General features: G+C 38.6%; 2 protein-coding genes and 1 pseudogene across 6 annotated transcripts; 1 reads left to right on the top strand and 2 right to left on the bottom strand.

Moving 5' to 3' along the window:
• Window positions 1–8,536: 8,536 nt before the first annotated feature.
• Window positions 8,537–44,130, bottom strand: ODF2L (outer dense fiber of sperm tails 2 like). Of its 5 annotated transcripts, none has more exons than XM_027873966.1 (17): window positions 43,406–43,522; window positions 39,753–39,854; window positions 38,219–38,391; window positions 36,210–36,342; window positions 34,130–34,189; window positions 33,940–34,011; window positions 33,178–33,294; window positions 26,688–26,873; window positions 24,909–25,018; window positions 23,341–23,476; window positions 21,794–21,904; window positions 21,147–21,251; window positions 18,976–19,134; window positions 17,148–17,230; window positions 16,894–17,056; window positions 13,885–14,010; window positions 8,537–9,100 (listed from the first exon to the last, which is right to left on the bottom strand). In XM_027873966.1, the coding sequence occupies exons 1-17, from the start codon at window positions 43,520–43,522 to the stop codon at window positions 8,972–8,974; spliced, it is 2,082 nt and encodes a 693-aa protein (XP_027729767.1). In that variant the 3' UTR covers window positions 8,537–8,971. The 5 variants fall into 5 exon arrangements, with proteins under 5 accessions (XP_027729767.1, XP_027729762.1, XP_027729763.1 ...); XM_027873961.1 differs by lacking the exon at window positions 8,537–9,100 and adding an exon at window positions 11,383–13,198; XM_027873962.1 differs by lacking the exons at window positions 8,537–9,100; window positions 43,406–43,522 and adding exons at window positions 11,385–13,198; window positions 43,976–44,130 and having other exon boundaries at window positions 39,753–39,909.
• Window positions 44,131–81,409: 37,279 nt separating this feature from the next.
• CLCA2 (chloride channel accessory 2) lies at window positions 81,410–131,932 on the top strand. The gene is made up of 14 exons (XM_027873951.1): window positions 81,410–81,830; window positions 83,270–83,407; window positions 90,243–90,393; window positions 94,464–94,572; window positions 96,776–96,935; window positions 103,067–103,297; window positions 104,523–104,753; window positions 107,313–107,490; window positions 112,222–112,328; window positions 113,456–113,680; window positions 118,449–118,719; window positions 120,477–120,647; window positions 123,175–123,411; window positions 131,143–131,932. The coding sequence occupies exons 1-14, from the start codon at window positions 81,609–81,611 to the stop codon at window positions 131,583–131,585; spliced, it is 2,874 nt and encodes a 957-aa protein (XP_027729752.1). The 5' UTR covers window positions 81,410–81,608; the 3' UTR covers window positions 131,586–131,932.
• LOC114051533 lies at window positions 128,570–130,957 on the bottom strand (annotated as a pseudogene).
• Window positions 131,933–144,179: the final 12,247 nt, after the last annotated feature.

The raw sequence follows: 144,179 nt of genomic DNA, 5'->3' as shown, positions 1-144,179 counted from the left end.
AGCAAAGCCGCCTAAAATATTTCCTTCTTTAGAACAAAATAACTGATAGGTGCCACGGATTTCCCGGAAATTCAAAAAAGGCGATTCATGGAATAAACTAAACTCTGAAAATAACATGAAATACCAACCTAGCATTTTTTGTGCTTCAAAAAAAAATGTCTTCCATTTTTATGCCAAACATGATTTTAATCAAAGTTAAAAATACACACTGAATTTGGTAGCTTTTAATTCACAGAGGCCTCCTTGTGGGTGGGGCTGCAAAGTGGTAAGTTGATTTCTGCCACAGTGGATGGAGTACACTGCCTTTCCTGAAGTCAGACTTTCTGCTAAGAATAGACTTGTGGGTTGGAGGATAATTAAAAAGTGCTTGGCATAATTGAAGTTTTGGTGAGGAAATGATTAACATTATGGTCTTGGTTGCTGGGTGAATAAAAACTACTCTAAGAATCAGATGGAATGTATGACCTTAAAAGGGCTGCATTAAAATTAAAATGAAACATCTAAAATGTCCCTAATAGTTTATACCTCCACTTTCTTTAGTTAGAACCAGATCCACTAAAACTACATGTAGATTTTTAATGAATGGCAAAACATTTCAGTATTTGAGAGAGAGAGAGAGAGAGAGAGAGAGAGGAAAGAAAACTTCACATAGGGTTCCTTATTCTTTAAAAATTAAGCAATGAATGAAGAAACAAAAATATATAAATATTTTACATGAATCAAAGGGAGTGGGTAATCCTGTTGTGACTAATATTAGCTTCAAACACTTCCTTGGCTACCCAGTATCTATCCATCCATTATAGTTTGGTTCATAAAAGTAAAAATGTTAAGAAACTTTCTCTTCCTAAAAAAACTGAATGATGATTGAATGAATAATTAAATGGATGAATGATGAATGAAAAAATGAATAAGTGAAGACAGTGCAATTCTTTAAGTAGATTAAATACATGAAATTAAGAATGAATAAGTAGTGGGATAAAGGGGTGACGTTCTGACATTTGAAAAGTAGCTGGCCCTGCATAATTTTATTAGTACAGAGAATTCTCAGATGAGGAATAATTCAAGTGAGGACCTTCTCCGCAATTCATTTAGATCCCTGTGATGTGATGTGCCCTCCCAAGGTTCATACAGCCAGGCTGTGTCACAGGCAAGGTTCTGAACCCTGGTCTTCTTGGGTTTGAGTACATCTGCTCTCTGACAATCTCTTCTAACTCCACATACAGAAGGAAAACACAGGATTATAAAATAATTGGTCCTAGTGTAGATCTAAGGTTATCATCCCCAGACCAAGTAAGAAGGACCCCAGAAGACAAAAGTATTCTGTACTGGGCAGTTTTCCCAAACTACTTTTTAATCAGGAGACCCAGCCTTCCTTCCCATGACATGTCAATATCACAAAATGTCTATGGGAAAGACCAACTCCCTGTTTAACTTTACTCAATTCCTTTCAATTAGTCTCTTTGAATTCTTCTTGAAATGTCTCAGACAGAAAGTTCTAAAATGAGGTAACTAAAAACAGCTTCAGCGTTTTACTGCTGTAACTATTGAGACTTCTACCCAGGCCCTAATCAGATGGCTTCATTCATTCTCTCCTTCTTCAACTTAACCCACATCAAGGGGAGTTGGTAAATGTTTAACAGCCTCTGCCATCTTCTGAAGAAATAAAAGGTATACCTAGGACTCACTTTATTCTGAATTATGCTGTTTATTATATATTAGCATCTCCATCACTTTTGGAAGTCTAGACAATCAATAAAACAATAAATCAAGCCCTGATTTGTATTGTTTGCCAATTTTACTTATACTCATCATGAACAGACATTGATATTTCAAGTCAATCAGTCAACAAGCATTTATTAAGCATCTACTATATGCCAGGCACCGTTCTAGGCACTAAAGATGCAGAAATCAATGTGGATTAGCCCCTGCCCCCAAGGAGCTTAGTTTAACTGATACAAAAGAATTGCCACAATAAGACCAACCCCCCCCCAAATGCATCAACCAACACTTTACCTCCTTGACAGATGGAGAAGCAGATACAATGAAAGTACATTAGAACCCAAAAAGTTTGCAAAGCTTACTGAAGATGATGGAGGAAGTCGATTAGCAAAGTTGCCTCATAAATCAGCAAGATGAGGATCAGGAAGCTCCTAGATGATGATTCTAAGATTATTTAAGGAGGACACTGGGAGATAACAACAAACATAAAATGTAAAGGATTTGTCAGAATTTCTAACAAACTGTTTTCACAGTGGAGCAGTGCAGAGGCAGTGGAGCCAGCAGAGTTGGACTTTCCCATTTGAGGAAGTGGAAGCTAACACTTGAGAAAAACATGACAGGAAAAACGGCTGTGCCTGACACACAGAAGAGGCTTCCTCTGGAGGCGATGCAATTTCTGAGGGTATTAAAGCTTCAATTTTCAGGACGGCTGAAAGAGGGGAAGGGATGGACATACAGGAAAAAAATCAAAGACAGTATCACTGCTGAAAAAGTCATTTAAGAGAACATCAATTATTATTGACCTGTACGCCTACTTTCTCATTGTTACAAAATTACCGTGTGAACGCTCTACGCTATCCAGAGGAAAATATGAGAAGGGAACATTCAATCTTTCACAAACAATTTTTAATAAGGGACCGCATCTTTAAAGTCACAGAATTGACTGAAAAACTCAGAGACTATAAAATCTCAGCATTCTTATTATTATTAAAAAATTATTTGAGTCATGAGGATGAAAGCTGCCTTACGGAGTTTCCTGCGACAAAGTATCTTCTATGAATATTTTTATTAGATGCCTTGAAAGTTTTATCAACAGAGGTAACTGATAGATCTCTGGTTATCAATCTCATGCAGGCAGAAAATAAGGAGATCTATGCCAAACAAAGTCACAAAGGACTTCTAGCCCAGAGTGCAAATGAAATTTGAAATTTCCTTTATATGGTGAGGTCTGCCAGATCCTCCTGTTTGTGACTGAGATTATGCTGATGATATCAAGCCCCCTAAATGAGACTCAAAATCATTTTAAAGTTTGGCACAATTATCCACACATAAAAAATAAAGTATGTAAATAATTCCTGATAGCCAGATTATGACATGCTATTTGAGTGGCCCACCCAGAGAACTGGTCTATCACTTTATATAACTTGGGAAAGACGATGTATGAATTAATGATAAAGCATTTATCAGGCACTTAACTTTGTGTCAGACACGACGCTAACCTCTGGACATACAAACACAAGAAAGCTAGACAGTCCCTACCTCCAAGAAGCATGCATTCTATAGACCACATAATGAAAAGCATTAAAAGAGGGGGAGAGAAGGGTACCCTAAGTATGGCAGTTCTCATGTTTTTGGTCTCATGAACCCTTTACACACAAAATTATCATCTCCCCAAGATGAGAAGCCTAAGGCTGGGTCTTTCGATTAAAAAGTAGATTGAAAAAGCTGCCCCCATGGTACAGAATACTTTGGTTGTCTTGTGGGGGCCTTCTTATTTGGTCTGGGGATGATAATCTTAGATCTACACTACGAGCAATTTTATAATCCTATCTTTTCCTTTTGTATGTGAATCTCTTAGAGGCTGTCAGAGATTTTTTTTTTTTTTGATGGAAAGAGAACTGGCCTCAAAGCCAGGAAGACCAGGGTTCAAAACCTTGCCTGACACATCCTGGCTGTGTGACCCCCGTGAAGTCATGTCCCATCACAGGACTCTAAATAAGTTAAAGAAAAGGTCCCCATCTGAAATGGCTTCAAGGACTCCCTGGAGTTCCCAGCCCACACCTTGAGAGGTGCTGGTGTGTGGTTGGGAGATGATCAGGAAGTGATATCCCAGAAAGATAAGGCAAAATCTACTTCTTAGAGCCTAAGGTAGTTTGAAGAGAAGAGTTCACAGCTCTAGTGGGAGGAGGATAAGGAGGTTGAGGGCAATGGCTAGACTAGAACTGAACAGAAGGAAGAGAACAGATTGAATTGCCTTCTGGAAGTCATAGTAAATAAGCTTTATTTTAAAACAAAGAGTCATTTTTTTTAATATCAAAATTCTTCTGGTGATGTTGTATGAAAAGGAAATAAGCATTAATTAAGGGCCTATTATGTACCAGGCACTGTGATAAGCACTTTAAAAATATGATCTCAACTATTATGGCTATGCCATGGAATACAACCACCTCGGAAGAATTAAAATTGCTATTGTGACCAGAAAGGTGAATAGTGGACACAAGCAACCACATAGTATTACCAACAAAGATTACAGGCTGTACATGATGTATGATGTCTGACCAAAAATTGATGTGGGTTGATCATGTAACAAGAGGGTTAATACGCACCCAGCATGCTCCTGACATATGCATGCAATGTCAAGAGGTCTAGCAGAAAACCTCCAGCTCATAAGGCAGAACCACTGTGAAAACGTTTGGGAAGGACATGGAGAAGAGTAGCATAGTATGATACAGACAGTGGGGATGGCGTGATATTTGCCTCACTGGGAGAAAGCACTTGTAAGGATAAAATCAAGGATCGACCATAGTATCAAGATTCTTTTGGAAAGAAGAGAGGAGAAACAGAAAAAGTGATAGAGCTATGTATATGTGTATAACTGTGAATCATGAAATTCCAGATATCATTTTTTCCCCTAAGAAAGTACACTACTGTCTTTGAAAAAGCGAGTTTCTACTCATTTCCCAAAGCAAGGAAATATAACACAGGTTGTGGACAGGTATGAGATTTGTATGGCCTAAGGAAAGGAATATGAAACAGGCGGTAGTAGCAGGCTCCCCTAAGATACAGGCTCCCCTCCCAGGCTTTTTTGGTTTTGTTTCACAGCTGCTCACTTATATGTGCCAGGGATGCTACAAAAGAAGGTGTATTGCAGGGCATGTGGAGGGACTTACTCCTTATTCTCCTCCTCCTCCCCTTGTCCTATTCCAGCTGGGTGCTTGCTGCTGAGCTCATGAATTTACTCTGTTATATTTTTTTACTGACCAAGTTTTACTTGTCAACTTCTTTGATCAACCTAGACATATGCACTTCTTTGTGTCCCTGTGTTCCCGATTTGAGTATGTCAGAACAGCCTTGGTAATCTCAGCCACTTGGGAGGACGTTAACAGGGAGTTTTGCCCCCTGGTACTTGGATGGGAATCCCAATCTCCGGTCCATTACTAAAGGATCTCTCTATCTAGCAGCATATATGTCATTTCCATTTAGCTTATTATAAGTATACATTTAAAATAAAGTTCTGGACCTGTCATTCCCTCCAACTAACAAACTTAACTTCCATTGTGTACCAATTGGTGGGTCCTGGAGTAGGGTTTCAGAAGGACAGAGTAAGAAGAATTGTTCTAATTTCAATTTCCCTTCCACCTTGATCTACTAAACTTTACTGTATAGAGTTTGCTAGTGTTATAAATTACAACATAAAAGCATAAGCATAAAAGAACTACAAACTTGCAGGCACATAAGATAAAATATAAATGATATTGGACTGGAGCAGAAAAAACGTGGTCTGGTCAGGGAGCAAAAGCTACTATAGGATAACCAATGTTATCATGGGCCTCAATATTTTGGGTCCACCTCCCCTAGATTTATGGGAAAGTATAGGTGAGTCACATAGAATGAGAAGACAAGGGTGGTAATCAGCACCATTACAGAGAAATTACACGAATGAGATCACAGAGGCATTGAAGCATTTGGAGTAAATGATTACAGCTAACTTGACACATTCTTATTTTGAAGGCTTTAAGAATCCATCAGTGTGGATATTTCACACAGCAACACAGATTGCCATGCCTTTGTATCTTTTTGAGTTTACTTTTAATACATGTTTTCTTTTCCTTTTGTCTTAGTGTCTAGGGAGCAGGAGACCGTCACTGTCCTTCAAATTATAATTTATAAAGGATCATACTCTGATGAAGTTAGAAAATTCCATTAAAAAAAAAGTAAAGAAAATTTGTGCGTTTTAAGATTTCAATGCTCACAAAATCAAAGAACTAAAAAATTACTTTCAGAGTTCTTAGGAACCTTAGAGGCCATGAATGAATTAAAAAACAAAAACAAAAACAAACAAACAAAAAAAAAACAACCACTGGTTAAGTGTTTACTATGTGCTAAGTGCTGTGGATATTGAAAAGTCAGTCAAGTGTCTAGCCCTCAAGTGTACATTCTAATTAGGAAAAACAACACATATAAAAGAGAGAGAGCCAGGGAGGGGTAGTTGTAGTCTAGGAAGTCAGAGAGACAACAGTGGAAGCATAGGACAATTGAAACTTTCTTAAGAATGACAGTGTTGATTTGACTATTGCCCACAGAATTTCATACCCCCTGGTATAAAAAGTGTGTGGGTAGGGGTGGGGATGGGAGAGAAAAAGGCAGGAGGGAAAGGCTTGCAGATGGCAAGAGAGCAGCAGACGGTACCAGTGAGGAGCCCAAGGCCCCAGAGCGGGAGCTGGAGCGTCAGGTCCAAGATGGAGGTGGGAGCCAGGAGACATGTCATGAAGAGGGTTGCAGAACACCAGGCGGAAGTGTGGGTCATGCTAGATATGGAGAGTTGTCACCAATCAGGAGACCCAGGGCAGAAACAAGTTCAACTTGCACCAGAACAACAGTGTCCACTATAACACACCTGACAAATGCTCATCCAGCTGTTGCTTGGAAAACTCTAAAAGAAGATTGCCAAAGCATCCCATCCTATTTTTCAAAAGCTATATGCTGATGACAGGCACATACAAATAACTTAGAAGAATTGTCTTTTACAGTTTACAAGGAACTTTCTTTATAAGATCCCTATAAGGTAAGTAATACAATTATCTTTGTCATAGATGGGGAAACAAACTTAAAAGTGTAATGACTTGCCCAAGGTTACACAGCTGGTAAATGCCAGAGCCAAGATACAAACCCATATGTCTTTGGAGTCCAAACCCACAGCTTACTCCACCTTGTTGACATTGGCATGGATTTGGACAAAACTCAAAAGTAATAACAAACTTGTTTTCAAATGTTACAAATAAGATCTCTGTTGAAATCTTAAGGAAAAAAATATGCAAAGCTTTTAATAACTTACTTTTTTTCTTTCTGGCACTGTCATTTGAAATCATCACAGCTGATCTGGATAATGAACTAGAAATATTGTTACATTTTGGATAGAAATCTCTATTTTCTCAGCAAGAGCAGCCTAAAAGAAGAATATGTCTTATTCCAAATAGACACATGGACTTTTCGTTAATTTTTTTCTTTTAAGAAATGATTTTCATTAAGGTCTGGTTTGGGTTTTTTTTTTTGGATAACCTAAAACAAGCAGATGTATGGAATTACCTTTTTTTTTAAACCTATGTATAAAAGTTTTTGAGCTTGCTGTTTACCCAGTGAAGTGGTACTAAGATTAGGACTGAAAATGTCTTCTTCACTTTTGCAAAGATGCTCTATAGCAAATTTGCTTCAGGCAACATGTCTTTAGATATTTCAGGAGTTTATGGTCTGTAAGAGAAAATTAAGGCAAACATCTTATAAAAATATAAGGGAGGTCACCTAGAGAAAGAAGTGTGTAGTCATGTCTCACAGTCATTAATAATGACAGATTTAGGAGCAGCTCCATAATTCTGTGGTGAACCATGAACCTGCTTTGGCCAAGTGAAGAAATAGGTCAGAACCCACTGTCCCTATTAGGTCTAAATCATCCCAGTTCCCCCTTGCATACTCAAGCATTCAGGGTTTTTTGGTAACCTGCAGGATAAAATGACTGCTATGGGCTTAATTCTCCAAATGAATAAGTGAACTGTCTGCACTGTACCAAACAGCATCACTGGTCTCAAAAAGCCAGATTTCAAGAGTATAAAATTATTCACAGGGTGAAAGGCATCAAGCAAATTATGGAAAAAATGAGTCAAGTGTATAAACTTACAGAATAAAAGAAACTTGCTCAGTGGAAGACAGCATCTTAGAAATGATTCCATAAAACAGGTGGGACAACAGCACAACAGGGCTGAAAGAACACTGGGTTTTCAAGCTAAAAGACTTGGGTTCAAGTTCTGCTTTAGCCACATACCAGCAAGTCCCTTTTACCTGTCTCTGGGGGACGTTTTCTTCACCTAAGAAACAAAGATGATAATGCCTACACTAATACCTAATCCACGGGTGGGGAACCTGTGGCCTCGAGGCCACATGTGGTCTACTAGGTCCTCAGGTACAGCCTTTTGACTGAGTCCAAGTTTTACAGAACAAATCCTTTTATTAAGGGGATTTGGTCTATGAAGTTTGGATTCAGTAAAGGGCTGCACTTGAGGACCCAGAGGGCCACATGTGGACTCCAGGCCATACGTTCCCCACCCCTGGACTCTAATCTCCATGAAGAAAGAATGGATTCCAATAAATTATGTGATTTGTTATCACTGGTTGCTCTTTAATGACAATTCAAAGTTTTTATATAAAATAGAGATTATAATGATATTTTAAGCATATGTACAAAACAAAGTATTAAACTGAACTAGTTCAGGAATTTTCAATTATCTGTAAATTACACTATACTACAATCGTGAAAAACTAAAATCCAGACAAATATGTTTCCCTTTCTGTTATCAATATATTCAGCATTATAATTTATAGCACTGATGTATTTTCAACGTGTCTGGAGCACACTGGGCCTAGAATCATTACACCTTAAAAAATAGCCTAAAAATGAACTGGGTTATGTACGCCTGAAATAATATAATTCAGGTTTCTTTTTTACTATAACCAAAACATTTGAAGCCAAAAGCACTTCATCAGGTATTCTCCAATCATGAAAAATAGTAACAGCAATCTTATTGTATCCAGTGTTACCTGAATCATCAATTACCCTCCAATACTATGTGCATGGTCTCACCACAAACTCATAACACACTGATGTTATTGGTGCATAATGATAGTTTTTTAACCTAATCACTTTTGGGATCCATAGTAAAAATCAAAAGACATACTGGCATAGAATAAAATAGAAATTATTTCATCCAAACATGGTTACATAAGAGTTTTTAACAAACTGTACATAATTCAGTATATTCTCATTCTGATTCTCTGTCTTTTCAAGGCTATGTTGTATTTCTTTCAAACATATTTCCTGGTGCTGTTCCTTCTAAATAAAAAAGTGAAAGATGCATTAGTGATATAATTTATACTAAAAAAATACAAGGTAAGAAGGTTTACATCAGCAAAATATAACTTTTTTGGCAGGGAGAGGGTGGCAGGGAGAGAACAGACCTTCAAATCTGCCATGTTTACTTCCTATTATTTCCTATTAAACCCATTATGGTTTGTATTTATATATAGTAGAAGCCCACTGTAATAGGATTCATTAAAACAAAGACTCAGTCACACCTGGGTTCTAGTTACATTCCCAAAATGAAATTAGACAGGTTGGCTATCACCTGGATATTCAAGAATAGAGGTTTAATTTCTGTTCTCTGACATGGCATTATAAATAAACAGGATCCACTGCATATTTGACATTGCATTACCAACATTTAACATAAGGTATACATTGTCAAAACTAGTCTATTCACTTTTCTTCAAAGTCTGTATTTTCTTTCTACCACAAGAGCAAATGAGTGTATAATAAAACTACAAATCACCTCCAGTTATCTGTTCTTAACACTAAGACTATTTTCTTATTTAGTATCTTCACTTCATAAAGAGAAATTTCAAAATGAAAGTTGCCCTTCATTCTTGAGCAGGTCAAAGAACTATTTTTTGTACTATTTACTACAGATTTACCATGTGTGATTACTGAATGTACTTCAGAGCCAAGAACGAGTTGCAGGACAGTTAGATGTTAAGTTTCTATGTTCAAATCCTGCCTTCACACTTAATAGCTCACTAGCTGTGTGACCCTGGGCAAGTCACTTTACTCCCAGACTAAGCTTCCTCATCTGTAAAACGAGGGTGATAGGGGCATTTACCAAGTCTTAAAGTACTATATGAATGCTCGCTGTAACAATGGGGATATAAAGCCCACAGCTTCTAGAACATATCAAGCGATCAATTGATGTTTATGGCATCGAGCACCATTTACTTGTGTTTTGTAAAGTGGCTTCTCCACAACCTGAGTAGATTCCATTGTAAGTCACAGAAAGGTTAAAGAATGGTAATAATTCTCATAGTTTCATGAGGTAATCTCACATTCATTAAAAGAACTCCTCATGGGTAAAATACTTCATCTACAAACCCCTCAGTCCCATGAAGGTGAATGTCAGGGTCCAGCCACCTCCGACAACACCACAGGCAGGGCTCAGGTCAGATCATCAGACAAGAGTTGTCACTGCTTCCATCTTTTTGTGGGCTCCTTACCTATATCCTTAGTGCAACTAAGGACACAACAGCATCTAAGTAACAGAGACCAAAAAGCAGGGCATCCACATAACTAGACCCTTGGAGTGACGTTGCTCTGCACAAAAAAAAAAAAACCTCACTTGGTTCCTGGGCTTTCTTCTGTGAAGACAGTTCTGTGGTAACAGCACATAAGGGCCTGTTTAGGAAAATCACGCCAAGACATCCTAGATTACTCTACTTTAATCTACTGACTACAAGAAGGCTCAAAGCAGATTCACAATTATTCATGTCCTTGTTAGTGCTACTGGAAGAAACCACCTTTGTTTTCTTTTTTTGGTTTGTTTGGTTTTTTTTTTTTGGCTAGGCAATGGGGTTAAGTGACTTGCCCAGGGTCACACAGCTAGTAAGTGTCAAGTGTCAAGTGTCTGAGGCCAGATTTGAAGTCAGGTCCTCCTGACTCCAGGGCTGGTGCTCTATCCACTGCACCACCAAGCTGCCCCAGAAACCACCATCTTCTAATTCTCACAGCTCAGCTGTCCTGTGTCCATGATTGGAATAAGCAGTGAGGACACCTGAACATTACTTTAATGCAGTCAGCACTACTGAATGATCAAATCATTAATAAATACATAATGACCTACTACGTGTAAGGCTCTGGGTACAGGTGATCCCTACACGAATAAGTCCAAGAACAAGTCTCTGCCTTCAAGGAGTTTAGAAGTGAGAAATACATATAAAAATGCCAAGTAAGCAATTATCGTTAGTCTGCCATGTGCCCACCAGAGTGAGGAATAAGAGATGTGGATAATCTTTTTAACAATTTTTAAACATATCTAGAAATTTAATTCGTAGCAAATGATGAAATAAATATGTTTTAGCCTCATAAAATGTTTAACTAGAGCCTAGAAAAAATAGAAAATACCATTTCATCCATCTCAGTATATTTTCTACTTTATTTAGTAGCTCCATTTACACACAACTAATCATTATTTTATATAGTAACTAGGAAATCAAATGAGTAGCAATTAAAAAAAGTTTAAAATTCAGGAGAGCTATGTTAAAATAGTAAAAATGATATAACCCTGATCATGATAAAAATATTATTAACATTTTTATTGATGATTCAGTTAATGGAAAATTCTGAAAATCATTTCACTTTTGAACTTTTCAGTTTTTCATCTTCTTATTCTAGAAGGAAAGAGGAAGCGAAGGAGCAATATTATTTTTCCAGTACTGGGTACGATTCAGAATAAAAAAGAGCTAAGGAAAAAGGCAATGACAAAAAGGCCTTGAAGGGACAATTAAGGAAAGGATCAGATTGTCACTTGATGTTAGATAGGAAGAAGGAGCAGCCCAATTGTTATTTGGTGCTTGATGGGCCTAGGGGAATAAATGACCAAACAAAAGTGGAAAACAAAGAGTAGATATTTAAGATAAGCCAAGTGAAGATGGCCCAGATCGACCACATCCTCAGTTGTGACTGTGAAGAAGGCACTGCCAATGATATCTGAACACCACAGGACTGGAGAAGGGCAAATGTCCCAATTTTCAAAAAAAGGTAAGACACTAGAGTCTGCAAACTGGAAGCCAATGAGCTTTGACTTTATTCCTAGCAAAGTTTGAGAACAGATCATTAAATAAATGTTTAGTAGATATCTAGAAAAGGAAATGGTTATTACAAAAACCAGTATGTCTTCATCAAGAACAGGTCATAACAGACTATTATTTCTTTTCTCACAGGGTTGCAAAACAGAAGATCATGGAAATCAATCAATGAACATTTATTAAGTGTCTACTACGTACTGTAGATATTATTTCCCTAGATCTTAGCAAAGATCTTGTCAGTAAGACTGAATGTAGTAGGCAACATGATGACAAAATTAGATGGATTCAGAGCTGGCTGAATGGCCAGACCCCCAAAATATTCCTTCATGATTCCATGTCAACTTAGAAGGAGGTCTCTCTAATTGCAGGGTTCTGTGTCTGACTCTAAGCTATGTAACACTTTCATTTTATCAATGACTTGGACAAAGACATAAAAGACATGCTAACCAAATCTGCAGATAATGTAGACTTAGGAAAGATTCCTAACACATTGGATGACAGAATCAAGATCTTTGGAGTCTACAAAATTGACATGAAGTGAATAAGATGCAATTAAATCTTACACTTGCGTTCAAAAAAAATCAATTAAATAAGTATTCAAAATGAGAAGGAATGGTTTTAGAGAATAGTTTGTCTGAAAAAGATCTGGTAGTTAAAGAGGACTACAAACTCCACATGAGTTAGCAGTATGATTTGACAGCCAATGGAGATAATACAATCTTGGATTGCTTTAAGAGGCATACTCTCTAGAAATGATGAAGTGGATGGTCCTTTTGTACTCTGGTCAGACTATATCTGGAGTACTGCATTCCATCATAGGCATCATGGTGTAGCAAGGACAATAAGAAGTTGGAGAGTGCCTCGGAGAGAGCAACCATGATAGTGAAGGGCCTGGAATCCAAGCCCCACAAGGATCTGTTGAAGGAAATGGGATGTTTAGCCTGGAGAAGTCACAGGAGAAATATGACAGATGTATTCAAGTGTTTGAAGGATTACTATAAATAGACTTATTTTTGTTAGCTCCAGAGGGCAGAACCAATGGGAAGGAGTTGCAAAGAGGTAAATTTTGATTTGATGTCAGAAAAGACTAGCTAACAATTTGAGCCATTCAAAAGAGGCTGGGGCTGCCATTAGAGGCAGTAGGATTCCCCTATTTGAAGTCTTCAAGCAGAGGCTGGATAACCACTTGTCAGGCACGTTGTGTTGAAGATTCCTTTCTGGGTATTGGTTGGACTAGACAGCCATTGGGGTACTTTCCACCTCTAAAATTCTGTCATGGATTTCATGGATTCTCTGGTTCCTAGAAGAAAATGATGCGATAGCATTCTCTACGTCATCTCTAAATCACGTGCTTTTAATTAAATTTATAAAGGACAATGCTAAGTATAACAGGGTCTCATATGAACTGTTTCAATATTATTTCAAAGAAAAAAAGGATTGACTGGACAAAGTTACTGTGATATTGTTATTTCGTGGCAAAGCAAAGGTAACCTATGTGTTATATAATCCAAATATCTGTTTGAAACAAAAACAAGTTAAAATATCCAAAATTCAACATGTATACTAGAGGTATATTAGGCTATTTTGCTCATGTAATAATTAAATAACTTCAACTTAGCATAACTTTAAAAAACTAACAATAAGGAATTAATCATATTAAGTATATAAATACCATAAAACGGTTACCATTAAAAAAGGCAATATCCAGGGGAAAGTCCAGAACAGACACGTGAAAAGTATAATGAGTATTACTGAGAAAGTAGAACAGCACAAAGTGCAGCACAGTCATTTAAGCAAGACTTTGACATTGCATGCTACTTTATTACAGGAGTCAATGTATTGTTTTAAATTATCATATTGTTAGCCCATACTGTATTCATTACTTAGAAATACATCATTCTACTAAATGTTTAAGTAAACTCTGCAAAGGTAATTGAAAAGGTTGTTAATTTTCTACAATAAGAAATTAAAACATGTTACACTCACAGTATTCAATATGCACACAAGCTGGTTTTGCTCTTCATTTTTTTTCCTAAGCTCACTTTCGAGGTCTAATATTTTTGTTTGTAAAGCCTGCTCTCTGGATGTCATTTTCTCTATTTCTTCTGAAACCTGAAATTTTGATAATAAAAGAAAATAACTATAGTTACATACTTACGTTTACTTACTAACAATTTAAAAGCCTTGTTGTTTGAATTGCTATTCATTATATTTCAACATTACATTGAAGTTAAATAATTTAACTTGATGGGGAAAAGTATAAATCAAGATAGCTAACCAGTCAGATAAATGTTTGTTTTCTTTTGAGTTATGACGACCCACGATTTCATGGATTCTCTGGTTCCTAGAAGAAAATAATGCAATAGCATTCTCTACATCATCTCTAAATCACTTGTTTTTAATTAAATTAATCAAGTACAATGCTAGGTATAAAAGGGTCTCATATGAACTGTTTCAATATTATTTCAAAGAAAAAAAGGATTGACTGGACAAAGTTAGTGTGATATTGTTATTTCGTGGCAAAGCAAAGGTAACCTATGTGTTATATAATCCAAATATCTGTTTGAAACAAAAACAAGTTAAAATATCCAAAATTCAACATGTATAACTAGAGGTATATTAGGCTATTTTGCTCATGTAATAATTAAATAACTTCAACTTATCTTAATTTTTAAAAACTAATAATAAGGAATGTATTGCTGTAATAATGATATTTTAAACTACCTGTGGCCTGGGACCATGTCATATTACTTTTGTACCTCAAAATGTTTAACAAAAAACTAGATACATAATAAACATTAAACACTTCATTTTCCTTTAATAAGCATTTATTTTTAAACATTTTAAACATATTTTAATCTCCATTTATGCAAGGAAACTTGTCTAATTACACAATTTGACAAAACTGAACTCGTGGGGAATAGATGAACTTTTATAATCAACTAAGTTAATTAGACCTATGATATGACTTTCTACTAATTATTTTCTGAATATCCTGAACTATATGTTCAAATTTTAATTTTCTGACATTTTATAATTTCTGATTAGTGCAAATAATGAATTCCATGAAGTATTTGCATTATTCAAATTCACACTATTCAAAGTTATAATATATCTGAAATACAGTGATTAGATTCCAACCTATTGGAAGTATTCAGGGTAAATCTGAATGTGACAACTTCAAGGGATTTATTATTTACACTAACTGGGATCTCTCATCTAGGAACTAAATGACAGGATGAAAAAGTGGACTGATCAAATAGCACTGGTACCCTCCTAATGTCAAGAAAAGGCAAGGGGGTCCTCTGGTTCACTATAGGAACAAACTGTGCAGAACTTTTGAGAGAATATGGACAAAAGCACCAGAGAATAGGCAGGCCTCATCCAGGCCATAATCAGCATAACTAGAAGAAATTCCTGAATCAATGAGATCAGAGAGTCACTGGAGGCTAATATGGAAATATGTTTTGCATGATTTCACATGTATAATTGATATCACATTGCCTGCCTTCTCAATGGGTGGGCGAGGGGCAGGAGGGAGGAGAAGCTGGAACTCAAAATTTTTTTTAAAATTAATATTAAAAATAAATAATAAATCTGAAATAAACAGCTCTACCACTAGCAAGCTCATCTCTGATCTGACACTGGTAGTTGCTTTATAGCACATGACAGTATCTGTGACATTTGTTCATGCAGAATCAGAGGTAGTGAGGTAGCATAGGGGATGGAGCATTGGACCTGGAGTCAGGAAGACCTGAGTTCAAATGCTGCTTTAGATACTTCTTAAGTGTTTTACCTTAACTTCTTACACTTAACTTCTGCCTCAATATGTAAAATGGGAATAATAGTAGCATCTACCTTCCAGAATCATTTTGAGGATACAATGAAATAACATTTGTAAAGCACTATGCAAATCTTAAAGCATTCTATAAGTGCTGTTTATTATTATTATCATTAAATTAACTAACCACAGTGTCCCATAGGAGAGTGATATCGGAGGCCTATGAGTGCAATTATAGAAATTGCCACTAGATGGCAATGTTGGCATATTAGGTATCTGCAAATTCTTTTCAGATGACAGTTTCTTTACTATATAACTAAATTACTACATAACTAAAAAAATAAATAAGATCACTATATAACTTCATAATCTTTAATCAGTTATTTACAAAGCTTTCTAAAGAAACAATTTGAATCTGTACATAATTTTCCAAGTTCCTCTGTCACTAAGTTAGCTCAATAACGAGTTGGCTGTGTGACATGGCCACCAGAAGAGCTAACACAATCGGGCTGCACCGACAGGCACAGCTTCCGCAGGGAGAGCTGATGATCATGGTCCTCTTCGAGAGCGAAGGCCAAACAACAACAACCACCACCGGGATGATCCCACCACATGTTTCCCTCCTGAGCTCACATTTGGAGTATTGTGTCCAGTTCTAGGCACCACAGTTAAGAAGCTGGAGAGGGTTCCTCTAGAGAAGGGCAACCAGGAAAGTGAAAGAGCTTGCAGCAAGTTATATGAAGCCCAGCTGAAGGAACTGGAGACGTTTAATGGGAAGAAGAGAAGATACTAGACGGGCTGTCAGTGTGGGTTCCTTTCGGGTTTCTGTTGTACTAGATGGCCACTGAGGTCCCTTGCAACTCCCAGATTCTACCAGTTGTCATACAACATAGCCTACATCACGCAGAAAACTTCCCGGATGGGTACAGAGGGTTCGTAAGTATAGATCCAGTTACAGCCAACTGTAATTCTGGCATAGTGACCAATCAGAGAGCGCAGTGAAAATGCTTCCAGATTCTGCTATTTTTCTCTTTACCTTCTCCTGCTCCCGGCCACTGCAGTACTTTGCTAACTACAACCCTGGCCCAAATGCACTCCCAAAGTAATGTGGTGTGTAGGAGGTGAAACACAGAAATGGGACTGTGTCCATCACCTCGTCATCAGCGTAAGACCAATACAGAATATACAGAAAGAGGAAGAAATTCCATCTGTACCTTTTGTTTTCCTTCTTCTAAGGCAACTTCCAGCTGCCGGGCCAAGGCATTGTACTCTGCAGATTTCTCTTTAAGTTTAAATTTGTTCTTCTTCAGGTACTCTTCTTGGCTCGCCACCTTCCTTTCAAGCTTCTCATTTTCTGCATCCATCTGTTCTAATTTGCTTTTTTTCAGAAAACATGCATTTGTGAAATTATAGTACAAATAAAATTGATTAAAAATTAAAACTGATTACAAATCAATTTCATACTTACTGTTTAAGGTTTTTACATTTCAATTTGGGACTATTTTCCTCCTCCAAAGAGAATGTTTTCAAAAGGTTCTGATTGTCCTCAATCTACAAAAAGGGGAGAAACCCATCGTTTACCCTTGTGTGCTTTTCTCATCAACTTCTTCTAAGTTCAACCTATTTCACAAAAAAGTTTCAATGTGTTTATAAGAAATAATTTAGTCATATCCCAACTTCACAGACATAAAACTAACGCTTCTGAGAAAGAGTCTGCAATTAGTGAAATTGCTCCTCTCCAATTCAGGTCTTCTGTCACTCAGCTCTCTGAGACTACTGGTGGCACAGTGGGGAGAGTGCTGGGTCTAGAGGCAGGAAGACCTGAGTTCAAATCCAGTGTGCAAGTGGCTTCAATTTAGCCACATGATGTAGCCACCAAAAAAGCTAATGCAATTGGGCTGTGCTAACAGGTACAACTTCCACAAAGAGAAAAGTGATGATCCCTCCTCTATTTTATCCTCATTAGACCACATCTGGAGTCATGTGTTCAGTTATAATGATAATTCTAGTCTCCCAGCCAGTTTCTTCAGTCACAAAATGGGGATAATAACAGCACCTACCTTCCAAGGTTATTATGAGGATCAAATGTAAGAATATTTGTAAAGCGTCTAGTGAAGTGCCTCATACACAGTAAGTGCTATCTAAATGCATATTCCCTTTCCCTCACTCCTTTCCCACTATTATGTCTCACAGTGCATGTTAATGATAACTCATATTACAGTGCCTTAAGGCCCATGCGACAGTTTCCTCATAACCTCTAATTGGGTAGGTAGTGGAAATGTAAATACCCCCATATGACAGAGGAATGAGGAAGCTTAGTCTCACAAAGGATACATGATTTGCCCAGTGTCACAAATTTTTGTGTTGACAATCCTTTCCTAACTCCTAGCCCAGTATTCTGTCTCCTACATCACACTGCCTTTCAGGTGCTTCACAAGAACATGAAACTAAAAACATTTCACTGTTTGAAATTTCTATTTCTTACTAATCAGATTTTTTTTTCTTATGGCTAAAAAGATAACTCCCAAACAATTTAATTATCAGTCAGATGCTGCCCGTCCCCTTGTCCTACCATCTGGAAAACATTTACAACAACATTGTATACTCCTCCAGTTATTTATCAGGACAAATTTAAATAGTTTGGGTTGTGCTTACAGTTACTCAGCAGATATAGTCCTACCATCAGTTCAAGATAACTTATTTTTAAGAAAAGTTATTTTTGAAATTTTAATTCAAATAAGCAAACAATTTTTGTGTTTTTTTCAAGAGGTAGTACAGAATTTTAAATCATATTTGGGAAAGTCAATATGACCTTCAAATAAGGTCATTAAAATTTAATAAAGACAGGTTGTTAATACAGCAGCCCTTTGAGAAATATATAATTGCTAACGGATGAAACAAAATTTGTAATTTGATTTACGTACGACCTATTTATTTGTTGAAAACATTTAAGTTTAATTATTTGCTGAAGCAATTTAGACTAATAAAGAGTTAGAATAAAAGTTTAGACCAGGATCAAAGTTCTACTCCTACACCACCATGACCTCCCCAAACCCGTCAATTTATAAGTTAAAACATCTTAACAGCTATAATTACTAAATAATACCAATCTATTGTTTCCTTATTCAAAAGAGAATTCTAAATAGTCTACAGAGAATGTAATATCTACATGACAAGTAGATTCTTTACAGGGGTAAGCTTCAAAGTCCAGACATGAGTACCCTTAACTGATGAACTCACTCCCAAACCTTCTTTCCACATGCTCCTAGAGACATCCCACCAACTTCCCTAAGCACCTGACTGCGGAGCTCATGGATGGTTTGGGACTGGTCTGTGCATTTCCCTTTGCAGTAGAGGAGTCTCTCCTGACAGTCCAGCAGCTTCAGCTCAGCCCCCTCCAGTAAACCATGAACATGTTCTAACTCCTTCGAATGCGACTCCATCTGGCCCCTCACCTGAGCAGCACCATTGAGAAAAGTAAGTGCAAGAACATACACTGAGCATTAATACTTTTACTGACTTCCTCAAAATACAGATAATAAACACTTATAATGTACAGCTTTTGTTATAGCATTTCATTTTAAAAGAAACAACCATATAAATACAAATGTAATAAAATGTATTAATTTGAATTCTATTAAATAAGAATTGGTATAATGCTTTACAGGTTTTCAATATACTTTCAAATATTATCTCATTTGACCCCAACATCATCATTTTAAGGACATCTTATTCCCATTTATTCATATGTTAATATATGGCCTTCAGGTTCACAAAGTGCTTTTCTCACAACAATAACGATAACTGACATTTATATCAGTTTTAAAGCTTATGAAGCTTTCTATACACAACCATGCAAGGGTGATATTACTACTCATATTTTATAAATCTCAAGACTGAGATACAGAGAGGTTAAGTGGCATTCTCACATAGCCAGTACCTGTCGGAACTATCAAGGATTTAAGAAATGTCTTCTGTTTTACATTTAGGGGTAAAAATGATAATTACAAAATATCATTATTCATTACATCAATAGCCTGGTATGTCTGTTTGCTATTAAGAGTGATAAAATTGCATTTCTTAAAAATATTCTATCATTAAAACTTTATTAGATTCAACCAGCATTAGCTCAGCTGGGTTATTGAGGTTTCACTAGATTTGCTGCAAGGTGATTAACAGTAACCTTTACCAGGGCCTATTTTCACCACTGTGGTTACCCCAAACCACCTGCTGCCATCTGTTGTAAATGCTGTTGTGGTTCCTGGTTTCAGCACCTACATGGGCAGCAAGGACAGAGTTTTATGGAGAACTCATAAAAGGCAAGAGCTCACATGGAGCTCAGAAGTGATACAAGGACACCCTCAAGGTCTCGCTGAAGAACTTTGGAATTGATTATGAGACATGGAAGACACTGACAGAGGACCCCTGAGCATGGCGTGCCCACATCATAGAAGGTGCTGTGCTCTAGGAGCAAAGCAGAATTGCAATAGCTCCAAAGAAACACAAGATGTGCAAATTTAGAGGCATCTCCACTTCAAATGTTCATATGGACAATTTGTGCCTGACCTGTGGTAGAGCATTCCGAGCTCATACTGGCCTGATGAGCCACAGCCGGACATACTACACCTTGACTCCAACATAGTGATGTCATTTTGGTCCTCTTCAAGCATGAAGAACGCCAACCAACCAACATGGACAATGGGATTTTCCATGAGAGAGAAAACACTTAGCAGAGTACTCTCTCATCCTTTCATTCCCTCTCCTGTCCTCAAGCCACCTCTCCAATCCCTTCATTCCTCCTCATCAGAAAAGGACCTTCTCCTGGCATAACTTCCTAAACAAAGTGAGGCCGTCAATCAACAGTATGGACGAGCTGATGTGTGCCAAGCACTGGGCTGGGTACCAGGAAAAGAGCTTACCTCTGACCGAGTGGGATACAGGTTCTCAGTTAAGCCAATGCAGGATCCAAAAGAAATACTAAGTCATAGGTGGGAGACTGATAGGGCAATCTGGAAAGCTCTCTTAGCAGGGACAGCACCAAAGTGGAGGACAGAATGAAGAGGGTGGCCACTCTCCATCAATTATAACTCTTTTTAGCTTTGTAGGTAGTCATCATGATTTCCTTTAGGAAAAGGGATCAACCTGTGGCTAATCTGGAGATAAGCCACTCCAAAAGTAGCTAGGCCAGTCATCAAATGACAGATACATTCACGATTCAATATGCCGCTGGGAAGGTTAACACCAAAGAAAAAAAATAATCATTGATGGAATATATAATTTAGGCCTACATAGGATAACATTCATTTGGGGAAAAAGTCTCTTCCTACAAATTTTAGTAACAGACCACTTCTAGATATAGGTTGAAGAAAAGGCTAATCATCAAAAATATGATTTTTATATGCCACACTATTGCACATGCCGCCCACAAATGAAGTATTACTTTTATATTTAAGAGGGGTAAGCTTACCTCCTCCAATGTTGACTTTTTGGATTGCGTTATTAGCTTTTTTTCATAAACTAGTTTTTCATATCTGCTTTTCACATCTTCGATTGCCTTTTGTAACTTTTGTACCTAAAGACACACTATATTAGTTATACCACCAGCATCGTCCCTTCTTTTCTGAATTATCGTTATTCTGATAATTATATGATAATCAGAATCATCATCATAATGAGTCCTAATTTTAGTCAAATGATAAATCATCTTTCAATCACAGTCTTCCTTTGAGCTCTCTAAATGAATCCCATCTCCTATGCTAACTCCAATTAGCATACTCCTCTAACGTGTGGTTCTTCATCCACTACAATTTCCTTCAAGAAAGCCCACCCGTTCACGTTTTCAACTCTTTTGTTTCTGTGCTGATGACTCCTAAATCGATACTTTCACCATCTGCTGCTTACTTGAGCTGTGAGTCATAGTTAGACTAATGTAGATGAGAATCCTAGGTATTAGGAAATAGGAAAATAAACATTCAGATAAAATAATGGGTAATAACACAAGTATTCTCAACCTTTTTTTTTTCATTTCTTAATAATAGACCTAGCTATTTAGTGTGTATACAACATATAAGACAGACAAACTTCCACAAATATTAAAATATATGCAATAATCACCTGAGATTTATATAGTTCAACAAGGGCTTTCTGCTTTTTCTCCACTTCTTGTAATTCCAAGCGTTCATTTTCAATTGAAATAACTTTTTCCTCCAAATTGGCAAGTGTGATCTACCAAGGAATAAATACATATGTGTGTATGTGTATATGTATATACATATATGTATATATATATATATATATATTTCATAAATGACTAAGAAGACTTATACCTGTATAATGTGGGATAATATAAAATAAAAGGATAACTCATTAATGAAGTTTTTTTTTAATGAATCTGGTATTTCCCTGGTCATGGGAACTGCTTCTTCACTTGCTAGGCAGGGGTGTTTGAAATAAAAAGCAAAAGTAGAAGTTGTTAATGTAATAGAAAAATAGAAGTGAAAGGGAGTAGTATATTTTCTGATTGTCTTTGATAGCAGACATGACTATAAAAATGCCCGTCATTGTCTATCCCTGATCAACAAATATAGTAACACATTAATATATGATATAAAATTCTAATGGCCAATTAATTGTAAGTAGTGAATAGTGACTCATCAAGGAGAAATTTTTGGGAAAATGAATGTGAACCATAAAAAATTAAAATGTGGGGGCAGCTAGGTGGCACAGTGGATAGAGCACTGGCCGTGAAGTCAGGAGGACCTGAGTTCAAATCCAGCCTCAGACCAAACACTTGACACTTACTAGCTGTGTGACCCTGGGCAAGTCACTTAACCCCAATTGCCTAAAACTAAAAAAAAAAAATAAAATTAAAATGTGTGAACAGTAATACTAGCTGATATTAATACAGTACTTTAACATATCTTGTTTGAGCCTCATAACAAAGTCAGGTGTTACTATTTTCTCTAAGAACAAAAAAAAAAAAGATTTCCTCAGTCAAAAGAAACCTACTCTAAAAATAAAAAGTTACCTTCAAAACAGATTTAAATATGGGAGGAGGGGATTTTTCTAGCATTTTTTCCAGCATTAAGGAAGATTTCTTTTTTCTCAATGATATTTTGTTATTATAAATCATGGAACAGGCTCTTAGAAGGCTCTAAGAAGGAATCTCAAGTTGCCCAGAGGGCAATGGAAAAACATGTAGATGTAAGCAGGCTGTGGGATGTGACCAGTGACAAACTGATATTGAGGAGTATTTATCTTGGAGGATAAAATGCTCCAAGAGCTAACTTTATATTATGCTTTATGGTTAGCAAAGAACTTTGAATGCATTATTTTATCTGACTGTTAGATACTATAAATCTTATTATCCCCATTTTGCAAATGAGGATATAGGGGTGCCGGCAGGCTGACCTACTCAAGGTCACAGAACCAATGACAGAACCAGCACTCAAATTCGTTCTCTTCTGACTACATACTAGTGTGTGTCTTTCCACTACACCACAACTTTCTTTGTTTTCACACATGTGTATAAAACTACATCCATGTTTCTTGATCAATAAAAAGGTACTTTATCAGCTCTTTTGTTGATATGCACTCATGAAGGAAAAATGGGATGAGGGTATTTATCTATATGGAATCTAACTTTAGTTGTGTTACTGTACCTTTAATTTTTCATTCTCAAGAAGAATGCTTTCATTTTCTGAATCACTAGAGTGAAGTTTTCTAAGAAAATCTTTACTGGAGTTTCTTCCAGGATCTTCATTCTTGTGCTGTTCTTCCAAAAGATTTATGATTTTCCTTTATAAAATGATCAATTTTATATAAATTATTAGAGGTATGTAGATTATAGGGGTATGTAAATTATAATAATAGTTCAAATTAGCTAATTAAAATCAATCAAACTGTGTCATTTTAAAAAATGAAAATATAAAAAGATAACAAAGTTGTAGCAATCTTGAACACAGAATTATTATTTTTTTAATCAGACCTGTACTTTTATTGTTGCAGGGAACTCAGTATGGAAACTCTACAAAAACAGGCTGGCACCAGCCCTGAGGCTTATATAGCCTTAGCAAGTGGGCTGGGGCCACCGAAAAATTAAGTGATCTGCACAACTGAAAGGCAGGGCTTGAAGATCTTCCTGACACTGAGACCAGTTCTCCATCCACCACCCCACTGCCTGTCTCACTGTGTGGGTCTCCATCCCCTATGCCAAGCCAGCGACAGCCAGATAAGAAAAGACTAAACAGGAGACACAGGAAATGACAACAACAGGGGTCAAGGAGAGACATCTAAAAGAAATTCTGACAATATGTGACTATATTCAACCACGTGTACCTCAAACTTAAATTCTATTTTTCCTCCTTTTTCTTATCTTTTTCCAACTTCCTTTCTTTTTCCTTTCCCTATTTTCCTTCTCTCCTGCCTATGCCATAAACCTGTCAAAAATACTGAACCTAACCAATATCACTCAGAGACTAGAAAATACTACCATATGATTTCAAAATGAATAGATGCAATACTTCCTTTTCTCTTTAATAAAAAGTATCTAAATGGCTTCCATATCTTTATGTACTAATCCCTATGCATAAAATAAAGTTTTGGAGTTTCTTTCCCAAACACTATCTGATAAATTTAATTATGTAAAATGATGATATAACAACTGATCACTACAGTCTATAAAAGCAACATAGTCTTAATTTCAGTGATATGACAAAATAAGAACATAGAGGAAAAAATTTTAAACGAAAAAGCTATGTTTAATTTTAAATTCTATTAGTTTATTAATTTCAATTATGCTCCAAAATTATAAAAATATCCATTGTGTATTTTTCTTTTAGAGTTTTATTCAACTGTATAAAGTATTTTGGATGTTATTTGTTTTTATGTGGAGAGAATTCACTGTATTAATTATAAATTATGATATGCTGATATTGTTATATAAAGGGGAAAAGATTATTCCAGCTCTATAGGATAAAGTATTAACACAATTTATTTTCCAATTATAATATTCAAATGTAAATATTGTTTGAAGTGAAAGTATGAAAACAAATGCAATTGTTAACTCACTATTAATCACTTGGTGAATTTTCTCAGGTGGATACATTATATAGGGCAAGGATAAAAAGAAAAACCACCTCTATCCCATGCAATCCCACAAAATCAGTTACAAATCCTTTAAAATGGACAAGAACTGAAAATGTCTTATTAAATAGTACATTTTTCTTACTTTTTCAGAGTCTCAACCTGGACCTCTAAATCTGTCTTTTCTTCTACAGCTTTCTCATAATGACTTTTCCAGGCAAGGGAAGCTGAAAGTGCTTCAGACAATTTGGCTTCCTAAAAAATGCACAAAGTACTCATTATATAACTTAAGAACTATGTATTTTGTTCAGGTCCCTAAACACAAATGAAATATAATTTAAGGAAATAAATTCATTCTATGAAATATCAAATTTTAGAATATAAAAATATCCATTTCAGTATACATCATCTTTGGAAACAAGATTTAAAATCAACCTTAATAGAAAGACCATACAATACAATTATTTACCTTGGGATTTTCCTCTGAGTGTAGACCTATCATTTAAAAAGTCACAATGTTTATTTATATTAACACAGATAGTAAGTCACAGTTTTAAAAAGTGTTAGAATCCTGCCTCAGACATTTAACAGCCAAGTGACCCTGGGCCTCTCCCAGCTTCAGGCTCCTCATCTGTAAAATACGGATAATAACAGAACTTACTTCATCGGGCTGTTGTGAGGATGAACTGAGATAATATATGTAAAGTGCTTTGCAAACCTATATATAAATGTTATCTTTTATAATAAATCACAGATAATTGCCTGAGTTTCTTTTTTTTAATTAGTAGGAACTCCCTACAACACAGGGGAAGATGAGACAGAGCTCCCATCTCTCGATTTTCAGTTTCACTCTGTCCTAGAGTCACCTTGGGTCCCCTTACCCGATAGTTTAAAACTACCAATACTGCCACCACAGGAAGAAAGGTGGTGAGAGGGGTAAATGGGCTCATCTCTGATCTACGTGCCATTGCACCAATGCAGTCCTATGGCTGCACTTCTCAGAGGCCCAGGAGCGACCCAGACCACTGGATTTCCCTTCTGCTCTGTTGTGGCAATAACAGGAAGTATCAACAATAAAAGGCAACCAGTGCTGAACACAGCCAGGGATCTTTTTGTCCACCTCAGGGGATGTGGTTTATCCCTTGGTTTAATCAAAGTCAAAATATAATATAAAGAAAGATGCTAATCAGGATTACTATGCATTATCGCACTATCCTTATATCCTTACCAGAAACAGAGGTACACATAAGACTTTAGAGATCACATACTCAAATCGCTTTATTTTATAGATGAGGAAACTGAGACACAAAAAGGTAAAAGGACTTCCCCAAGACCACACAGTTGGCAAATAACAGAATCAAATTCTAATCTAGGTCTGCTGGCTTTTCCCACTACATCAAATTTTCATGAAATGTGATTATAATGCTAATCACCGGAAACAGGGGTTGAGCATATCATGAAACAATTACAAATATTAAATAACAAATGCTTAAACAAACATGATAACAAATAAAAAACTGCCCAGCCCCAAGTCCATTTTTTTTTTTTTACAGAAACCTTTCCTATTGTGGTGTATTTGATGTCTGCATAATATTATGTTGAGCCAGAGACTAACTAAACTACTTGTGTGTGAATATAGTCTAAAAAGCTTAGTCAATAATTAGCTTGGATTTTTAGGCAAGTTTTAAAAGAAAAAAGACCAAGAGAGAAAATTTGAAAGAAAATACTTAAGTACTGTGGTTTTTCATATTGTTAAGAAATGACAAAATAAAAGATGGTTTGTGTTTCCATAAATGTAAACTGTTTCAGGCTTGAAGACGGCCAAATCCAACCAGCTCATCAAAAATGAAGGGTCATCACCATGAAGCAATTTCAACAGTCTTCAAGAAGCAAAATGAAGTTTTTATAAATCACTGTCACTCACCCGATCTCTAATCTGAGAAGTCAGATCTTCAATATTTGCTGTAAAAGAGTCAGCTCTTTCTTTGCAAACTTTAGATGCTTTTTTCAGGGCTTTTTTCTTTTGCTCATTTGTTTGCTTCAGGGTAACAATTTGTTGCTCATATGTTTTCAATTGTAGTTTCCACTCAGCTATCTTAGCTTTTAAGCTCTGCAAAAAGGTTGATCAGTAACTGATACACAAAATATCAATATTTAACAAATGAGTAATCAAAGTATGGGGGGGTAAGTCTTCATATTTTAATTTAAAAGTTTCACTACAGCAACTTTAGAGAAATATGATTTCACTAATATTTATAAACTGGTTACAGAATATAAGAAACATAAATATATAGTTAATAACTGTCAATTACTTTAAAATGCAATTATTGCTAATTATCAAAGTAACAATAAATTGCAAATTCCTTAGGGAAAAATATTAATACTAGTGCTTAAAATGCAGAACGAGACACACATTTTAGTAAATGGGCAATATGAGAATCTGTTTTGCCGAACTGTGAATATTTATTATTAGGGTTTTGTTTTTAATTTTATTTTTATTGCTCAATTGGGAAGTGGGGGATGGAGGCCAGATAATCAATGCATCTACAATAAATTTTAAAATGCAAAAAATAAACACTAGCAACAGAGGAAATTTTATGAAGCCACAGAGAACCAGCTAAATCATATCATCCTGAGAACTGTTGGTTAAACCTGAAGGGGAAGAACAATGAAACATCACTGATGACAAATCTGCTAGCATTTCTTTAACAATCTATTACCAGAAATAAAGGTGGAATCACTGATTTTAGATTCTATCACTTCTGTCCCTGGTATGTGAAAGGAGATAATGGCAACGGTGCCTATGTTTTCACTGCATACTGCTACTCTTCCCACAAGCCTTCTACTGCCTTACCCCCATAACCCATATTTTTCATTCCTGTGTGCATCTAACACTAACCCACAAAGAGCCTCTTTACTAACAACACTATTCATTCTTGCCACCTCAGACCAAGAATCTCACATGAGAAGGATTTGTTCCCCACCTTGGTTTTTCAGAATCATGGCTTCCCCTTTCCTTCAGGGCACTTCACAAGGGGCTCTTATAACTACTACTGTGAACCTGGGGCAGACCTTGAGATGTAGCAAGAACTGTCAGCTGTGAATCTGCAACAGTAGGAGGAGGCAGAAAACAGAGGGTGTGAACATTCCTCCTCTGACAAGGCTGCCTTTAAAATGCACCAAGTGGTCAAGAACTGGAAATTGAGGGAATGCCCATCAGCTGGGGAACGGCTGAACAAGCTGAGATATAGGAATGTAATGGAATACTATTGTTCTATAAGAAATTATGAGCAAGCAGTCTTCTGAAAAACCTGGAAAGACTTAAATGAACAGATACTGAGTAAAGTGAGCAGAACCAGGAGAACACTGCACACAGTAACAGCCATGTTGTGCAATGACCGACTTTGATAGACTTAGCTCTTCTCAGCAATGCAAGGATCCAAGACAACTCCAAAGGACTCATGATGGAAAATGCTGTCCACATCCAGAAAAAGAACTATGGAGTCTGAATGCAGATTGAAGCACATTACTTGATCTCTCTTTTTTGTGTGTTTGTTTCTTCTTTCTCGTTGTTTCTCCCACTGGTTCTAATTCTTTACAACATGACCAGTGTGAAAATACTTTCAATATGAAAGTATATGTAGAGCCTGTATCAGACTGCATGCAGTCATGGGGTGGGGGGAGGGGAGAGATGGGGAGAAAATTTGGAACTCAAAATCTTATGGAAGTGAATGTTGAAAACTAAAAATAAATGAATTAATTTAATATTTTTTTTAAAAAAATCTAAAAAGAGGATGATATCTGATGATTTAAATCTTGAAGTAAGCTAAGGATTCTGAGGCGGGGGCAGGGGGTGGGGGAGAGCATTCTAGAGTCATTGTCTCGATTTTCTGTTTCACTTGGAATACACAGACAATACACAAAGTTTTTTTTTTTTATTCAAACAAAAAAATAAAATGCACCAAGGCTGAGAAGAGCCACACCACAGTCCCAACTACAACAGTCACCATTTCTAGGTCTTGGATTTACATTGGAGACAATGTTTAATGGTGCTCAGTGTAGCCTTCTCAGCTGAGAAAGGACTGACTCCCAAGGCTGGGAAACTTAATGTTGCTGAGCCTTATTACTTCATCTGCAAAATGAGGCGGGGCAGACTAAGATGACCTCTAAGTTCCTTTCCTATTTTAAATCCTACGATCCTATGAAGATTAAGTGGAAAATACCAGGAACATAGGGTTGGTTATATACTATGTTAGTATCAAAACCAATAAAAATCACATGATATGGGGCAGCTAGGTGGCACTGTAGCTAGAGCACTGGCCCTGGAGTCAGGAGGACCTGAGTTCAAATCTGCCCTCAGACACTTGACACTTACTAGCTGTGTGACCCTGGGCAAGTCACTTAACCCCATTGCCTAGGCCCTTCCCTCCTCCCCCCAAAAAATCACATGATAATATCAATAGATGCAGAAAAGGCTTTTCTCCAAGGCTTTTGTGATATCAAAGCTAAAAAGCACACAGAAAAACTGAACTTTCCTGAACATGATAAATAGTAACTATTTAAAACTAAGAACCAATGTTATATGTAACAAATTAGAGGCACTTCTAAAAATTTAAGGTGAAAAGCAAGGACGTCCATTACCACCACTATCATTTAACATAGTGCTAGAAAAGCTAGCTAAGTAATAAAAACAAGAAAAAGATACCAAGAGATTAAGCAGAGGAAAAGTGGAAACGAAATTAACTCTTTTTGCAGGTGAAACATAGAAAACCCTAGAGTCAGATAAAAATGAACTGAAATCATAACTTTGGCAAAGTTGCAGGATATAAAATAAACCCACACAAATCACTAGCTTATTACCAACAAAACCCACCATGAATATAAAGAGAAATTACATTTAAAATATCTGTAGAATGTATAAAATATTAAGGAGTCCACATACCAAAATAAATATAGGCACTTAATGTATACAACCTCAAAATAATTTGTACAGAAATAAAGACATACCTAGAAAACTGGAGAAACAGTAATTGCTCGTAGTTAGTCTAGGGCAGCCAATATAATTTAAAAATACATAACAATACCACCTAATTTATTTATTGCCAGGATTACTTTAGAGATGACACAGGCTGAAAAGATACCTTCAAAAAAAGTCGAAGCAAATATATAAGACAGACTATTAAGATATTTAGAGGTACAACCCTACCCTTTGCATTCTTCTGCACTACATCTCTCAGTGTTGCAGTCAGACATAGAACATAAAACTGGATGCACATCGTGAATGTGGCCCAATTTTTTGCAACACTTACCAAGGCCAAGATGTAGAGAGCACTATGATAGGTGGTAGAGGAGATTCAGAGATAATTAAGAGCTTCCAACCTTCGTGGAGCAATCTGGTAGGGAGCACATGACACATCCTCTGCACTTACTCTCCCAAACCCTACTCGCTTGATAGCTGGGGTCCCCAGAAAGAGGTTTCTACATCTCCTTTCAGCCTTGCAGGGGCAGCTCTGCTGGATTTGGGGGTAATTTTTCTATTGCTATTGCCCTGACAGATCTGCTTCTCCCCATGACTGTCATTTTGAATATATCAGTTAGGCAGGCTTAATTAGCTTTTAGAATTGGGTACCTGCTATGATGATACAGCTGATACAAAATATACCACACCGCCCTCCCTCCCCAAGGTTACTCTCCCAACAGTGCATATAGAGTCCTGGGGACAGTGGGCTAAAGCTTAGAGAACATGTGGTAAGGAGCACCTCACAGCTCCTGGAAGTCCTTTGGCTTCTCAAGCTGCTCCCTTTAGGGAAGGCAAAGTTTCCCTCCTGAGCTCCTTCTAGAGCCTTGAACCTGCCTTTCTTCCTCTGGTCTAGGCTGTCCTCAGCAGATGCTGCCACAAGCTGCTGCTATCCTAAGGCTAGGATGTGCATGCAATCTTCCAGCAAAGGGCAGACTGTGTAGACCGAGCTGGGACCAAGCTTTCCTCCTCCTCTCCCCTCCCTCCCTCCACATGGAACAACAAATTGGGTTGCAATGCAGCTGTTTAGAGAATCCATGGGAAATATAGCTGTTATTCCTTTAATAAACCACAAGATGTCACTGCTACTCCACGAATAACAGCAGTAGTAAAACTCAAGAGAATTACCTATGGCATATTTAATTTCCTTTTGGTAGAAGCTTACTTCTATATTCTCCTCCAATGGACAGAGATTCATTCAACACTGTCTAACAAGAGAGGGCTTCAGACTTTCAAAGTCACATATCTAGGGTGTGAAAAAGAACTTCAAAATTTGTTTTGCTTGACTATGCTTATTTATTACAAAGGTGTTTTTTCCCTTTTTTTTTTCTTTTGGGGGGAGATTGGAGGGAAAAATTAAATGTTCCATAATAAAAAAATGTTTTTAAATAAAAAGAACCTCAAGATTTCACAAATCTGGTGATCTATTAATCACTTCTAGTGATATCATCTCATGATATCCTCACACTGGTACTACTCCTTAGAGGCAGCTGGTGGTATTGTGGATAGAGTACTAGGCAAGGAGTCAGGAAGACCTGAGTTCAAATCTAGCCCTGGACACTTAGTGTGACCGTGGACAAGTCACCTAATTTGTTTGCCTCGGTTTCCTTATCTATAGAATGGGGATAATAATAGCATATACCTCAGAGTTTTTTTGAGGATCAAATGAGATATTTGTGAAAGTGCTTCACACAAAGCCTGGCACATTGTAAGTGCTATATAAATGCTTATTCCCTTCGCTTCCCTTCCTTCCCCCCTTCCTCAAGGGTGAGAGCATCTCTACTGGGCAAATTGTTCTGGAACTTCTTTCACTCTCGGTGGATGATTTTGATGTACAGCCATAGTTTCCTTATGCCTAGAATTCCCTCCACCTCCTTCAACTCTCCCTATGGACTTCCCTGTTTTCCTTTCTGTCTCAACTAAAATCCCAGCTTTTACAATCCCTCTTAACTCTATCACCTTCCCTCTCTTAATTATGTCTTACTTATCCTGAATAGAGCTCGTTTTGTATATACTGTTTCCATGCTGTCTAAGAGACTAAGCTTCTTGATGGTAGGAATGGTCTTTTGCCTCTTTTGTATCCCTAGAATTTAGCACAGTGCCTGGCACATAATATGAATGTTTAATGACTGATTTTTTGGACCAGCTTAATCCTGACCTAGGGTATTAGTATGCACTTAAATAACAACAGCCCATGAAAACTGAAGTCATCAATAAAATTAAAACCAAAAAAAAAAAAAAAGAATGAATAGATAAGTAGGTGGACTGATAGACAACCGAGCCCAGCTCATACTACAGGACCAACAAGAGATCGATTCTGGAGCCTGCCATCTCCTGAGTTCCTAGCTCCAAGTGCTGCTCTCTTCTCCCCATGATGGCCCAACTAGGCAGGTGGGAGAGAAATACATGCCCTCTTCTTACTGGGCTCTCCAGGAGATGCAGGTGACAGAGTGAAAAATCAACTCCCACCAGCTCAGTTGTTAAGGCCTGATTACTAGCAGAGCTGACCTCACAGCTTTTACAGTCTCAGCCCCTCCTATTTGCCCATGCCTATGAGAAGGTAGAGAAAAGAGCACGAGCAAGGCCACTCCCTATCCCAAACCCAGCTCAGTTTCCATATATGTAAATAGGCCAAACAAGATCTGAAAGGGCCACGCTCTCACAACGAATTGTCTCTCGTTTGCCTCTAACAACCTACACTTTCATCAAGAGGGTTGGGATGGGGAGATTCAATAAATCAAAGCTCCCAAATCAATTCCTTGATGCATATGTAAAGTGCTTTATAAATGTCAAATATGATTATGACCTCATACTACCTTGTTTCACATACTCTAAGTTTCAGCCAAACTGAATCACTGCTCATTTTGTTCCAATCTAGTCTTCTGCTGTTTTTCATCCCTCATTACGATGTCTGAAAGCCAACTTCTCTCTTTTTTTTTGCTGAAGTCCCACCCTTCCTACAAAATCCAATTCCCTGTAAATCAGCTACTCTGCTGCCTTTGTGTGAAATCCCCTTCCTCAAATTTCTTTTAGAATTTTGCATGCTTCTACTTGACACTTAGCTATGACAGAAGAGAGAGTGAGATCGAGATTTCCCTTCCTCTAGAGTTCTTTCACAAGAGGGTGGTGCGAGAGCTACTTTTATGTCAACAATATGTAACACCCCCCCACCCCTCCACCCCAGAGAATACTAGAAACTTAATAAATGCCCACTTAATGGAAAACACTATAGGACAGGACCAACCCCAACTTAGTGTGTTTTTACTAAAAACACTCAACACTTGTTTAATTAAATTTCTCGATTTCAGTTCCTTTAAAAATTGTCAATATGAAGGAATGACTTTCTATTTGCAACAGTCTCTCATTTAAGCAACGGTGAAAAAATAAATATGTTAACCTTCATATATGATTTCATCTGATCATTCTCAGCTTCTTTTTTTTGAATCTGGAGCTGTAGGCGAGATTGTACTGATTTCACTGAATGTGAAAGCCGACTTGTTTTCAAGGTATTTGCCTAAGAAAGAGAATGGAAAAAACATGAAGTGCATTAGTCTTTGATAAGTGACAAAATGTTACTTATATGTTTTCCCTGTGATCTCTATTCAGCTATAATCTTCTCTAAATGCAGTAAAAATATCATGTCATACTATATAATCTTTTATTTCTAGTTATTAAATGTGTTCTATATGTAATGCTATAGGAATTTCTGTTTGTTTTGCCTTCTAGTGTCTGACTTCAAATACTTACCATATCTGTACAAAACCTCCTCCTTCCCCTAGAATGTAATACTGGGCTACATTAAGATGCAGTTGGCAAACCACCAAATTATTTTATTGCTCAATTAAACTTTCAATTTTGTGAGAAAAAAATTATATAGTTCATCATTGGTAACATTTTTTATGAAAATCATAAATTTTGGTTTTTGCATAAAACCTAAAACATTTCCCCCCCTAAAATATTCAGGGACAATGGCAACTAGATAGCACAAATAAGTTCTTAAAATTTCCAAATAACCAGAGTTGAAACTATACATGCCTTTCTTTCTGAAACTATTTGAGTATTTATGTGTAGAGGGAAATCAGGGAGTGGACAATGTTTTTTTAAATACGTTTCCAGAAAAATCTATAGTAACTAGAGTTTTACACTACAATGCACTTACTTTTTCTTTCTGAATAAAAGAAGAAAGCTCCTGGATATAGTTCTCCTTTTCCAGAACTTTCTTTTTAAGAACCTAAAGTAAAATTAAAAAATCAGAAATATCACAAATGGAGTGGTATATAAATTTACAAAATTAAATAATACACAAGGCAACAAATTAATAGAGACAAAGATAGTAGAAAAGAACTTACATTATTTTCATGTTCATTATCAGCTAACTCGGCCTTCAATATGTCAATTGAACTGCTCACCTACAAATTTAAGGCAATTATAAGTAAAGATATATGTACAAAAATAGCAGTGGGAAGTTGAGCAATTAATTCAACAAATTATAATCTATTACGACTATCTGGTTGTCTTTTAAATGATTCTTCATCAACAAATCTATTTCTTCCTAAATTATCTAAGTAGCTATTTCCTGTTTCCAAATTATTATTATTTCAAATGTCACATATTTAATATTTTAATGTAAATATTTTAATAATGTATAACTGTCATAATGATCTATCTGATAAGTATATGAGACGTGACTGGTAACTATAAATATATTTATTTGTATATAGACAAACATATATAAAATATATATTCATGCATATATCAATATATGTATACACAAGCATTACGTACTTACACAAATGTATTGTACAATTACACACACAAATGCATATGTATGTATCCCTGGAAGACGCAGTTCAAACCTTGCCTCTGCCACAGAATAGCTAGTGACCCTGGGCAAGGCACTCAAACTTGCTGTGCCACAGGAAACTTTAGGTTGCAGAGAAGGTGCCAGACAAGCACTGCTAGGTGAGGTTTTCTCTTCTGTGAATTCCCTACACAAGTGAAATCACAAGTCCCACTGAGATCCCTTATCCTCTGTAATTTATAACTATAATGTGCGTCATAGAAACTTAGCTCATATGTAAATCTAAGGAAATCTCACTGGGATGGTTTAACTGGCAAAGGACTGTGAATTTTGATTTTCATCCCTGAGGTTCTCCAGTGTTCCTTTAGTTACAGTTTTGCAGGAAGTGATCATCACCCTCCCCCAAAAATAAATAAATAAATAAATGAATTCAAGATGTGGCCATTAACCACTGCCTGCTGGTTTGAGATTGAGTTTTTTATTCTTTTTACTTGAAATTGACTATGACAACATTTCTATTAAATATAATTCTTTAAGAGCACATTTTATTTTCATACTTCAGTGTTTAAAAGTTTAATACTGATTGAAATATTTGTTGCCGTGCCAAAAATCACTTTCACTTGTTCTATAAAACTGAATTTTAAAAATATCTAGACTCTGATTTGAAATTAATATCTTCCAGTAGTGAGAACAATGAAAATTACTCTCTAAATACAAATAAAAAAATTCCCTGTATTATTCCTCACCTTTAGATTAGCCATCTATGTTTGGAGTTATCTTACTTGTTTATACTTAGTTTTTCTAAATAGGTTGTCTAAAACTCATTTTGCACGTTGAAAATGTTCTACCTCATTTGTCAATACAGGGTTCTGTTTTGGAATCATCATGCATCTATGTGACAAGGTTATTAGCTGGCAAATTATGTTACCACAAAGGCATTTAAAAATGTGTCATTAGCTACGTACAGCTTTTACTAAAACATAATACTACTACTACCCGGGACTATTTTGGTTTTCTTCCACTATCACCACCTTACTGCAGTTCTATCAGACAAGCCCTTTTTTCTGGCATAAGTCATTGAAAGAACAATCATAAAGGAAAACGGAGCCTTAATAATCCCACACTAAAAGTTGAAATTTTAAGTTAGAGAATAAAGGTAATGGAGTCAAACCTTCCCAACTCAAGCTTTAGCAAATGCTGAAAATTTGGGGATACATAATTGTCAATGACATATAACATTCTAAGTATAAGTAAATGTCATCTTTTTTGTAAAGACTAGCTTGTCCCCAGAGGGAATTTAAAATGTTAAGTGCTGCATGTCAATTGTTAGCCAAGCCAGACACCAAAGACTGAGATAAAATATAAGATTTGTCCTTAGTTCTTTATTTCATTTCTATCCATGAGGAATTTTAACGCCTGCTGTGAATCGAAAGGATTTATGAGCCCAGACTCTCCCCATACATAATATCTGTAATTCTGCTTTTCAGCAACCAGTTTAAATAACCAAACAAGAAGTTTTTATGCATTTCAAACTAATTACCAAATTGACTTTTCAACCTATTTCTTTAAGAAAATAATTAATATTCACATGAATTTGAACTTTTGACAATATAATTCAGATTACTCACACTTTCACTATTAAACCCAGCAAGGAAGTCTTTAAATGATGGTATCAGTGATACTACAGAATTAGCTGCAATCTCAGCTTCCTGAAGTTTTCTCTCCAGTTCAGTCCGTTCATTTAGAGCATCTTGTTTCAGCCTGCCCACATACACATACCAAAAGGGAAAAAAAAAAAGATTTTAAGTTAAATTTGCTTTTCTCATTATGCTTTCAATGGACAGAAATAAAGCTCTGCCCTGGTACCTCTTTGGGGCACAGAATGACCCTGGATCTTAAAAGGTTATGTCGGCAAAACACATTTCCAAAGAGAAAAACCTTTGCTTATGTATAAGCCTGGTCTCTGACATACAACAATCAACCCAGATGAGCTTGAAAGGCTCATCTCCAGTCAGCCACAACGTGAAACTTCAGCACCCAGCAGGGGCAGCAGGGAATATTACCAAGAGCTTGGAAAAGAGCTAGATTCAAACTCTGCCTTGGTACTTATCACTTGTGTAACCGGGGCAAATCTTTTTATCTTCTCTAAACCTGTTTGCTTATATGCAAAAGGAAGGTAAGAATAAGACATTTCCCCCCTACTTCATAAGGGGAAAAAAAAGGTGTTCCGTAAGCCTTGAAGCAATACATTTTTCTTTATTACTACACCACAGGTTGGTCTGCGCCAGTAGGAACAGCCATGCTAAATAAATCATCTACACTCCAAGCACTGATATTTTGAAGAACAGCAGAATTACATGCCAACATGTTCTGCTGTTTCTCGTGGGAAAGAATATGTACCAGCAGAGAAGGTGCTACCAAACCATAAAGAGTTTTCATGTGGGCCCGGAGACAAATAATGGATATACCCAGCAACTGAGGACCAGCCTGACTATATCTGGAGCTCATCTTCAGAAGACTAGTAGGTTTTTGTCCACCACACCAACTAATAAAAGTAATCTAAAAATCTTTCCTATTTGTCTACAATGGGCTTACGTCTGCTAATCAACTAAAACATGGCTGAGATTAAAAATTAGTCACAAAGAAAATACATAAATTCAAGAGTTGACTAGATAATCAATCTGTTAATATCTGTCATTTGGGAAAAGGACTAGGCTTGTCTCGTAGAACCAAGAGCAACAGGCCAAAAACAATAGCAAAGCAGATTTAGGCTTTCTGTTATAAGGAAACGATGCCTAACAACTAGAGCCCCGGAAAAGTGGCCTTGGCTGCCTTGGCAGGCTGGAGGGCCGCACCACGGATTATGCTGGAGAGGGAAGTCTTCACCAATTTCTTCCAACTCAGATTCTGTGACTTAACAATAAATTACCCAAGAACCTAAACGTTCTCCAGTATTGCTGACTAAACCATACAATTTTTTGTACAGTATCTTAATTATCATATACATTTATCTTTCTAAAAAATCCAAATGAATCCTATGTAACTGCAAACCTTCATGATCTGTCATTTCATTGGTATAATTTTTTCCCTCAAGGTATACTGCAAACCTCAGAGGTTCCTTTGAATTTCTGGGGCTAAAAAAATCCATCCTATTCTATCCAACTTCGGGGTGACAAGTCTCTCTTAACTTAATAAGGCTGGTCCTGAGATGATTTTCCACACCACTGGCATTTCAGCATGGTAGGAGCAGCCAAAATCTGCACCAGCCTTTTAAGAACCAATCGTCATCTCCATGCCAAAATGAATCATGTGAAAAGGACCTCATTGGAGGGAGTAGTTAATTATTCTTTATGAACTACGATTCCATTTATCTGAAATACTCAAGCTTATATTTACGAGGCCAAAAGCCTTGGTCACGTAAATGTTTTATGTAAGGTTTTTCTTATTGTTTACACAAAGCCTAATCCAATTCTCACAAATGAAAACACATGTAAGCTAATGATATAAATAAATCATTATCAGAATAAAGTTGGGTGCTTTACTGGAAATGTACAAGGACACAATTATAAAAGAAAATTTTATTCAATACAGGTTATATAAATTATAGGTATTTAAAATTCCCTATTAATTAGCATACCAGTTCACTTCATTTTCACTTGTACTCCATCGTTGATTATTTTCTTGTGGTTTACTTGGATGGTATGATGACAATTCTTCAGAATAACTTTCCTGTTTTTCTGACTTATCCATAAATCCAATAATAGAATCTGGAGCTGACTTTAGAAGTTCCTTTTCTGGGCAAGCTAAAAACTTGGAAATGGTTTATTTTTTAATGTTAGCCTTTCTTCAGCATTTCAGGATGGAATTTTGACTTCTATCACTAATCTAGACCAAAGCAATTATCACCCTAAGTAATCCTGTATGAAAAGATGGTACAGCATAAAAAGAAGAGATTTGAGAGGCAGATACACTTAACTAGTTGTGAAAGCTTGTGCAAGCCATTTATCTTTTCTATGCCTCAATTTGCTCATCTGTAAATTGGGATACTGAATATTTGTACTACCTCTCTCAGAGTTGTGAATAAAGTATTCCGCAAAACTCAAAGCATTATATAAATCAGTTATAATTGTTGTCCAACACTCAATAACTTTAAGTAGGTTTGAAATACTTTGATAAAAGCTATTTCAGTGAATTAAAGAAAAAAAAAACACCTTCCAAACTGAGTGTAAATGTATTGGAATACAACTATATTATAGAATACAGAGAAACACACCAAGACTTAACATGGCCTAATGCAGAGTAACATAAGCAGGAAAATAACATACACTATGACTACAACAATGTAAATTAAAAGAACAAAAACAATAAAATCAAAACTGAAACCTGTAATTATAAGAACCAAGTTTTGCCCTAAATAAGACTTGTAAGAATGTACATCCCTCCCTTCTTTGCACGAATGTGGAGCAATGTTGGATTTGGTTAACGTACTGGTTAGTTTTGTTAAAACTGCTTCCCACCCCCCCCCTTCTTTTTTATTCTTTGTTCAAAAAGATGTTTTTGGGAGGGGGAAGGATTAGGGATATATATTGGGAAAGATAAATGTAAAAACAAAGGTTGCAAACAAAAATGTAAGAACAAAACTCTAAATGACTATTTTTTTCTTTCTTTTTCTCTGGGATTTCATTCTGTATCCTATAGTGAAGGAAAAAAGGTATCTGATATTTTCTCACTAGAATTAGGGATGCTATGTTTGATACCAGTGATTCCAAGTATCAACAGAGAAGTGTACAACCAAAACATCATATAGTTATTATAGCAACTAAGCCATTTAAATATACTTGTTTCTCCAAATCAAGTTCCTGAAGGGCAAAGATTATTTTGTTTATGCCCTGCTATCTATAGCACAAAGGGCCCAGAACAGAGTCAGTATTTAATAAATGTCCAATGACAGACTGCATTGTTGGACATACAGTGAGCATTTAACGCATATTTGTTGTTTGGACTGATAAACTGACAATCTGGAAGATAACAGTAACAGTTCTGCTACAGAGTAGGATGCCAGGCTAGACAGGGTCTTTGACAACCCTTCCAACTCTTAAAATTCTCAAAATTCTACTCAAATCTTCAGTACTCTCCTTCCTTTTAAAAAAACAAACAATTCACAAACTTACATGAAAAGGATCAGGATAAAATACCTGTCTTTGATTTTTGGAATGAGATGGATCACCCTGGTCAGGCTGAAAGAGAGGTAATGGCACTCCAATATTTTCCTCCTGCAGAAAAGTTGAAGGAACCTCACTATTGTTGTGTGCACCAATCATAAAAAGTCTAGATGAGGGAATCAGAGAATGTCAGAAATAGAAGGTAACATCAACACCATCAAATTATTTCATACACTTGGATGGAAATTTTAAAAACATACTATAGTTTTCCTTCTCTCCTTAAGCCAGGTACACATCCCTTAATTTAACCTCATCTCAATAACTCAATGTGGTAAAACTGAAAAAGCACCAGAGTAAGCATTAGAACACTCGTTCTAGCACCAGCTTGGACACCTACGAGCCTGGTGAACATGGCTGTTAAGTGCCCTCTTGAGCCCATTTCTTCATCTATAAAGTGACGATAATACCTTGTTTTAGGGGCTATTGTGACGAACAAATGAAACAGGTCTTTGGTACGAAGGGGACTGAGGCTCAGGAGGTCTGTGGAAGACTGCTGGCCTACAAACTCAGTGGGGACTGAGGCTCAGGAGGTCTGTGGAAGACTGCTGGCCTACAAACTCAGTGGCCCCAGCCTAGGGCCATCTAAAGCTTCCCTGCTGCTTCCTGCTGAACTCTCTTGACCCCTCCTCCTCTCTGAAGGCCTTAGGTAGGCTGTGAGCAATGACACTAGGAAAGTAAGTTGATAAGAATTCTTATCAAGGCAAGAATAAACTGTAAGGCAGGGCAAGAGGGTTATATGTGTAAGGTGCAGGTAATTCTTCTAGAATTCTGACATATTTGGCAGCTTCCTGATTCTTAAATACAGTCAAAAGACTGTATATACCAGGTACATACCCTCCAGATAAGTGAAGGGTTTATTATGATTGCTGATAACAATATCTTTCTTTTATGTGGCATTTGATTTAATGGCATTTCTATAGTGGGAAAGAACAGGATTTGGTCCTGGAGGAGACCTGGGATTTAATCCCAGCTTGGCCATAGGCAAATCATTTCACTAGCCTAGGTCTAGATTTTTTTCCTTATCTGTTCCAGTTGGTGAGATCAGATGAACTCTAATGTACCTTCCATTCCCAACTCTATGACCCCCAAACCCTAGAAACAAACCAAGGTGTCAAACAGCATAAATGTAACTACTCTTATCTTATACCTAAGGAAATGGGTTGGGAGGAGATTAAGTGGCTTAAATCATAGTTGGAAAAACAAGTAATTTGGGACTAAAACCCAGGGGTTGGGTTAAAAGATTAGTGCTTTTCTTACTGCTACATTGGCTCTCCATGGTATAAAAATTAAAACATCAAAATGAAATATATTCTTTTATTGTTATTATTAGTGATAAATACCAACATAGAACAGGTCATTTTTAAATCATTACTAACGTGACATGATAGAGCGAGCTGGCCAGAGATTCAGAAAGACCTGGGTCTCTCCCTCTAATATATAATGGATGTGTAACTGGCCAAGTCACTTGACTTCCCAGTGTCCCAGGCAACTCAGTAAGAATAAAAGCTTAAGAACAGTTGCCTATCTGCATTAGTAGAGGGGCTTTCCTCTCCAAAGAGTTTCCTATATCAATAAAATCACAGGTCCAGAACTCCCCCAAAGTCTTTATTAAAATAGCTTTAGCTTCTTCAAGGCAAATATTTGTTTTACTCTTTATATTCTCAATAGTAAATATTAAATTTTATTCACAAAAATGACTATTACCATGAATTCTTAGTTTATCTTAACATTTCCTTACATCAATCTATTTAAATGTTCCTTACATCAATCTATTTAAATGTATTACCACTAAAATATAGAAAAACACAACATATTTTAGAGTTTAAATTTTAAGTATTAAAAGGGGAAGAAAAGCTGCAGCAAATTCTATTTTTGTTTAGATGAAGCCCAGATTCTCATTCTCTTAAGAATCTCATTGTGACTTTCCTATGAATTGTTCAATGCTCAGTTCAATTTGTTCTGCCCCGAGGTACAGATTTCCTAAGCCCCAGTGTTAGGTCAAAACCAAACTGATGTTCTGGTGGGCAAAAGGATATCACTGTTCTCAATGTCTCTTATACTTTAGAAACTCTGGGCCTAATTCTCCTGAGAATGAAAATGCATTAGGAACTTTCAAATTCCTTTACAAACTTAACATTCTCTGACTGAGGCAAACAGTACCCCATACTTTTTAAAACACCTAAGTTATTTGTATAGTTGTAAATCTTCAAAACATTTCTCTTGGCAACTAGTTTGACCTATCCAAAGTCCTTTCAACATAAATAGGTAGTGTTTGATACCATCATACCAAATACAAACCAAGTAGGAATTGCCCACTTGCTTGAGGGAAAAGGCTGATTCAAGCATATTGTTTATGCCAGCCCTTAATGGTGAAAAATAGTTTGGTTAGAGAATGGTCATATTAAACCTCAAGTTCAGGCTCAGTTGGAAAATATCACCTACTTCAACTCACAAGCCCCTCCAACACACCCGAGAAATAACTTTCCTAATTCTTGTCTCTCTTTCGCCTTTCTCTGTATCTGCCTTCCCTCTGAAATTACACCAGAGAGGTGCCCCTTATGTACACAATTACTTGAACGTTGTCTTAGAACAGAAGCTCCCAGAGGGCAAGGGCTGTTTTTGTTCTTTGTATTTCAAGTCCTTAGTACAAAGCTTGTGTGTGCCCTCACACACAGAGGACACATACACAGCAAGTGCTTTAAGGATCAACAATATGGATCAAATGAAAATATTTGCAAAGTGTTTAGCACAGTGCCTGGCACAAAGTAGGCATTCATAAATATTTGTTGATTGAATGAATGACTTTTAAAAATGATTTTTTTTTTTGCTTCAATCAAGTGTAGGCAGGCCACAGAAAAGAACCAAATTCAAAAAAGTTCAACAAAGGTCAAAGTTCCTCGGTGAGTGCTTCTTATTGGTTCTTTTGTTTGTAACAGAGCATGGAGCTTTGGTTCTGTTACAGTAATTAATCCCTATGGCCACACCGACTGAAGCCTGGCAGAAGGGATGGAAGCTGGGCTGGGGCAGAAGTCATTCACTTGTGACTGCTGACACTCCTTCTGGACAATTCTCTGGGATTAAGAGAGGGTGGCAATGTGCGCTGGTATCAGGAGTTTCCTTGTTAGGGAGGTCCCATACGAGCCAACAAACCTAATCCCTATCCCTGCCCTTCCCATCATACTGTGACGTAATGGCCACTTTAAGACACCCCCCCCTTCCGGGATATTCCCGATGAGATTCTGGATAAATGGGTATATACAAGTACCAAATGTTTTCCTGACCTTGGGCAGATCACTGCGATAATAATATCTGCCTACAAGTGCCAGGAACTGTGCTAAGCGCTTTACAATTATCATCTTGTTTGATCCTCACAATCCTGGCAAGTGGGTGCTATTATTGTCCTCATTTTACAAGTGGGTAAACAGAGGCAGGCAGCGGTTAAGTGACTTGATCTGGGTCACGCGGCTAGGATGAGTCTAAGGCTGCATTTGACCTCGGGCCTTCCTAACTCCAGGCCCCCCGCTTTGGAACGCTTCCCCCTGCGCGAAATGGGCCGGCTGGCCTCGGTGGCCTGTCGAGGCCCTTGGTCGCCGAGGCCGTACCCTAATCCACGAATCAATTCTGAGGAAGGCTTCGTAGGGCAGCCCGCTGCGGGAAGGGCTGGCGGCCGCCACGGCGCCGCCCGGGAGAAGCCAGCGCGGCCCCGGGGGCTCCTGCATGAAGCCGACCCTGGCCCGCCCTCGGCTTAGGGTCAGCCGGGGACCAGTCTAGGCTGTGAACGCACACGGAGGGAAAAGAAACAAAGCGAACGTCGGGTCGCGGCCCCGAGGAGGCGCTGGGGCACTGCCCTCCCAGGCCGCCGAAGGAGAAAGGGGGTGAAGAACGGAAGCCCGCTCCGCGCGCCTCGATCTCGCCTCCCGAATACAATGGCGCCAGGACGTCAACGCGCCGACGCCAGCGTCGGTACGTCACGTCGCGTCGCGTGCCCCGGTATAAAAAGAAAGGCGGGCGCGCGGGGCCTCGGCAAAAGCGGAAGGTTCATAACCGTACCGTTGCTCTGTCAGGGAAAAAGGAGGAAGTGGGGAGTGAGGAGGATTAGGGGTGGGTTGGTGGGTGGCCCGGTGGGGGAAAAGCGTATTCCTTGGATTCGCTAGCGGAAAAGTCGTCGTTACCGGATAAAGTAGGACGAACCCAAACGTCGCTGGTGACCGAGGGGAAGCGGCTTCTTTGGCAACCACCAGGCCCCTCCTCTTCCGCTGTACCCAGTAGCCGCCTTAGCTCATTGGCTCGGCCCGGGAGGGGGCGGGCTCTCGGCTCCTCTATGTTATTGGCGTGCTTGGGGAATGGGGCGGGCCTGGGCGGAGCCGGGTGTCTGTCAAGGTTACTCCACGTGGGGGAAGAGTAGGTCTGGGGGAAAAGCGAGCCTGGACCCTACCCGCCGCCTGACCTTAGAAGGCGGTAACTGACCGTCTCTCCAGGAGCGCGCTGATACGTGCTTCCTGGGGGAGGGAAGGCAAAAGAAAAACTGGGGGGAAAATAAGTGAAACTTTTATGGTAGGTACAGATGAGCTTGAGCTTCCTTCTGCTTCTCCAACCTTTCCGCCTTCTAAGGCCCTGAAGGAGAAAGGCCGGCGTACTGTGATAAGGACGCTGCCTTATTTCTGTTTTTAGCCGGCTCGTTTCCGCAGCTCTGCCCGGAGGCTCTGGGTTAAGCCCCTTAGGTTGCTTCTTCTCTTTGAGTGCTCGAGTCTTTTGCGTGTGGATTCCAGACTTGAAAGGATCAGAGACGGAGGGACCCTTCCTTGAAGCTTGTCTAGCCTAACTCCCTTAATTTCCGGTAAACTAAGTCCCAAAGAGGTGAAGTAAGAGCACTGGAGATCATCGGTATAAACGGCACCGTTGGAATTTGAACAGACCCAGGAATCAATACTTTAGAATCCTGCAATCCTTCCATTAACATCCCGATCTTATGATTAGGTCATAGATTAGTTCCTTGGATCTTAGATCTAAAGCTGAAAGAGACTTAAGAGTCAATGGGTCCCCTCGCTTAAAAGAAGAGAAAACCCAGGCTTGTAAAAATTAAGTGATTTTTGGCCAGGTTTAAAAACGGGTAGGAAAAGGGGAAGGGAACAAGTGTTGTGCCTGACACTGAGCCTTTAAGCCATTTACAAAATATATTATTGAGGTAGGGTAGATTGAACCAGGTACCGGGTCCTCTTACTACAGAGATGATTGATTTTTCTGCTGCACAATGTTTCCCCCCCCCCACCCAATGTTGCAGTTAGTTGTCCAGCCCCGTTGAGATAATTTTGAAATTTTGCTCATAATAAACATACAAAGTGATTTTTTTGTTGTTGTTTCTTGTTAAATGCGTCTCATCATTAAGGAGAAATAAGTGTCAGTAGTGTAGAGAAAGTACACTCCTATTATGTCTTTTAATAAAGGCAGTAATTGTACTGTAGGCTTTATTATAAATATGTGTTACATATCTGTAACATATAATTGGTCTTCAAGACCATTGCCTCTCATTTAACCAATGAAGAAAGTGACACATCTAGATGTTTTGTTTAGTAGTAATTCTTTGTGACCCCATTTGGGGTTTTCTTGGCAGAGATACTTTTTTTTTTTTTGCCTTTTCCTTCTGGAGCTCATTTTACAAATGAGGAAACTGAGGCAAACAGGGTTAAGTGACTTGCCCAGAGTCACAGCTAGCAAGTGTCTAAGATGAGATTTCAATTGAAGTTTTCCTGACTCCAAGTACAGGAAGTAGATGAAGATCTACTGATAACTAAGCTGGCTCTTTGAGAAATTCTTTGTCAAAGGTGTCCACAATTCAGGAAGCTGTTATAAAACTGCAAATCCAATTGTGTTTAGTTTCTAGGTTTCGTTTTTTTTTTTCCTTTGCTGGAGGTTGAAAGCTCTGGAAGAATTTTACAGACAGGTAGCTTCTGTTTACATAAGGTTATATGGCAATTAAACAATTTTTGGTGGTTTGTGTTGGCCCTTTTTTTCTGTTGAATTGACAAGTACTTTGGGGTAGAGTACAACATAATTAGTGAAAAAAGAGCACGTTATCAGGAGTTAATTGGGAGGCCTTTTTGGGGTTAGTCCCATAACTAACGCTACAACTTTTGGCAAGTTCCCTAGCCTCTCTGATCCCCATTTTCCTTCTTTCTAAAAATGGAGATAAAACCACCTTGCCCTCTCTACTTTCACAAGAAGAATTAGCTTGAGTATGAGTTCTCTGGTTTCTTTTTTCTCCTGCCCCCTCCCTGAAATACTGGCATGGAGATAGGATGAGTACAAAAATTTTTTTGGAAAAAATGGTACATTAACACACTAGTACATGCTAAATTCGCGCTCAGAATGCATATGGATTTTGCTACTAATAGGCCCCTGTGAAAAATATACCCATGCTGCTCGAACCCAGTTGCCAAAGTCTTTGGTGCAGTAACAATTTGCTTCACCCTGTACATGTGCTAATCAGTTTCTCTCGGAGCTATCCTTCATGGTTTTTGGTAGGAAAAAGTAGCACGTGTTCCAGAAAAACTCTCCTGGCTCAGTACTGCGGGCTTCTGAGTGACTATGAATAAATGAAAAAGGATTATGAGTTTATGTGCCAGCAGGGTACCAAGAGCTGGGGGTGCAGACCTCAAGGAACTTACCTAATGACAGAAACCACTGGCATAGGACCAGGGATGGTCTGGGAAGAGGCAACTTTGGATTAAAAAAATAGAAGAAGCACAGAAAGGGAAAGCACTTACTGGGATTTCAAAGGCAGGGCAGAGTGGTTGTGTTTTCTTAAATACCTCAATCTAAGACTACTGATAGCCTTTGTATACGACCATCATGACTATTAGATAGCACCTGAGATTCAGAGGCTTGAGTAGTTCAACCCCAGCTATTCTCATTTTACAATTAGAAAATGAGTGATTTGCCTAAAGCATCATAATAATCGCGGGTAGCAAAGTTAGATTAATGTAAGGTTTGCAAAGCACTTTACAAATACCATAATCCTCACCACAACCCTGGGAGGTACCTAAACCTTCACTTTCCAAATTTGCCACAACTGGTAGAAACTTAAGTGTGTTAGGTTATACTCGGGGATTCATTTAAGTGTTCTGACTACCTGTTCCCACCCTTTGGGAAAAGGGAACCAGTCTTGCCAGTCTTACATAAGGCTAAATTTAAAAGAGCTCCTACCTTTTGAAGTAGTTTTTACATAAGTAGTCCTTAGAACATAGTGTAGTTGTAGTTGCTTATTAGACCAAATTATCCAAAACTAAGAGGTGCTGGAATTGGTTTTAATATTTATTATTAAATTGGATACAGGTAGAGAGCATCTGCCTATCAAATATGTATATGAAGGGGATAATCAACCATATTGGATGACACCAAGCAAGGATGGGGGGGGGAAATCTGTTAGATTAAAATATTGGACTGAATTTTATTTAGAAAAAGATGAAATTTAGCAGAGATAAATGTAGTGTTATACTTGGGTTCAGAAATCAAATTCACAAGAAATATTAACAAATTTACGTGGTGTTTTAAGATTTGCAAAGAACTTTACATAAATTATCTTAGTTGATCCTCCTAACAACCCTATATGAGTACTACAGATGTTATCCCCATTTTACAGGTGGGAAACTTAAAGGCTAAAAGTAAAATGACTTGCTGAAGGTCAAACAGCTAGTAAGTGTTTGAATGCAAGGAGAATCCATATTCTCAAATCCAGTACTTTTTAGTACATCATGGTACTTCCCAGTACAAGATGGGAAAAACATAAGATACACAAGTTTGAAAAAGATCTGGGATTCTAGCATTCTTGACTGCAAGCTCCAGCAGCAATGTATGGTCAGCAAGATGATTAAGACATTCAAAAAAGCTTAAGTCGCAGACTGAAGCAGTATTCAGGATCAGGGGATGTAAATAATCCCACTTTAATCTGTTCATGTCTATGGTGTCATCTTGAGTGTCAGGTTTTTTTTTAGACTGACATTGAGAAAGCTGGAGAATTTTCATGAAAAGGCACCAAAGAGCAGACTTCAAGATTGCCATAGAAAGATCTGAAACGCTCTTATTCTGCTTGTCCTAGAAGGCAGAAGCAGGAACCAGGTGAAAAGGAAATACAGGCCTTATTGTGAGGAAATATAATAAAAACTATTCAAAAGTAAATTGGATTGCTTCAGGAAGTAATGGGTGGATGGGTTCTCCCCACTTGTTTCACATGGGATTCTAACATGGTGGTCTCTGAGATCCCTTTTAAGTCTGATTTGATTCCAACAATTTAATGAGGACTATAGGCCATAAACTTATGGGAGCAAATGGGAGTTTTTGTTACGTTATGAAATTAGCAGGAGTAAAATGGTGAACCATCTTGAAATCTACGAAAGATGAGAGTTGTGAGTGTAAATACAGAGGGAAAAATATGTGCTTTTAAAGTATGGGGGTAGGAAACAGCTTGTGGAGCTAGCTGTCTCCTAGAAGAGGGATTATAATGGTTTTGTTCTGCTTGACAGAGGGCCGAACTAAGCAAAAATGGCAGTTTCAGGAGAAGCATAAAACCTTCCTAACAAGACCCATTCCAAAATGAAATGGGCTTTTTCACACACACACACACACACACACACACACACACACACACACACACTCTCTCACTCGTTCACTCTCCCACCCGCTGGGTCTTCAAGCTGAGTATGTTGTGAACCAGATTTTTATTGAACTAAGGGTTGGTTTTGTTCAGGTGTGAAATGGTCTCTAAAGAGCCATCCCAATGTGAGATTCTTTGATTCTGGGAAATCTTCATTTGCAGCATTGTATGGACTTTTCTCCTACTTTCACCACATGTTTACAGTTACTACCCAAGTTAAACACTGATTCTACCCCTATAAAATGTTCCAAATTGGACAAAATGCATCCATTGTTCCACAGTTCCCTGGATCTCACACAGACTTAGGTTGTAGTGCCTCGAAAGACGAAAGAAAAACTTCAAATTGTGCCTTCTCTTTCACAAGAAATGTTTGGCCAGATAGGGGCATAAAAGGCAGATGTGAGACAGATGGCCTGTTTTAGAGTTTGCCGAGATAATGGATACAGTATTATTGACTTTTTACACCCATTTTCTGAGCTCTAATGTTTGCTGGCTTGGGGGCCTCTTCTCTGGGCCCCTCCTTCCTTTAGACTAAACTCCTGGAGATCAGGTACTCTTAACTCTTTTGCCCTTCTTTGTGTACACTTAGCTCAGTGCCTGGCACATAATAGGTAGTAAGGCTTAGTTAAGCTGGCTATCTCATTAACTGACTCTTCCCTTATCTGTAAAATTGTGGTGATAATACTGCCAACCTCACAGGTGTGTTATGAGGAAAAGGCCTTGAAATTCAATATAAATATGGGTTATTACACATGATAATCTCATTTGATCCTCTCAACCACCCTGAGAGGTAGGTGCTATTATCTCCATTTTACAGGTGAGGAAACTGAGGCAGAGGTTGAGTGCCTTGCCTTGAGTCACATAGGTAGTAGATGCCTGGGGTAGGATTCCAACTCAGGTCTTCTGACTCCAAGCCTCTGACTGATAAGAAGGTAGCCTGTACACACCTCAATGCTTCATTGTTATATGTTTTATAAAGAGTCATTTTCTAGCAATTACCCCCAATGTTAAGCTATGACTGATAATTTAAGATAAATATGTGCTTGGTGATTAATCATTAACGGCCTATTCATCTAGATTTCAGCCCTGGGATGCCTTTCCCAGTGGCTATTCTCTCTGCTTGGCTTTAAGTGGCCCCTGTGAAACTTTTATATAAGCCATCATATTTCCTCATTCCAGAAATTGGCAAATGTTCTCAGGATTAAGGAGAATGGAGTTGTGAGTCAGTCTTCCTTTCAACAAATAATTCAGTAAATATTTATTAAGTACATGCTATGTGTACTAGAAATAATAAAAAAAAAAGAATGACTTCTTCCTTTTCCCACAGTTTTTCTATTTCCTACACCCCCCCTTTTTTTTCGATATATTTGTCATTTCTACTCTAGGTTCTTACAGGGAGAATTCCTGGGCAGATAAGCATATCTCCAGGCTTACTCAGGTGTTTTGGGGGGCCTCAGAACTGAACAGTCTAGAATGTACCCCAAGGGTCAGACTCCTGTGACCAGGCCAGCATGGCCAATAAAAAATACAACACAAAAAAAAAAAATTAGGTGTATTTCGTGTGTTTTTTTTAATCTATAGGGATATAAGTATGTATGTATCTGTTCATATACACACATATATACATATACACACATATATATACATATATGTGTGTGTGTGTGTATATCTATATCTATATCTATATCTCTTAAGGATATTTGAGTTTGACACTACTGGTGTAGACCATAAGATCCTCTTTGTTGTTGAGTCATGTCCCACCCTTTGTGACCCCACTTGGGGTTTTCTTGGCAAAGATACTGGAGTGGTCTGCCATTTCCTTCTGCAGCTCATTTTGCATATGAGAAAACTGAGGCACTGGGGTAAGTGATTTGCCCAGGGTCACATGGAGTAAGTGTCTGAGGTCAGATTTGAACTCAGGAAAATGAGTCTTCCTGACTCCAGATCCAATGCTCCATTCACTCTGCTACCTATTAGCAGCAGAGATACTGCTGTTGCCCCAACATTTGGGATTCTTCCTAGGAGCAACTCTGTGGTCTGGTGATTAGAACAAGCAGTCTAGCAAATTGGTGGCTCTGGTAGAATGATTCTCAGGTATAAACCATATAGGGCATCACAGCTTGGGGAAGGGGGAAAGGGAGGAGGTGGGTAGTCAAATGAACACTTCTCAGGTGTACAAAAGCATTACATTATTGTCCAAAGAAATGAACGAAGATTCATATAAATCGGTCCTATAAATTTAGGCTTACTTCTATGAAGGTCATATCAGTTGGTACTTGGTAAAAGTAAAACTTTGACCCCCCTTCTTACAGCGTAGTGGAAAGGGTGCTAGAGGGGATGTCAGAGCTCTAACATTTGAAACCCAGTTTTTGTGTAATGATTGTTTTAAAATAAAATTTCCTTTTGATACATCATGGCCCTATATTTGGAAGTATGTGTCAGGATCTGCCTCTGTCATGTGTTCTAACCTATTACAACAGGGACAACCTATTTATCATCTTCCTAATGTAAGTCCTCATTTTAGGCTCTGAGATTTAGCTCATCTGAGCAAGAAGCACATGAGGTTTATTGGCTGTAAGAAATAATTCATTTGGACTCAGGAGGAATGAAGTTAAAAGCCCAGTTTATTACACAGTTGCAACCTCCTATGGACTAGTACACATTGTACCAAAGCAAGAGTTCACTCTTTATCTCTAATCCCGGCTGTAAAGTCCCTCCTCTGTTTCCTCATTGGCTGAGTACTCCAGAGTATACAATTTTCCAGTATGCCTGTTACACGTATACTCCTTGACATGTTCTCACCTCCTTCATACATCCCTTGTTGAGAAAATGATGTCTTAGCCCCTCCTGGAGGTGGAGAAGCTAATATATAAGCCTATTAAACATGGGCACTCTAAGCAAAGCTTAACCTTTGTCCTTTACTTTATCCTGTCCTGTCCTTTAACCTTACTAACTTCTATCAGTAAAATAAGATAAGACCAGCTTTATCCCCTTTTACTTAGTTACTTTTAGCAGTTGTTTCAATTTTATGGAATCTTTTGTTATAGTTAACTAACTTATATCAGCAAAATAAGGTAAGACCTGCTATATCCTGTTTTACTTAGTTACTTTTTCTAGCTGTCTGCTCCAAATTTATGGTAACAAGCATTTTCATTATATCTCTCATTGGCTAAAACAAGTTTTCTCAGATTCAAATTTTACTTGTTGCTGGTGCCTGTTGTCTACTGTTTGACTACACTGCATGCCTGGTTTCTAATCTGCTGCTTTGCCTTTATCTTGACCCCTTGGCCATGACTTGGATTCTCTAATTCTTGACTAGATGGAAATCATTGTGTGAGACCCACTATAATCAGATCACCTTTGAGATATGACACTTTATCAATTCAAATTGCTACTCAGGAATCTGTAAAAACCTTGGATTCTTGAGCTTTAACTCCTAGACTTTACTTGGCTCTGCTACCTCCGGCTTCCTACTCCCTGCCTCTGTGATCCACCCCTGCCCAGAGCACTGTCATGACATTGGAGGAATTAGTGTAAGCCTAGTAAACTATAGCAGAGCTAGAGAGAGAGAGGTTTTTCCAGGTTTCTGAAGATCAAGTGTTACTCCTGAAATGGTTGTATGGCTGTAGGCTTCTCATACAATAGTTTCAATCTAGAAGGGGACTCAAGAAATTGAAATATGTGAAACTGGGAGTTTAGATATAACAACTGTAATTATATGCTTTCAGCTTAAAGATCTTATAACCCAATTTTTAAAAATATACCTAATTCAAAATCGGTGATGCCAGCTAGCTCACTATTAAAAGGGAGTCACAGCTAATAAATTTGGAAGGTTCTCTTCCAGCAATGTTGATATCCCATCAACACATCAGAATCATTGAAATATATGCTGGCCAAAGGTGTTCTCCACTGTGATGAAGGAGATCTGATGTAAAGCCCGAGCTGAAGATTCATTCTCTGTGGCTGATGCTTCTTTCTGGAGTGGATAATCAAGCCCTGGACACAGAGCTTGATGCAGGATATCTATAACCATTTCATAGTTTTCACAAGGAAGAACCAACTGAAAGAAGAATGTCATTGCCCAAATGTGGTTGGATGGACAACCTATAGAGCAGCAGTTCTCATTTTGCTAATGGTACAATATTCTTTGCCATGAGGAATTATGGCACCATGAATATGTAACTTGGAAACAATACAGAGAATCAGAAGAGTTATGTCTGGACAGTTTCCTTTTAATAAGTGCAGGTGTTTTTGTTTGGTTCTCTGCAAATTCAGGATCTGATATGTTTTGAGATTAGTGCATATTTGTAGAAGGCAAATTTTATTTAGTTTATGACTTATTTTCACTATACTACATATTCTGGTTAAGTAGAACTCTAAATTAGGAGCAATGATTAGGTGTAATGATTGGAAAGCTGGGCTTGGAATCAGAGAGGTTCATGTTCATGAGTTCAAATTCAGCCTCAGACACTTAGGAGCTGTGTGATCGCTCTACCTTGTTTGCCTCAGTTTCCTCATCTGTAAAATGATCTGGAGAAGGAAATGGCAAACCACTCCAATATCTTTGCCAAGAAAACCCCAAATTAGATCACAAGGAGTTGGACATGACTAAATAACAAAGAATATACATTAAAAATATCACTTATGAATTATCTTTCATCTGCAATAAGATAACATTCAAAAATTTGCAGCACACCCTTTGAGAACCACTACTGCCAATATTGAGCCGATGCTACAAATAGACAAGTGGGGCTCAGAATCAAACAAAAAAGCAGGCTGTATCACCTGTAGCAAAATTCGAAGTTCCTTTAATGACCCGAATCCACTTCTAGAAACAAAGGCCTGTCTTTTTTTCTTTTAAACATCAGTATTCTACCAGCTTTGTTGTAAGGCTATGAGAAATAGAACACTGTAGTCTCTAAAGAACTGAAAATGAGTATCACATAGGAGGCAATGGAGAGGCACATGTGAGGCATAAGCAAGTTCCAATTCATAACAAATAAGGAACCTCAAAGAGTAGAACTGAAGAATGTTATCAGAGAAATGCATGATTCAAAAAACATCGTGGATGCTGTAAGACACAACAAGTGAACAGTCAGTCATCATTGATTTCCTCATGATGACAGGAGAAAATGACAGACTTCAGTGCTGCAAGACTACTGATATCGTATTATTTCCACCGTCCTTGGTCCCAAGAGTCTCCTCAAGATGGTGCTGCAATGGTAGCTACTTCCCTGTTTAGCTGTATTCACCAGTCAGTCAATAAGTAGTTATTAAGCACCTACTATGCTTAAATATAAAAAGGCACATAAAAAGAGGCAAAAGACAAGACAGTCCCTGCCTTCAAGGAGCTCACAATTTACCACCACCTCTAGCTTCCGGCTCAGTAAAAATCCTTGGCTAGGGAGTGGTATGATTTTCCTCATCAACAAAGAGCAGAAATCCTTCTTTATCTGATTGCCAACAAAATCTTCCCTACTTCTGTTCCTTCAAAGTCTTGGTTTTGGACCAAGATTCTGAGCCCCAGGAGCTAGGCTCTTTCTGAGTAAAGCTAAAGTTTTTGGACTTTAGCATTTTCCTCCAACCCTTCCTGGTCACCCAGGAAGTAGGGTGACTATCCAACGTATTTTCTAACTACTTATCTTTGGAATAAACAATAAACCCAACAATGGCCATTGGCCCAATACTTGCCAAGTAGCTTTGGGGATTCCCTAGTTTTTAATCTCTTGGTCTCTCCATCCATGAAAATGAATGGGTGTAGAAAAGGTACGATCAATATATGTGGGGAGTGGAGGGAAGTTCATTGTTTCTACTAACTTTGTAGCCCTCTTCCTGATCTTTTCATATGCAAACATGGCTGCTAGATATCTGAAAGTGTCACAGGTTTACATCTCATTGTATCTGTTAACTTGCCGCCTTAATATCCCGTAAATCTGACAACTCAGTGTCTGTGAAAAGGGCTTTGTCATCAGTACAGGAGGAAGACCTCTAGCACATTGGGTGGATTCCCTGTGGTGAATTTGTGGGAGGACATGGACAAAGGATTACAATGTATAAACAAGAACGGATGGGTTGCAATCTGGATCCCTGAAGATGAGATCATATTTCCATTATATTAAATTTGGAAAATGGGATCTTGTCCTTTCCAGAATACCTACATTATGCATTTTTCAATAACCAAGTATATGATATAGCCAAGTTGCATAAACCAGTTTCAAAAGTTAAAAGTCATAGGAGATTTCATCATGCAAATTAAAGTAACAAGATTTGGCTGTAGAAAACAAGCTATTGGGATTTGGAATGTAAGCAATCATGTTTTATAGTGGAAATGAGAAGCTTAATCCAAGTCGAGGCTCCTACCTCCAACTCCGGCTCAAATGTAGAATAGAATCTTTAGCAGTATGTTTGTGCCAGATATCTACCATGCCAGAAAAAGAATGGGCCAGAACAAAACTTTGTAAGAGAAATCTAAGAGGACTGAAATTTGCCTCTGCCTTCCCTTCCAAGTTCCCACCTTCGTTAAGTCCAGAGTTCTGCAGGAAACAGGAAGGAGGGACAAAGAAAGGCCAAGATAACTTACCATAGAGGTTGCTAACTTACCATAGAGGTTGCTAGGTAGCACAATGGATGGAGTGCTGGCCTAGAATCAGGAAGACTCAAATTCAAATCCAACCTCAGATCATTACTCGCTGTGTGACCTTGGGCAAGTCACTTAACCTCTGTTTGCCTGTTTCCTTATCTTTAAAATGAGGATAATAATAGCTCCTTGTCTCTCAGGGTTGTCGTAAGGATCAAATGAGATAATTGTAAGATGTTTAGCACAGTGCCTGGCACATAGTAAGCACTATATAAATGTTAGTTGTGATTAGCTATTATTAAGTGTAGTTATGTTATTATTGTAATTATTATTATAAATTAACATGCATTTATTAATCTCTATATGCCAGGCATTAGGGATTTAGAGACAAAAATGAGCAATTTCTGCCCTCAAGGAACTAGAAAAAAGCACAAACATTTTCCTCAATACCTCATGGGGTATAATCCTCTCTATATTTAAGACAAACTCCTCCAAAATTTAATGGAACCAAACTTTACAGGTTGGCTCCAACTTATCCACATCCATAGGAACTTAACCAAAAGGTATCACCTTGTGTTTCTCCCTTTTAAACTTTAAAATTTTAGAAGAAAAATTTTTAAGCTTTTATCCACATGACTTTAATAGTTGTTTCTTTTTTTAACTTAGTTTATAATGCCATTTTGTAATTTAAAAACTATCCAGTACTTTAGTCTCACTTAATTTTCTTTTTCCTTTCTAATATATTTTCTCCTAAGCTTATTTCAATATTTTGATATATCCAGTGATCTCATTAATGTGGTCATTCCCTCCAATGATACATACGCCATCCATGCTTATCTCATCCAGTTCAATTTTTGTCAATAAAACATCATTACAGATTTTATTGGATTTCATCATCCTTCATGTTACCCCTGTGTACTATAGGTCTTCCTCTAATTCTTTCCTGATTACTTTTAATGTTAATGCATTCCCTTTGTGATTGTCTCTAATTTATCCTGTATGTATCTTATTTGTGCTTAATGGTGTATGTGTTGTCTTTTTCAATAGACCATGAACTTGAGAGCTGGGACTGTCTTTTGCCTCTCTTCCTATCCCTAGCTCTTAGTACAATCCCTGAAACAAAGTTAGTGCTTAATAAATGCTTACTGACTTAATTCCTTTTGGTATTTTGTGTATACCAGTGCCACCATCACAATGCATTTTGTATACTTTATACTACATTACTGACCTCTACCCTTCTTTCAAGTCATAGGTGTCAAATAATGTCTTTTACATCATTTCTCAAGTGCAAGTTGTCACTGATAATAGTCTCCTGGTTATACACATCAACCATGTTTCCATTGCCTGATGAGTGACCTTCTAGTTACCTTCTAGCTCCTGATGTTCGATGATTCACAGCCACAAGAAAATTCGTTTGTTTAAAGACTAGGCAGAGAATAGTGTGGGATCCCAAATTTCCAAATGCAATCCAGCTTGCTTTTCTCCTGTTCAATTTGAAGTTTAACTCATTGTCCATCTTCAGTGCCTGTCCAAACTGTATATGTACAGAGGGATTCATTTGCTGCCTGCCCTAGTTGGATTATAGGCATATTTACTTGGTGTTTACTAGGTAGATCATGACACTAGACTGATCTATTGTGCAACTATGGAATTCCATGAGGCAAGTCTTTTCTGTAATGTTCCAGGAGCACTAGGAAATCAGCATGATACCATTCACAAACAGGAGCATACAGAAATGTTCCCCCATGCTTGAAATGTAGCCCCCACACCACCCCGCCTTGAGTCCATCTCATCAAAGACTCCCTCTCTTCCTTTAAGATACTGTTGAGTGTCATCGTTGGTACAAAGCCTTATCTGGTGCCTCCAACTGACAAGAGGTCTCCCTTCTAGACTACCTTATATTTGCTTAGTGTGTATTTGAGCCAGCATATCACTTTATATTGATGCTGTAAATATTTTTTATGTACTTAACCCCCACCCCCCCACATTAGAATGGTGAATAAAGATCGTTTTCCTTGTTTGCCCTTGCATCTCTAACACCTAGCACAGTGAAGGTGAATAGGAGGTGCTTAAGAAATGTGCTGATTGATTTGATTGCTTGATCATATATAGAGAATCCCTTTTCCATTTCGACTCTATGCAGAATGTCTTCAGTGACACTGGAGAATAACTCTAGCAAAGATACAACTCCCTGCTTTTTCCCTGGTTTGTTATTGATACTCAGAAGACATGAACAAAGCAATCTGTGAGAATACATCTAACAAGGAATCTTGGAAGGTCTTAATATGTGTTTATATTATGCATGTATGCATGCCTTGATAGAGGACATACTTTAAGGCTGCGTTTTGCCACGTTGAGTCAAATTATTATTTTTTTAATAAATAGTAAATGCAACAAATCTTATATTCTTGACAGCCTTTGGTTAAGTGTGTGGGAGAATCTCCAGAGCTCTAAAACAGGTGTTCTTAAGATGGAAAGAATGCTAGATCTGAAGTCAGGAAGACTTGAGTTTAAATCCAACTTCAAACAAAGGGACTTGGGGTTCTAGAGGCAAATTATTGGCCTAGTGTAGACTTGTCTTAAACAGATTTGCTTCCTAAACTATGTAGGTTAGTTGGTTGAAACTCACATTTAGTATATGAATTATACTGCATAGTTGCTGGTAGGTGAGTTTAATGTCTTAATCTATGTATTCAGAGAAATATTTTTATATGCTTTGTGTAATTTATAACAAGGGTTTTTTTTTCATTTTGTTAACTGTAAATCTCCCCATAATGCATAATTAAAGCATGTGTTCATACCATGTATAAACATATGAAGGTTTTTCTCTTCATACATTGCTATTTAAACATAACAAGTATTATTAAAATTAAATATTAACTAAAAAAATTCAGCCTCAGATAATTACTAGCCTTATGGCCTTCCACAAATCATTTAACCTTTGTCTACTTCAGTTTCTTCATCTGTAAAATGGGAACAATAATAGTACCTATTTCCCAGAGTTGTTATGAGAATAAAATGAGATAGCACTCTGAAAACTTTAAAGCATAAAAGCACATTTATATATCCACTTGCTAGCTGTGACTACTTAATCTCTTTGAGCCTCAGTTTCCTGATTTGTTAAATGCTGATAATAATACCAGTAGTACCTACCTCACTGGGTTGTTGGGAGGATTAACTGAGATAATATATGTAAAGCACTTTGCAGAACTTGAAGGGAGAGAGAGAGAAAGAGAGAGAGATGTAAATAAATAGAGATGTAGTTGTTGGACCAACTGAAATAATATATGGATATACACATTATATAACATAAAGACAAATACATATATAATATTATATAGGTTTTTGGGAAGATCAGCTGAGATGTTGTATGTGAAAGCCTGTTATATGTGATAAATACATATTTTATTCTATATTATCTCAGTTTATCTTCCCATACATTATATATTATTTATATCCTATCTCACATCATATCATGTCATATATTTTATCTGATCTGCCAATAACCATATGTATTCTCTCTCTCTCCCTCTCTCCCTCTCCCTCCTTCCTGCCTCTCTCTCCCCTCTCTCTGTCCCTCTTTTCTTTACCCACCTTCAGTCTTGCAACTGATACAGATCAAGACTTACGCCTTCTCTCCTGTGGGATACTAATTCCTGGCCTTCCATAAGTCCTCCATAGAAGATGTCCATCCCCTCTCTATCACTTTTTTTTTTTAGGCAATTGGGGTTAAGTGACTTGCCTAGGGTCACACAGCTAGTAAGTGTCAAGTGTTAGGTCTGAGGCCAGATTTGAACTCAGGTCCTCCTAACTTAAGGGCTGGTGCTCTATCCACTGTGCCACCTAGTTGCCCCCCCCCTACCATTCTTGCTACATGACTTTTCTGTCTCTATTTCCAAACATGCCTTCAATGATGTCTTTTCCACCATTTTGGTGCCTTCATCCATTTTACATCTTCCCATTGCCCTTAGGTCACCTACAGTTTAACTTCTACTGAGATCAATGTTCCATGACTCATATATGTACACAGCACCACTGGAAAAATTGTCAAAAGGGATAAATATCTGATAGAAAAGCAGGGAAACTGTATTGTTATGGGCAAGCCACTTCCCATAGAAATAAGAGTCTTCAGACATTAGCCAAAAGATGAAGAGAGTAGCATATGTGAATGAGCCTTTCCCTTCTGTATTATAACTCTTTCCCCTCTGTATTATAATTCCAGTAATTACCATAATCTGGAAAAATTAAAAAATGTTTGGAAAATTATGCCAACATTGTCAAACCAGCATGTTATAGCATATGTCCAGTATCTACTCTCAAGGAAAACAGCTTATGTATGGAACATTTAAAACATTATCTTTTAGGAGCTTATCCATGTGGTATCTTGGACATGATGAGGGATAAGAAAGTTTATTCCACAGCCATTTAGAGAACATTATTTATTCTGCTTTTCATTTCTCATAAGATCTCTATCCCATAAGAATTTGGCTTTTTTTGAGGGCCAAGAAAAAAGTGCTTCTTAGCCATGAAATAACCTCCATAAAATCTTAAGTGTGGTTGGCCTCGTTGAGTGATCATGGCTTTGAAGATGTAGTATAATCAGCTTTACTATCAAAGCACAAAAGCATTATATAGCCCTAGAGAGCAGAGACATTGTCTCTACGACCCTGGCACAATCCAGAGGTGTGTTGTTACCACTAAAAGCTCATCCTCAAAGTCAGCTTCTTAGAGAACTCTCAGGGGAAAAAAATAGATGATATTACCAGATGGGAAGAAAGACATCCATATAGTTAGAGACATAGAATACTTGTGGTTTGGGAGCAGAAGCTTCATTCTCCAGTGATAAAACATGAGCTTAGCACAGACCTAAAAAATTGCTTTAGAAATGAAAATATCCATAATTCATAGAAGTAATAAATGATCATGGCCAGCACTAAGGTGGTCTATATAGAGCAAACATTTCCAGAAAGCATTCTCTCCCCCAGCCCCTAACTTTGCAGCCAAAACAAAAAGTTTTCTGTTAAACAGCCTATTTTAGAAGAGTGGTACAGAATAATAGACTGTATCTAGAGTCAAAAGACCTATATCTGAGTCCTTACTCTGATAATAGCCGTGCAACGATGAGCATTATTTGTTTTCTTTGAGCCTTAATCTCTGCGTAGAAAAAAATGGAAACATTCATATTTATCTATTTCAAACAGGACTGCTGTGAATGAACACACTGTAAGCTTTAAAGTTATATGTAATTGTGGAATATTGTTTTAACTAGATTGGAATGAAATGGTTAGTTCATTGACTTAATCAATTTTTCAGTATGTGACTCCATGTGAAATTTTATATACATACATATATATACATATGTGTGTATGTGTGTATATATATATGCATATATATGTGTATGTATGTATATATATATATCTGGTGTCTTTTGGTATTTTCTGAGCAGTACTTAATCCAGAACACTGGGAAAACAATTATGTATGATGGTGGTAACAACGATGTATACCTAGCTTGTGAATGTCAATAAAATGAATACAAGTAAAAGGAACCCAACTAGCAGAAATGATTAGCACATCTCCAGTAATATTTAAACATTTTAGCCTAATGTCTAACTTTTCATGATCCCATTTGGGGTTTTCTTATCTCATAATAAAGGCTTCTGTTGACTTCAGACCAGTCTTAGCAGCTCCCCCCACAGAGCATCACCAGTTTGAACAACTTGTAAAAGGATAGATGGGTATTTCTGGAAAAGCTATCCAAGCTTATCATTTGCAGAAAAATCAGGAATGGAATCCAAAGAGTTTTTTTCAGTTGGACTCCCTCTGGTAGTATTTTGGGAATGAGGAGGTATCCAGAAAAGATGGCCAAACTGAAACTCAGCAATGCTGATGGTGGTGCAAATGTCCTTCCCTACATAGGCTTTTCCTATAGTATTTAAATTCCCACTTGCTTTGAATTTGGGCAAGCAGGGGTATCTTTCTTTTCTTTTCTTTTTTTTAATTCATGGGCTTTTGTTTGTTTTTATATCTTTAAGTAAGACCGCAATTTGTGCAAAAAGGTATGGAATTTCCCAAACTGGCTTTATCTTGATTTTGTCCTTCAGTGCTCAGGGTTTACTCAGGACATCCGTGTCATGACTGGGCAAGACTTCTCGAGATGCATATCTTTGAGTCTAAATAGAGAAAATCTATATTGGTTTTTCTTTTCAACATGTAAAACAGGTTTAGAACTAAGCATGAAATGGAAATGGTTGCACATCATGCATTTGGGTTCTTTCCTAGATTTTCTTCTGATAGTGCATGTTTTTGAAAACACACCATGAATAAGATCCCACCAAAGTCAAGGGGCAGAGAGGAACACAACTGTATTTTCAGCTCTGCTCAGTGCGTTTTTATAGGGTTTATACCCAAGGTGGCTTTTCTCCCCTCCTTCTCTGAGACAGTGAGTCCACTACACATTTGCCCTTCTCTGTGATAAAATTTTTAAATTAAAAATTAGTTCATTTTAATTTATTTATAATATTCCTAATATGTTGCAAAAAATGGCTCAAAGACTGCTTTGCTCAAGATGGCGTTTCTCCTTAATTGGAGATGGTTATGAAAACTAAGAGTAGATTTACCTCTATCTTGCAAAACAATCTTCTTATTTTTTACTTCATTAATGTAATTTAATTTGTCATTTCTAAGACAAACCTCACTTGAGCCGTAAACTAGACATTGGGGAAAACACTTGAGGCTTCTGCTGTATGTACTCTTTGTTACCTGGTAACTTGAATGCTGTTTAATATGTTGTTAGACATTCGTAGAGTTTATCTGCAGCTGTTTATCTGCTTGACAATGGTCATGTACAAATGTGAATAGTCACTTATCTATAATAGGGGTAAGTTTTTTGTTTTTTGGTTTTTTTGCCTATAATAGTAAATGTTTATAATGAAAAAAAAATAATTGCCAGAGGAGAGAGATGGGCAATAAATTTTACAAGTTCAGACAAGGAAGAGATTGTTGAAAGTTGGAATGTCCCAAGAAGCCTTTATGGAGGGAGAAAAAGGAAATGGAGTCCAAATAAGCAAGATATATTTGTATATAATATTTAGATGGTTCAGAATATTTGGGAAATGTTTTCATGGTCTAGAAATTGTCCTTTTTTTGAATGATCTCTTTAAGTAATGAATACTTACCGAGGATATGTACCCAAGCCTGACTCGGTAAATCATAACAGTTGGTACATAGAACACAAAGTTTGTATCTTTTGTTAAATTTAATCTTCAAAAATACCCTCTGAAGAGATCATACATATTACCACCACCACCACCCAGTGTTGCCTCAATACCTCAGTGAACCTGTGATCCCATTAATGTGGGTCTTCCCTCCCCATTTTGTGTATTAGAGTCAAGGACTTAAAGATGCCTGAGGAAGTCAGTGGGAGTCAAAATGGTAGGTGTTCTAGGACATTATTGATGTGCACCCAGAGGTTAGATGCAGGTTGACCAGTAACCTGGGTTGCAACCCCACTTGTTAAGAGCAGCCTTGTGTCATGGCCTAGAGAGGCCTGGCAGTTGACCCCAAGAGCAGATGGGCAAATCTTAATTCTTCTTTTGCCAGGTTTGTTACCTTGGTGAAGACTGACTTCTTAGGAGATCCAGAGAGAGGGGGGTAGGGGCAATGGCCTCTGCTACCAAGCCCTGCTATTGCTGTTCACCTTTTCAGTGGATGCTGGCTATTGTGAGGGGATATGAGGGTATGAGGTATTATCATGGAAGTAGCAGCTGTGAGATCTACTCAGTTGCGGGGTTGAGGCCAAAGCACAGCGCAGCATGGTACCAGAGCTGAAACTAGGAATTCTGATACCCACATCAAATTCATTGGAAGAATGGGGGTTTCTAGTATATGACAACTTCTGTATGTAGTTGAGGTGGACTGGAGACAGAGGTCATAGTCTTTGAGGAGACTGAGGACCTGGGAGACCAGGGTGTTTGAAGGAGGCAGGTATTGGGGGGAATAAGATTGTGAGCCAGTTACCAAGAGGTTCATACATCATAGGATAACAGATTCAGAGCTGGAGGGACCTTAGGGGTCACTCATTCTGACCACTCCCTGCAATTCACAGATGAGGAAACTGCCAAAGACACCATGGGATAGAAGTAGATGAAGAGATTCATCAGTTTCACGTACTACTTTAGTTTAATTGGAAAAGGATCTTGGAAGAGAAGACCGTAGGGAATTGGGTGGAAGAGGATGCCCCTGGGGGCCCAGGAGAAAAAGCTGGATGTCACAAGAGTCAGAAGAAAGTGACAAAGGAGGTGGAAGTTGGAAGATGTACCAATAGCATGGTGGTGAATGTGTAATATTTTTTGAACCCTGGCTGACGTATCCACTCCCTCTTTAGAAATTCAATCTTCATCTGTTTCTTTCTTTTTTTTTTTGCTTATTTCATAAAAATTAAATATGCTCAAGTGAGATAAAACTGCATTGCTCTACAGCTCGGTGGAACTATGGCTGGACTTTTCTCTTTGTCCGGAGTGGCTCAAGAGCCTTGAAACAAAAGTTTGAGGAGGAAAAACAACTAATAAGCATTTTCTTGAAAACCATGCTAAGATGTCAGATCACCTGACTCCTCTGAGATTAATAAGAGAGTTTATTTGCTCTGTGGATAGTTTTCTGCCAGCTGACTCCCCTGAGAGACACTAGCAGGCCGATCCTGCTAGAATCAGACAGCGAACAAAGACAAGCCTTAGACTCTTCAGTTACAGAAACAATAAACTCTTCTGTTCCTGAAAACAGATAAAATTCCCAAGTATGTCAGATCCTGACCATTTATATAACATCAAAATAAGTCTCTGTAACTGCTTCTCTGTCTCTCCCCTACCCTTTCTCACTTGGGGATATTTCTTAGTCCTTATAATGCTGTACAATTGATGTCACTGGTCAAAAGTGTAGTTAGTGAATGCAGCCAGCTTTGTACCCACAGAACAGTCATCTTTCTGTCAGTGTATGCTACACTCACCCAATCTGCCCAGAAATATTCCCTAAGCCACATTTTCCCTTTAAACATTTATCATTTCTCTTTTTAAATTTTTCTAAATGTTATTTATTTTTTTGGGCGAGGCAATTGGGGTTAAGTGACTTGCCCAGGGTCACACAGCTAGCAAGTGTTAAGTGTCTGGTCTGAGGTGGGATATCAACTCAGGTCCTCCTGACCCCAGGGCCAGTGCTCTATTCACTGCACCACTTAGCTGCCCCATTTATCATTTCTCTTAAGAAGAATGAAGCACAGCCAAGTAAATTAGAGGGTTAATGCCCATGGCATAGCTTTATATCCTTACTTCCGATGATGTTGGGTTGGTTGAAGGCAGACAAACTGAAAGAACTCACTCTGACTTCCCAGTTACCATACTGGGGAGCTTATAATATATGTCTTATGTTATAATATATGTCATCCCATTTTCTGTTTCATTGTTTGGGGGGAAAACCCTAGCATTTTCATATTCATCCCTTAGGAAATTCTAGAATTGAAAAAATATAAGAATTTGAAGGAACCTTAGAGACCCTTTGGTAATTGACCAAGATTTCTCTTCATGTCATTCTTCATGAATGGCTGCTCTACTTCTTCTTAAAGATCTCCAGTTAGAGGAACCAGTTACCTACCAGGGCAGCCCATTTCCATTTTAGATAGCTCTGATTGGTAGGAAGCTTCTCCTTATGTCAAATATACGTTAGCCTTTCTGCAATTCCCATGCACTACTCTGAGTTGCACGTTGGCGGGAAGGCAAGGGGGAGAGGCAGGAAGAACAAGTCCAATCCCATTTCTACATGGTAATCTTTAGATAGCTGTCATGTCCCCCCCCCCCAAGCCTCTTCTCCAGGTTAAACATGCCTTGTATTCCATCTTCAATGGATCCCCATATGGCATGATCTTCTTGGCCTTTCATCATCTTGTTACCTTCCTTGGGACAATCTCCAGCTTAGCAATGTCCTTCCTAGAATGTGGCATCCAGAACTGGATGTATTTCTACCATTACTTCCCTAAACTCATACTCATAGTTTGCAAGGGACAATGGGTTCTACCAATAAGTGATGTGATATGGATAATTTATTGGGAAAAACACAGGGGTGGGGAACCTGCAGCCTTAGGGCCACATGTGGCCTTCTATATCAATAGGTGCATCCTTTTGGCCGAATCCAAATTTTACAGAACAAATTCTTTTGTTAAGGGGATTTGTTCTGTGAAGGTTGGATTCAGCCAAAGGATGTACTTGACACCCTAGAGGTCCACATGTGGCCTTGAGGCCGTGAATTCCCTACCCCTGCAACTAGAAACACAGGACCAAACTTTTTCATGATGATCTAGCCCTTGCTTAGTTTAAATAAGTGGTTCTCAAACTTTTCCACAGTGGTAGAACCTTTCAGTTTAAACAAAACTTTGGTAGAACCTTTGCAATAAAATCCTTTTACTATTTTTAATTACTATTAATAATGACAGAAGACTTGTTTTTAAAAATTGGGGGTGATTCAGGGCTCCTTGCAGCATAATTTGAGAAACAATGGCTTAGATTATAGAGACAGAAATAGTAGGGTACAGATTACCCTGTACTCCTGACTCTCTGGGACTTTCTCGACCAGGAACCTTCATCTCTTCCCTTACCCTTCACCACGATTTTTAAGTTTCCTTTTATGTGTTGTCTCCCTCCATTAGAATGTAAGCTCTTTTATGATAGAGATTGTCTTTTTTTCAGCTTGCTTTTGTATTCCCAGAGCTTAACGCAGGGCCTGCCATGTAGTAAGCACTCAGTAGACATTTCTTGGTTTCACTTTGTGTCATCTTGGACAAGTCACCTTCTAATACCACCAGTCAGCTTTCATGTTCCTTCTGAATCTATGCTTCCCTGGATGAACACCTCCAGCTCATTCTTCTTCTGTTAATTAAAATCATTTGTTTTTACATCACTACATTGCTCACTATATCTCTAGCCCATCCCCCTAGAACTATCCATCTCTTCTAATAAAGAATTTTAAATGGAACAAAAAAAATGTTCTACAAAACCAACCCATATATTACAGAGAGAGTGAGACTGACAAGTGTGCACTTCTGCCTCCCTTAAATCCAATTTACATGACAGTCAAGACATCACCCTGTGATGTCATTGGTCCTTTTTGAAATGAAAGACAAACAATAATTGGGCATTTTGTACTTTTGTAGGTAATCCTCTATTTCTTATGGCTCTCAAATTGATCATTGTAGGAGGGAGTTAGGAAAAGATAGGTACACTGCTACACTGTTGGTGGAGATGTGAGTTGGTCTGTTGATTTGGGAAAGCAACCTGGAACAATATCTAAAAAAATCACCAAGCTGCATATCCTTTGACTCAGAAACTCTGCAACCAGACCTATATCCCAGAGAGATCAAAGAAAGAAAAAAAAAGGAACTATATATGTGGAAATATTCATAGCTGTTCCTTTTATAATGGCAAACAATTGGAAAATAAAGGGGTACCCATAAATTGGGGAATGCCTGGACAAATCAAGATATATGAATGTAATAGAATGTTAGTGTCATAAGAAATGATGGGAAGGGAGAGTTTTAGTCAGACCTGAGAAAAAGTTTGAACTGATGCAGAGTAAAGTGAGCAGAACCTAGAGAATAATGTATATAATAACAACATTGTAAAGGAACACCACTTTGAAAGACTTAAGAATTCAGATCAATGACCAACCATGATTCCAAAGTACTTATAATGAAACACACTACCCAGCTCTTGTAATGAAATACACTTATGACAAAAAAGTGATGGGCTCAAGGTATAGAATGGGAAATATATTTTCAGACATGGCCATTGTGGATATTTGTTTTGCTTGACTATGCCTATCTGATATGAGTTTTCTTTCTTCTTTCCTTCCTTTCTTCTTCCTTTCTTTTTTTCCTCTCTCCTTCATTCCTTTCCTCCTTCCTTCCTCTTTTTTCTTTCTCCTTCATTCCTTTCCTCCTTTTATTTTTTTTCTTTTTGTTAGGCAATTGGGGTTAAGTGACTTGCCCAGGGTCACATAGCTAGTAAGTGTTGTGTGCTGTGTGTCTGAGACCGAATCTGAACTCAGGTCCTCCTGACTCCAAGGCCAGAGCTCTACCCACTGTGCCACCTAGCTGCCCCTCCTTTCTTTCTTTCTTTCTCTCCTTCTTTCTTTCTTTCTTTCTTTCTTTCTTTCTTTCTTTCTTTAAAGAAGAAGAGGTAGTGGTGGGGTGACCAAAAAGAAAAGTAAGAAAATAGGGTCCCTGAAATATTTTTTAAAATTCATAGAAGAGAATGAGAGTCAGTAGGAAACATGGAAAACAGGTAGCTTTGAAAATAACTTGTTAAATTTATTGTATACTTAAAAATAAAAGCAAGCTGTTCATAATGCAGATTCACAATTTCATGCACAATCTTTTTCTTTTCTACTTTGTATATGGAAACTCTCATTCTATTTGGTATTGAGTTTAATTTTTTTTTAAAATTAAAGTAAGTTTTCTTCTTACATATGCATGCAAGTTGTATAGCACACACACAAGCCCACCCTTTATAAATTTGCATTTATTTTGTTTAACATAGCACTTTGTGTGTACTGGGTGCTCCATAAATGTTTGTTTAATTGAATTGAAGACCTCATTAAGAGAGAATGAGCTTCACACCATGGTGTACCCCGGGCCCTGTTAGCAGCTGTTCTTTATCCTAGGTGGCAATATGAAAAGATAACAGAACCAGAATTATTGTGGGCATACTGACAAAACAGGAATACCTGGAACAGGCAATGATGACTCTTTTGATTACAAGATAATTATTTACATCATTTCGTGTGAGGCACAGAAAAGCAGAGTAGTAAACACCCTATAATTATAGCCTATAATCAAGGGAGAAAACAAGCAGAATAAGAGAGGAGTGCCCCTTGACCAGGTGAGGCTCTAAGCCTAAAAAAAAAAAAGGCATGATGGACTCACCTGTTTAAATAACTGAGAAAAAAAAAAAAACAAGACCTACAAGTGAAACCCAGCTGCTGAAGTGTCCAGCCAAGAAAAGACGGTGGATTGATTTTTTAATTGCTTAAAATAGAGGATTTAATTCCTAGCTCTTTTAAAGGAAAAATAAAATTAGTGTTCATTATTTTTTGGTGGGAAAGGAATGGATTGGATTGGAATCAGTTCAGCTTCCCAAACTAGTGGGAAGAGAAAGGCATCCTTGATGTCTCGAAACAACAGCAGAGAAGGAAGTAGTGCAGCTGATGGCAGGGGTGTAGGGTGGGAGGTCAGCAGCAATTGAGAGGGCACAGAGCCTTCTTACACAGAGGGGCCCCAACTGGACACTCATAGAAACCCAGGCTCAGTCTTCAGAGAGCCAAACCTCTAAGCTAGGGGATTAGATTCTTCTTGGGAAAGGGGAAGAAAGGAAGGGAATAAACATTTATTTAGTGCCTACTATGTGCTAGGCACTGTGCTAAGTGCTTTAAAAACATCATCTCCTTTGATCTTGCCCACTCGACCAGGGGACAGGTAGGTGATACAGTGAACAGTGTTCATGACTTGGAGTGAGGAAGATCCGAGTTGGAATTCTGTCTCTGACACTCCCTAGCTGGGTGATCCTGGGCAATGTCACTTTAACCTCTTATCCGTAAAATAGAGAAAATAATAGTGTCTACCTCTCAGGGTTGTCATGAGGATCAAGTGAGTTAATACATGTACAGTACTTTGTAGACCTTAAAGTGCTATATAAATACTAGCTGTTGTTATTTTTGTTATTATTATCATTATTATTTGTTGTTTGCTTGTTTTCAGTTGCGTACAACTCCTTGTAAGACCATTAGGGTTTTCTTGGCAAAGATACTCAAGTGGTTTGCCATTTCTTTCTCCAGCTCATTTTCCAGATGAAGAAACTCAGATGTACAGAGTTAAGTGACTTGCTCAGGGTCACACAGCTGGTAAGTATCTGAGATTGGATTTGAACTCAGGAAGATGACCAGCACTGTATCTACTGTGCCACCTACTTGTAATTACAAATACAGTAATAATAATAGCAGTAATGCTAACAATAGCAACAACAATGGTAATGGCTTACCTTTATATAACACTCTCAAAGTGCTTCATATATATTATTTCATTTGATCCTCACAATAATCTGATGAGTCAGTTGCTATTATTATGTCCAATTTACAGATGAAGAAACAGAGTCCAAGAGATTAAGTGATGTTCCCGGGACCACACAGTTAACATGTCTAAAACAAGATTCCAACCCAAGTCTTCCAGATTCCGAGTCCAGCATTCTTTCAGCTGAAGGTTGGAAGGATACATTTATGGCCTTGCAGTCATAGATTGATTGCTTCACTGATACTCACATTGTGTCCTTCTTAGTTCCATACAAGATGATATAAGAATGAAAGAGGTGTGAATAAAATGGGTCTGAGACAGGGTTAGTTAGTCAACCACTCAACAAGCATTTTTAAGCATTTATTATGGGCCAAGCATTTGTTCTTCTACTGTGAAAGCTTTTGTGGAAATACTCAGAAGACCTACATGCTGGTCTTGGTTCTTTTCTATGTAGGGATATTGCCTGAAGTATAGCACTCACTCTCCCTAGGGCCCCACTTTCCTCATCTGTAGTATGGGCAACCTGAAGTAGGGGGGAAAGCATGACACCAAACATCAGAAGTCTTGAATTTTATCCCCAGCTCTTCCCTTACCTGGCTATGTGACTTTATCCAAGGTCACACAGGCACTAAGTGGCAGAGATAGAGCATAGCCCAGTTTCTCTGACTCCAAATTCAGCATGCTTTCCACTTACTCTGTAATGCCTTCGCTTCCTTCTCTGTAAGGTTATGATCTTTCATAGTCCCTTTTAGCTCTAATATACATGACTATATTATTGTATTTTCTCAGACAGGCTGATATAGTGAAAGCCAGCCTTGGAGTCAAGAAGATGGGTTAAAATCTCACCTCTCAAATGTGGGCCATATGACCCTGGACAAGTCATTTACCCTCAGTTCCCCAGACAACTCTGTAAGATTATATAAATTGCAAAGAAGGTACTGATCTTCACTGGCAGCTCCTTTCCTGGGAATACACTATGCTGATAAAATAACAGAGCCAGTAGAAACAATCCTGATATATGAGTGTTGTGAAGACGAATGAAGTTACAGGTTGGAAAGTACCTTATAGGATACCATAAGGACCTTCCCTTACTCTTCCCCTTTCCCGCAAGTTGCATTGTCTTCTTGGACCTGGATATTAGACATAAAAGTCATCCTATGTTAATTAGAGAAGAATGGTTTACTATATAGAAAAAAAAGAGAAAAACAAAGGAACAGAATCTGTAGAAGATTTGGCCTTATGTAACCACCACGTGGTGCTGCTAACCACTAACCTAATCATGTTAACCAGGAGAAAGTATAGATTGTTTTGGTCTATACCAAAGGAGGGGCTATGCATGAAAAGGAAAAAGTCACTGAAATACTGAAATAAGTTCATGAAAATAAAAATATGTCCAAATGAAAAAATAGTTATATTTTATATACTACACTACATTATACTAGCCTAATGCCATGTCAATAAAGTTGCTCCACTCTTCAAAAGCACCTAACAACAAAAATTTTTAAATAAAATTTTATTGTCATTTTTATATTTCTACATTTCCCAGTGCATTTCTCTTTACTTGCCCCTCCCCACAAGAACTATTGCTTATAGCAAAGAACAAAAAAAGAGAAAAAACAGTTCAGTAAAACTAATCAACATATTAAAAAAAGACCATCATTTACATACATTATTATGTACCCACATTCACCCAGCCCATCAAAAAGGAAGTGGAGGTAACTTTTCATAACTGCTCAATGGGGTCAAGTTTGGCCATTATAATTTCATAGTACTTAGTTTTATGAAATGAAATCTCATAAATCTTATGAAATGAAATATTTCTAAAAGCACTTAGCACAGTGCCTGGCACAAAGTAGGCACTATATAAATGCTTATTCCCTTCGTTTCCCCCACCTACATACCCCTTGCCTTACCTTCCCCTCCCCTCTTTAAATCTCTTTTTTCATTAGGATGTAATCTCAGTGGGAGTAGGATCTGTCCTGGAGTATTTTTTATTTGTTTGTTTTTGTATCCTCAGCACTCATCATAGTGCCTGGTAGATAGTAAGAGCTTAATAAATGCATTGCCTACCTATCTATCTCACTAGCAAAAGGAAGTGGTCAACTGGGAAAAATATTTTTTACCAAATACTAGTTTTAATCATTTCATTGTTGTTCTTTCTATTTACATTGTAGTCATTGCATATATTGTTTTTCTGGACCTACTTAATTTACTTTGTTTCAGTTCATATAAGTTCTCATGTTTCCCTGAAGTAATCTTATTAATCATTTCTTATAGCAGAGTAATATTTCTTTATAATCATATGTTACGACTGATTTAGCCATTCCTCAATCAGTGAGCATCTACTTTGTTTACAATTCTTTGGTACTATAAACAGTGTTATAAATATTTCAGTATCTATTAGGCCTTTAATTTGATCATTGATCTCTTTGAGGTATACACCTAGCAGTAGAGTGCTTGAATTAATAGTTGTGTTTAAATTCCAAAATGTTTTCTAGAATAGTTGGATCAATGCATAGCTCTACCAACAATGCACTGGTGTCTACAGACCCTCTGCTATATAATTATTCTTGTTTCAGTTTTTGGTTTTTTTTGGTCAACATTACCAGTTTTCTAGAGATGAGGTGAAATCTGGGGGTTGTTTTGATTTGCATTTCTATTATTATTATTTTAAATTTGGATTATTCTTTCATATTGTTGCTAATAGTTTGGAATTCTTCTTTACTGAACTATATATTTGTATCCATTGACTATACAGGAGAAAGGATAAGGCAGATGATGTATAGGTGAGGGAAATAAAAAGAAGGCAATAAGCATTGTGGTAAGTATTTTTACAAATAATATTATTATTTCATTTAAAGTTAACCAGAAAGTGATCTGGAAGACAAGTGAACATTATGACTGCAACTTTTGATTGGGTTGGTTTTAGAGAAATCTGGGAAGATTTATATGAACTGCTGGTAAGGAAAGTGAGCAGAACTAGTAGAAAACTGTAACAGCAATATTAAAATGATAATCAACTGTGAAAAACTTAGCAACTCTGATCAATACAATGATCCACGACAGTTCCAAAGGGCTGACAATGAAAAATACTGGCCACCTCCAGATAGAGAACTGATGGACTCTGAGTATATATTGAAGTACACTTTTCTCTTAATGTTTTTTTGCTTTATTTTCCTTCACAACATGATTAATGTGAAAATGTTTTACATTACTTCATATGTATAATGGGTATAGTTTTCTTGGCTTCTCAATGGGGAAGTGGTGTGTGAAGGGATACAAAACATTTTTTTAATAATTTTTTTTTATTTTTAACATGTGTTTTTAAAACTTTGGATTACAAATTTTCTCCCTTCCTCTCTCCCCACCCACCCTCATTGAAAAGGCAAGCATCTTGGTACAGGTTATAGATGTGTAGTCATGCAAAACACTTCCATAGTAGTCCTGTTGTGAAAAACTAAGTATATTTCCCTTCACCCTATCCTACCCCCCATTTATTCTGTTCTTTCTTTTGACCCTGTCCCTCCTCAGAACTGTTTGCTTCTGATTATCCCCTCTCCCAATCTGCCCTCCCCTCTATCAACCCCCTGCTCTCTTGTCCCCTTCACCCTTTATTTTCCTGTAGGGTAAGATAGATCTCCATACCCTATTGTGTATGTTATTACCTCCTTAAGCCAAATCCTATGAGAGTAAGATTCACTCATTCCCTCTCACCTTCCTCCATTTCCCCTCCACTGTAAAAGCCTTTTCTTGTCTGTTTCATGTGAGATAATTTACCCCATTCTACTTCTCCCTTTCTCCTTCTCCCAGTATAATCATCTCTCACTCCTTAATTTTATTTTCCAGATATCACCCCTTCATCTTCAACTTACCCTGTGCCCTCTATCTATCTATCTATCCATACATACATATAATTTTTCCCTCCCACTACCCTAATATTGATAAAGGACTCATGAGTTACAAATATCATCTTTCCATGTAGGAATGTAAACAGTTCAACCTTAATAAGTCTCTTATGATTTCTCTTTCCTGTTTACCTGTTCCATGTTTCACTTGAGTCTTGTATTTGAAAGTCAGATTTTCTATTCAGCTCTGGTCTTTTCCTCAGGAATGCTTGAAAGTCCCCTGTTTCATTGAATGACCATTTTTTTTTTACCCTGAAGGATTATACTCAGTTTTACTGGGTAAATGATTCTTGGTTGTAATCCCATTTCTTTTGCCCTCTGGAATATCGTACTCCATGGCCTCTGGTCCCTTGGTGTAGAAGCTGCTAAATCTTGTGTTACCCTGATGGTGTTTCCACAATACTTGAATTGTTTCTTTCTGGATGCTTGCAATATTTTCTCCTTGACCTGGGAATTTTGGAATTTGGCTACAATATTCCTAGGAATTTTCCTTTGGGGATCTCTTTCAGGAGGTGATTGGTGGATTCTTTCAATTTCTATTTTGCCTTCTGGTTCTAGAATATCAGAGCAGTTTTCCTTGATAATTTCTTGAAAGATGATGTCTAGGCTCTTTTTATGATCATGGCTTTCAGATAGTCCAATAATTTTTAAGTTCTCTCTCCTGGATCTATTTTCCAGGTCAGTTGTTTTTCCAATGGGATATTTCACATTCCTTTCTATTTTTTCATTCTTTTGGATTACTTTTATAGTACTTTGATTTCTCATATAGTCACTAGCTTCCAATTGCTCCATTCTATTTTTTAAGGAAGTATTTTCTTCAGTAAGCTTTTGGACTTCCTTTTCCATTTGACCAATTTTGCTTTTTAGGGCATTCTTCTTCTCATTGGCTTTTTGGACCTCTTTTGCCATTTGGGTTAGGCTATTTTTAAGGTGTTATTTTCTTCAGTATTTTTTTGGGTCTCCTTTAGCATCACTCTCAGTTTTTCCTCTACTTCTCTTACTTGCTTCTCAAAATCCTTTCAGAGCTCTTCCATGGCCTGGGACCAATTCATATTTTTCTTGGAGGCTTTGGATGTAGGAGCTTTGGCTTCGTTGTCTTCTTCTGGTTGTATGTTTTGATCTTCTTTGTCACCAAAGTAAGATAATATAGTCTGACTCTTTTTGTGCTGCTTGCTCATGATCCCAGCTGGTTACTTGAGTTATAAACTATTTGTTAAGGTAGGGGTCTGTTTCCAGTGTGGAGAATGTACTGTCCCAAGCTTCAGGGGTTTTGTATAGCTGTTTTCAGAGATACTTCTAGGGACCTGTACATTTTCAGTTCTTCCAAGGTGGTATGATCAAGGATGAGGTGTTTACTCCTTTCCTAGCCTGTGCTCTGGTCTATGAGTGATCACAAGCACTCTTTTCTGTCTTGGAACTGTGAGGAAGATTTCCTCTCTACCACCACTACAAGCTCCACCACACCAGCATGCCTCCTTGCCCCAGGACCACCCCTCAGAACTGTGACCCAGATCCAAGCACGGGCAAAGCAAGAGAATCCTGCAATCCCCCGCTAATCAGCTACTTGATTCCCCCTCAGTCGGCAGCCGCTGCCCTGGGGCCAACCTCGGGGAATGGGGCTGGAACTGCACAGTGCTTCTCTCTCACCACCGCAGAAACTGGCTTTTCTCACTGATCTTCTAAGTTGTCTTTGGTGTTCGTTGTTTGAGAAGTCAAAAACTGCCACAGCTGCCCGTGATTCAGTCCTCTGAGGCCTGCTCCAGATTTGCTGAGGCCTGTGCGTCCATGCAGAACTGCGCTCCTCTCCCAGGCTGGCACGACATACCTTTCTGATCAACCATCCAGGTTGTCTTGGGCTGGAAATTTGTTTCACTTTATCTTTTTGTGGGTTCTGCTGCTTTAGAATTTGTTTAGAGCCATTTTTTATAGGTATTTGGAGGGGTTTGAGGGAGAGCTCAAGCAAGTCACTGCTTTTACTCCGTCATCTTGGCTCTGCCCCCTTAAAGGTACTTTCTGTACAAAATAATTTTAAAAATTTTTTTAAAAAGGTCCCACCAATCATCAAGTCACTCCATTTTATTTGCACAAAAATATTTCAATTTCATGTAATCAAAATTATTTATTTTATATTTTGTAATGGTCTCTATCCTTTATTTGGTTAAGAATTCACACACGCTTCCAGAGGAAAAAATGGGGGTTAGGAACAATTAGATGAGAGAGAGGCAGCTAGGTGGCATAGTAGATAGAGCACCAGGCCTGGAGTCATGAAGAATTGAGTTCAAATCTGGCCTCTGATACTTACTAGCCGTGTGACCCTGGGCAAGTCACTTAACCCTGTTTACCTCTATTGCTTGTCTGTAAAATGAGCTGGAGAAGGAAATGGCAAACCACTCCAGTCTCTCTACCAAGGAAACCCCAAAATGGGGTCATGAAGAGTTGGACATCACTGAAAAATGACTAAACAACAAAAGGTTAGAGAGGAAGGCGCCTGAAATATATCAAGAAACTATAGTAGTTCTATTACTTCCTCTTGGGCAGTAGCTGCCAAAAAAAAAAGTCTCCTGAGTCTTGGGATATTTACCTTTCTAGCAACTCATTATATACATTTCTGGCAACTGGTAAAGGAAGATTGAGAGAGAGGGAGTGGAGAGACTTGCTAAAATTTTGGTTTCCATCTCATCTTGGAAGTTGGGAGGAAATCAGTTTTATTTTCATAAAATTGTCTGTGGAAAACTAATCCTTTGGATATGCCACCAACTGCCTAATCATCTTTGGTAGGAATTTTATTAGAGCCAACTGGAGACTACAAAGCCTTCACATCTATTTTCTTGATTTTCCAAATCTACTTCTCAATAAACACAGATTTCACTCTCCAGCTTTGAATCAGTGACACTAAAAATAAGTTTCTGAGTAAAACAGCAGCCGCAGGATTCCAGCCTTACAGGCCTTCTCTTGTGTGACTCTGTAGGATGCCAGGCTGACTAAATAGCTCCATTTTCCAGCTTTAGGTAGATGGTGACCCCAAAGGCACATACATTCTCCAATAACAGTCATAAGAAATTCATTTGAACCAGAGAGAATCTTAGATCTTATATTTTGACTTCTCTTACTTTTTAAAAAGTTTATATTATTTTTTAAAAATTTACTCAAAGTAATAAACAGAGGGGAATGAAAACAATTTGTGTGTCATCTTAAAGAGAACCAAGTATTTTTATTCAGTGAGAGCCCCAGTGAAAACCAACAAAAACAACTCCTTGTATTAAAAAAATTAATAGCTTATATGGTACTTTAAGATTTGCAAAGCACTTGCCATGTTACTTCATTTGATCCTTATAATAACTCTGTGAATTAGATACTATTATTATCCCTATTTTGCAGGTGAAGAAACTGAGGCTGAGAATATGACTTACAAAGGATCCCACAACTAGTAACCCTGTGAGGTGGATGCCATTGTTATCCCAATTTGCCAGATGAAAGAAACTGATACTGAGGGATTAAGTGATTTGCCAACTTTCCACAGCTAGTAAGCATCTGAGGGAGTATTTACACTCAGGTCTTGCTGATTCCAAACATAGCACTCAAATTACTATCATCTAATTGTCTTCCAAATACCTTTGACAGAACTGAAGGTCAGCTCCAGAAGAAACACTCAATCAATTGCCCCTAATCCCTAAAGGCACAGGTTTGTGACACTGACTGCCATTCACTCCCACTCAACTTTCTCCATTAGCCATGACACAAGTGACTTCTCAGGGCTCTTAATTCACTGAAAAAGCCCCTGTGACTATCCAGGATTTCTACTGTAGGGAGAGAATGCTGCCTATAACTAATAATAAGAGAAATGCAAGTTAAAACAACTCCAAGGTTCCACTTCACATCCTGAACTTTGGCAAAGATGATAAGAGGGAATAATTACTGTTGAATGGGGTTATAGGAAAGTGGACAGACTATTTATTGCACTTTTGGTGAAATTGTGAAGTAGTATGATAATTTTGGAAGGCAATCTGGACTTATGCATCTAAAGCAACTAAAATGTCCATACCTGTTGACCCAGAGATTACCTTATTGGGCTTATAACCCAAGAAAGCCATTAACATAAAGAAAATCCCTATGCACATCAAAATATTTGTATTAATACTTTTTATGATAGCAAAGAATTAGAAACAAAGTAGACGTCCATCAATTGGAGAACTGCTAAAGAATCTGTGATACATGGATGTAATGGAATGTTATTTTGTTTAAGAAAGGAAAAATGTGATAAATACAGAGAAGCATGGAAGGATCTCTGTGAACTGATGCAGAGTGAAATAGAGCCAAGAAAACAATTTATATAATTACTACAACAATGTAAATGGAAAGAACAACCAGAAAGTAATTACAGTTAATTAAAGTTAATCCTGCAAAATTACAAAGAACAAGCATACATGGCCCCCAAGAGGAGACAAGAAAAGACACCTCCTCCCATTCTATTGCAGAGGCAGGGGGTCCATGGGTGTGGAACATTGCACAAAATCATATTTTTTAAAGTATTGGTCAGTTTTGCTGATTGTTTTTTTTTCTTTTCTCTTTTTTCTTAAAGGATATTCTTTGCTATATGGGATGGATTTCTGGGATAAAATGGGAGGTAGACTTTGGAGGTAGGATGCCAGGGGGAAATTTAGACCATTTAAAGTAAAAACAAATCAGTAATTTTTTTACTTTTAAAAAGAATTAGCAAAAACGCTGGGGTAGTGTCCAAGGATAACTTACCCAGAAAAGTTGAGTATAATCATGGATGAAAAAAATGGAAGTTTGACAAACTAAAAGACTTTCAGGTATTTCAGGTTTGAGACCAGAACTCATTGGAAAATTCCATATAAAAGATCCAGAAGAAATATAATGAAAACATAAAATACTAATCATAAGGCACTCATTAAGGACAAACTGTTTACTTACATATATTTTTAAAACTGTCATCATTACTAGAGATTGGGGCTGAGTTGTGTATGAGGGGGTGATTCTAGAAAACAAAATTGAGTAGGAAAAGGTAAAAGGGAGCAATTACGTTATAAAAATGGGGCGAGAAAGGAAGAACTAATGCGGAGGAAACAGGTAGGAGTGGAAAGCTGGTAATGTTGGAACCTTCATTTGGGTTAAAGAGGAAACAATGTGTGGATCTAGAAGGGTGAAGAAGTCTTCTGAACATGTCCAGAGGTAGGAAAACTGGGGGTTATGGTGGGGAAGGAAGTTTCGGAGGGGTATGTGGATTGCGATTTAGGAGGCTGGGGGGAGAGGATGGAGGAGACTTTTGAAGATGTGTGTGAATTGACATTGGGGAGTAGGGAGAGGGGATGAGGGACTCTTGGAGGCATCGGGGGAGATGATAAGGTAACAGGATTAGGGTAAAAAGAGAGGCTGAGAAAGAAAATAGTAAAAATAAGATGGAAGGAAATTCACAAATAATAATTATATCTTTGAATCTGAGTGGGATGTTTATAGCAGCTTTCTTTGTCATGGCAAAGAACTGGAAATTGCCGGGATCCCCATCAGTTGTGGAATGGTTGAACAAGTTTGTGGTATATGTTTGTGATGGAATACCACTGTGCTATAAGAAATGATGAGCTCATTGATCTTAGAAAGGCATGGAAAGATGTGCACAAAATGATGGAGCAAAGTGAGCAGAACCAAGAGAAGACTATGTACAGTAACAGTGATATTGTATTAAGAACAACTTTCAGTGACTAAGTCATTTTGACTATTAGAAATATGCAAATTAAAACTAAAGGATATATGAAGAGAGATGCTATCTGCATCCAGAAAAAGAACTGATAAATAGAAGTATGTATCATCTATATCTATGTCATCTATATATGATTATCATATACATATATGTGTGACATGTGTATCATTTATACACACACATGTATTTGGGTCTAATGGTAGCCATCTCTGGGGATAGGGAGAAAAAAAAGGAAAAAAAAGAAATTTACATGGTAACTTTGTTGTATATTTGGAGGGAATAACAAGTTGCATATGGTAGATTTGCAGTTTCATGTGCAATCTTTTTTTTATTGTACTGTGTTATAGAAATGCTTGTTTTGTTTCCCAAATTAAAAATAAAATCAATTTAAATAAATAAATAAATAAATAAAAAGGGATTAATGGTAATTCTAAGGTGGGCTATATACCCACCCCAGTTCTCCTGACTCTCAGAATAGAACTCTTTTCTACTCTGTTATGCTGCCCCTTCCTATGGGACAGTTGTCAGGGAGTGTAGTTGCTGATGCACTTTCAGCCCTATGGAGGAATCTAGTCTGGCATCAGAGTAACCATGGATGAGATGCTTTTCCAGGATCTCCTTGGCTGCTGAGGTCATGCCCATGCAAAGATTTTGGGGGTTGCTCATGAGAAGCTCTGGGAAAGAAGATGAAGAAGACTTCAGCATGGAGGGGTCTTCAAACTCAGATACATTTGGGGGTAGATGCTGACACCTAGGTTTGTTCTCCACCTCCAGCTCTCTCATTCTGAGGGGCCATGATGACTGCCTGATTGCTCTTGGTACTGGGAGGTGAGGCTGAGGAATCACTGTTGTGCCCAGTGGAGCTGGTTCACCTGGTATCATGAGATTGCCCCTCAGAGACATTTCCTCCCTCACCCCGATCCAGACTGCGACTGCTCCCTCCCCTGTGTCTAAGCACGAAAAGCCATTTCCTCCCATCGCAGTCAGAAAGTGTTTGCCATTGGCTGTGATATTTCCAATGTGTTCTATTTGCCAGCCCCTTTTTATTGCCTTTTTTTCCTTCTGAGGCTTCTGTCCATTCCTTCTCTACTGTGTATTCTAGTGTTACATAAAATTTAGTAAAGACCGCTAACCTTTTTTCATATTTGATGTTAGCTGAACTAGTAGCCATAGAGCTGGCTAGCACAGCCCAGAGGAATTATTATAACCAGCGCTAAACTTGTGACTTTGAGTGAAGGAAATAGCTCTTCCTCCTTAGAGACCACAGAGGGGAACAGTTGATGCTGTGATTTCCTCCATAGATTGGAGAGGTAAGAGGGAAGGGAAATGTCTCTGAGAAGGTTAGTCTAGCCTAACCAGGACCATTTAGCACCATAGAACTTCAGTGACCTTACTCTGGAATTTACTTTTTTTGTTTACCACAAGCCACACAACAAGGACAATCAACTAGTCATCATCATTTCTCTGAATGAAAGAGCTTGGGGACCAGTATCTCCCCATATCCCCAAGATGGAGGATGCATACTCAACACCCAAACCCTACTTCTTTCTCCTCCTTCCCACACCTCCCTCCCAGAACAATCCAAGAAGCCGTCAGGTAGTCCTTGACCTCAGTGGCCAGTTGATCCTGGGAAAGCATCACCATCTCTATGGTTCCCTTGATATACCAATGCTTAGCACAGTGCCTGGAACATAGTGGGCACTTATTCAGTGCTGGTTGATGGCCAGATTTCAACCAAGAGTTGCATTCTCACAGTAGAAGCCCTAAGCTTTGTAGGAAAGTAACACCAGTTCCTCACTTGAAGTACAAGCAAACCTGGTGGGGGAGGAGGGAAGAGGGAGTAGGTGGGTGGGAAGGGGAGTGCACAGCAGCATGAGGCTTGGACGTCTGCTGGGTGAACCTGAGTTCTGTTTGTTGAGCCCAATCTTTCCATTAGCCATTTTTTTTTTTCACTAAGCAAAGAGATCCATTCAGATGAGGACTGGTAGCAAGAGCTTTGCGAAAACAAAAAACAAAAAGCAACTTCATAGCGCACTGCAATAACGTGTGTCTGTATTTAATGATATTCCTGGGCATCAGAGGAAAGATAAATACATTGTAATCCACTGCCTGCAAAGAGGGGGTTGAAGAATGAGGCTATTCTTACGCCCTAGACAGGGAGAGGTAACAGAGAGGCCAGCAAGAAAGGCTCTTGCAGCCTGACTCAGCCACCTTGGTGCTGACAAGACGATGTCTCTGTGGGTTACCTGATAGCTGTTGCCTTTGCAATAAGGAAAGAGCTCTTTCCCTAGGGGAGAGGACCATAGCCTTCTTCCAAAAACTTCCAAAGAATCAGGTAATTTGAAGCTGAGAAAAAAATTACCCCAGGGGAAGGGAAAAGGATGGTGGGAAGAGAGGGGGGCAGGCTGTCAAGGAGGTAGGAGGCCTGGCTAAAGGGAAATCATTCTCAAGTTTTGCCTTCTTACTCGAACAAAGGCAGAAGGTCATGCCCTCCAGGAGATCTGGTCTCCGTCCCAGTTGGATGAAGGGTGCCAGCCAAGTTGTTTCGCCACTCTACTCTGAAACTGTCTTTATCTCCATTTTTTTTTCTCTTTTGTTGAGAAGATCGCAAATGAGTAAGAAGCCTGGCAGGCTAGGTGTAGCTGCCCAACCATGATTGGAGAGGAAGACCAGCTACAGGGCTGGGCAGGTACAGCACTGCCTAGAGAAAACGGATCTGCAGAGGCAGGTTCCAGAGAGATCCACCCTGGGCGTCTACAAAGGAAGCCCTTTGGTTCACGTCTCTCAATTGCCCAGGTTCGGGAAGGTAGCATTAACTACCTCACATCATGAATGCTGTGCAGAGCGTATGAGTGAGCTGGGATACCCAGGCATTCTTTCCAGCATGCCGAAGAGAAACCGTTTGCTCCTTGCCCGCAGTCTTAAGTCTTTGATTCTCTTGGTTGTTCTGAGCCCAGAACTCCTGTTGCTGGGGACCAGCCTGCAGCTACAAGACAATGCCTACGATGGGTTACTTTTTGCGATTCATCCGAGGGTATCGGAAGATCATAACCTCGTTCCAAAGATTATGGTGAGTGGCAGAGGCATCCACTTAACACTGTTAGACTAGTCTTACTGTCTTGGAAAAAATTCAGCAACTGTGCAGTGTCAGAGAAAGCAGTGTTTCCAAATCGTGGCCCTCAAAAGTCATTTATGATAATGCTTACTTCCTCTCAGTTTACCCCAGACTGATCTGGTTCCTTTTGTTGTCCACAAAGCTACTGGTTTTCTCATCAGCTGTTAGGGCTTTGGGTTTTCCTTTGCAATTAAGTTCTTATGACGTAATTAAAAGAAATAACTCCTATTAAAGCAAAAATTGGAAAGATAACCATCATATTATGATTGACTACTCCACTTTCTTCTTCCCTACATTAAGTGGTCCTGAATGACACTGCTTTTGGGGAAAAATTAGAAAAAAGACTATCATGTTATGGTTAAAAACATTAGGAAAATAACTATCATATTGTGGTAATAAATATTCATGTGTGAAGTATCCAACTCTATTTTAGTGAGAAAACATGACCATTTAGAGAGTTTATAAAAATCACACCATCTCAGAGTTGGATGGGTCCTGAAAAGCCAGCACAGTAGAGTGGACAGTGCTTCTCACTAGCTATGGGACTTTGAGAGGCTCACTTAATCTCTCTAAAATGAGAGGGTTGTACTAAATGACTCTGAAGTTCCTTTTAGCCCAAAGTCTAAGGTACCCTTCTATGTTACCATCTAATCCAATTTTCCCAAGAAAAAGAATCCTCCCTACATCGTACTCATGCATGGTCATCCACCCTCTGCTTGGAGACCTCCAAGGAGCTCACTTCCTCCCAAGAAAGCTCAGTCCACTCTGGGATTGTTCCCATTGTCAGGAAGCTTTTCCTGATGCCAATCTGAAGTTGCCTCTTTGCCACGTCTGCCCAATGCTCTGAATGCAGATGTGTTTTATTTTAATAGCGAATTTTGCCAGAAAGATTGTACATGAGCATGAGAAGGGACAGTCAACTAAATGGCTGAAATCAGAAGGGAGGGAGTCAGGAGAGCATTATTTTTCTTCCTCTGTACCTCTGTCAATCAAGTGGTGTTCTCCTTCTTAGCAATACCATGTCGATCAATATTGCATTATCTAGTGCTTCCTGGAGGGGTAGAGATAAGCTGATTTCAGTATAGTCATAGAAGGCATGGGCTCCAACATGTTCAGAGGTAAGACAAAAGCATTTGTTAAAGAACATCTTAGAATCTATTAAAACTCCTCCAAGGCATTGAAAGGGTGATAAAGGCAAGCCAAGACAAGTCTTCTTTTCCCAAAAGCACTTGTAACCAGTTCCCCAAAATTGTTATGGCTTTTTAAAAAAGTAGAAAGTCAGATTTTTTATTAGTCACTTAGCTTAGGCCAACAAGTCTTTCTAGTCAATCCATGACACAAAGCCCTGGGGAGCTCGGAATGATGAAATATGCTCTGCTTGTGTTTGCATGCAGGGGATGATATCTGAAGCTTCCTCTTACTTGTTCAATGCTACAAAACGAAGAGTGTATTTTGGGAATGTAAAAATCTTAATACCAGACACATGGAAAGCTCACAATTACAGTCAAGCCAAATGGGAGTCCTATGAAAAGGTAAGAAAGAGTTTAGGTTCCCAGTAAATAAATTTGATTATATTAAATCAAGGGTTCTTGAATTTATTTTCACTAACCTTTAAGTGAAATTTAGGATTTCCTTCCTTCCTCCTTTCCTCCTTCCCATCTTTCCTTCTTCCCTTTCTTCTTTCCTTCCTTCCTCCCTTCCTCCCTCTCTCCATTTCTTCCTTCCTTCCTTCCTTTCACTTAACAGCCAGCCAGAGGGATCCATGAATTACACAAAAAGGTTAATAACCCTTGCATTAAATGAACAAATTCACAATAAGAAAGAACATGAAGTTAAAAGTGTTCTATTCTTTAAAATCAATCTGAAACAAATATAAAGTGCCTAGCACAGTGCCTGAACCATAGTAGGTGCTATATAAATGGTTATTCCCTTCTCTTCCCCTTCTCCTCAATTAAATAATTGGACTTCATGAAATATAATTGGGGATTGCTGTTCTTCTTCTTCTTAAGAACCTAGGGACATAGCTTGGTACAGTGGAAAGTGAATTATTTCTGGAGGCAGAGGACCTGAATTCCAATCCCACCCATCTCACTACTTGTGTGACCTTGGAAAAGTCTCTCAATCTCTCTGGGCCTCAATTTCCTCATCTGTAAAATAATAGGGATTGTACTAAATGGTCTCTGTGATCCTTTTCACTCTAGATCTATACTCTCAAGTGTAGAATTCAAAATTTTAAGTGATATCTAAAAAAATCAGGTCACTGAATTGAATAAATAAATGTCCTTTTTGGATAGACTGATGTCCATAAATGGTTTGGGGGAATTGTGGGAATGAATTAAGGAAGATTATGAAAGATAAGATTTAAAAAACAAAGCACACAGCACAATTTTGTTATACAAGCAAGCTCCCAAGAGTGGAGGTGGGGGTCCTTCCTGGAATTTTTGGTTGGGAGCCCAGAATTTAACATTCCCCACTGATTGTCAATTATAAAGAGAAACATGCTTATCCTCATATCTCCCACCTAATCTGGAGCAATAAATATGTATGTATAAACAGAGACAGTACCCACATATATACAAATTTGACTGCATTGTAGTTCTTGAGACTCTAATTAGAAAGCTTTCTCATTTTTACAAATCCAGAACTGTATTGTAGATGGATGTGGAGTTAAGAGGGAAGAAAATGGGGAATAAAGAGTTTTTTTTTCTTTCCTTTAAAAAAATCCTAAAAGTTAATTAAAAAAAAACTTTATACACACAAACATATATATATTTTAAATAAGAAATAGCCTTTGGAAAACACAAGCCACTGCTCATTGTTACTGACTACTTCAATGAACATATGTCTGATAGCCAGAAAGAGAAGCAAAGGGCTTATCTATTTTGAACACTTAGGAGGGGCCTTAAAGGTCCAGCCTCCTCATTTTCCAAGTGAGGAAACCAATGCTGAGAAGGTGAAGTTTCTTGTGCAAGGTCATACAAATAGAAAATGGCAAAGCTAGGATTTGGAAACCAGGTTCTCTGATGGCCAAGTCTTGCATTCTTTCCACTCTACCATTTGATCTATTCTATGATTTGCTTATGAAAGATAGGACTCGTCCTCATCCTTAGGTTGAATAGACAGCATCATGTAATACCAAGGTCCTTAACTATTTTTGTATCACATACTCCTTGGCAATCTGGCAAAGCATATATACCCATTTTTAGAACAGTATTTTTTAAATTCATAGGATTACAAAGAAAACCAATTATATTGAAATACAGTAATCAAAATATGCTGGGGTGGGGGAGGGTTAAGCCAAGTTGATATATTGGAAAGAACATGAAACCAGGAGAAGGGTCAGGGAAGACCTGGGTTTGAATTGTCCCTCTGATGTTCCTTCTGTGTAGCTGAAACTGTAGTGACCAAATACCTAGATGATATCAGTGGAAATCCAACCCACTAAAGCAGGTGAAGCTTCCTAACCTTTGGTCTGGACATGATAGAGACTTGGCTACACTTTCCATGTTTCAGAGGCATGAATCCTAGAAGGGATGTTTTTAGAGGCAACTCTAGAAAAGGGGATAAGAATGTACATGTTAAAGAATGGGTGATGATATTGGTTTTCTATTGCTTTACTTTTCATTTATTTCCTGCTTAAATATTTCACTATTTCAACATAATTTCCTTGACTTATCTATTTAGCATGAGTGAAGATACCCTACAGGCCACTAAAAGATAGGCACATTAAAACACTGTTAGTAAAGCTCTGACTTGGTCCAACTGTTCCTGGAAAATAATTCAGAATTATGCTACTTCTAATCAAGATGATTAACTGAAGGAGGCAGATTATCTGGCTCTTACATACAATAGTCTATTAAAAATCTGAAATTAGCCTCAGACCGTACAATGTTCACAAAATCCAATGAAAAATCAAAGAAAGCAACTTCTGTCTATCCCAAAACTGCATAAGGTCAGACAACAGGAATGGGGGCCTCCAGCAAAGTCAGCACCAGCACCAGCAAACATGCCAAGGCCTCTCAGCACAACTGACAGTGAACCAGAGACACGTGTAACTAGCTTACAGGGTTCTGGGTCTAGAGTAAACAAGACCAACACCCCCTTAAGAAAGAGCTAAGGAGGTCAGAAAGCTCCAAGGCAGGTATGTTGGGAGCCGTGGGCAAAGAAAACAACCCCAAGTAGCATGGCAGCACTCATACCAAAACACTGAAGTGTTCTGAGGTGTGACCTCAGACCTCAGTGATCTCAGAACACTAGCAAGCTGTCCAGAGATGACACAGAAAGCTTCACGGATTAAAATTCCAGAACACTCAACCCTGGAAAGTGGAGGTCAATGCAGGAACCCTCAGGAAGCAGGCTAAGACAAAGCTCCAAGGGAAGGAGCCTCAGTTCAGGGGCTAATGCTAGAGAGATGAGTAAATCCAAGAAAACACCATCAGTACAAAAATTGTTATATATCTAGAGATCCCTAAAATGAAGGTACAAGTAACATTGTAACAACTGCAAGCAGTGATTTATTTTTTTAAAAAAGAGGATTTTCTTCAAAGACTACATAAATACCTAGAAGAAATGAAGCAAGATACAAAAAATGAAATAAAAGCTCAGGAGGAAAGAGTTTGAAGGAGAATAAATAGCTTAGATATAGTGGTGAATTTTACACAAGTAAATAATTCTTTGAAAACTATAATAGACCAAACAAATCGATGACTTCATGAGATGATAAGAAATATTAGAATAAAATTAAAAGATGGAAAAAAATTAGAAGAAAATATAAGGTATCAAAAACAACTGACTCAAAAATCAGGACAAGGAGATATAATTGAAGAATCATTGGACTCCTTGCAAACCATTATTTTTTTTAAAAAAAAAAAGCCTGGAAACTCAATTTCAAGAAATCATAAGTGAAAACTGTCCAGATTTTTTGACCAAGAGAGAAAATTGAAGATAAATTAATCCACTGATCATCTCTCAGGGACAGGGAGGTAGGAGGGAAGGAAGAAAAGGCAAAGTCCCAGTAATGTCATAGCCAAAATCCAGAGGTCCTGCATCAGAGAAGCAGCTCATACACCCAGGCTCTAAAATCAGGATCACATAAGACCTGGCAACTTCTACTATTAAACAAGAGGGAATTTGGGAACATTCCAAAAGGCAAATGATGTAGGCTTGCAACACAAAATAAATTATCCTGTAAAGCTGCATATAATCATACAAAGGGAAAAAGTGAATTTTTAATGGAATAGAGAGCTTGCAAACACTTCTTCTGGGAAAACCAAAGCTGAGTACAAACTTTGAATTGCTAACACAATAGTCAAGAGAAACCTCAAAAGATAACTTGATGTGAACAGCTAGAAGGGGTTTTATGATGATGTGGTGCTAACATTCTAATAGTTATCCAATCAAAAAGAATTTATTAAGTGCCTCCTATTTGTCAGGCACTGTACTAAGCACTGGGGATACAAAGAAAGGAAAAAGAAAGTCCTTCCCTGAAGGAGCTCACAGTCTAATAAGGGAGACAATAAAAAAAAAATTATATACAAACAAGCTGAAGACAGGATGAATAGGAAATAACTAATAGAGGGAAATCACTGGAATTAAGGATTATATGGAAAGACTTCCTGTGGAAGATGGGATTTTTGCTGGAACTTAAAGGAAACCAGGAGATCCAAGAGGCAAAATTAAGGAAAGAGAGCATTCCAGCTATGGGAGACAGCCCCTGGAGTTGAGTGATGGAGTGTCTTATTTGTGGAACAGCAAAGAGACCAGTGTCACTGAATTAAATAAGATATAAGAAGACTAGAAAGTTAGGGGGGTAAGTGGTGGCTAGGTTATGAAGAGATTTGAATGCCAACAGAGGATTTTGTATTTGATCCCAGAGAGATACACTGGAGTTTATTGAGTGAGGCGGGGTGACATGTTGGACCTGTACTTTAGGAAAATCACCTTGGTGGCTGAATGGAGGATGGATTGGAATGGGGAGACACTTGAGACAAGTAGACCCATAAGCAGCTGTCACAGTAATCCAGGTGTAAAATGATGAGGGTCTGCACCAGGCTGGTGGCAGTGTCAGAGGAGAGAAGGGGGCATATTCAAGGTGTCACAAATATGAAGTCAAAAGGCCTCAGCAACCTACTGCATATGGTGGGGGGGAGCAGGGGGGAAGAGATGATGATAAGTTGAGGATGACATCTAAATTGAGAGCTTGGAAGACTAGGAGAATGGTTGGTACCCTCAACAGTAATATAGAAGTTGGGGGTGGGTGAGAGAGTTTAGAGGGATAGATGATGGGCTTGGTTTTGGACATTTTGTGTTTAAGATGTCTACTCAACATCCAGTTCAAGCAGTTGGAGATGCAAGATGGGAGGTCAACAAGGAGGGTAGGGCAGGATAGGTAGATTTGAGAATGATCAGCATAGAGTTATAATTAAGTCCCTGGGAACTGATGAGATCACTAAGTGAAGCACTATAGAGAGAGAAGAGAAAAGGGCCCAGGACAGAACCCTAAGATTATTAGAAGGCATGGCTTAGTTGAGGATCCAGCAAAAGAGAAGACAACATGCAAGCAACTATGTAGAAACCAACTGTATATGGGACAAATTGGAAGAAATCAGCAGAGGGAAGGCACTAGCATTAAGGGGGATCAGGAAAGGCTTCTTGCAGAAGGTGGGAGTTTAGCTGAGACTTACAGAAAGCCAGGAAGTGCAGATGAAGAGGGAGACAATTACGGTCATGGAAGACAATAAGGGAAAATTTGGGGATTTGGGAAATGAAGTATCTTGTGGGAGGAATAGCAAGGAGGCCAGTGTCACTGGATCATAGAGAAGTTGGGAGATGAGGGGAGATGTCATAAGGGGTAAGAAGGCTGGCAAGTTAAGAAGGAACCAGATTAATAGAGGGATAATAAAGAAATGTCCCTTCAGAACCTTAATGTATTAAAAGAGTATTGAGGAAGCTAAATAAGAAAAACAAAGGACCTGGAGGGTACATTGGTTCTATTTCAAGAGAGGAAAGAAAAAAGGAATAAACTAGTATAGAAAGAGGAAAGAAGAGGGGTGGGCAACTTGCTATTTCTCATAATTAGAATGCATGAGAAAAGTATTAAAAACATGGAGGAAGACATGGGAGGAGTGGGCGTGAAACAAACCTCACTCTTGTCTGGAATGAACAAAAGAAGGTTGAACATACAAGATATACACACAAATATTTTGGTGTCGAAAAACATCAAACTAGGTTAAGAAGGAGGATAATTCAAATGAGGGAATAAAACAAAATAAACTTCCTGATCCCAAAGGGAGGACTAAAAGAGAAAAAAAAAACCAAAAGCAAAGAACTAAAATGTGAGAGAGTACCCATCAATTGAGAAATGAATGAACAAATTGTGATTATATGAAATATTGCTGTGCCACAAAAAAGGATGAAAGAAACAATTCCAGAGAATCCTGGATGGTTTAAATTGATAGAGCATAGCAAGTAGAACTAGGAGAAGATTTGTACAAAGATGACAACATTGCAGAGAAAAACAACTTTGAAAGACTTCAGAACTCTGATCCACGCAGTGACCAAGCATGTCTCCAGAGATCCAATGATGGAACATACCACCCATCTCCTAACAGAGAGGTGATGGATTCAAAGTGCAGAATGGGACATACATCTTTATACACAGTTTATGAAGAGGCATGGATAGATATGATCTGGAATCCGGCCCACCCTCCTCCAAGGAAAACTGGTAGAGACAAGGCAGAGAAAGGCTGTGGTTGAGTCTTGTTCCTTCACTTTTCTATTTCTGAGAGGGGTATCATGATAGAATTGCATTTCTTGACCCCTCCTTAAATATTGCTGGTCTCAGGGTAGGATTTTTAGTGCTTCCTTGGTAACTAACCTTTGAATGGGGGGGGGGGTTGGAGATAGCCCTTGGCTGATACCTGCCAACTTGGCCCCTTCCCGTCAAATCCTAGTTACTTAAAAGACCATCACGTAGAGTAAATAGAGAGTAAACCCCTTTATGTAAGCAAAACAGAAATTGAGGAAGTTCTCCAAATTAGAATTAAACTACAAATTAGGATAAATTGAAGAGAAGGTGCCGACCTATATTGGTAAAGGGAAGCACTTCCTCACCAGGAAGTGCCTTATACTAAAAAGATAATGGGTCCAGTCCCTACCCCTAGAGGAAATGAAGTTGATGGGGGGGGGCAGTTTTTATTTACTTTTAAGCAGGAAAATGAGAAAGGTCACATGACCATAATGTGATTTCATACTCCTTTCACTAAACATTTTAAAGTACAGTTAAAACTATTATGGGAAGGTATTCTGGTGAGATTTTAGTATCGGTTTATATTTGATTTCATCCATGTGGCACTGCTGTTGTTTTAGGCAAATATCATCATAGCTGATTGGTATAGGAAATGGCGAGATGATCCATATACCCTACAGTATAGAGGATGCGGAGAAGAAGGTCAATACATACATTTGACCCCTAACTTCCTACTAAATGATAACCTGACTGCCATCTATGGACCTCGAGGTAAGTTTGGTCCATCAGTTAACTAAAAGATGGTCTTTAAGCCCCTGCTATGTTCAGTCTATAAATACTTATTGAGCTCCTAATATGTGCTAGACACTGCTAAATGCTAGGGGTACAAAAAGAGACAAGGGATACTCCTTGCCCTCAAGGAGCTCATAATCTAATGAAAAGAGTTTAAAACATTGGGTGCTATGTATTCTCCCAGGGAAATGTAGAGAATTAGAGCCCTACAGGTGACTTCCAATCTAGATGAAGAGATAAACTCACATATGAAAAGCTGGCCAACAACATGCACATAATATCTTGGCAACTCTGTCTGGGTACTCCATCAGAAGGTGTAGAATTTATTAAATAATATAAATCTTCTATGGCGCAGTAGATGGAGTGCCAGGCTTAGAGGCAGGATAACTCATTTTCCTGAGTTCAAATCTGGTCTCAGACACTTGCTAGCTGTATGACCCTGGGCAAGTCACTTAAGCCTGTTTGCCCCAGTTTCCTCATCTGTAAAATGAGTTGAAGAAGGAGACAGCAAACCACTCCAATATCTTTGCCAAGAAAACACCAAATGGGGTCATGAAGAATCAGACACGACTGAACAGCAACATAAATATTTTAGGTTAAGTGACTTGCCAGGGTAACAGCTAGTAAGTGTTAGAGGGGAGATACAAACCCCGATCATCCTGCCTGGGATTGTATCCTTCAATTCAAGGCAGTAAATTATAAGAGTTTTAGTCAGTCAGTGCCATCAAGTTCAATGATGGGGGGATGCTACTTTGGGCTGTGGTGATCATGAAAATATTAGATAGAACGTTGATGAGTGAAGAGACAGGGCTGTGAGCAAAAAGGATCACAGACTGAGAGCCACAAGAGACCCAAGAGGTCATCTAGTCCAACTGACTCATTTTACAGCAATCAGTCACTAATCACTCATTAAGCACTTACCACAGTGCTAGAAGCTGTGCTCAGGACTGCCATACAAGGAAAGTCAAATTCCTTTCTCTCAAGCGGGGAAGGGGGAGGGAGAGAAAACAGGAACAACATTGTCTGTGGAATCTGGGCTTTATCACATCATAAGTGCCTTTGACAGATACTCTCCCTGGCTTATTCTTCAGCTCAGAATGTGCATGTGGCCTCCATTGATGGGACAGAAGGCCTCTACTTTTTCAAACATTTTGCTTTTTTCCCCACAGCCAGGACAAAAGATGAGGAAACTGAGGTCACAGAAGTGAAATGACTTAGGTAGTAAGTGACAGAACTTGGATTTGAGGCCATATTCCTTCCTTCCTTCCTTCCTTCCTTCCTTCCTTCATTCAATAAACATTTATTAAGCACGTTCTATGGGACAGGCATTGTGCTTAGCATCCTATTACTCTAAAACCCAGGACTCTTTTCACTATACCATGGTTGTCTTTCCTTGGTTATATCATCAAAAAAATTTTAATAGGGAAAGAATGTAAAATTTTACATTGGGTTCAAAAATTCCAAAAGAATTTTTTTTAAGTTTCATAAGGTGGAGGCAGCTAGGCTAGAAAGCAGTTTGTACAAAAAATATCTGGAGATTTTAACATACTGCAAGATAAATGTGAGGCAATGATGTGGTATGGAACCCAAGAAAACTGAGTCCTTCGGCTGCATTAGGAGATTCAGAGTACTCGGGAATATGGAAGTCTCAGTGGCCTGTGCCCTGCTCAGACTGCAGGGAGAAAGAACTTCTAATTTTTTGTGTGTGTCCTGGATCCTTCTGGGAGTCTGGTGAAGCCTTTGGACCACTTCTCAAAATTATGCTTTTGAATATCTAAACTACAATACATGGGATTACCAAAAAAATTATGTTAAAATACAACTATTGAATTTTTTTTTTAAATCATGTGCACACCTTGGAGGTTCATGCATCCCACATTAAGAACTCCTGATTCAGACTATCATCTGTGTTTAGAATATCATGTTCAATTCTGGAACAGAATTGGAAGAGCATGAAGAATTTTGTAGAGACAATAAGTAGACCAATTTAGCTAGTGCTGAGGGGCTCAACTAGAGAAGTAGTAATAGCTAAAGCTAGGAAAAAAATCTGTTGGAATTAAATTGTGGATAGCCTTGAATGCTGGCATAAGGAGTTTGAACTTTGTTTAATAGTAGAAATAACAATGATAATAATAATGGGATTCACATAGCTCTTTAAGATTTTCAGAGTGCCTTATACGTATTGTCTCATTTTATATTATCTCATTCTATGGGCTATTGAAAAGTTTTTAGCAAAAGTATGATATTACTGATGTCTTTAGCAAGTTTATCTGGCAGCAATGCATAAAATAGATTAACAGAGAAGCAGGAAGACTAGTTAGGGAGGTTAAGGGAGTAATCCAACCATAGTTGAATAAAGTCTCAAATTAATGTGATGGCTTTAGAACTAGAAGACACAGAGGTGATTATGAAGGAGAAATAGAAAGAATTTGATTATTAATTGTCTTTCAATCAATCAGTCAACAAGTATTTATTAAGTGCTATGAGTCAGGCTCTGTACTAAACCCTGGAGTTACAAAGACAGGCAAAAACACAGCCCCTGACCTCAGAGGAGCTTGCTTTGTAATGGGGGAGAAAGCATGCAAAGATATAGGCACTTATGGAATGGATGAAAGGTCATCTCTCAGGCTAAGGCACAAGCGGGTAGGGAAGAGGGGTGAGGACAAAGAACAGCTTCCTGTAGAAGGTAGGATTTGAGCTGATCCTTGAAGGAATCTGAGAAACTAAGAGGTCTATGTAAGAAGGTAGAGCATTCCAAGCATGGTGGGGATGGCCAATGAAGATGCACAGAGTCCAGAGATGCATATGGGAATCAGAAAACATACCAGTGTAGTTACATCGTAGACTGAGTAAAGTGTAAGAAGATTGGATGGGCAGGAAGGGGCCAGGTTATGAAAGACTTTAAATGCCAACTGGAAGACTGTATATTTGTTCCTGAAAGTAATAGTTAGCCACTGGAGTTTACTGAGTAGGGGCAGGGTTAACTTGGTCAGATCAGTACCCAAGGAAAATCACTTTGGGAGATTGGGAGTGGGGAGAGACATGAGTCAGGGAGATTGATTAGGAGTCTATTGCAGCAGTCCACCAGGAGTGGGGAACCTGAGGCCTTGAGGCCACATGTGGCCTTCTAGGTCCTTGGGTGCAGCCTTTTGACTTGAGTCCAAGTTTTACAGAATAAATCCTTCTGTTAAGGGGATTTGTTCTATGAAGTTTGGATTCAGTCAAAGGGCTGCACTTGAGGACCCAGAGGGCCACATGTGGCCTTGAGGCCACAGGTTCCCCACCCTGGTCCAGGCAAAAGGTGATGAGGGGGGTGGCTATATGAGTAGAGAGAAGAGGACATAAATAAGAATTGTTGGGAAAGTAGAAATCATGAGATTTGGCAACAGTTAAATGTGTGGGGTGAGTGAGAAGTTGAAGATGATGCTGAGGTTATGAGCCTCGGTTGCTGGCAGGATAGTGATATCCTCAATAGCATAGAAAAGTTGGCAAAAGGAGAAGTTAGGAGGAAGGGAAGTAATGATTCCTATTTAGGATATGTTGTTTTATGACATATAATTCAAGGGGTGCGGAAAGCAGTTGGTAAGCTCATTGCCTTTCCCCCCCAGTAAGCATGCACTAGATGAATCAGCATAGATTTACATGGTAGAGCTGAGCTCAATCACAGACCTACGAGTGGAAAGGACTCAGAGGCCATCTAGTGCAATCTCCTCCTTTTTACAGCTGAGAAAACAGAGGTGAAGTAACTCACACAGGAAATAAGAATCAGAGGAAGGATTTGAACTCAAGGCTCCTAACTCCATTCTCCATTAGAAGGATGAGAATAATGATCCCCCAAAGTAACTGGCGTTAGTTAGTCTGAACTCTTTGGACTCCGCAAGTGCTCAAAGTCTGAGGGCAGCTCAGGGTGTGCCAGAGGTGGGGAGAGCTAGACGATTTGTCTTTGTAACTGATTAGTAAGGCCTCTTTGCCTCTTTGAGCAATGACTGATATTTAAACTGACTATCAGGAATTAAAAGAATGGCCACTTTTTTTCCCCCTCTCCACAGGCAGAGTTTTTGTCCATGAATGGGCCCATCTTCGCTGGGGTGTGTTTGATGAGTATAACAATGAGAAACCTTTCTACATGGCAGGACGCAATCAGGTGAAAGTCACCAGGTTGGTATTTTCTATTTGGCTTTTGAGCCAGTGTTTCAAAGGATCATTAGAATTTGAGAGTGTAAAAGGACCTTGGACATTGTAAAGTTTCCTTCTGGAGGAAGGGGAGGGGGGAATTTTAGATTTCTCCAATCATGCTACAAACAATAGGACTTTTGGGGCATCGTGTTTCTATTTATTCAGAAGAAAGCCTTTGACTTGAGATTCTCAGGGGCCCAGGGCAAGGGATGAAAGGAGGTAGGAAAGGATACACCCAGATTACAGTCGCTGGAGAGCCAAGCACAAAACCAAATCTCCAGAGGGGCAAAGTTCATTATACCAAGGAGCAGGGAAGGAAGGAAACAAGTATTTATAAAGCACTTACCCAGTGCCATGTGCTGTGTTAAGTGCTTACAAATATTCTCCCAGTGGATACTTACATTGACTCTGCAAGGAGGTGTTATTTTATTCCCATTTTACAGCTGAGGAAGCTGAGGCAAATAGCTTAAGTGAATTGTACAAGCCCAGCATCGCTAGTGAGTAGCCAAGGGCAGGTCTGAACCCACATCATCCTGATTCTAGACCCAGTTCTTTCTCCACTGTACTATCAGCTGCCTTGGATGAGATGTCTTCAAGCTATGGCAAGAGGAGGAAGGAGATCCTATGACCCTATGGGAGGCAGGCCTAATGGCCTGCTAGCAGTACCATTCCAGGCTTTTTCCATTCTTCCTAGTTTGGTGTGGGCACAACTAGAATCTGGCCAACCCAACATCCCATATGATGCTGAAGAAGCCTAGGTGTTATATAGGGAGGACTCTGTATGTATGTGTGTATGTGTTGGAGGGGGGGTCTTGCTCAAGTGCATCTAATCTGTATCCCATCTTTGATGTCACAGGCAGGTGGCACCAATTAGAAAAAAAAAGCTGGAACTTTGGAAGTTTCCAGGGGAAAAGATTCTGCAGACAGCCTGTCCTGAGGAAGGCTAGGTCTAAAAAACAGGCCTCAACAAGAGGCCATCTAGTCAGTTTCTAACCTAATGCCAGAATCCCTTTACAGTATGGCTGACCTATCCTCATCTAGCTCTTTAGTTTACTCAAGGCCAAAATGTCAGATTTATTATTTTTGGTGAAAGGTATTTGTTGAGTGATGGATTTTTCATTTAACAGAAGATGCCTTGTAATATATTCATTTCCCCTCTCCCTTTAATGATCCTGTTTCCAACCTGATAGAAGGCAAAGAAGCTGAGAGGAGATCTGACTCAGGACATCTCCACTGATGGGTGTACTGCAAGATATTTAACTACCGGCTCTCTTTTAAGTTTCATCTGTATTACAAACATTTTTTCAACTTCAATCAACAACAACAACAACAACAAAATTAAGCCCTGACTTGAAGCATTTTCTGATTTCTCATGTGTAAATGCTCACACTGAAAATTTAACAATCCAACTTAAAAATTGGAGGGCCAGTAAGAGCTGGCTCCAACTTACCCCTGTCTCCACTCCTTCCCCCATCCCATTCTTTCCAAAGAAGTGGACATTGGACCACTGATTTTAGTATAAAAATTCATCTCCTTCCTTATGACTTGTTGCAGAGTTATCATATTCTACAGTCGTGGGGAATATGCTGAAAAGAAAAGTCTTCATTCCAATATAGAGATGTAGAAGACTACAAAGTATCTTTTCTCCACCTTAATTTTTGAACATTCCTTTTCTATCTTAATTTGTCCTCTGTCTCTGGCTTCCTTCAAGTCTCAGCTAAAATCCTATCTTTTACAAGAAGGCTTTCCTTTTCCTTCATAATCTTAGTACCTCTTCTCTGAGATTATCTCCCATTTGTCTTTTATGTATCTAATTAGTACATAGCTGTATGTGTTTTATCTCCCCCAGTGGAATGTAATCTTCCTGAAGGCAAGGACTCTTTTTGTTTGTTTGTTTGTTATTTGTTTTTTGCCTTTCTTTGTATCCCTAGCATTTAGCATAGTACCTGGTACAGAGTAGGCACTTCATTAATGCTTGTTGACTTGACTGTAGAAAAGTAGAGTGGAATAATTATTAACAATTAAAATAATTAACATCTATACAGGTTTGCAAAATTGCTTTCCAGACAGCAAGCCTGTGAGGAGGATAAAACTCGTGATGAACAATTAGTATGTGAACTATGAAAGAAGAAAACATGTATGTTTCTAAAGCTGATTTCTGTTGTATTTTTGTGGGTTTTTTTAGGTGCTCATCAGACCTCACAAGTATTTTTGTATGTGAAAAAAACATTTGCACTCAAGAAAACTGCATTATTCACAATCTTTTCAAAGAAGGATGCATGTTTCTACATAATAATACACAAAATGCCACAGCATCTATAATGTACATGCAAAGCCTATCTTCTGTAAGTATGGCTGGTCTTCAGAAAACATCTTCATTTAGAATCTCCCTTTTGTCCCTGTAACACCACAATCATTTGGGCATTTGAAAGGCTATGTTGATTTCACAGCATCATAGAATGAGAGAAGTAGAAGTGAACTTTAGAGATCATCTGGTTCCATCACCTGAGTTTACAAATAATGAGGCTCAGAGATTTTATTAGCCAACGGAGTCCCTGAGGGAAGCAGTGTTTCTCTTTAATACCCAGGAAAGATTAATGGAAACCTCATGCTCTATAAAGACAAAATTCTCTACTTTATTTTCTCTATGTCTGAGTGCATTATTTTTTATGGGGTATTTTCTTCAACCTGGCTGCCACAGGAGAGATTCCGGTGTGACCTTGTTCCAAAATACTCTACTTGGAGAACACTTTGGTAAATAAACCTGAAGTTTTGCAATGGCTAGAAGTTGTAAGAAGGTAGATGTCAGGAAAAAGCCAACCCATCAGTCAAAACATGAACAATGTAGAAAAGGTTGCTTCAGATGGTAGTGAGCTCCCCATTTCTGCAGGTTTCCAAGCAGAGATTGGAGGACCACTTGTTTGGAATCTGCTGGAAGGGAATCTTTTTTCAGGTTTGGGTTGGATGAGGTGTCCTATGAGGTCCCTTCCAACTCTGAGATTTCAGGGATGATAAAAAAAAAAAGCAGGATTTCCCCTAGTGTATACTTGTACTGACAATCTTTCCAATAACAAAAATGTTGGCACAACAATTTCCAACCCCTTTATCATTGTTCTTCTTAGGAAATCAAGCTTTTTTGGAAGACTCCTTGATCCTAGTCAGAAAACTTTAATAGTCTCTCTTCTTGGGAAATTCCATTTAACTGTGAATCGGCTGGCTAGGCTAATTTATAATTTACTAGCTATGGGAAAGTCCCAGCTACTCCGCAACTTTATTTCTTTATCTTTAAAATGGGGACTCTGGGAAGGTGAACTTAAGGGAAAGATTTGAGGTCAGAGGAGTTGACCTGACACCTCCGCTGGCTGCTTGACCCCAATGCCTTAGGCAAATCATTTAATTTGTCTCAGCCTCAGCTTCTTGATCCAGGATACTTCAGATAAGCCACTTAATTTGTCAAAGCCTCAGTTTCCTCATCTATAAAATGAGATTGGCTTAGCAGATCTGTTAAGCCTTTTTTCATTCTTAAGTGTTGTCTGCAGACAGGAAATGCCTACATTGTGCAGTCTTCACCTATCTACACTCAGGGTTCTGGAACTGGTTTATGTTATTAGATTGATAATGTAATTATGAATAGCATTTTAATCCCTGCCTTCCTTATGATAAAAAAGGTCAGTAAACAGCAGGTTAGGGTTCTCTGCTACCCTCCCCCTTTCTTGGATAGTGATTATATTTGAAGTATAGCAATTTTTAAAAGATGCTGTCATGTATGTGTGTATGTTTAATTTCAGGAAATAGGTTTAGCATGATAATACTTTCTATGGAAATATTTGGTTACTGGGATGTTATCTTTCTCACCTTATCATTTGATAGTGGGGTGGTAATGGTGTATGATACTAACATCAATTTGTTTTTATGATTTTAGTATGTAAGACAGCCACCTGTCAATTTCCATGCAAATAGGGAATGAAAATACGGCAAGATAAGTTTTGACTTTTTCCTATACCTCATGCTATGATCCCTGAAGTGTTAGGGTACTTGATTTTTATAAAAATAAGATTCATTTCTAACTGAGGGAAATAACTTGGTCTTTCCAACTGAGCATCTATCATACAATTTCTCTTCCCCTCTTACCCAGTGCTGTTAGTATAAGATAAGTGACTTTTTTTTTCTTTTAAGATTTATCTTATTTTTATTGATCTCTTTTGTTTTGGGATAGCATCCACTTTTCTTTCCTCTACCCAGTAATCTATTTGTTATAACAAAGATTAAAAATAAATAGAAAAAGACAGTTCAGCAAAACTGACACATTAACTGTACCTGACAATAGATAAAATATTCCCTACCCACAGCCCTGCTCTTCTGTAGCGAAGGGAGAGAAGTATACTATCTCAACTTTTCTCCAGGACAAACCTTGGTTACTACAATTATGCAGCATCATTTTATCTATTTCTCCTCTGTCAAAATTGCCCCTTTTGTGCTTAATTGGGTTCCTTTACTTGCTTATTTTTTAGTTCTTTAAACCATGGGCCCTGTTCATTATTCTTCTTTTTTTCCTATCTTGTTAATTTTTGCTTTCAGAGATGTCATATTTTTCTCTGAGGACTGATTTAGTTGCATGCAGAAATTTTGGTATTTGTGAGCTCATTATTATCATTCTCTTTTTTATGATTATTAATCATTTCTATGGCACAATCTTTGATCCATTAATTATTCAGGATATAATTATTGTCTCTCTTTAGGTCTGTGTCTTTTCTTGTTATTCTCTGTACTAACCACAATTTTTATAGCATTTTGATCCATAAAGAATGTGTTTAGTTAGTATTTTTGTCTTTTTGCTTATTTATAAGTTCTTTGTGCCCTAGCACAGAACCGATTTTTGTAAAAGTCATATTGAGAAATATGTATATCTTTAACATTCCCATTCAGAAGATGACATAGCTCTTTCAAGTCTAACTTCAACATTTTTAGTTTTGTATTTTCCTCTCTTCAAGAGGAACACTAAAGTCAACAATTATTGCATTATGCACTAAAAATCCTTGTGTAAATTAGTTAATTTTTTCTTTATAAATTTAGACGCTATACTTTCTGGTGAATATACTTTTAGTGTTCATATAGTTTGATTGTTTAAAATTCCTTTAATATAATGTAGTTGTTCTGTTTATCTTGATAGGGTGGATTTTTATTTATGGTAAGCATGATAGCACAATTTTAATGCCTGCTTTTTAGAACCATCTAATTAATAATCAATTTGTTCCATTTCTTCATTTTTTTCTGTAAGTATTGTTATTTTTTATGTGTTTTTTGTATACACCTGATTGCTGTGTTTTGTTTTCTTATCCATTCTGTCACTTTCATTTTTATTGGATTGTTTAGTCCATTCACAATTAACTATATTTCTTAGGCTTGTATTTTCTGCCATTTGTTTCTTTTGTTTTGATTTTTATCTCCCCTCCCCCCTTTAAAGTCAATAGTTGTCCATCAGATTAGTTTTATATATATTACTTTGAAGGTCATCCATTCCCACAAGCTCTACCTCCACCCTAACGTAAGTTTTGACTTTTGTAACACTTATATATTTACATATCTGTGTATCTATGCCTCTATCTACCTACCTACCTACCTACCTATGTATCTATCTATCTGTCTATGTCTGTCTATCTATCCATCTATCTTTTTCCCTTGCCTTTTTTTTATCTTTCTCTTTCCCCACCCAGTTTAGAATATGGTTCAAATTCTTCCCTCCTTCCCATCTTCTCCAATCTCTCATTTTAAGTAATATTCTTTTCCTGTGTCCTTTTCCAATACATTTTCCTTTGCTTTGTCCTCCTGATTACATCTCTTCTATTGTAGGTTATTCTGAATTCTATTTTTCCATTCTTAGACTATATACCCTTACTTATTTTTTTATTCTTTTGATATCCCTAATTAATCAATCAACAATCAACAAATATTTATTAAATGGCTACGAAATTTAGTTCATGAAATATTAATTTAGCTCTTCCTCCTTCCTTTCTTCTTACTGTTTAAATTATTCTTACATTTTTCATCTCTTAGGTCCTTTTGGACCATTGATCCATCTTTTCCTTTCTTTTACTCCTTAAGCACTGGAGTAACAAAGGGGGAAAAACACCCTTTACTTTTTAGAAGTTTTCATGGTAATGGGAAAAATGACATGTCAATAAATAGATACATATAAGATACATACTGAGTAGATGGAAGGTAACCTTAGAAGGGAAGGCTCTCGTGAGGGGAGAGCTTCAGAAGGACTGAATTTGAATACCCTCTTCTCTTTCAGTTTTATGTTATTGCATTTGGAGATCTCACCTTTCTATTGATATTTCCTGAAGTCCTTCATATTTAGAAATAACAACTCACAAAGGAAACAAGGTCAAAAGAAATGTCCCGTGGTGGGGGCTGTTCTGTGTTGCAGCTCATTGGTGCACTTCTGCACCTTCAGCTTACATTAATCCCTCTCCACCACTTAATGCTGTCATTGGTTCTATGTTTCCTTAAATACTGTGGGTACTGACTGATCTTGGATCTGACCATACATCTCCTCTCCAGTCCTGAAGATAAAGCTCTTCCTTAGCAAAGGTAATCTCCTAATATTCAAATTTCATCATGGACATAACCCATTACAATAAGGTTCTTATCTCTTAGCACAGACCTCAGCTGCCGTAGTTGTTTGGTAACACACTTTTCCTTTTCCCTTCTGAGAACTAATCTCTCTTCAACTTTGCCAGACCAAGTTCCTCCACACCCATTATTTTCCTCCTACTCTCCCACAGCCACTACCCTTCTGTGGAATTGATAGAAGCTCATATGTCTTCTCTCTCTATCTGTAATTTCTGACTTGGTGATTCTCCTCACAAAAGGAAATCATGAAATTTAGCTCATGAAATATTAATTTAGCTCTTCCTCCTTCCTTTCTTCTTACTGTTTAAATTATTCTTACATTTTTCGTCTCTTAGGTCCTTTTGGACCGTTGATCCATCTTTTCCCTTTCTTTAACTCCTTAATCTGCTTTTTAAAAAAAAAAAACACTGCTCAGAAACATGAGAGAATTGATTTGATTACTTAGTCTTTTCTCAATAATTAGATTATAATAATCAATAATAATTATTTGGACTTTCTTGGGGTATTTCTAAGTCAAATATTTTGCTCACTTCTGTTTTTTATTTTTTTTTTTTGGTCATTTGTCAGGCATACCCCAGATGCTTCTCTTTTATTGATAGTCAATCCTTTCTCCTTGGTGATTAGGTTTAGCTTTGTAGGAAATGCTTAAGCCCTTTTGCTTCTTAGAACATAATATTCTATTCTCCTCTTCACTTTCTCCTGACTCTGGAGTAATTCTGGCCTGTTCAAATTGGCATGTCTTCATATTTCAAGGTCCTTCTGCTGGGTACTTTAAAAATGTGTCATTTGTCATTAAAATTGTGAAATGTAAACAAAACATACTTTGGAGCTTCTAGTCTGGGTTTTTTTTTCCCCTGCTAAGAGTCTGTGAATTCACGTGTTCAGTGCTTTATTGTCATAATTCAAAAGCCCTAGATAATTTTTTTTGTTCAGAAAACCTGCAGTGTGGCACTCATTTTTTTTTCTGTTTTTGATCATGCTTTTCTGTGAGATCTATGACACTTAAGTCATCTCTGCACATCCTGTGTCCAAGGTTAGTTGCTCAGGCTTCCATAGAATTCCTGTGTTTGTTTCCTGTTGTTTCCTTTTATTTAACTTCTGCCAGATATCCTTCTCCTTCTGGGTTTTTGTCTATAAAATCTGTCATCTTTGTCTTTTAGAGCCTCTGCTCCAGAGACATCAGGTCATCAAACATCTGTACTCTGCTGCTGTCGCTTTTTATTGAACACTCTGATTCTCAGCATAATTTAATTTCTAATGTGCTCTTCTAACGACTTGTTTTTCTTGTTTTGGAGTTTCTTGCTGTTTCTATGATCTCTGGAGAGTCAGAGGAATTCTCTTTTTGGTTGGGCAATTTACATTCATTTTCCTTCATGGTATTACGGTTGTTAGTGCTCCAGGGGTGGGGAACTTGAGGTCACAAATGGTGCTCTAATGTCCTCAAGTGCAGTCCTTTGACTGAATCCAAACTTCACAGAACAAATCCCCTTAATGAAAGGCCATTGATCCCCATAGCTGGACCCTGAAACATACAACTACAGGATCGCTTGCGGTCACTCCTCCCCATTCATAGAGTAGTTTAGGGGTGAGAACCCTAGGTATTTCAATTCTCTAAGTATTTAAATTCTCCCACGTTATTTCGTGAGGTTTTTACATGGTATGGGCTTTCTCTGTTCATCTGGATTCAGCTTTGGTTAATCTGTGTTGCCCATCCATCTTTTTTGTTGGGGGAGGTTTAGTGGCTGCAGAAACTTAAGAAAAAGAACTATTTGGCTATCTTGAACTCACAAGATCTGCCTTTTGTTTCATCTTACAATATTTCCTTCTTTTTATTTCTTAGGTGGTCGAATTCTGTAATGCTAGCACTCACAACCAAGAGGCGCCAAACCTTCAGAACCAACTGTGCAGCCTGAGAAGCACGTGGGACGTAATCATGGACTCAGCTGACTTCAGAAAAAGCCTCCCCCTGGATGATGCTGCTGCCCTTCCACCTCCACCCACATTTTCCTTGCTCCAGACTGGGGACAGAGTCATCTGCTTAGTTCTGGATGTTTCTGGGAAAATGGCTGAGGTAAGATGACTGCGAACTCTTTTGTTTACTCACCAACCCTGGTTAAAAATTATGTAAGTGTACTAGTTGTGTGACCCTGGGCAAGTCACTTAACCCCGATTGCCTAGCAAAAAGCAAAAAAGAAAAATTATTTAAGTGGAAGAGGACAAAACTTTGTTATTAGGTTGGGATAGAACTTTTTGTGCTAGGGTTCAAGAAGCTGATGTTCCTGCCTTTTTTTCATCCTATTCAATTTAATCAAATTCAGCAAGAATTTAAGTGCTTACTGGGTCAATTGGTAAGTCAGTCAACATTTGACAGGCATTTGACAATTGTCTATCATGTGCCAGATGCAGATGCTGGAGATACAAATACAAAAATGAAACAATTCCTTTCCTCAAACAGCTTACACTGTGCTTGAGGAAGGGACAGAGGTGCCAGGCACTATCTCAGGTCCTGGGCATACAGAGACAAAACTAAAAGTCACTGCCCTCAAGGAGCTTATGTTCAATTCCTTTGTCCCTACTCTGGGCTGGAGCAAAACTAGGCATATGGACCATGCCCGTATACATTTTTCACTCTCTCCCCTCCTAGGCAGCTAGCTAACAGAGTGGATAGAGCACTAGGCCTGGAGTCATGAAGACCCGAGTTCATATCTGGCCTCATGTACTTACTTGCTGTGTGATCCTGGGCAAATCATTTAGTGACCATCTGCCTCAGTTTCCTTTTTATCCCCAGTATCTTTCTTATCCCCAGAAAAATGGGGATAATAACAGCACCTACCTCACCAGGTTGTTGTGAGGATCAAATGAGATGTTTGTAAAGTGTTTAGCACAGTGCTTGGCACACAGTAGGTCTTAATAAATTCTTCTTACCTCCCCTCTTCAACTTTTTTCATGCTACTCTTTTTGCATAGCATGACCTCACTTCTTGTCACCACTTGTTGAAATTCTCTCTCTCTTTTAAAGTCCATCTCCAATAACACCTCCATGTGTTCATGAAACAAGTTGTGATTTCCCAATGTATTCTTGAATTCTCACAAAGCATTTTGTTCCTTTCTAATGCAACTTAGCGTGTGGCACTTTGTATCACTAATATTCCCGGTGCATGGCACTTCTTATTAAAACTTAAAACTGCACTAAGACTTTTGGGACAGCTTGTATTTCAGATACCTAACCATGCGGTTGAGTAGTCTGCCAGTGCTTTCCGAGTTCTTGTTTGTGATTTTGGGGTTTTTGTCCCACAGGCTGACAGGCTCCTCCGACTGCACCAAGCAGCTGAATTTTACCTGCTGCAGGTGGTTGAAATTCATACGTATGTCGGCATCGTAAGCTTCGGCAGCAAAGGGTTGGTCAGAGCTCTTCCTCGCCAGATAAGGAATCACAAAGACCGAAGGCAGCTATCATCAGCTCTTCCTACCACTGTGATAGCTAATGCAGGGGTCGATATATGCTCAGGCCTACGGATGGGGCTTCAGGTAACAAGTCACCTGCACACTACATCTCCCGTATCCACACGCCCGTACCCTACTCCATTCTTAAAGCCTCCGATGTCCTGAGGAGGCTCCTGATAAACAGACAGTACATCACAAAAAACGGTTTCCTAGATCTACAACCTGACATTTCTTGTGTTCTGCCGAGTTGCTGAGAGAACGCAGCGACGCAGCGCTGCGAGCTGGAGGGCTTCATTTGTAGTAAAGTACCATCTACCATTGTTCCCACTTATAAGTAGCTAGGTGGCCCAATGGATAGAGCACTGGGCCTGGAGTTAGGAAAACCTTAGCTCAACTACAGCCTCAGACGTTCATTGGCAGGCGGGGTGGCCCTGGGTGAGTCACTTAGTCACTGCCTGTGTCAGTTCCCTCAACTGTAAAATGGGTATCATAACAGTACCTACCACCCAGGATTGTTGAAAGGATCAAATAAAATAATCTCCGTAAAGCACTTAGCACAGCGCCCAGCACATAGTAGGCACTTAAAAGTGCTTATTCTCTTTCCTTTCCCTACTGCACCCCTAGGCATTTCTACTTCTGTACTCGAGGCTGTATTGTATAATGGAGTGTTTAAATGTGCAGTCAGAAAGACAATTTCAAATCACATCCCCTGCCCTTAGTAGCTGAATGACTATGGGTAACTCACTTAACTTCTCTGAGCCTCAGTTTCCTTACCCTTAGAGTGGAAATTACTCCGCCTGGAGTACCTACCAATGGGTATGAAGCAATGTTTATAAAGCGCTTTGCCAAATGTAAGATGTCAGCTACCATTATTGTCACCATTATTGTTGTTACCAGGGATGACCCCTAAGCAAGGTCAGTGAGTCAAAGTGTGACCTTGGAGAACAGAGTCAGGCTTCTAGAACAGTCTAGGGCAAGGCCTCTTGGCCCTTTTTTGTATCACAAATCCCTTTGGTATTTTAATCAAAACTATGGAACCATCCTCAAAAGAACCATTTTGTTGCCTACATTCATAATTGAAAGGGAAGCTAAAATTCAGTTAGAAGTTAGTAAGAAAAAAAAGTATATGGGTTTTCCCCCCAAATTCATGGACCCCATACAAAGTAAAATCAGTCAACTCTTTGACCAGAGGATGAGTTCAGAAATAGTTCATCAAATCAGAATTTGGGAACTAGTTTTAAGGGAGGGATGTGGAAACAGACAGGGATTGGGAGCGGATTAGCTGGGGTTGTTGAAATCTCTGCACCTTCTGCCTTTTTAAGCTCTGAGTGGCCAAGCACTGGACTCTAGAGACGAGGGTCCACCATGGGCCAGAATGAATACCCATAGATTGTCCAGAAAGCTGAGCATGGAGACCAGCACAGGGATATCCAATTTATCCCGCATCTATCTTGCATATACTTAGTTGTTTAGACTATGAGCTCTGAGAGAAGGGACTGTTTTTGACCTTCTTTGCACCCCTGTACTTAGCACAGTGCCTGGAACATACTAATATAAACGCTTCTTGAGTTGACTTGTACCTGACTCAAGCCAGAAGAATCAGGGCAAGAACCTTGGTCATGGGATAGGCAGATATTGATAGTTTTTCATGATGTGAAAAGCAGTTTTCATATTTACAATGATAAAGAAAGAGAGGAGAGAGAGAGAGAGAGAGAGAGAGAGAGAGAGAGAGAGAGAGGGAGACAATGAAAGGACACAAAATTTGTAGGGGGGCAAACTATCCTGCCAGCTACACCAATTATAAGGCTAAATGTGGGGGCTGGTCTATTCTACCCTGATATGCCAATTGAGGGGACACAGACCCTCTGAGAGAACACTTAGATCCTGAAGTAAGAGGGTCCCATGCCAGCTTGGTTGTATAATAGGTTTATTAAGATCTGTTGGGTTAGTTAGGTTGATTGGATTGTTTAAGGGAATTTACTCATGAGACCCAGTCCTTGGCAGCAAGAGGACAGGATGGTGTAATGGATCCCCACACCAGCCCCTGGCCAGGTCAGATATTATATAGAAACAGGAAAAAGAAGGCATGGTGCCAGGGAGGGCCCAGGGTCTCATGCAAATGTTCCATGAGATAGTTGGAGCTTCTTTTATGTTTACATTTACTTAAGGTACTTTGCTTCCTTTGTGAGACTTGAGGTCACATCCCTACTCTGGTCTATCCCTGTACAGTATATATGTGTGTCTATTTATACATATGTATATGTATATGTATATGTGTATATATATATTCTTGTTTATATGTACATACATGTGTGTATTACATATGATAATATATGTGTATGTATATATATATAATTTAATATGTTGTTCAGTCGTTTCAGTCATGTCCAGCTCGTCATGACCCCATTTAGGGTTTTCTTGGCAAAGATACTAGAGTAGTTTGCCATTTCCTTCTCCAACTCATTTTACAAATGAGGAAACTGAGGAAAGCAGGGTTAAGTGACTTGCCCAGGAAGTATCTGAGGCCAGATTTGAACTCAGGAAGATGAGTGACTGACTCCTGACTCCAGTCCCAACACTATATCCAGTTGCCCTATAATATTTTAATTAGGATCTCCCTAATAATGGATAATCTATTTCTAGGTGATTGAAAGTCTGCATGGAAATGCATATGGCTCTGTGATAATATTAGCAACCAGTGGAGGAGATGGCGATATCAGCAATTGTTTGTCTATTATGATCAACAGTGGTTCAACTATTCATACCATTGCTCTGGGCCCATTTGTAGCTAAAAATCTTGAAGAATTACCCACACTGACAGGTATGTGTTTTACTGATTGTTTTCTTCCTTGAGAATATTTCCCTTTTAATTTTGTAGATAATGTGGAAACATTCCATGAGTTCCTACTCTGCTGCCTTATCATGGTGTGGATGTAAGATTCTGTCTTATTTCTGGGTTCTTGAAGGCTATAACAAAAGAATGCAAGTTATTCCTTTTAGGCTCTATGATGCTGGAAAGGATTTGAGTACAGTCTCAGCAACAGACCAAATCTACTTTTTGAGAACCAAGTACAAGGAGGCTGGCCACTTGGCAATTCATTCTTTGGCCCTGGCAACCTGTGAAACAAAGTAAAATGCAAAATGACTCTCAATTTCATGGAACTCCACTCTGCTTCTTTGATGAAAGGGGCAACATGACAGAAAAGGGGCAGAAGGTGCTTAGAATCACAAGGTTTTTTATTTTTTTACTATCTTTATTGTATTTTTTTTTTTACTATCTTTTGACTTTACCTTGATTTGATTCTCCAAGTGTGAGACCAATGTCCAATAAACAAGTGAACCTTCTATTAGGGGAAGAGAACATTAATCCTGTAAATAAAACAAAAAGAAAGAAGGAAGTTGTAGCAAATTGAAAGGATGGTTCATTGTGCTCCTTGGAGAGGCAAAGGAAAAAGTTTGAGTTGGTTTTATATCATTTTACTATGTGCCCAAACCCAAAAAGAAACATTATTTTATGGGAGAATTTATCATCTTATATTGCACTGCTCATGATTAGTATTGCAAAAAGACTATTATAAAAATAATTGCAGCTTATGCACCAGTCTCTGTGACAGAGGATGAAAAAGAGAGGTGATTCTATCAAGAATTCAATAAACTCCCCCAAATTAAATCCGTATATACACTTTGATACTTAGTGACGTCTTCAAAAAGGTAGAAAGACACAGATGAAATGAGAGAGGACAAAGATTACATATAAGGCTTAGGCTTCTATGTCAAGAATACTTTGATCAAGAAGAGAATTACTAGACATGGTAAGCACTGAATAACATAAAAAGGGAAAGTGGTTGTATTTTTAACAGGCAGAAATTTAATTGTTACTGACAGGGGAGTCATTCCTTAATAAATTGTGTACATCCAGCAGACCACCAGCATGTCAATGAAAGACAAAAGTTAGTACAAAGCTAGATAAAAAATAAAAATGAGAAAAAGTTATAGCATACAGTTGAAACAATTCAATACTGATCTATTCAAATAAGTTATTGATGATGAAAGTAAATGCATGGAAGAAAGAATAAGTTGATTATAATAATTTTATATAGAAGTTTAACTGTTGCTAACCAATTGCCATAAAAAGGAGACCAAGAATCTGAAATCCTTTTACTTAGTGAACACTCAACTTATTTTCCATATGGCAAGCCAAAGACAACACTCATTCTGAATATAAACTCATTTGTAAAATATTATGGAAAAGGATGATCAAAGATTGTGAGCAGTATAACTTCAAAAAAGCACAGAAAACCAGTGGAGGGTAAAAGTAAGTTTTTAAAAAGCGTGGTGAAAGATCCAAATAAGTAAAGTCATAGTGGGGACATTTGAGGATGAAAAATGAAGACAACAAAGAAGAAAAATGGAAAAGATCTGCAGATGTTTTATAACAAACTGTTTTCATCATTAAGCACAATAGATTTACCACACTTGGACCCAGACACTAGGACATCACAGTCCAACATATGCTTAAAGAAGAGGTAGAATTGACATTTTTAAGAACAAAGATGGGAAAACTGCTGAATTAGAAACGTAGAAAATTTCCCTGTTGAAGGTAACCTAATTGTAATATCATTGAATGTTTGATATCTGAAAGAGGGAAAAATACCAAAGATGTAGAAAAAAAAAATTTCAAACATTATTTTTACAACATCAATTACTGACCTATATACCTACTTTTCTATCAATAGTTTTTTTTGGAGATTCATCCACATACTCACGGAAGACGTTCTCAGTGGCAGTCTTTTATTTACTGATGATATTCCATAGCATTACACAGCTTTACCGTCACACAATTGATTTAAAGAAATAAAGAATACAATTTCCCTTTGTTGCATCCAAAAAATTAATGTGATCTTGGACTACATTAAATGGAGCTGAGACTATCATTTTGGAGATGATGGTTCCACTCTACTCTGCCTTCATCAGCCTTCATTTGGAATATTGTGTTCAGTTTTGGATGACAGAGTTTAATTGATAAACTGTAGGGTTCCCAGAGGGAGATAACAAGGATGATAAAGAGCCTTCAGTCCATAACATATAAGGATTGGTTGAAGGAACTGGGCACGGTTATCCTGGAGAAGAGGAGACTCAGAGGTTGTGGGTGGGGGTAAGGAATAGTTCTCATTTGGAATCTGAAAGACTGTTATGTACAGGAGAGATTAAACTTGTTCTGAGGTGCCCAGAAGACAGAACCACAAGCAATGGTTGGAAGTTGTGAAGAGACTAATTTAGGCTTGATGTCAGGGGAAAACTTACCAAAATTAATTCAGTGCATAACTGGAATGGGTTGCCTCCAGAGGTGGTGGGTTTTCCCCTCCTTGGAGGTCTTCAACAAGAGGCTGGACAACCACTGGTTGGGTGTGTTATGATGGGTATTCCTTTCATGGAGGAGTTGGACCAACCCTCCAGTTCTTGGGCTCTGGGGTACGGTTGCATGGTTCATGTGCTGTGTTTAATTATCAGTATCACCACATACACTGATGCTCACATGTGAGAGAGGTCATGGCTAGTAAAGGCTTCCCTTTACAGAGGTCTTTGAGGGTGACAGAGCTTTCCGCTGATCTGATCGTTAGGAGGTAGTTTTTATTTTTGTTTTCCTGAGAGCCATCTTCAATATGCCTCCTTGCTGCTCGGGCCCTTTGCTCCTAATTCTCCCTATGGGGCTGAGCACAGTAAACGTGATCCCTTCTCCACATAAGAGCCCTTTGGGTACTTAAAGACAGCTGTTATGTTCCTTCATTTCTCTACCCCATGACTCCCAGATGTTGAGGATACACAGCCCAGTCCCACCATCCTCTCTTCTCAGAGCTATACACAGATTTTGCATTAATAGGAAAACATTTGGGAGGAGCATTTGCGTGAACATTAAACCATAGAGGGTTTTGACCACTTTATCTCTATTTCTATATTTATCACTGGCTGTTCAGGTCTGCATTTTTACCAGATGACCTCTGAATTTCCCAGAAGCTCTGAGATTTTGGGAGTCTGATTCTTTTCATGAGGGATAATGGTTAAAAGAAATAATAATGGGGCAGCTAGGTGGAGCAGTGGATAGAGCATGGGCCCTGAAGTCAGGAAGACCTGAGGTCAAATCCAGCCTTAAACCAAACACTTGACACTTACTAGCTGTGTGACCTTGGGCAAGTCACTTAACCCCAATTGCCTAAAAATTTAAAAAAATCTAAAAAAAAAAAGAAATAATGATGATGATGATAACTAACATTTACATAGTACTTACTATGCTAAGGTATTGTGCTAAGCACATTACAATTATTATCCCCATTATACAGATGAGGAAATTGAGGCAAACAAATGGGGAGGGAAGCCTTGGTACTTCAGTGACTTCTGACCTATCTTTTCTGCAATAGATAAAGGGATTTTATTTTCAGGACAGCTTTAAATAAAATGTACTTTCGAGGTAAAGGAGTGGGTCCTCTATGGTATCTTCCTCACCTATATAGTATTTGAACTTTTTTTAACAGGAGATTTCATATATGTGTATAGATATAGATACAGATATACATACACACATACACATATATGTGTGAATGTGACTGAATACATGTGTATGTATATACACATAGTATATGTGTATGTGTATACATATATGTTAATCTGCGTAATATGTATCATATATACAGGGAACTTATATATACACATATAACATATCCATGTTCTACATATGCAGACACACATATGAAACTATGAGATAAATGCCCTAGGAGTACAAAGACACAATAGAGAAAACACATTTCTGAATGAGTTTCTATCAAAGTGATGACCATATGACCATAAGGTTGATTCCAACTTTGTTAGGAGGCACAACATTTCTGAGTTGGGTAAAGGTGGGAAGATAATTATTGGCACTGATGAAGGAAAGGGATGAGGCATCAGGCCAGGTGTTTAGCTTCACCTGTGCCTGCCTGGCTAGATGATTACTCACTGTCTTTTCTGCCCACCCACATGCATCTCATCAGAAGTGAGCCTTGACCAAGAATTATTTGGTGGGGGGAATGGAATAAGTTGTACCGTGATCACATCTAATAACTAATTCCTTAGTTTCCAGCTTCCTTTTGTCACTGTACACCCCAGCCATGTGAATTCTTCCATGGTTATAATGGGAAAAAAATCACCTGAAGTCACTTAATATCATCCATCATCCTCAGATGTGTGTGTGTGTGTGTGTGTGCAAGATGGTGGGAAAGAGGGGCAGCAAGGTGGTGCAATGGATGGAGAACCGGCCCTGGAGTCAGGAGGACCTGAGTTCAAATCCAGTCTCAGACCAGACACTTGACACTTATTAGCTGTGTGACCCTAGGCAAGTCACTTAACCACAATTGCCTCACCAAAAAAAAAAAAAAAAAAAAAAAAGATGGTGGGAAAGCAAGTTAAACATGGGCCTTACCCTTAAGGAATATCACACTCTCCAATGAGCAAAGGTTATGGATAAAAGATTAGATATTTTATTAGGCTCCTGAATTAATACTGAAATCATCTGTTTCAGGAGGGTTGAAGTTCTTCGCATCAGACAGAGCAAGTTCCAACAGCCTGATTGATGCTTTTAGTAGAATTTCATCAGGTACTGGAGACATCTTTCGCCAACCTGTCCAGGTCAGTTTCACCTCATCATGAGAAGTTCCCAGTGATGTGATGCCATACTTCATAGCAGCCTGGGGGATTAGCACACCAATAGCAAAGCTAGCTCACTTCTTTGGCAGCTAGCTCATCATTATCCTATGATCTTCAATAGCCTCCAATCAATAACACATTTATTGAGCTCTTGCCAATGGTAGGTGCTGAGGGAGATATAAAGTTTAGAGAAGACAAAGTTCACTTCTTCCAAGAATTTTACAGTCCAGTGGAGAGATAAGACACTGACAAAGCTATAATGCACAGAATTACACAATAGCTACACAATAATTGCATTAATGAGCCACAAAAGAAAGGGCTAAGTGAGGTATGAGTGGAAATGTCTTTGCAATCAGGGTGACCAGGGAAGGCTTCCTGGAAGTGATAGCATTTGAGATAAGCTTTAAAAAAAACTGATCAAATTTCAACAGGCCTAAAGAAATGAGAGCGTACCAGAGCCACGGAATGGAGGAACCCTGTTGATAGAGGTGGGAGTAGAGTGAGGTGCCTGGGACCCAGCTCCAGATTGCCCAGGAGTACAGTTGGGGGAGGAGTAGGCGTCCTCCCTGAGGCATTCCTATGGGCCATCATCCCCATCTGATCAGTTGTGACTGTTCTTTCTCCTGGGCTTGGGCCACCACTGAGAGAGTCTCATTGCTAGGACAGTCCGCCCATAGAGCCCACCCTCCCCACTGCTTCCTTATCCCCTGCCTGAAATCCTTCTGGGTTATTAGGGGCTTGACCTTGATTATCCTTGAGAACATAAGACTAGCTTTTGCCTTTCTTTGTCTCCCTAGTGCTTAACACAGTGCCTGGCACACCGTAGGAGCTTAGCAGAATGCTAATTGACTGACTAGTCCCTCACTGTGATTCTTTATCAATGTAAATAGTCAGTAAACTAACAGTAGCTTATGATACTGCACAGGTCGCTCTCAAAGCAAACTTTTTTTCTTATAAGTTACTCACATAAACCAGGTTGGACTTTTTCTGTCTACTTCACAATGTCATTTGACATCATCACACTTTCATTGGCTACATTGTCAAGAAGAAGATAGGAATGTGCCCCGGTCTGTGGATTGTAATTAACTCAGTGTTTTCTTCATCAACAGCTTGACAGCACTGGTGAAATTATTGATATTCATCAGTACGTTAGGAGGACGGTGACTATTGATGGAGGCCTGGGAAATGATACTGTCTTTTTAGTCATGTGGCAGACCAGTGGGCCTCCTGACATAGTCCTCCAGGACCCTAGTGGGAAAAAATACTTCACAGAGGATTTTAATACCAATCCGGGGCTGAGGAGCTCTTATCTTCGGATTCCAGAGACAGCGAAGGTAAATGTTATCATTAGCTGAGCCTGGTTACTAATCATCATCTTTGTAGCCCCACAACCTACCAAAGTGCCTGACACTTTGTCATAGGCACAAACATATCTAACATATTATATGTATTATATAATAAATACATACTCGTTGAATTAAATTGAATTGAATGATCTAATTGACACTGTGGGTTGAATGATTAATTTGAACATGTTAAGGATACCCCAAACAGAGAGGCTCAGAATGCAGAATGAGATGAATATTTTTGGATATAGTCAATGTGGCAATTTATTTGGTTTGACTAGGCATATTTGTTACAAGAATTTTGTTTTTCTTTTTCCAGTGGAGAGAGGGGAGGTAGGAGGGAAAGGGGAAAAATGCTTGTTAGTTTTTTTAAAATATAATTTAATTTAAAAAAGATACCAAAGCTATTTATGTTGAAGTTATTCTTTAAAATAAAATTCTACAGTGTGGTTGAAATTTGACTCAATCTCACAAATATTTTAAAGTGTTTATTAAGTGAAAGAATCCGATTTGTGAATTAGAAAATCTATATTTGAGTCATAGTTTCTCCACTTATTAGTTGTGTGATCTTATGCAAATCATTTAATCTCTCTGAGCCTCAGTGTTCTCCTTTGTAAAATGGGGAAAAGAACAGTCACCTTTCCTGCTCAACAGCACTGTATCCAAAGTGCTTTGTAAACCTTGTAAATATATAAAATATTTATCATCATCATCATTATCATTACTCTTTCATTCTTCTCTTTTTCAATGGGCCTGAAACAAGTGACTCTCTTACTATTATTCTTATATGTTTATGTTCTGTGGACTTTTGCATTACTTTTTTTAGTTGAATAAAAGCACTAGGATATAAATTGATCATTGTAGGCTCACTAAAAAAAATCCTAATTCCTATAGAAGACATAACAATAGGAATGATCAGCCCTTTATCCTCTTCCTATTTTCTTTTGAACCTCTCTACAAGTCCTTATATTTTGAAAGCTTTTGTTTCCATGTAGATTGGAGATTATGAGAATTTGGCATAGCAGCTTCTATTAAAAATACTTTTCCTTGGTTTTTTGTTTTTAGTTTTTAAATCAATTTTATGCCTGGTGATATAAGCAAAAGTTAGGTCTGTGATAATGGTCCAGTTTCAGTACAGCCTTTTGGTTGAGTTCCTCATGACATTTTTGAGCTCTGTATTTGTATGTGTATATACATATATATGTGTGTATACATACACACACATACATGTATGTGTGTGAACATACACAACACGGTGTGTATATAGTTGGTATGTATGTGTATATATATGCATGTATATATACATACATGTATGTGTATATATGAGGTTTATATATAAACATATGCATAAATGTGTGATTACAGAAGAACATTACATTTAAATAGTTATGTATATATTTGTGCATGGGTATTATATATTCATATACATATAATTAGCGGTTTTAATGTACTCAATTCTCTTTGTTATTATATGTATTTTATTTTCTGCATTTAAAAACATTATTCTGGGAAGAGGTCCACAGGTTTCACTGTCAAACACTATCACACACACACACACACACACACACACACAGATTAACAATCTCTAAATAGACCGTGAAAACTGTGATACATCCTTGAAACGTCTCCCTCTTGTAATATGTCTATATGGTGGTGCCAGAGGGCAAGAGTATATTCTGATATGGAATTCTTAAAATTCAGATTTAATTTGCTCTAATGCTGGATCAGCCATTAGCTTTGGGAATCCAGGCAAGATACTCAACCTCCATGGACTAAGACTTTTTGCTTTTATAGGTAGATAAATTGGTTAAATGATCTCAGAATTCTATCTTAGGTCTAGAATTTTCTGGGCTTATTACTCTAAGTGACAATGTTGGACACATTGCCCTGGGACACAATTCTTTTATAACAATGGGAAAATACCAGTTAAAGAAATGTGAACACCAGTTACATAAGCTAGTTTTGAAAGGCAGTAAAAAAAAAAAAAAGAAAAAAGAAAGGTTCAGTGGTCTGTTTACTACCTCTGGCTCAGAGCTAAATTGCTTGACATGTAGTTTGAAATTTTATCATGCATCCTGAAACTCCCTGTGTAAACCAGTGAGCTCAGTCTTCCTGTTAAGTATCAGTGATTGAATTGTGTTCACAACAGATTAAATTTTGGGGTAATTGGATATGGGAAGTTTTGTAGCAGAAGAAAAGTAAACCTATGAAGAATTCCAAACAATGAGTTAAAAATGGAATGAAAAACTAAGGTCTTCCCACAATTGACTTACTTTGCTAGTGGTTCTAATTTACTCTGATTTGGTAATATAATCTTCAATTAGCTAAGGTCCTTCCCAGCTCTAAATCTAGGATTTGAATCCTAGATTTTGATCTCAAGGGCTGCTTCGAGATGTCCCAGAATAAAATTGCCTGGGGGGAAAAAAAACAGAAAAAGCTTTATGGAACACAAGGCTCTGGGCAATAGGGATCAGAGGTCTGGGAGGGAGTTGGAGATTTAGGCCCTATACAAAGAAGCTTCCTAACAACCACAGCTGGAGTGGAGAATGAGCTGCCTTGGAGGGGGGTCTTCAGGTGGATAAAGGATGACCAAGGTGGTAGATGGTGCAGAGGGGAGTCTTGCTCAGGTATGAGTTGGAATAGATAGCCTTGGAGCCCCACCTTTGAACTCTGGAATTCTCTGATTCTGGGATCCTAGCCGATGCTAGCATTTCCCTCTAAACTGTTTCATTGTGTATCAATGTAAAGAAAAAGAATTTCAAAATGGAGGAATGGTGTTCCCTGAGTTCTCTATATTGAGTCACAAACCAGTGCAGATTAGAAATCAGAAGACTAGGATTCTAGTTCCAGCTGAACCACTAAGTAGCTGAGGAAACAGTATGTCCCTCAACCTCTGTGGGTCCCATTGTCATCATCTAGCAATTAGCAAGGTGGTACAATGGCTAAAGCCCAGGGTCTGAAGTCAGGAAGACCCGAGTTCAAATCTGGCCTCAGCCACTAACTGTATGACCCTGGGCAAGTCACTTAACCACTGCCTGCCTCAGTTTCCTCAACTGTAAAATGAGGATAATAACAGCACCACCCTCCCAGGGTTGTTGTGAGGATCAAATGAGAAGATATGTGTAAAGCACTTAGCACAGTGCCTGGCACATAGTAGGTACTTAATGCTTATTTTCTTTCCCCTCCCCTTATCTGTAACATGAAGCCTGGATAGAATATTTCTAGCTATAGTAGTCCATGATTTTATAGCTTTTCTGATTTCATTCTCTTTATATAACTAGACTGTACTTTTCATGTTTCTGTGACAAGTCCAGCTTAGGAAATGGTAATAAAAGTAGAAAATGATATGACCTAAGCTATTTGGGAGTATTCTGGATCTGTGACTTTATCAACATTGGGAAATCCTGGTGTGGAAGTTCCTTGCATCAATGGAGATCTGCAGCTCCTCTGTAATATTGTTCTAATTTTTGTAATGAACAAAAATCCATTTTCTCTCCTATCCGTGTCCCTCTGCCATTGGAGAAAATAAGAGAAAGAAAAGGAAAACAAAGTCTTTATAAGGAAATATGCATAATCAAGCAAAAAAATTCATTCTCACATTGATTATGTCTGAAAAAATGTATGATGTCATTCTGGATCCTGAGCCCATCACCTCTATGTCAAGAGGTAGACAGCCTCCTTCAGCACTGGTTCTCTAGAATCATGATTGGTTGTTGAATGCAATTTATTGTTTTAAAGAGTTGCTGTGGGTATTGAGAAGTTAAATGACTTTCCCTGGGTCACATGACTAGTGTATCAGAGTCAGGACTTGAATTCAAAACTTCCTTACTCTAAGGTTAGCCTTTTATCTACCTTACCATGCCACCTGCCACTCCATCCCTTTCTAATTATCAGTAATCAAAACCTCAGAAGGTCCTGAGTTCCACTTGTGGCGTTAGGAGACTTTTCCCCCAAGCAGTCTAGACAGGCAAAGAAGATTGAACAATTGAACACCATCTATATTAGACTATAAACTCTATAGAATCTAAGTATTATCTAAACTTTTCTTCTTCCCCAAAGCTTAGCATAATACTCTGCCCACAGAAGGCACCTAATACATGTTCATGAAATTGTATTATAGTCACTTAATCAGCGTTTGTTGAATGAATGAATTTAATCAGACATTCAAGATCAAAAATCGAAACTTCCTCTCCACCTCCAAACACAGTTGCTGTTGGGGGTGGGGATTGTTTTATTGGGGTTTCCAATGCACAGAGGATGCATAGAAGAATGTTGATTTCTCTTGCTTGAAGTATACATCCTTCTATTCATTCATTCATTCATTCATTCATTCAATAAACATGTGTTAATCTTATTTCATTCAGTTTTTTTCAGTTATGGAAAAAAGGATTTAAAAAAAGGTCATTTTCTCCTTGAGTGTTGAACAGATCAGTTCATGGTTGTGAAATACTTTGGACTTGGAGACTATTTATAAAGAAAATCATTATATAAAGAAATATAAATGAATGAGGAACCCTTCCAAAACAAATATTGAGTGCAATTCTTTATGGACTAGACTCAGAAATAAGGAGGTGAATCATCCTGTGATCACCGTGGAAACATTTAATCTGGTTATTCTTTAACAGGAATTATTATTTAGAAAACTCTTTGCTGACCCATTTTTTGTCCTCAAACCTTCAGGTGAGTGCCGTGTTTGTGCTTTAAGGGGACGAGGTTTTGTCATGGTTTCCAAAGTTGCCCTCTCTTTGTGTTTCAGACGGGCCCCTGGACTTGCCTGCTGAATAACACTCACAGCTCTCGGCAAGCCCTCCGAATGGCAGTGAGCTCTTCGGCCTCAGATGATGCTCAGCCACCCATAACCGTGACAGCCCGTGTGAATGAAGCGGTAACCCATTTCCCACACCCCGTGATTATTTATGCAGATGTGAAACAGGGGTTTCACCCTGTTCTCGAGGCCAATGTGACTGCTGTTATCGAGCCAGAAATGGGAGAGCCTGTCAGGTTGGAACTGTTTGATGATGGGGCAGGTAACAAAGAAATGTCGAATTACTTTTCATGTTTTTCAAGCAGTTCTCTTAGTGAATCAATCCCTTAGATTGTAAGTTCCTTGAGGGCAGGAACTGCTTTGCTTCTTTTTGCATCCCAAGCACTTAAGCATAGTGCCTGGCACATAGTTTATATGTTTATTGAATTATTGAATTAAATCAACAAGCATTTATTAAATGCTTACTGTGTGCCAGGCACTATCCTAGACACTGGGGATAAAATTCAAAGAATGAAACAATCCCTGCTCTCAAGGAGCTTACGTTATTATATGAATGAACAAGGTATGAGGTAAAGTGCAGCACTGGGATCGTTTTTAATACTCCTCTGTGTAAACTGTGTTATCTTATTTAATATTCCTGGGTCATCAGATCCTCACACATTAAATAGCTAGAGGCTAAATTTACACAAGGGAAGCAGACTGTGTATTGGGGGTGGGGGGTGGTCGAGGACTCCAATTTATTTATTTGTTCATGGGGAGTGGGTTGGCAGAATGAGCTGGTTTGGGCCTCCTTTCTCAATAATCCAGATTTCAGCTTCATTAGCCATCTGGATAATTTTGGCATCTACTACTCTCACTACGCCAAGTTACACAGGGTTATTTGGGTTGAGAGAAGGTTCCTGCAGAGCTAAGGGTCAGAAGCTGGCTCACTTGGCTATACAACATGTCCATACCTCCATACTCTGTATCAACATACTCTATCAGTGCTGATCACCACCCCTCAATGATAGAGTGGTTGGCCTTTATAAGTTGCTATGGCAGCAAAAAGTCATGATCCTACAGCTAACCTGGGCATGAAACTCCCTGAATTTAGCTAGCCTGATCCTCAGAGAACAGATTAAACCTGCTATTTAAGTGGCCTTGTACAAAACCAACTCCAAGACTGCTAGACCCAGCCTTTATGAGAACAAGCCACCCACCCCAAACATACTCTCTGATTCGATGCAACAAGCATTTTTTAAACACCTGCCAATTTCAAAGCTCTATGCTAAACACTGAAGCTATAAATATAAATGAAAAAATAGCATTTTCCCTGAGAGAACTTATAATCTACTGAAATAATTCCCCCAGAGAATCAGGTTTGCAAAGCAAAGCAGAAATTAATTCACCAAAATTGTAATAACGCAGGAAGGGTGGGAGTCACAACAGCCTTGGACGATTTTTCCAGTTGTTTCTACTTATTCCTTTTTTGTCTTTCCTTCTCCTCCTACTTCTCTCTCTCTACTCCCCACTCCTCCACCCCCTCCCACTTCACCATTGTTTGCAATCTTTTCCAGAATATATTGTTCAAAAGTTATGTATCACTTCTTCTTAGAGGCAGCCAGGCAGCATAGTGGATAGAGTGCTGGATCTCGAAGACCAGAATTCAAATCCAGCCTCAGACACTTACCAGTGTGTGACTCTGGACAAGTCCCTCAATCTCTAATAAATGTTTGTTACTTAAAGTGCTTTCCAAACCTTAAAGTGCCATGTAAATGCTTTATCATCATCATTATCATCGTCATCAATTATTATTATTATTATTTACCTACTACTTAGAGCATAGCAGGCAGACTTTTTTTTAACTTGGTCATTAAATCATCAAGGACAGGGCAAAACTCTACTCAATATAAACTCCGTATAATTCATATACTGATATAATAGCCCTGTCTATGCGCCTGGTACCTCTGATGTCCCAAATCATTAGCAATGATTTTTGGTAATATGTCATAGTGCTAATTCTGATTTCTTTTTGTGCAGGTGCTGATATTATAAAAAATGATGGCATCTACTCGCGGTATTTTTTTTCCTTTACTGTAAATGGTAGATATAGCTTGAAAGTTCATGTCTGTCAAGAGAACCACAGCAGGAGGCTACCCAACTCTACTCCAGGGAGCCACGCAATGTATGTTCCCGGTTACATAGTCAATGGTAAGAAATCCAGCACTCAGAGCCATGCTCATAGGGATGTAATGACTTGGGAGGTAACAGAGTCCCCCTTCCCTAGAGGACTTCAGACAAATGGCAGGTGACCACTTGTCAGAAATGTTATAGAAAAGGATTCTTTTTCAAATCCTAGTTGGACTTGATAGCTGATTCTATGAAACGATGCTGTCGTTTGCCTGGCATTTCACGTGGGTTATCTTTGTGTGGATGTCATGTTTGTCAGAAGTTTGAGGTTTCAATGCAGACCAAAACTCTAGGGTGTTGAATTCAAGCAAGAGGTCTTGAGTACCTCCGGCATCTCTCATTTCTTTGATAATGGGAAACAGGAAGAGGACGTGAACCAATTCCATCTCTCATTCCCAAACCTCAATTTTGTCATCAGTTCTCACTGCCTCCTTGATAAAAATTCCAGATGCACAGCCAAGCAAATGTGAAGGTGCTGTTGACCATGGAGAAATCCAGATCATGGTCACTTAAAAAGGAGCTCTCATTAGATAGCTTGTAATAGTTTGAGAGGCATTGTGGAATAGTGGATAGAACACTGGCTTTGGAGCCAGGATGACCCAGGCTCTAACACATGCTGGCTCTGTGACTTTGGGCAACTCACTGAACCTCTTTGTTGCTCTGGGCAGTTCTCTAAGACTAGAAGTTGAAGAGAAGGTTCTAACTTGCATTGGTAAATGGAATTTCCTCATCTAGGGGTTCTCTTTTTCCAATGGAACACCAGATCCAGCTTCTGTCCTAATAGTATGTATTATAATTATCTGGGTTTGTGTGCTAGTCTATCAGCTCCCCAAGAGCAAGGAACCTTATTTACCTAAATTTTGCATCTCCTCCACTGCAGGGCCCAGCACTCTGCCCACAGCAGGCCCTTATCAGGTTTGTTGAATGAATATTTTTTAGATGAACAAATAAGCCACAAACTATTATAAAGTCAGTCCCTAAATAAAGCATTTGTACAGTTCACAGGATCACAACTTTATTCTATGTTTTTTCCTTCAAGGAACAGCACTGTGACAGTCCAAGAGATACAATTTAAAGCATCATCATCCTCATAATCATTGTTCCTAGTCCTAGGTCCTAGGTTAATTGAGGTTGTGCTGGAGCCACCTAGAAACAGCTCAAGAGATGATTGTTAAATTTTCAGCGTGAGCATTTATGTACACCTTGGAAATTGGCAAAAGCTAAAATCGGGGTTTGATTTATTGTTTTGTTGGTTATCCAGACTAAGTGAAGGACAAAACGCAAAGAAAACTTAAAAGTCTGTTGTGAGCACGTTTCCCTTGGAGAGCTGGTTGTTAAACGTTTACCAGCCCATTCCTGGTTAAGGTACACAGAAAAAAGTTTTAGTTTGCATTCTTATACCATAATTTAAGACTATCCAAACAAACTTTTATAAGGTTTTTATTCTTTGACTTGTACTATCCTATGCTGATGAAATCATGGATCTTTTGCATTTGGTAACTAGAGAGGTAATTTAGTAAAACCCATAGTACACACATATACATACATACATACACATACACACAGAAGGGTACCACATAGATAGAAATACATATATATGATATCTATATGATACAGCGGAAAGAGCAACGAATTGGAATTCAAAGGACTTGTGTTCAAGTCCTGCTTCTGTCACTACCTGTGTGACTTTGAGAAGGTCACTCAACCTTTTTGGCCCTCAGTTTCCTCATCTATAAAAAATGAGGGCATTGAAAATTAGACAACTTCCAAGCTTCCTCCCAGCTCTAGGACTATGGACCTATGACCCAATACACGCTGTTTATTAGCAAAGAACTGGGAGGTTTCATGTGGGTTTGCATAAGTTAGTAAAGAGATTTAGGCCCCTTGGATTCTGCTTGGGAGATCTGATTCTCTCTCTCTCTCTCTCTCTCTCTCTTTCTTCATATATGTATATATACATATATATATACACACATGCACAGAAACACATACGTAGATATAATATGCAATATTAATGTCTTCTTGCAAATATCTGTTGTTGTTCAGTCACGTCCAATTCTTTATGACCCCATTTGGGATTTTCTTGGAAAAGATCCTGGAGTGCTTTGTCATTTCCTTCTCCAGCTCATTTTACAGGTGAGGAAACTGAGGCAAATGAGGTTAAGTGACTTGCTCAAGGTCACACAGCTAGTAAGTATCTGAGGCCAGATTTGAACTCAGGTCTTCCTGACTTCAGGCCTGGCACTCTCTCTATTGCACCACCTAACCAACGCTGAACTTCAAGTCATTTAGAGAAATGTACTTGGGTTCCATGCAGTAAGGTAAGCTAGGTTTTCTGTGCAGTTATTGAATTACATATTAGGAAAAAAAAACTAACAAATAACTAGCAAAAAATTTTTAAAATAACACTAACAAAAAACAATTGAGATGTGGTCCAAATCCATCTGCAGAAGCAGAGAAGTCATTGCGTCCTTTCTAATTCCATAAAGACATTTTATTTTAGTGGAAACTGAGTCAAGAGCTGTTTGATCTGATTTTGCCACCCCAGGTAACATTCAGATGAACGCTCCAAAGAAGTCTACAGGTGATGGTGACATTCAAGTGCAAAAGTGGGGCTTTAACAGGACAACCTCAGGAGGCTCCTTTTCTGTCCTGGGGGCCCCAACAGGCACCCATTTGGATGTGTTCCCACCCTGTAGAATCATTAACCTCGAAGCCATAAGAAAAGAAGAAGAGATTATTTTATTCTGGACAGCTCCCGGAGATGACTTTGACCAAGGCCAGGGTACGTATTAATTCCCCTATTTGTTTCTCTGTGAAATGGCATTTCTGTGACTAAATCCATCATTATTTGGCTAAAATGTAGCTTTATGACTTGGAATTTAGGTATTATACTCACTGCATTTGGTTGTTGTACAGGGAGTTGAGGTTTAGATATCTCTGCTCTACAATTTCGTCATCAACGTTTTAGGTCCAGAAACTGAGAGAGACAGAGACACAGAGGTCCATGCATGCATATATACATAGTTCATACATATGTAGGTGCATAGATACATAGATATATACACAGATAGGAAGACAGAAGAGAGAAAATAATGATAGATAACATCAAATTTATATAGAGATCATTATGTACCAGGTACTGTGCTAAGTATATTATAATTATTAAAGAGATAGGGAGATGATAGGTAGATAGGTAGGTAATAGAACATTTATTAAGCATTTGCTATGTTCTAGCAGCTGTGCTAAGCATTTAGGATAAAAATGCAAGGCGATAAGACATGAAGATCAGGAACTTACGTCCTAATGGAAAAGGCAGTAATAGGAAGGCAGTAGCGGTTCTGTTAGGAAGCAGCTTGGAGTCTTGGTTCCTGACAATCAAAGCAACAATATTTGTTAAGCACTTACTGTGTGCTAGATGGTCTGCTAGATAGTGGGGATACAAAGACAAAAGTGAAAAAGTCCCTGTCCTCAAGAAGCTGGTATTCTAAGGGGGGAGACACGTATATGTAAATGGATATATACACTGCACACACAATACAGATCCAAGGTAACCTTGGGGAATTGGGGAAAGGCACTAGTAACTGGGAGGGACCAGGCTAGGCCTCATGCAGAAGGTGAGATCTGAGCTGTTTTGAAGGAAACCAGGGATCACAGGAGGCAGAGGTGAGGAAAGAGAGCATTTTAGGCATGAGGAAAGCCATGGAGACAGGAGATGAAGAATCTGTGAGAAGCAGCAAGAAGGCCAAATAGGGGAATAATGTGTAATAAGATTGGAAAGGTAGGATGGGGCCAAATAATGAAGAGCTTTCAATACCAAACAGAGGATTTCAAATTCGATCTTAGAAATAAAAGGAAGCTGGGGCAGCTAGGTGGTGCAGTGGATAGAGCACCGGCCCTGAAGTCAGGAGGAGCTAAGTTCAAATCCAGCCTCAGACACATAACACTCACCAGCTGTGTGACTCTGGACAAGTCACTTCACCCCAACTGCCTCACATACACACACACCAAAAAAGAAATAAAAGGAGTTTATTGAATTGTTGTTGGTAAGCCATGACTAGTTTCCTAAATCAGGGAGCTCTTCCTTATGATCTATGCTCGGACCAATACTAATATATTCTTCTACTCTTCCTGCCCCCACACCCACCCCACTCTCCTTTTACCAGATTTCATGTCGACCTCAAAGTCTTCCATTTATAGCAACTCTTCCTCATTGCTCCATATGTCTTAACGCCTTTACAACTCAGTCCCCTAATCTGTTTTATTTTCATTATACTTTAAACGATCTATTTCCTGATTCTACCTGACATGACTTTTATCTCCTTTATCAAATAAAGAAGATGTCCTTTCCTGGACCTGTGTCCATCTCATATTTCACTTTGGATCCTTTTTCACCTTGATCCTAGAATCCTCTGTCCACTCACTATATCAGCACACAAATTAACCAACCAACATCCTAGGGCTATAGAACTGGAAGGGGCTTAGGAACGATCCAGTAGAACCTACTCATTAGATGGTTCTGAAAGGGCAGTCTTGAATTCCCTCCATTACAAATAACTCCCTCCTGGAGTAGGCATCCAGGATTGCAGTTTTGTCTTTAAGTTCCATGATCCTAATCTCTGTGTTTCTGTCAAAGGTATAAATCAAGTCTTCAGCTTCCTGTTTTGAGGTTCAGTATTGCTACCATGAATGTTACAGAAAATGTGGTGTGAATACCCGAATCTCTCCTTGTCTCCAGTTAGGAGGTAGATAATTGTATTTTTCCTTCCTTGCAGTAATGAAGGTTCAGTGAATGAATGAATGAATTCAATGAATGAATATTAAAACTAATTAGAAGTTTACACTTCCCTTGCTAGGGGGAAATTTGTTTAAATATCCCTCCAGATTGCCTACCACTGTCTTCAGTCATTTAAGAAAAAAACTGGGACCAGCCCTATGGGTTCATTGCTATAGAGTGCCAGTGAGTAGATTCCCTCTGCCATTGTGGATGATCACCTCCTTTACAATTTGTAGCTTTACAGCCTTAGCTGGAAGATTAAGCAAAATGCTTGGGGTCATAAAACCCCAAATATCTCAGGGGGAGGACTTGACCTTGGTCTTCTTGACTTCAAAACCATTTCTCTTATCTTCTACATCAGCAGTTTTCAAACTTTTTGGTTACAGGACCTTCCTAAAATTATTGAGGATTTCAAAGGGTTTTTCTTTGTGTGTGCTTGATAGATAGATAGACATTTACTATATTAGAAATTAAAACATCTTGGTATTATTATGAAAATTGTTTTGACCTTACAGATCTCCAAAAAGAGTCTCAGCATCCCTGAGTTGTCTCTAGACAACACTTGGAGAACTACTGTTCTATACCATGCTCCGTCTCATCTTCAATCATATTACCATTTTAAAGGAGGAAAAATAAAGTAGATTCATGATACAATGGGAAAATTAATAGATAGGAATAAAGGAATAATTTTCCAAAGATGGAGCCTTACAGTTGCCATCAATATTGATCAATAAAAGACTGAATCCCAAAACATCACTTGATGAGAAGGATGGCTAAGGAAAAAAGTTCGTTTAGTCAATGTCATAGACGTTGAGCTGCAATAAAGGCAAGTCACATAATGGTCATATAAGCTAGTCATATAACAATCTACCAAGGCCAGGCATACAAGTTTAGTTTAGTGGTTCACTAGGGATGAGAATGGCCATTTAGCCAAGGACAACCAAGAAAGATTTTGAAGATAGTGTCACCATCCAGGGAACAAGAACCCATTTGCCATTAAATATCCACAAGGAAAAAAGTCTAGAGTGAGCCCTAAATTGCTTTTAGAGGGAATGGCATTTATGGCAACCTTGGGTTGTCTATGTGGGCCTCCCAGAGGGCTAGAGTGAGCTCCTCCTGACCCATATTTGGCAAAAGTAACAGACTTCTCTTTTCCCCACCAGCCTGGATGAGTCAATTCAATGGAAAACAGACCTAATTCAATAGCAAGTTCAAAAACACACAAGTCTTTTTTTGTGTGTGTGTGTTTTTTTTACTACCTTTGATGTTGATGAATTAGGGTATTGGCTGTTCACATGCAACTTCTTATCCAGATAAAGGAATCTTGGGGGAGTATTTCTTTGGCATTACAATCATAAGAAATTTGGCTAAGGAAAAAGCACTATTAAAATGAATGAAAATTTTACATATCAGAAAATCCCAGGGTTGGTAGGAACCTTAGTGGCCAGTTAGTACAGCCTATACCCGAAGGAAGTCCTTTACAACATGCCCATCAAGTGATCATCCAGCCTTTCCTTGAAGATCTCCAGGGAGAGCAAGCCCCACCAGAGGCAGCCATTCTACTTTCAGATAGTTCTCTTTGTTAGGAAATTTGTCTTTAGCCTTAATCTGGTTCTTTCTAACTTCCAACCATGGCCCCTTCATTTGGCCCACTGGGACCAAACAGGTCTAGTTTAATTTGTTTCTAATCTGACAGTCCTTTAAATGCTTGAAGACATCTATCATGCCCCTGCTAATCTTTTCTTCTCCAGCTTAGACATTCAACTGATCCTCATAAAGCATGGTCTCAAGGACCTTCACCATCTTGACCTCCCCACTCTGCACAGTTTCCAGCTTACTAATGTCCTTCCTAAAATATGGTTCTTATAAGTGACCACAATAGTCGATATGTGACCAGGGCAGATTTCAGCTGGATTATCACCTCCCTGCTCCTGGACATTCTTCCTCCCTTAATGCAGCTTAATATTTCACTGGGTTTCTGAGCCACTTTGCCACACTCTTGACTCCTGTTGATCTTGACATCCACTTAAATCAAATGCCTTAGAAATACTGAAGGTCAAAAAAAAAAAAAAAGAAATACTGAATGTCTTCATTTCCTCCAATCCTTCTGCACCTACAATCCCCAGAAAAGATTCCTAATTACACAGAATAGATTTCTATGTGAATATCTTAGTTAAATTGTAATATCTTCAAGGAAGCGTTTGACAACTCATTACAAGAATGTTTCTTTTTGTTTCAACTGTAAAGTTGGAGATGAAAGAGACAAACTCAAATAATTTCTTTAGAAGGACAGCTTACGTCAATACCAAACATGACATGGGTATATAAAGTTGAGCAATGAAAGTAGCTGGAAACCAGTTCTTTCTAGATTGATGTTTGCACTCTAAAATGAAGGATAGCTTCATTCTATTTCCTCTCGACGTGGAAAATGAAAGCAACAATAGCCTGCCTGGCAGGGGTCTCCCAGCCTCTGCTTGAAGATTCCCTGAGTTCAAATTGATCCTCAAACACTTAGTAGAACATTGGGATTTAGAGTGAGAGGATCTGGATTCAAATCCTGGTTTTGTGATTACCTATTACCTATATAAACTTTGGTAATTCACTTAAGTTTCTCATTAGTCAAATGAGAAGATTGGACTACACCTCTAATGTCCCTTCAAGCTATAAGAATATAATACTTCTTACCTAGTCTTTTAAAAATTATGTTTTGTTGATTCTCTTTTATATCATTGTCATCTCTACTGGTACTGGGACTCCGGACAAGTCAATTACCTTCTCAGTGCCATTTAGGAAATGCCCTAAGTCTTTAAGTGGTAGAGTATTCATATACTGATGTGCTTTGGAAGAGGGAGTTTCCTTACCTGGAGTACCTTGTGCCAATACATTCACAAATCCAAGCCAAAAAAATGATATTTTTTTCAGTTAGTAGTTCTTTAGGCTTGCAAAAAACTTTACCCACATTATCATATTTGATCTTCACAACTCTCCTCTGAGATGGGTGCCATTATTGTTCCATCTTTCAGAGGAGGAAACCAAGGTTTAGAATTGTTGAGTGACTTACACAGGGTCGTACACCCAGCAGGTACCTGAGGTGGGATCTGAATCCAGATCTTCCTGAATCCAAATCCAGAGCTCTATCTGCAATGCCACAAAGCAAACTTTTTTTTATAGTTTATGTAAAAATGTATCTGACCAAAAGCTAGAAAAAGGTGATACATTTGGTAAAGATCTAAATGAAAAGTACTGGTTTCATTCAACTTCACATTTTCTAGTGTGTTTCTGGGTAGTGTGATGCCTAAGAAATAGGAATCAAGATTGGGATTATATGCTAGAAGCAGGGTAATTTTTAATCACAACAGTAAACTTGAGTCTTCATATCTGTCCCACAACTACTGTGTAATAAGGAGTGTTTTAGCACTGAGCTGTACACAAGGAAAATGTTTAGCAACAACCATCTGATTCTCTGAGTCCAGTTGAATCTGAAGGTTTTTGGTCTTTATTAAGTTGGTCTCAAAAATAGGGATTAAAATCCCTCTGAAACAGAAGAAACAGAATCTTCCATTTGCCATACTATGGCAGTCTAAAATAAAATCAAGACAATTCGAATTTTATTTCTCCTTTAGTGGCTTGACAGTGAGGCACCTTTAATCTAGTCAAGATGACCATGGACACAGAAGGTGGCATGGAAAAGGGCTGGAATCAATGATGGGAAACACTACCATGCTACAACCATCGGGGAGACAGGCCGCCATATTAATTTCCACTGAGTTGCTGGCTGACTTTGCTACTGGATGCTCAGCCATACAGAACCAGGGAACAGAACAATCATTCCTTATTTGTAATGAGACTTTCAGTTGTTTTGCATAAGTCAACTCCTAAATGAGAGAAGTTGATAAAGTATTATACTGGTCCAAATCTAGGCTAATATCACCTAAAATGAGATCTCTTTTGAAGGAAAAAAAATCTAGGTATATCATGAAAGTAACATCAATTGTAGGCCACATTTGGGTTTTTATATAAGCCATCTATATTTGGACCAGTACAAAAGAGAACCTCAAGTATTCATCCAAAAAAATCTAGATGTTGTCAATTATCTTTTAAAAGTAGTTTCTCTGAGGATGTTTGCCCAGAAGTATGGAGTGGGAGGAAGTGCTACAATAATTAGGCCATTAAAATAATCTTTTTACTATGGATTGGAAAGTTCCCACTCATTTTATGAGATGGTCCCCACCCTTCTGTAAAAGGGATCCGGGTGATGTGGAATGCTCATGTTCTTAAATTAACCCAGGCATGATGTAGTAGCTCAGTTGGGTTCCCTGCTATTGCCTAGACCCTAGAGATCACATGTGACCCTCTAGGTCCTCAAGTGTGGTCCTCATGTGGCCTCCCAGTGGCAGGTTCCTCACCCCTGACCTAGAGTGGAACAGAATGCCCTCAGTCTTGGAGATTTGGGCCTAAATTGAATACCCTGCTTAAGGAGAAAAAAAAAATGCAATTTAAGGATAAAAAAAAATAAGCCCAACTAGAAGCTTTAGTGTGCTGTGTGAAAGGAGGAACCAGATTTAACTGGTGCCCCAAGTCTCTCTGATAACAAATATTGGTCAGGTATTCACAATTTGATTGACGTTTCCAGTAAAAAGAAAAGAGGCAATAATAGAAGAAACTTCTTACAAGGGAAGGGGACGACACAGAGTTCTTGAGTTTCTGGCAAATAAAATTCTTCTTTTTTGATTCATGTAGAGTCAAGTTTATTCAATGTCTCATCCAGTGTCTGGGGTAAGCTCACGTTGTCTTCTTTGGCCTGGGCAAGTTTTTCTTCCAGGTCATCAATGGTCTTTTCGAGTTTTGCAACAGTTCTTTCTGCAAACTCAGCCCGGGTCTCGGCCTCTCTTGCTGCAGCCTCCAAGGGTTTCAGGTTCTTGATGACATTCTTCAGCTCCTCTTCCAGATCGCCACGCTTGAGCTCTGACACCTCAGCGCGTCCTCAAGGATGGCCACCTTGCAGGCTACCTCCTCCTATTTGCGATCGGCCTCCTCTGCCATATGCTTGGCTTCCTTCAATGGCGTCTTCTGAATTTTCATTTTCTCTTCATCATTCATTGCCCGGTTTTCAGTCACCTTCATCCTTTCTCACTCTCACCAGCTGCCTTTTCCGCCTCCTCCAATTTCTCTGCAGGGCTGTGGCCAGACGCTGTTGGGTCTGGTCCAACTCTTCCACAGCTAGCTGGGTCCGTCCATTCAGAGCTGCCACATCTCTTTCAGCTTTCTCCTGCTGCTTCTCCTGCCCGCTGTCCAGCTGCCGCTGCAGGCTCTGGCCTCTGTCCTCCGCCTCATCCGCTCACTGATGCAGCGCCTAGATCTGCCTTTTCACCGCCTCTAGGGAATTGAGGCCGGCCTTTGGGACTAGGAGGTTTGGGGCACGAGACGGGGTGGGGGGGGTCGGCTGGGCGCCGTGGGGCGGGGGCCGGCCCCCCCGGGGCCGGCCGGGGGGGGGGCGCCCCCCCCCCGATTTTCCCCCCCCCCCCCCCCCCCCCCCGCTCCTTCGCTCAAACATTTTTCAGTAGAGAAACTATTCAGGTTGATGTGATGATTGCAATTGATACGTTACATTACATTGTAAGCTCCTTGAGGCCAAGGACTGTCTTTTGCCTCTTTGTATCCCCAATGCTTAGTATAACGTCTGGCACATAGTAGGCATTTAATTAATGCTTATTGATCGATCTATGTTTCTAATTTCAGCCGCAAGTTATGAAATAAGAGTGAGTAAAAGTCTACAGAAAATAAGAGATGACTTCAGAAACGCCCTTTTGGTCAACATTTCTAAGCTGACCCCCCAACCGGCTGGCTCCAGAGAGACGTTTGTCTTTACCCTAGCCCTCTTGACAAAACAGCGGCAGCAGCAGCTCGATGGAGAGACGGGAGAAGGCAACAGCATCTACTTAGCCGTCCGAGCTCTAGATGAGGCCTTTCTGACGGGGCCGGTGTCGAACATAGTACAAGCAGCCTTGTTTGTCCCCCGAAATACTTCTTCTGTTACTGCTCGAGAATTTCTTATCCTAAGAGGTGTTGTAACAGCCGTTGGATTGATAGCGACTATTTGTCTTATAATATTGGTGGCACATTGTACTTTGAGCAGGAAGAAGAAATCGAGAAAGAAGGACAATCGGACAAAGCTATTGTAAATGAGGGTCAGCAGGCAATCTGTTATTTGTCAAACTGCAAAGGACCTTTCTGCCTACAGACAGAGGCACTCGAATTTCACAAAAGGGCACCAGCAACAAGGCATAGGAACCGAACCTGGGATTTCACTAGTCTAGGGAAGTCCCAGATGAGGAAATACCAGTGCAGATTGGGAACGTCTCTGTTGCCTAAAGCACGGAGAGGAGGCACTCACTTCGTATGGGTCAGGTGGGTACTTGCACCCAGGTCTTCCTGACTCCAAGGTCGGCTCTCAGGCCACTATGGAATACTGCCTCTCTTGCCAACCATATAAAAATAAAATAAAAATCTTATTCTGCTGTTTCAAGTATCTGGGATTTCATCAATGCAGATGCCCCCTCTATTCCCATAGATTGTGGTAGTTTTCCGCTGGAGGTGACAACTAAGAGTTGCTGTGGCCAAAAAAAAAAAATCCATTACCCTGAGGTCAAACTGGTGATGACTGTCCCCACATTTAGTGAGACTGGTCTGCAAATGATAGGTATCACTGGGCTAACAGTGGAAGCTTTTTTAGCTTGGTGTAGGGCCACTCACTGGAGTAACCTTTGAGAATCTAGATTTATCTCTAGAGCCATAGGAAGGCAATGGAGTGCCTTAGTGAAAGTAAGTCAGCTTAGGGGAAATGCACCCTGGAATTTGGTAATAACAGAACCTGATTCTGAAACTGTAATTTCACAAAGAATGTTTTTTCTAGTATTCTTAGTCTGGATAAAAATCTTCATCCAGGAAGATTGGAGGTACCTTAACAAGAAGAAGAAGAACTAACATATCCTAAAGAGGATAGCTAGGTAGTGCAGTGGATAGCATGCCTGGGCCTGGGGTCAGGAAGACTCATCGTCCTGAGCTCAAATCTGACCTCAAGAATGTTCTTAGTTGTGTTACCCTGGGCAAGTCACTTAACCCTATTTGCCTCAGTTTCCTCATCTGTACAATAAGCTAGAGAAGGAAATGACAAACCACTCCAGTGTCTTTGCCAAGAAAAACCCAAATGAGGTCACAAAGAGTTGGATATAACTGAATATAAACCTTAAACTTATTCTCCCATAGATGGAGACATATTCAGGGAGAAGAGGACTTGTATAGGAATTATATGTGCTATAGTCACACATGAAGAGAAATGTAGTTAATAAAAATAATAGCTAGTATATTATATATATATACATATAGTGCTTTAAGGTTTGCAATGCACTTCATATTAATCTTCTCAACAATCCTATATAACAAGAACTATTATTATTCCCATTTTACAAATGAGTAAACTGAGGCTGGCAGAGGTTAAGTGAATTGCCTAAGGTCATATGGCTAGTAAGTATCTGAGGGATTTGAACTCAAGTCTTCTCAACTCTAAGCCCAAGGTCCCACAAGTAAGTTTCTGAAGAAGTATTTGAACTCAGGTTTTCCTGGTTCTGTCTGGCATTCTATCCACCACACTACCTACACATGAGGGGATATATACACAGGAAGCCCAAGTCTTTCAGTCTGCTCAGGTGGCCAGCTCCTTCTGTGCCTGTTGTCTTCCAGTGAGAGGTTATGTTCCTAGTCACCTGCAGCCCAGTCCTTGAGCACTTTGGGTGCTGTGAATAATAGGCCTTTCTCCTCCAGGTAAGTCGGCCTCAGCTCAGCAGCCTCAGCAGCCTCAAACCCCAGCTATGTTGTCTAGAGAATGCTGAGACTGGGAACTTTGTCCTCCATGCCTCCTGCAACAAATCTCAGCCTGATCCCTTTCCCTCATCTCTCTACATCTAGAAGGATTTTTCCTCATTCTAATCACCTCAGGAAAGACAGGAACAAATTTGGAGATTTAGGGAACAGAAACCAAACAATATATAGTATAAAGAGCTTGTCATGCTTTCACTCTTGTTCTCTTTCTCCTCCTATGGATCTCTTTCTTTTATTAATATTTTTGTATTATTTTCTTTAGGTGTTTATATTGATAAAGATCAAATTACATACACTAAACAGCCAAGGTTAATAAGATATGATAGTAATGAGTCAGCTACCTCAGATGAGTCATAAACTGGCCCAGAGAGCATCCATGGAAAGGGACTAGAGAGGGAGCAGGCACTCAGGGATCTGTTTTTTTAGGGTACCGGAAACCAGTGGGTAATGTCCAGCAAGCCAGAATTCCATCCACTAGAGATAAGCATTCAGAAAGGGTAGACAGAGGACTGTCCAGAAGTGTCACATGAACAGCCTCAAAGGGAAATGGATGTGTTTATTATAGGTCTAGCTGTAGCGATTGTGTTGGAGATTATGGAAAAGAAGTTACTTGGCCCAGGAGCAGAACCAGTTACTAGGTCTTAGCTGAATCACACCTCATATAGGCAGCTCTACTCCTTTGAGAACTCTTTCTTTCAGGTGTAACTTCCTTGGGGGCAATGGCTTTTCTTTCAAACCTACCTGAAGAAGAAGAATAGGAAAAAAAGGTTCCAATGCAAATGCCTCCAGGACTAAATCCACCTCACTTAGGAAGTTCCTTCCTAGCAGGAGTGCTGACTCATTTGTAACTAGGCATGGGAATGTATTTACATACTCTTTTTCTGTACTTTTTCTACATAAAAAATATAAATCAATAATTCTCTTTTGTTCAGCTCAAGCCCACAGTTAGAAAAGTTCTAATTATTAGAAAGATAATCTATCTCTCTCGGTCAAAAATATATAAATACATGTATATATACATATGTGTGTATGTTTGTATATATGTATATTTAACTACTTATTTATGTGTTTGTATTAATAAAGATCAAATTACACACATTAAACAGCCAACATTAATAAGATATGGTGGTAACTGGTGTGTGTGTATGTATACATGCATGTATGTGTGTACACACACATACATATACACAGAGATGGCACAGTAATTAGTGAGTGCTGGTCTCAGCCTCAGGAAGACCTGAGTTCAAATCTAGCTTCAGACATTTACTAGTTACGTGGCCCTGGGCAAATCACTTAATTTCTGTTTGCCTCATTTCCTTCATCTGTGAAATGAGGATAATAGTGCCTACCTCCCAGCGTTGTTTCGAGCCCCAGGTGAGATCATATATGGAAAGTAATAACATAGTTCCTGGCACATTGTAGATGCTATCCAAATGTTAGCTATTATTATCATATATAAATCAGCTGAAAACCTCCCACTTCTCTCCCTTGTGTGCCTTACTGCCTATGGCTTCACCCCTAGATTACTTCGAATGCTAAAGCACGTCAATCATTAATACAATAGTTGGCTCCATTTTTTGTCTTAGATAAACCAGTTTTAAAAAAGAAAGAAAAACAAACTCTTAAGAAACAGAGATTAGAGATGGAGGCTCAGTGCTCAGCGGGGAGAGCACAAGATGATGTGATTCAAGGACTGAGAATAAGTAGTAATCAGTTCTGTTCCCAACAATAAGATTGGCTCTGGTCACTCAGTGTCTCTTTACTCTGTGTGGCTTCCACACAACTAGACCCCAGGCTTGGTTTCAGCACCTCGGCATTCTCTCTTCTGCCAAGTGGTGGTGGGAACAACCCCAGCAGCAATAGCAATGGCAGCAGGAAGGGGCATCAGAGTAGAGATGTCCATCCAATCTCTTGGAGGCCTCTCTTAATTTTTCCTCACATTAAAACGATGCCAATAGGACATTCAGGACAGTCACCAGTTTTTGCCTTCTCCTCACCACCTGACCGTCCACCTTTTTCAAACATACACATCACTAACAACTGACATTCTTAACTCTTATTCTTCTTTGAAGTTCCTTATTTGTAATGTTACCTGGGATCCAGGTGGCTCCTTACAATGAGGGCTAATGCTCTGGACTCAGGGAGCCCACATGCATTCTGGGAATAGCCTGAAGTCAGAGAAAAAGCATCAAGCTTCTCTTCCTTTCTTGGCTCATTATACCCCCGCAAGATCATTCTCTGGGGAAAACTCCAAACAGAGCTTAGGTATGGTTCTTGTCTGGAATCTTCCCAAAAGGATGTACAGGAATGAGGCAGATATTTATTTCCTCCACAGATGAATAAATGCTCCTTAAGAAGAGGGACATTCTTTTGCCTTTCTCTGTATCCCCTGATACAGATTCTTTTTAGGACAGTGCCTGTCACATAGTAGGCACATAATAAATGCTTGTTGACTTGACTTAATTACCAATTTTTCATTAACCATAACTTTTATAAATAGGTCAGGATTTAGTAGTTTTCATTGCATGCCACATATCTTTCTCATTATTACTCTTTCTTCTAGCTTTATACTAATTTGGATCTTTGCTGTAACAAAGTGGTATATACAGACTGTATAACTGTATATAGACAAGTTGATTCAAGACTGACTTCTATATGAATAAGACTTCTCTTTCTGTCTGTAAAAATATATCAGGTTCATTTTTCGTAACATATTCTATGTTCACTATATCCAATGCCTTCCAATTCTTTCCCCATGAAGTATAGTATCTTTGGTTTCTCTCATTCCTTATTCCTGTCTTCTGTTTTTGGATAGATTTCTTGATACCATCAACTATTTCTACCTTCATATTGGAGTCGTTGAGTATCAAAGTCTATGTTGATTTAATTTGGAGGATCTTACTAAGTTCTTGAAAGAATTGTTCTAATTGTTCATCCTCTGACATTGGTAGAGTTCTATGAACCACAAGGAATCTCATGGCAGTCCTTTTGTAAATATTTATCATGAACATCATCATATGAAATCACCAAATGTCCCATGAAATTGTCTTTCTTGTTGCTTTCAGGCATATGGTAATACCAACTCAGCCAACTCCTTTCTTCACCTCTCCAAGGAATAGCTATGACACTTCTTAATATTTAACTGAAATTTTCTCAGAGAAAACAAAATATGGTCGGCCTTCTCTCTGTTGACAATTATTCAATTATTATCATTCCATGTGCCATTAACATGGATCCTATCCATTTCTAATCCATCTCTTTGCCAACTATAGCAAAATATCCCTTTTTGTTGTTCTTAGGTCTCTACTACTGCCTCAGATCATTATGGGCTTTAGAATACACAATATTGCCCATAGAGCACTGTCCCGGGCTTTTGTGTTCTTGTTCTGTTACCTGCTCTCAGTGACAGTGAAGTTCTCCAAAAGCCCACATTCATGGATTATTGTACTACTTACATCAAGTTCCAGAACGCTACAAAGACACCTCAGCAAAAACCATGATGAAATGAGAGAGGTTGCTCTAACCATCTATAATAGATAAACAAAGTGGATGAAAACCTCTTATTTCCAAGATGTGCAGCTAGACTGGCAGTCCATTAGTGGAATTACTCCACCAACATATAGATCTAGGATAGGTCTTGCAGAACAACAATGAGCTCTGCCCAGAATTGAGGAGGAGGAGACCAAGCTGAAGCTCATTTGGAAATTGAATCTGTTTACAGTGGTCATCAATTGTTTACTATAGCAAAAAGTCATTTATTTAATACTAAATTCTATTAGTGACTGTTAATCATAAAGCACAACGATATCAGGAGAATTAAGAATAGAAATACCCCCAAAAGACGCACGATAATAATAGCCAACATTTAGAAGGCATCTACTATGTTCCAGGCACTGTGCTAAGCACCTTATGATTATCATCTCATTTTATCCTCACAACAACCCTGGGAGGTGGGTGCTATTATTATCTCCATTTTACAGATGAGGAAACTGAGGTAAACACAATCAAGTGACTTGCCAAAGGTCATACAGCTAGTAAGTATCTGAGGCTAGATTTGAACTCAGATCTTCCTGACTCCAGGTCTGGTGTTCTATATCTACTGTGCTATATAAACACATAACAAAGATAAATACACAGAAGCATATCCTGCACACTGACTTCCAATCAAGAAGGGCCTTAAAAGACATTATGGAGGACTTGAATGACCAGAACCAAAGGTAGCCTTGTTATGTTGCAAGAATGAGTGACAAAAGACAGGCAGTCTAAGTAGTAGAGTGGTACCTCTGAGGGACAGAGATCCAGGACTGGATCTGTCATTTCATTGGTATACGGAACTCCCAGGTGGTAAAACTCCCTCTACCTTCCTTCTCTGCAACTTATAGTTTTAGAGAGTTGTGGAGAGTGCTGAGAAATTAGATGACTTGGCCAGGGTTACACAGTCAGGATGTGTCAGAGGCAGAATTTTAACTCAGGTCTTCTTGGCTCTAAGGCCAGTTATACCAAGATAGAAATTAATTAAAAGGAAGATTTCTAGTATGTTGAATATACCTCTGTGGGGGGGGGGGGATAGGAAGAACTAGGAAGAGAACAATACAAAGTGAAGAGATGTTAAGATTATAATCTTCATCAAGAGGAGGAGTACCCACATACACCCCCTCCCTAATTAGTACCAAACTAATAAAAAAAAGAAAGAAATAATGGGCTATCTACTAAGCTCTATACCTTGAGGGGTCAATTAAATTGTGGCTTTGCCTTTCCCTGGATAACTGATATTGCTCATATCCTATGCTCTCTGTTGGTGCTTTAATTTTTTTATACTTTTGACTCATTTATTCTGTGTCTTCCTAAGAGACCTTTAGCTCCATAAAACAGATGAATTGTCCTTGATAAATCTCCCTCACTGTATCCACAAACCATCCCTTACCTGTTGATCCTGACAATTTTCCCATTAAATATCCCGCCATAGCATGAATCTTCTATTTGGGGTTCAATGGCGTTGGTCTGTTTCAATAAATACATCAAGTGCTGACTGAGTCCATCGGTGCCATGAAAGGTCCTATGGAAACTGCATGTGTGAAACAACAGGGAAAAAAGCATTAACTTAGCTTGCACCTTGGTAGAGATACGGTTTCCATATATACAGTTTCCATATTGTTGCTCATCTTTCTTTTTCAGGTTTGTTCCTGGGTGTGATCCAGAAAAGCTTTACCAATATTAGATAGTTCCCTTACCTTATTTGTTAGGGACCTGTGTGAGATGATTTTTTTGTTTAACAGGCAAAATCCAGTGAGGAAATGTTGGAACACAGCAGTGAATGTTTTGAATATGTACGTAAATTATTTATTATTCTTACTTTCAGAATACTTGCTCAAAATGTTCTAACTCCATTTCGACGAGGGTGAGCTGCATCATCACAAGCAGTAGCGGCATCACAGTAAGCATTGATGGAGCATTTTAAGGTTTGCAAAGATGGTTTACCTGTGTAATCTCACTTCATCTAAAGGTAATGTTGCAAAGGCCTCCAGACATGGAATCTGACTGTCACTAACTGACTGGCTTTGTTCAAATCACTTAAGCTGAATAAGCAAGACTGCTGGGATTCAGAGTACGGTCCTCCAACTCCTCCTACCAGCCAGGCCCTCCAAAACTTTTGACAATTGGACAATAAAATGCCAGGACCGGCCTAAGCCCCCAAATGAAGGCTATATGGATTTCCTTAAGAGGAAAAGGGTTTTGAGAAATGAGACAGAAAAAGAAAGCCTGTAATGTTTGAGGCTGCAGTTTCCTCATCTATAAAACGAGGGTGTTGAGGGACGCCAGAGGCCCTTCTAGCTCAGACGCTATCATCCTTGATCCTCTGAAAGCAGCCAAGAGACAACATGACATAAGAGTAAGGGGAGAGGCAGAGCTGTACATTTTGGAGGCAGCAGAGAAGAGTAATAATAAGATAGGGATGGTAAATAGAGGGATATCAAAATTGTAGAAAGCTTGGAATGCCAGACCTAGGGGGTTGAAATTTATTGGTTGGAATGTTCTGATCAAATAGAATTGCCAGATCAAAGAACCATAGGATTTAGAATTTAACTGGTTATTAGAGATCACTGAGTCTAACTACTTTACCTAGCACATGCAGAAACAGAGGCACACAGTGATAGATTAAAAAGATAATAATAATAATAATAGTTAATATTTATATTTAACTTTAAGGTTTGCAAAACACTTTAATGATTTAGCTCATTTGATCTTCACAGCAACCATGTGAGGTACATGTGATTGTTTTCTCCGTTTTACAGTTGAGGAAACTGAGGCAAAGAGAAGTTAAGTGACTTTTTAGGATCACACAGCTAGTCAGTGCTTTAGGTAGGATATGAACTCAGATCTTCCTGTCCTCTATCTGCTGTGCCAACTAGTACCTAGATTGATGATGATGATAGACAGACAAAGAGACAGACAGATAGATAGATAGATAGATAGATAGGTAGGTAGGTGATAGATAGACAGACAGATAGACAGATTTAACCAGATAGACAGATAGATATAACCAGATAGATAGGTGGATAGACAGATATAACCACATAGATAAATGATAGAGGGAGGGAGACAGACAGACAGACAAAACATTTTTAGGAACTTACTATGTGCCAGGTACTCTGCTAAGTGCTAGGGATACTCATATAAGCAAGCAAGATAGGCCTTGCCCTTAAGGACGTTACATTTTAAGGGTGAAAGACAACATCTCAAGGATCCCAGGACTACAGAATGCTTAGAGATCCTCATTTTACCAGTGAGAATACTAAAGTCAGGAAAAGTTATGTGATTTACCCAAAGTCTCACAGAAAGTGAATGGTGGGGCTAAAATTCAAACCTAAGTCCCTGTTTCTTGCTTTTATGACTATAACATTTCCTTTTCACTTTATAAGTGCTAACTGACCTCAGTCAGACCTCTGCTAGAAGAATCAGGGTCACAGAGAGGGTAAACAGTTGTAAGCATAACAGCCTTGGCTAACCAGCTGTGTGTGTCCATTCTGGTGAACTGGGGTGTGGGACTCCCACACCCTCAATCCCAACATATGGCATGGTTGATAAGCAGCACAATGCCCTGTCCGAAATGAAATACTTGAGTACACACAAAGTTATTATTTCCACATTATTCCCTGGAATAGGAGCAAGAATGATGATAGAATATTTAACTGGAAGAGGGTTCAAAGGTCAATAATAAACCAACACTGATACCTTGTAAGATGATGTTATACATATACATACATATATATATATATATACACATACATATATTACATACACACATATACACATAAAGTCAGAGTGAGAGAAGAATCTTCTGGACCAAAGCTCTCTGGCATGCAATGATGGGATCCTTTAAGAATTTTATCTTCACCCTAACCTTGTACCTGCTGCAGGGGGCAACTGCTTCCCTCATTCAGCTGAATAACAATGGCTATGAAAACATTGTCATTGCCATTGACCCAACTCTGCCAGAGGATGATAAACTCATTCAACACATAAAGGTAAGAGAGCTGTAATAATACAGGTACCCTCAGTGGGAGAGGATTTGCTCTCAGCTAAAGGATAGTTTGGGGAGATGTAGTTGGGAATAGAAGAAAGAGACAGAAGACCTGGGTTTTGTTCTTGTTCTAAACTATAGGTTTTATGGGGCTTTGAGGATGGCAGGCCTGACCCTTTAACCCAGAACACCTGACTCCCACCCCAATACAAGTATATTGACATGTCTCCATTTTGACTTAATTAAAATACCATAATAGTTTTATACTAGCAATCGTCATTGTGAAGTTAAATGGTTGGTTGTTTATCCCTCTGTCAGCTGTCAGGATTCCTGATAGATTTCTTCTTTTCACATAGGACATGGTGAAAGAGGCTTCAACTTACCTGTATGAGGCCACAGAACGAAGATTTTACTTCAAAGACGTCTCCATCTTGATTCCTAAGACATGGCAGACAAAACCTAACTATGAGAAACCAAAACTTGAGACCCACAAAAATGTAAGATCATCAAACTCTCATTTTTATTAAATAACATTTTTAATAAACAGTAGGTGATTTATGACCTTAATATTTTTTAAAATTCAATTTACTAGTAATTATTTTTGTAAAATATTTCAGTGCAAAATTACAAGTTTTGTTTATGCTGTTCTATATAACAAAAAGGTTTTTTTTTTAAAAAAAAAAAAACATTTCTAGGCAGACATCCTCATTGAAGTCCCTAATCCCCCAGGCAATGATGTTCCACGAACTGACCAGATTGGACAGTGTGGAGATAAGGGAGAGAGAATTCATTTAACTCCCGACATCGTATCTGGGAAAAAGGAGAAGGAATATGGATTACCAGGTATAGTTATCTATGAAAGTCTAGTCATGCATCATATCTGCAGCATATTTCATAACTTAAGTTTTACAGTATACGTAGAATATAGTTCTCTTGATTTGAAAACACAGATTAGCCAAAAAGATTGCAGGGACATTCCTTCTTTTCATCTAGGAATAGGTACCAGTATTTCACTTCTCTTTTGGAAATCTTATTGTTTTAGACTGCTGGTCTCTAAATATTTTTTTACTGCCTTCCCCATCAGAAAAAAAGGAAAATCATTTTAGTGGCTGAATGGAGGTTGGATTGGGCTGGGGAGAGATTTGAAGCAGGCAGGCACACCAGCAGGCTCTTGCAATAATCCAGGTGTGAGGTGATGAGGGCCTGCACCAGAGAACTGGCAGCATCAGATGAGAGAAGGGCCATATTCAAGAGATGCTTCAAAGGAGAAATCAACGGGTCTTGGCAACAGATTGGATGTTAGGAGTAAGATAGAGGGAGAAATCCTAGATGACACCTAGGTTGTGAGCCTGATGGACTGGGAGGATGGTATTGCTCTCTACTGTAATAGGAAGAAGAGGAGAGAGTTTAAGGAAAAAGATAATGAATTCAGTTTTGGAAACATTGAGTTAAAGAAGTCTACTGTACATCAGGTCAAGATGTTTGAAAGGCAGTTGGAGATGTGAGACTGGGGATCAGCAGAAAGATTAGAGCAGAATAGGTTCATTTCAGAATCATCCGCAAAAAGATGGTAACTAAATTTGGGGGTTTGATGGATCACCAAGAGAAACAGTATAGGGGAAGAAGAGAGACCAATTAGAACCCTGAGGGTCACCTCTTGGGTTAATGCTTTGGCTCCCCAGGGTTCTGGGCCTCTAACTTAGAGACCACTCTTCTAGAGGACATAGCCAATTAAAGTATTGTTGAAATCAAAACTTTATGAATCAGTGTAACATCCTATACAAACATAAAAATCTAAAATATCTCCATAAAGGTGCAGGCATCTAAGAATAGCTGATTATTAAAATGATAGGAGTCAAATAGAACTAATTTGATTATTAATAAATTCAACAAATATTACCAAGTACCTACCATGTACAAGGCACTGCATAAAGTTTAGAAGATACAGAAATAAAAATTAAACATTCTCTACCCTCAGGTAGCCCACAGTCTACTGGAAGGATACAAAATGGACACAGAGAAGTACAAAACAGAGGAAGGAGTAAAGAGGGAGCAAGAGAGGTCAGCCAATGAGCTCTAGGACTATTGGAAAAGAGACTGAGTGTGGACTAATAGGTGGTGGGATCAAGGATGACTTCCCAGAAGAGGTGGTACTAAAATTGAAATGTGAATGAAGATAAGGGTTCTGAAAGGCACATGATAAGAAGGAAGTACATACTAGGAATGGGGCAGGGCTTGGCAAATATCTAGAGACAGGAGATTACATGTTGAACTCTGAGAACAGCAAATTATTCAATTTGACTGGACCAGAAAGGGCAGAAAGGGAAGTCATAGGAAAGAGGTAAGGTGGAGTCAGAATCTGGAAGGCCTTAAAGATCAGATTCAGTGGTCTGCATTTCATCCTAGTGTACTAGGGTACCAAGCAAGTTTTTTTTTTTGGTTTGTTTTTTTTTGTTGTTTTTAAGCAGGGGAGTGATATGGTCAGATGGAGGATCATGGGATCTTAGATTTAGAACTAAAAGGGACCTTAGAGATAATCTAGTCCAATCATTTCATTTGGCACATGAGAAAACTAAGGCCCAGGGACATTAAGTGATATGTCCAAAGTTACATAAGTAGTTGGGTTTGAGCCAGTATTCATTCTACTATAGCACAAAGCTAGTCAGCATGTCCCCAGAAAAGTACAATACAAAGTAATGTGAGGGAGGGGGAGAGGATTAGCAACCAGGGAGAGAGATCAGAGAAGGCTTCATGGTAGAGAGAATGCTTGAGCTATACCTTAAAGGAAGATAAAGATTTTGAAAAAGAAAGATAAGGAAGGAGGATATTCTAGGCATGGAGGACTACCAGTATTAAATGTAATAAATGTACCAGGGGCCAACACAGAACACATAATACCTGAGGGACTGAAAACACAGACACCACATAGAATGTTCTGGGTGTAGGAAAATGGAGGGATAGTCGATTGGTGTCTATACAATGTCAAGAAATCTATTCAAAGATACACTCCTTCCCCAGAGTTATGGTTAGGCTCCCTCTGATAGATTTGTGTTGTGGGGGGTAGGGTGGGGGGGGAGGAACATAAGATGGGCAGACATGGATGAACTGAAATCTCTACCACTGATGACTGTAGCTGAATTAATGAGATCACAGACTCATCCAATTATTTAAGTAATAGAGTCGGATAATAGGGAAGGAGGGAAGGAATGAAAGAAGGAAGGAAACATTTAGCAATAATCTATTATGTGCCAGGCACTGTGCTAAGTGCTTTACAAATATCTCATAAAATATAAAACTCTAGAAGAAAGGCATCAGTGCACTGGGTAGTTTATTTGCAGGTGATCTGTGGGGGATCATGAATTAGAATTTCACAGGA

This window comes from Vombatus ursinus, unplaced genomic scaffold (assembly GCF_900497805.2).
Source record: "Vombatus ursinus unplaced genomic scaffold, bare-nosed wombat genome assembly UNPS02014803.1, whole genome shotgun sequence".
NCBI classification, from domain to species: Eukaryota; Metazoa; Chordata; class Mammalia; order Diprotodontia; family Vombatidae; genus Vombatus; species Vombatus ursinus.
The sequence above is the reverse complement of the archived record's forward strand: the minus strand, read 5'-3'. Positions and strand labels throughout refer to the sequence as shown.

What these genes read in the sequence shown, in the direction of transcription:
- ODF2L (XM_027873966.1), bottom strand. Translation starts at nt 43,522, where the DNA reads ATGCAGGAGCCCCCGGGGCCGCGCTGGCTTCTCCCGGGCGGCGCCGTG. An exon ending in ATAATGAACATGAAAATAAT is followed by an intron (nt 34,012 to 34,129) that starts GTAAGTTCTTTT and finishes ATTTTACTTTAG; the next exon opens with GTTCTTAAAAAGAAAGTTCT. An exon ending in AGATGAAATCATATATGAAG is followed by an intron (nt 26,874 to 33,177) that starts GTTAACATATTT and finishes ACCTTTTTGCAG; the next exon opens with AGCTTAAAAGCTAAGATAGC.
- CLCA2 (XM_027873951.1), top strand. Translation starts at nt 81,609, where the DNA reads ATGAGTGAGCTGGGATACCCAGGCATTCTTTCCAGCATGCCGAAGAGA. An exon ending in TCTTTCGCCAACCTGTCCAG is followed by an intron (nt 112,329 to 113,455) that starts GTCAGTTTCACC and finishes CTTCATCAACAG; the next exon opens with CTTGACAGCACTGGTGAAAT. An exon ending in GGATTCCAGAGACAGCGAAG is followed by an intron (nt 113,681 to 118,448) that starts GTAAATGTTATC and finishes TTTGTGTTTCAG; the next exon opens with ACGGGCCCCTGGACTTGCCT.